The sequence below is a fragment of the Aristolochia californica genome, unplaced genomic scaffold, assembly GCF_029961685.1.
Source record: "Aristolochia californica isolate CCGP_79_NKW_82.1479 unplaced genomic scaffold, dmAriCali1.0.hap1 SCAF_3, whole genome shotgun sequence".
NCBI classification, from domain to species: domain Eukaryota; kingdom Viridiplantae; phylum Streptophyta; class Magnoliopsida; order Piperales; family Aristolochiaceae; genus Aristolochia; species Aristolochia californica.
The window spans coordinates 40,425,818-40,569,996 of NW_027181992.1; the positions used below are offsets into that span (position 1 = coordinate 40,425,818).

The 144,179-nt window shown below is 40.5% G+C and overlaps 2 protein-coding genes and 1 pseudogene across 2 annotated transcripts; 1 reads left to right on the forward strand and 2 right to left on the reverse strand.

The window, feature by feature from the left end:
* Nucleotides 1-7,353: 7,353 nt before the first annotated feature.
* Nucleotides 7,354-95,344, forward strand: LOC137959131 (uncharacterized). Its single transcript, XM_068806451.1, has 17 exons — nucleotides 7,354-7,534; nucleotides 7,666-7,729; nucleotides 7,857-7,965; nucleotides 40,605-40,667; nucleotides 58,681-58,784; nucleotides 59,041-59,107; nucleotides 59,194-59,265; nucleotides 77,269-77,427; nucleotides 89,124-89,197; nucleotides 89,316-89,413; nucleotides 90,196-90,303; nucleotides 90,707-90,804; nucleotides 91,282-91,419; nucleotides 94,410-94,457; nucleotides 94,610-94,724; nucleotides 94,820-94,917; nucleotides 95,010-95,344. The coding sequence occupies exons 1-17, from the start codon at nucleotides 7,453-7,455 to the stop codon at nucleotides 95,094-95,096; spliced, it is 1,584 nt and encodes a 527-aa protein (XP_068662552.1). The 5' UTR covers nucleotides 7,354-7,452; the 3' UTR covers nucleotides 95,097-95,344.
* A 34,128-nt stretch (nucleotides 95,345-129,472) lies between these two features.
* LOC137959250 (uncharacterized) lies at nucleotides 129,473-133,149 on the reverse strand. Its single transcript, XM_068806634.1, has 2 exons — nucleotides 132,672-133,149; nucleotides 129,473-132,335 (listed from the first exon to the last, which is right to left on the reverse strand). Exon 2 carries the CDS (start codon nucleotides 131,166-131,168, stop codon nucleotides 130,374-130,376), a length of 795 nt encoding a protein of 264 aa, XP_068662735.1. The 5' UTR covers nucleotides 131,169-132,335; nucleotides 132,672-133,149; the 3' UTR covers nucleotides 129,473-130,373.
* A 3,041-nt stretch (nucleotides 133,150-136,190) lies between these two features.
* LOC137959558 (probable serine/threonine-protein kinase At1g54610) lies at nucleotides 136,191-140,763 on the reverse strand (annotated as a pseudogene).
* Nucleotides 140,764-144,179: the final 3,416 nt, after the last annotated feature.

Below are 144,179 nucleotides of genomic sequence, written 5' to 3' on the forward strand. Positions count from 1 at the left end.
TAGACTTAAATTACTTTCAACAAAGTATAACTTTGCTTCATAAAATATAATTATTTTGAGATAAATAATCTGATAGATTTTGGACTCTATAATCTGGTTGAACTGAGAACTCTTTCTTCTTTGGCCAGCGTGATGATTGGCTCTTCTGATATTGATATCTTCATCTAAAAAATTCAAAATGAGAATAGGTTGAATAAGTAAGAAAATAAACTTACAAAATATTTCTATTGATATATAATTCTCCATATAAAGTCTCGTTCTTGATGGCATAAAATGGCTCAAAAGTTGAAGCTTTATGTTGCTGCATGAAACTTTTCTACTGCTTTACCTTTTCTGCTTTAGATGTCGATTTATCTTTTAAAACAAAATCTGATTTCAACGATTATTTTTTATTTTGAAACTAGACTCAAATAAATTTCCAAAGGTATATAATTTTCTATATGAATATACGGTATGAGAGTTAAAAATCCAATGAAAAACAAGAATTGCGAAAGAAGACTAAAGGAATAATGAGAAACCCCTCTTGTTTCTTTTTCTTTTTTTTCCTCCTCCTCTTATTTCCCATCTTCTTCTCCTTTTCTATCTCAGATATTTCCCCAGTCATATACCATATTGAAACTTAGGATTCCATAATATAATCACAGGTAGAAGAGGATTGAGAGGTGAAAAAACATCATGAACGCCCATCTTGCTGCAAATGGTATATTGGATATTCCTGTATAAAATGTCACTCTATCATATCTTCCAATAAAATATAGCCTAAAAGCATTGGGTAGAGCATTCAAGTCTCTTCCTCTTGGCTCAAATTCGTCCTTACACCTCTCTCTTTTCCTCTTCTTTCTCTCCCTTGGTTTTTTCTCTCTTTCCCTTGAGATTTTTTGTGTATATGTGTTGGCCCTAGAAATCAACATGGTATCGGAATGGAAAAACATCTAATGTTGGAAAAGGAGATGAAGAACTAGAAGAAAGGGAGGAAGAAGAAGAAGAAGAAAAAGAAAAAGGAAAAAAAAGAGTTTCTCATTCCGTTTAGTTTCTTTCCCAATTCCTATTTTATTGGTTTTCTCACCTCTCTAACCATATGTTTTATATAGAAAATTATATACCGTTGGAAATATGTTTGAGTCTAGTTGGATTCATATTTTTCATGAAAGATAAATTGATGTCCAAAGCAAGAAAGGTCAAGCAGTAGACAAGTTTCTTGTAACAATAGAAAGTCTCAAAATTCTGAACAGTTTGTACCAACATGACTAAGAATTTATATTGAGAATTATATATCAAAAGAAAGCTATGTTAGTTTACTTTCTATCCCAATAAACCATTTATCAATCTGATATTTCTAGAGAGAGATATCCACATTGGAAGAATCAAATTTCATGTTGACATCTAGTTAGATGCGAAAATTTGAATTTTAACCGATTTTTTACTTCACTTTATGAGTTGCTAATGTTGGTTAATTTTCCTAGTTTTTTTCTAAATTTAGTCAATATTTTAATAACTTGATTATCTTTTCTTCATTAAAAGTTTATTTTCTTTGATCTCATAGTACATTAGTTTCCTTAAGATAAGTCTTTCCCATTATGTTTTCTTTTTTGGCAATCTGAAAATTTTGAATTAGAAAGTTTGGTTTGCTCATTCTAAAGTCCAAATATTAGTGTCCTCAATCTCTCTTATTATAGAAATTATCTCTTGAATATTTTCTTTGAAAATTGATTAAGTTGTGTTAAAAATAATTTCCATATATGAGAAGTTTGTGTTTAGAAAGTTTTGATTATTATGTTCCATCTCAAAACTTTTTATTTGAGATTTTTTAAAAAGTTTCCTCAATCATCATGTTCATAGAGGAATTACTTTTTATCTCCCTCTTGGGTCATCATCATGTCAAATTTGTTAAGTTATTTCAATAATGCCTTTACTGCCTCCTTCTTATTACGATGGAGGTTATTTTCTATTCCTTTAATCCCCCATTACCCTTTTACTTGGTTGCCTTTCTCCTTTTATCCCTTTTTTACTCTCATTTGCCCTCTTAAACCAACCCTTTGGTACTTTGCTATGGTTGGTCCTTTTTTTATATATGAGTGTTTTAAATCCATTAAGACTTTTTTATTGTTACCCTATGGGTTTTTATCGTCGTCTTGTAAGTGATAGGCATTACCCTCTTTAGTTATTGTTATCACCTTTTTGTTCAAAATCTTTTGAGGTTGATTTTGACTCATGTTTGAACACCCATTTTTTACTTTTGGAGAGTATGTGTCTCATTGAGTATTTATCCTTGAGATACCTTGATGGAGGAGATAATTACTACAACTATTTTTATTTTTTGTTTCAAACTGGGATCATTACCTTTACCTCCCAGCTTGAGGGGGAGAATAGAAGGAAAAGTATGAAGGATATGATTGGAAGTTGAGTACTACAATGGTTGTGCTTGCTTTTGAATTGAAATATGGGTGTAGCTATCATTGGAGAAGAAGAAGTATAATCTACAATGAAGAATATCACGTGTTGTGGTAATCAAATTTTGTGTGACTAAAATATCCAAGGGGGAGATCGAGATGTGAACAAGATGAAAACTACAAACAAGATGTGAACAAGAGCAAGATGAATGAAAGCAAAACCAGCAAAATTTCGTTTTCAAGCATACAAGTTTCTTAACCAAGATTATTTGTAAAGTATAGTTACAAACACCAGCTTGAGGGGGAGTGTTAAGAGACACACATGTATAGGGGTGGCATTAGGGGTGGCATCGAGCCGAGCTAAGCCCGAACCTACTTATGTTCGAGTCGAGCTTGATTTAAATATTTCGAGTCGAGCTTCGAGTCGAGCCTCGCTTCGAGCCTAAAATTGTTATCGAGATCAAGCCCAACGAGTTCGAGCCGAGGTTCGAGCCGAGCTCGAGCCTCAACATACATTTAAAAATTTTCAAAAAATATATATCGAATAAAATGTATATAAAATTATACATACATTTTACATAAAATTGGGCATAACCTCTACATAAAATTGTGCATAACCTATATATATAATACGTGTATAAGATTGGGCATAACCTTTACTTAAAATTGAACATAATCTATATATATAATACTTGTATAAAATTCGGCATGACCTCTACTTAAAATTGGGCATAATCAATATACATAATACCTGCATAAACACTCCATAAACACTCCATAAAATTGTCTATACATTCCATAAACACTCCATGAAATTGTTTATACACTCCATACACTGCATAACATTATAAATAAACTCCATACAATAATCAAACACAACAAAATTAAATGAAACATCACTATCAATTTACAATCACCCAAATAAAAACTATAAATCCTTTAAATAAAATCCTATTACTATTAGAGACTTACTAGAAAATTACAAGAAATATTTTAAATTTTTCTTAGGAAAGTTAAACTGACCTCTTATTGCCTTTTCTAAGGAAATAAATAAAAATTAATAATTAATCTAATATATTATTATACTTATCGATAAATTTTAATCACATAAAATGTCAAACACAAAATTTCTATGAAATTGCCTCATGCTCAAAGTATTATATCATTAATTATCAAATACTTATTCAAAAAATTTCTATATGGTTTTCTAACCCATCTTGGCAAGAAAATCTTACTTAGAAAATTATATGATTTTTTAAAAAGAATTTATAATTAGAAAAATATTTTGAAAAAACCTGAGGCACTAATGGTCCCTATATTTCTACTAAAAATTTCTTTTAAAAATTTATTGAAAAGCCACTAATAGTCTCTAAAAATGTATTTCTATTAAAATATCTTTTCAATTTCTTTAAGAACCATGAGCAAGGGACAAAGAGTTTTTTTTTTTCCTTGTTTATGATCTTGCACATAGGGGTGGCTTTGAATAAATTATATATAAAATTATGCATACATTTTAAAAAATATAATGATAGGGGGGTTTAGGATTGAATTTCAATAATGGATTAAAATGTACCAATATTAATTTTTTTTACTCTAATTGTTGTCTAGCTTGTTTTGTAATTTTTGAATCTGGCCATAATTTATTATGGTCTCCTCAGTGCCCCTAGATGAAAATTTATATTCTAGGAAAAACTAAAAATCTTTTTCCTATGATACATATTCCCAAAAAAAACTTTAAATAAAATCTTATTACTATTAGTGACTTATTGAAAAATTACGTGAAATATTTTAAAATTTTCTTAGGAAAGTTAAATGGACCTTTTATTGTCTCTTATAGGGAAATAAATAAAAATTAATAATCAATATAATATATTATTATACTTATCGATAAAATTTTAATTAAATAAAATATCAAACACAAAATTGCAATGAAAATTGCTTCATACTAAAAGTATTACAACATCAACTGTTAAATACTTATTCAAAAATTTTCTATACAGTTTTCTACCCCATCTTGGTACGAAAATCTTACTTAGAAAATTATATGATTTTTAATTAAAAGTTTCAATTAGAAAAATGTTAAAAAAAATATGAAACACTAATAGTTTATAGAAACTTATTTCTATAAAATTTATTTTTAATTTTTTCGAGAGGAAAAAGTTTTTTATTTTTTTTACTTTATGATCTCGCACGTGGAAAATCGCACGAGCGAGATCATCTTGGTGCGGGGGGAGATTATTTCTCCCCTAATTTCTCCCCTGAACGGTTCTGGTTTTTCGTCGAGACGACGCGGAGGGAAGGGGGTTACGGCGCCGGGGAGGACCTGTCGTCGGGGATGACGACTGCGACGGAAGTGGCGGTGACGAAAACTGAGGCGACGAGGAGGAGAGGAAGAAATCGAACAGACGGCCACAGAGGCGGCCGATGAGCAGCTGCGACAGCGGTAGAGACGGCCGACGAACAACTACGACGGCAGTAGAGGCGGCGACAATAGCCGACGGGAGGGGCTCGATGGTGTTGAGGGGAAGAAAATCCCCCACCGCTCTCGATCCTGCTCGCGCTCCCGATCCTGATACTGATCTGACTCACTTCGAGCCGACAAACCGAACCTGGTTTCAGTGAAGCTCGACTCGTTAAGGTAAACAAGCCGATTTCGGTGCTTGAGCTTGATAGATAATGAATCGAACCGAGCTGAACTCGAGCCGCTCGCGAGCCAGCTCAGTTCGAAGCCACCTAGGTGGCATGACTAGTAAATAAGGAAAACTTTCATTGAGATGGCATAGAATTGTAATTATGCAAACTGGTGTATGTCCTCTTATATCCTTTTCTTTTTAAAGCATGTAGCCATAAAGACATTGCAGTCATTGCAAACACCTTCCTCTTAGCTCAAATTTGTCCTTACACCTCTCTCTTTTCCTCTTCTTTCTCTCCCTTGGTTTCTTCTCTCCTCCCCTTGAGATTATTTGTGTTTATGTGTTGCCCCTAGAAATCAATATTGTTCAATCACAAATTTATGATAATACAAAAAGCATTATGAAAATTTAAGAAGTCTACAAAATTCAGTTAGATAGTGACTAATAAGAAAATGCGTAACAAAAAATAAAAACTAATGTGGTTGACTCCGATCACTCCACAAATCATCTTATTTAGCCTCCGATCAGGAACATCAAGTGGAGGGGATTCAAGTGGCATCCAAGTTGTTTTATATTGTTTTCGATGTGTACAATGTCCTACTAGTAGCATGGGAGTGTTTGTGCCCCTCATAGGGATGGGTCGATGGAAATCCTCCACCACCCGGTCCTATGATCATAAAAGGTACTAATTGCATCTACAAGGACACAATATAAGTCTATTAGTGTAACTAGATGTTCCAAATCCAGTCGTCCCTCAATGCCATTGCATGGCATTCATGAAATAGTATCATTAACCTCTTGAATCACAAATAACATCACTGTGGAGAGAAAGTGTCAAAGCAAATCTCTAAGAGCTATTATATCCAATTCATGATGTTGTCAAGAATTTCTTCAAAGTTTTACTCAAGAATATCTAGCAAATATAGCAAGGTCATTATCCTTCACTGATCTAAAGTCATTCAAAATTAATAAGATGCAATAGTATCACATTACCTAAAATTTATAAAAATATTTTTGTACCTATAGTTTAGTAAAAGTCAACAACTAAAGCAAACTAGAGAAAAAATGTTTTTTGTTGCAATGGGAGTTTTTATTAACCGTTCATTGGGTGAACTTCTTTTTCCATATACATTGGGAGAAAATGTTTTTGATCTATAGAGAGTCTCTTAGCTAGTTTTTGTTGTCTTAATCATTTTGCTACCTGTTAAAACTATGGATGGTTAGCCTTCGAAAAATTTCTTATAATATGTGGTTTCACCCAAAAAGGCTGGCTTCACAAAGCTTCTCAAATGTCGTTGATTATAATATTTTTCTTATTATCAAGAAAAGGGTTTGAGTTGCTTCTCATTTTTTTAAGTTCCCTCTTATTCTGAAGAGACAATTTTCTTATTTCCCATTTGATTACCTATCCTTCGATGAAATCGCCTAGTTGGTTTTGAAAAGTTTTGTTGTCAAAATTGTTCCTAGTCTTCTACTTGTCATTCTTGGTGGGTATTTTCTTTCACTTAACAACTTCATGTAGCATTGTGGTATCCTTTAGTCAAAAGATAACTTTTCAAAATACTTTTTCTATCATTTTTTCCAGTTTTGTATTTGGGGATTGTCTCTTTCGAGTGATGGAAATATTGGATTTCATCTTCGATTTTATTTGTTTTACATATATTTGTCCTTAAATGCTATAGTTATAATATTCATTTGTTTTATATATTGTTTTTTCGTAATAATCTTACTTTAGAAAGTTCACTTTGTTTTGATCTTGAAAAGGCCAATGTTTTTTCTATTAAAACCTCTTTAAGAAAGAGAGTATTGTTTGATTACATCTATTTTAAACGTGTGCAATATATTAAACAAAATCATCTCTAAGGTTTAATTATGATTATACAAGACATAATTTTCAAGGTAAATTACCAAAATAACTTTACTCTCACCTTACCTTTATAATAAACTTAATATAACATATCTAGACATACTTTTAAGATAAATTATATAACCAATTGAAAGATTAAATTATGGACCCTTTAATTTGTTGGATTAATGGGTGGGTCCTATGTCACATTTGTAGATATATTTTAGAAAAGCTTATTATGTGTATTATATGTTAAGTGACTTCCATGTGAGATGTATAGACCTATAAAAAATAAGTTCGATATCAACCATTTATACGAGAAATGTGAGTAGAATTTATAATAGTACAAGAATACATTTATTAAATAATGTATTATAAAATCTCTTCTTTGAATAAATTCATTTGTAGCTTCATTTTGTGGGCAATTGCCATCTGTGGGTTGATGTTTAAAGCGGTTCCACACTCACCGAACTGCGAGCGACCATCTTTCGCTTCGTCCGACTAGTACTTCTCTTTGGTCTCCCTCGTCTCCCTCCACTTCAACTCTCCATTTTGTGCAAAACTGTACCGGGGATATTCGGCAATGGAAGGAGAATCCTTGCGAACAAATGCAGACGATGTCTCTCTTTTGCTTGCTGCAGCTTCCGAGTTTGCATCTTACCCCGGTAAGTACGGCTGCTTGATGCTTCAGGTTCATACACTTCCCGTCGCGTGGTCTTTTCCTCTTTTTCCATTTTATTTCTTTGTTTCCTATGTAATTATTTGACTCTGATATTTCCGCGATTTGGAACTAAAGGAATGCAAACGGATGCTTCAGTCAAGGAATTCCTTGATCGCTTTCCTCTCTCAGTTGTAATCAGGTATGCCCGCTTAAAACAATTTGGTTTTCAGGAGCGAAGAAATCCCCATGATTACATTTCTTCTCTGACTTCCTTCTTCAGTAGTTCGGAGACTTCGGGCAACTAACACCATTCTCCTTTCATTTAGTGCTCTGCAAACTGAGGCAGATGCCCCGGAGGTAGAAAGCACCTTGGTTTCGTGTCTTGAAAGGATATTTAAAACCAAATATGGGAGCTTTTTTATTCCTCAATATATGGTATGGACCGTCTTGTTGTTGATCGTGCTGTTATTTTAATTGTCAACTCTTTTTGGAAACTTTGAGGTATTATTGTGTCGCTCATCAAGTTATGTTGTGCTCGTTTGTAATTTCCTACTTTTTTTTTGATAATTTTGTAGATAGTAGGTATGTACTATATGAACGTTCACGGTGACTGCACAGTTTGCCTCACAAAAATCATCTATCTGAAACATTTATCAGAAGTATCCTAGCACTAAAGCTTACTTATTTTTTTATTTTTTTAAAGTAATCAACTTTCTCTGGCCATTCCTTGAGTGGACAACTGTCTGCTTGACTGGCTCGTGAGGCCTACTAATACAATCAGAACGAGAACGCTGTTGTAATTGTTTAGTTGGATCAATGCCCACCCAAAAAATTACTTCCCCTTATGAGGCCTGTTGCGTAAACTTATAATCTTAGGAAAGTCCCATTCAATTTTAGAAGTGGAACTTTTCTTAACAGATAACCATCCTCACCAGGTTGCACACCATTTTGAAATATTCTGAAACGATAACAGTCTTTTAGTAGCTACTTTGCTTCTATGGAAATTATTCATCTTCATTGGATAGGACAAAGGTCTTGTATGACATTTTAAATTCTCATATTTTTCTATGAAGAGTAGTAGTAGTCCCTCAACTGCATGTTTTGTTGTGAAGGAAAAATAAGTTTATAGCTGTTGTATTGCTGCATGTTTTGTTGTCAATGGTATTTTACTTGGTTTTCTGCTCTAGAGTTATGAGAGTATTTGTCTATTTATGATGTACATTGGGTTTCAATTCTCAGGTTTATATGATGTGTATACTAGGTGATATAAGCAATTGAGTCTCGAGGGGCATTTATGTTATTGTACTAAGTTTTCACTTAAATAACTTGTTTAATAAAGACAAAAGTTGAATTTTGACCTCTGAGAAGAATGCTACACTATAGCACTGTTGAATTCTTTTCTTTCTCTTTTCTGTTTCCTCTTTCTTCTCTATACTATCTCTTTCACTCAATTTTACATGGTATCGGAGCAAATGATCCATTTGAAATGAAGTTCTAGTCAAGTTCTCCTCCTCTTCTCAGAGTGTGTCCACTCTAAGAAGGGGATTTCTCCAATTCTTTGATAATTGGAGTTAAAGATTAGATCTTTCTTTCTTAATTTCATGCCATAACCTTAGGGTTGATGGCTTGTGCTTCTTGTTGAGTAGTTATCTATGTTTTTTGTACCCTTAAGAGGGTTGTTTGTGGTTGCCTCCCTGTTTTTATGCCTATACAGACTCCTAGGTTAGTACTTGGAACTGTGTTATCTCTTGTTTTGCATGGAAGAGGAGGATGTGATTGTTATTGCTACTGAAAGGCCAAGTGGCTCAAATTAATTGAGTTGGACCGAATCTGTTAAAACTTACTTGAAGGCCAAGAGAACAACAAAATATTTGAGAGAAGACCCTCCTTAGCCACTTATAGATGATTCGGAGGCTGAAAACAGTCAGGTTAGGACTCGACTGCTCAATAGTATGGAATATAGATTGTGAGACTTCAAAACAAATTTGGAATGTTCTTGAGTCATTATTTGTTCAAGAGGGCAACCTATCCCTAGTATATCTGTTTTATGCTTAGTTGTTTGACTTAAAAAAGGGAGATAGTAACCTATCTCGAAGACTATTATTAGTTGGTGTTCCAAAGACAACTCCCCCCCTTGGTGCCATTGGCTAATCACTAATAGTATTGCTGGCATTATATCTTCTATTCATTGTAATTGAAATCTCATTCTTAGATCAATCAACTTTTTGGCTGATAAATTGGCAAAATTCGGAACTTCCCAGCAATCTCTCGTTGTTTGCAAAGACTTCCTTCCTTTTTAAATTGCTCTTTTGAGCTTTTGTCTTAATAAAAATCAACATCATTTAAAAAAAAAAAGGGAGATAGATCTATGATAGATTACTTCGGTGAGTTACATGGGATTTTACAGGAGATTGAGCCTTATCACGCATTGACTAGCAATGAAACAAATCTTCATAAGCAGCTTGGTGAGTTGTATGTGGCTAAGTTTCTCGATGCTTTGGGCTCTAAGTATGATGCATTTTAGGCCTAGATTCTTGCAACAAGGAAGTGTTTAGTCGGGTTAGTCAGGCCGAAGTAGCTATAATTCCAACTTAGCAAGAAGAAGAATAACAATACAAAGGCTGTTGCCCTTGTCATTCAGCTAGCAAATGCTTAGAGGCTAGAGGTGAACGTGGCCAAGATAGAGATAATTCTTGTCGTGGCCGAGGTTGTGGATAGAGTAGGAGTGATCAGAGGTGTGCTCACTGTGGGTGTACCAATTGTTATATAAGTGTTGGGATAATTCGGTAAGCTTGCCTGGGCAAACTTGAGTGCTACTCGCAAATGGGCAGTCTTTGCCTATTGGTACAATTGGAATTCTTCCTGGTGCCTCTGATGAGTTTCATCCGCTAGGTCAACGTATAGCTCAACTTATTGCTTCCTCCCCATCTGTGAACTAAACTGTTCCCATAGCTATAATCACTATGGCTAGTTCAAGTATGTCTGTATTTCATGTGACTCCAGTCTCTTTGTGGGTTATTAATTTGGGTGCTTCTACGCACATGTTAGGTATGTCAAATGTGCTTTCTTCTCTTAGACATTCCTCTCCTTTTTAAAATGTTACACTAGCATATGGCTGTCTTTCTTCTGTTAGTGGTGTTGCGACAATTAAGGCTACTTCATCTTTGTGTCTAGAATTTGTTTTATTCGTTCCTAAGTTTCCAGTTAATTTGTTGTGTGTGAGTCGACTTACAAAAGCTTTGCAATGTTTTGTAACATTCTTTCCTACTCATTCTATCTTTTAGGACCTTCAGACGAGGACGACGATTGGTTTTAGGCGTGAGAATGAAGGCCTCTACTACTTGGATGGTTTTGTCAATCAATCACCATTAGAACTTCAGATTGAAGGATCCTCCTTCCAATAGCAATTGAGGCTTGGAATCCCTATCTAGAGAAGTTATGCTAGTTGTTTCCAGAGTTACCTTCTACTTTGTCTTTTCCATGTGATTTGTGTTAGCTTGGGAAACATCATTGATCGTCTTTTCCTTCTCGTCCATAGCGTAGCCATAGTTTATTTGAAATTGTTCACTCAGATGTATAGGGTCCATATCGGGTTCCAAGTCTTTTTGGTTATCAAAATTTGTTCTATGATTACAGTAGGACAACTTGATGTTATGATATATTGGGATGTATATTAGATAGAATTTATGTTAATACTTGTATAATTTGTATTATGTAAATAGGGTAATTAGATAGGGCTTAATGGGCTGGGTTGCATTGTATTGGGCCCATGGGCTGTTATGTAATAAGCTTCCTAAGACCTAAGTTCAAATAGAAAAATAAGGAAGGGAAGGCAACGTATTCCATTCCAGAAATCTCTTTGTCTCCCTTGCCGAGAAACCAGAGACGTGAAGCTCTCTGTCTGGACTGCGTCGTCGCTCCCTGGAGGCTGTGGTGGTTCCGTCCACCACCATCAGAGCTGAGTGCTCTCTGTTGGGCTGTGCCGTCAGCCTCGTAACGAGGTGGTTCTGTCCCCGGAAAAATCAGACCGTTAACTCTGGCCTTGGCTGATCCGTCAGCCTTGGTTCGCTGTCATAGATCTCATTTTGTCATGGTATCAGAGTTCGGTCAGGATTGGTTGAAAACGTCTGTCCGAGCTCAGAGGAGTGGGGTGCTCTCTCCGTCCGAAGAGTTCCTGTCTGAAGAAGTTCTGTCCGACGAGCTGCTGTCTGACGACTCAGAGTTCGGTTAAAGCTCTCAAGAGTGGTCAGAAACCTCTGTCCGAGCTCAGAGGGGTGGGGTGCTCTCTCCGTCCGAAGAGTTCCTGTCTGAAGAAGTTTTGTCCGACGAGCTGCTGTTCGACGACTCAGAGTTCTGTTAGAGCTCTCGGGAGTGGTCGGAAACGTCTATCCGAGCTCAGAGGGGTGGGGTGATGGATTCTTGCCGGGAAGGTGACCAGCCAGGTGGGTGTTTCTCTCCGAGCTCAGATTTCTGGGCTGATATTTTATGCGTAAGGTGGTTTCAAACAGTGTGGGCGCAAATCTGGAATTTTTGAAATTGTGGGGGCAAATCTGGAATTTTCAGCAACAGCGGGGTAGATCTGGAATTCTCAGCAACAGCGGGGGTAGATCTGGAAGTTTTGGCAGCAGTAGGGGTAAATCTGGAATTTTCAGTTGCAGTAGGGGTATGTCTGGAATTTTCAGCGGGGGTGGTATTTCTGAAAATCTCAGCAGACTCTCACTCTTATCATGTCAACGGATAAGTTAGATTTCTCTCCTATTCGGTTCACGGGTAAGAACTACAATGCCTGGGCATTTCAGTTCCAGTTATTTGTCATGGGAAAAGATTTATGGGGTCATATTGATGGGAGTGATCCAGCACCTTGCGATGCGGAAGCATTGTCAAAATGGACCACCATGGATGCTAGGGTCATGACCTGGATACTTGGATCCATTGAGCCTCATCTAGTCATTATTCTAAAGCCCTACAAAACTGCAACGGACATGTGGAATTACCTCCACAAGGTTTATCATCAAAACAGCACGGCCTGGCGGTTTCAAGTCGAATATGAAATGCCAAATTTCACAGAAGGAAACCATTCCATTGAAGAATATTTCTCGGGTTTCCAAAATCTGTGGGCTGACTATATTGAGAACGTCCCAACTGCTGCTCTCTCTACAGTGCAAGGCGTACATGAAACCAATAAGAGGGATCAATTCTTGATGAAGTTCCGTCCAAAATTTGAGATTGCTTGTTAACATTTGATGAATCGTCATCCGGTGCCATCTCTGGATGCCTATTTGAGTGAACTTCTTAGGGAGGAGCAGCGCATTGCTACTCAGGCTGGCATGGAACATTGAGTCCAGGCTGATACCTCTACTCCTGTGGCCTATGTACCACAAGGGAAAAATAAGGGTTGGGACATGAGTTTTGTCCAGTGCTTCCACTGCAAGGCATATGGTGTCTTTGCTCAGGAATGCCCCAAGAAGTCCTGTAACTACTACAAGAAGCCGGGTTATCTCATCGCAGCTTGCCCTACTCGCCCTGAAAAGAAGAAGAATACGGCTTATCATGCCTCCACCGGTACTTCTAGTTCTGCAGCATTGCCGACTGCTATCCCGGTTACTACAATTCCTATTCCTCCAACACCTGCAAGTTCGAACACTCTCACCCTTGAAATGGTACATGTTAAATTTAGGATCCCTTTTCCATAATTCCGAGCAAGAGAAAGAAAAAGAAGAAAAGGGAAGAAGAGCTCTCGGGTAGAGAGAAGAAACAATAAAGGAGAAAAGAGAGGTTGCGCCAAGCAAAAAGAGAGGGAGAGAGTAACTCGAGATTGAGATGTGTAACTTGATGAATTCTGAATTACAACTCCTCTATTAATAGTAGAGGAGGTGGTAGAGTTCTTAAACAATTAGCCTTTCAATCCTAATTACATTCCAACTTTAACTCTCTAAGATAATATCCAAACCAATCTACTAGAAAACTAATATGAGTTGAACTAGGACTCTTTCTTGTGAATATAAGGGAGCAGGCCAGCTCGTGGCCTTACCCTTGTGGGTTCCTCATGATCTTCCAACTCATCTTGATAAGGTTGACAACTCGTGAGATATTTGTGGCTCCCACTTGATCTTCAAGTCTTCTAACTCAATTCAACTTGTGCTTCTTAATTCCTTAACTCGTGCTTGCTTGGACGAGGACTCTTCTTGGTGTCCCACGTCCTCATGGTGGGTCCCACCAGCTCGAGCACCATGGTCGGTCCCACATTGTAACACTCCCCCTCAAGCTTGGGGTGAGAAGAAATCATAAATGCCCAACTTGCTGCGTATGGTAGACATAATCTTGTGAGTGACCGGCTTGGTGAGAATATCTGCAACTTGACTTTGTGAGTATATATGCTTCAGAGATAAGAAACCAGCTTGGAACTTTTCTCATATAAAATGACAATCCACTTCAATATGTTTTGTCTTTTCATAGAAGATTGGATTCGATGTAATGTGTATCGCTGTTTGATTGTCACAGTATAGATCCATTGGAGCTTCTTTATAGAATCCCAATTCAGTGAGAAGACATCTTATCCATATGAGTTCACTAACAGTGTGTGCCATCGCCCTGTATTCTGCTTTTGCACTCGATCGTGCTATTACATTTTGCTTTTTGCTTTTCCATGTAACCAAATTTCCTCCAACCATCGTACAAAATCCCGAAGTACATTTTTTGTCATCTGGGGATCCGACCTAGTCTGCATCTGAGAATCCTTCGATGTTGAAGTGACCATGGTTTTTATAGAGAAGCCCCCCTTCCTAGAGCTCCTTTCAGATATCGTAGTATTCTTTCAAGTGCTTGCCAATGACTAAGTTGTGGCTTGTGCATGTATTGACTTACCACACTTACTGCATATGAAATATCCGGCCTTGTTTTTTTGAGAAGAGTTGTAAATGTATTCAATAAGAAAAAATACAAACCTAGAGACTAAAAAGACATTTCCTCCACAACAAGATGTTGGAGGGTAACGCCTTTTTTTGCTTGAACATCGGCTAAATGATTAGTGGATCTTGGAACATGTTTCCAAGTGCATAATAAAACAGAAGTTAAATTACAAATTTCATAAAAAATCTTCCAATGATGCCAAGGAGGTTTTGATGGCTTGGAGCACCAGTTTATAATGACTTGATAATCCCCTTCAACCAAGAGAGCACCGTCCTTTTTTTGTTTGAAGAGCTTCAGCCCGTTGAGTAAGCCATGTAATTCCGCACAAGTAGAGTCTGACACTCCAATTGGACCCGCATAAGTGAAGAGAAGATTCGCTTGATCAATGTGAATTACTCCACCAAATCCAGCTGGGCCCGGACACCCGAAAGCACTTCCATCAAAATTTAATTTAAAGTGTCCAGGAGGAGGTCTAGTCCATTCTACCATAATAGGAACCTTCGAAGTAAGAGACATATTCGCAACATTTCGCCAATTTTTCCTCATATTTGTTGCTCTTAGATCACAGAATTCTTTGCGAAGGAGAACCCAAGAGCTAACTTGACCGACTATCTGATCACAAAGAATATTCCGAGGAATAGCTTTCTGATTGAATTTGCGATTGTTTCTTTCTTTCCATAAATTTCACGCAATGTGTCCAACACAACAAGATATTAAGATTTTCCCTAACTTCGGAAGATGACAGCTAACCAAAGTTAAAATAGTGTTTTGCAAATCTTGCGAAGGGCAATATAATAAACCGATTTTGTCCATTAATTCGGTTCAAATCTTATGAGCATATTCGCAATGTAGAAGCGTGTGATCTGCTGTTTCAGGAGATGTGTTGCAAAATGGGCATTCTGGATTGGGAGTATTAATGCCTCATCTTTGCAAAGCGTCAGAAGTCAAGATTTTCTTACGACATACCGTCCAGATGAAAAATTTGATGCGAGGAGGAATCGGGAGCGACCATGCAAAAGCAGCAGGATGTTCTGCGTGGAGAGGCGGGTATGAAATCATATGATGGTACGTTGAAGCTGTAGAGAACATACCTTGTTTGTTGGGCGTCTAGATGAGTGTATCGTCAGAATTTTTTAAGGCCACACTAGAAAGTAAATTGATCAGACAGGTAGTTTCAACAACTTCAGAGTCATTTAATGCTCGCCTGAGATGAAGATTCCAACCACCCGAAGACTGCCAATGGTCTGAAATCATTGAGCTACGAGATCTTGACAGTTGGAATAAAAGAGGATAACTTTCCTTTAAACAACTAGCACCTATCCACCAATCCGACCAGAATAGAGTATTTGTACCACTCCCAATATAGCATTTGACGGCAGATTTGAAGGTAGGTAAGAGTTTGGCAATTTTCTTCCAAACAGGGGATAACTTGTAAAATCTTCCCCCATCCGTCCACCAGCCATTCTCTTTTCCGGATTTAATTGCAACCATTCGGCGCCACAGTAGATTGGGTTGCATGTTGAACTTCCAAATCCACTTTAAGAGCAGAGACTTGTTTGTGGTAGCAACGTCGTGAATCCCGAGGCCCCCCATTACAATTGGTTTACAAACATCTACCCATTTTACAAGATTAAAATTTTTTTCCCCATTTGGCCCATCCCATAAAAATCTTCTTTTCAAAAATTCAATTCTATCCCGAATAGAAGCTAGACAATGGTACAAAGATAAGAAATAGGATGGAATTCCATGAAGGCATGATTTAATTAGAACCAGTTTACCAGCTTTGGATAAAAATTTTCCTTTCCAAGAAGCCAGACGCTTCTCAAGCCTCTCAACAACCGGAAACCAGGAATTTTTCGAAGGCAGGAACGGAGTCAAAGGTAAGCCCAGATATGTACTCGGAACTGATGCCACCTTACAACCCAGATAGTTCCCCATTGAGTTGAGACTAGAGGCATCAATATTAAATCCAAAGATTGTTGTTTTTTCCCAGCTTATCTTTTGACCAGACGTCATTTCAAAGATGTTCAAGATTGCTTTCATGTGTTTTATTTGTCTCATGGACCCTTCTCCAAAAAAAAATAGAATCATCTGCAAATTGAAGAATGGGAACGTCTTGGATTGGATCAGAAAAAATAGGACTGAGCCAACCCGAACGTTTAGCAAACCGGATCATAGAGGTAAGGTATTCTCCAATAAGAGTAAAAATAAATGGAGAAAGGGGGTCGCCTTGTCTGATCCCCCTAGAGGCTTTGAAATATCCTCGGGGTTTCCCATTTACCAAAACAAAATAAGAAGGAGAGGAAATACAGCTCCTCATCCAAAATTTCCATCTTGTACCAAAACCCATACGGTCAAAAAGATAATCCACCAGTTTCCAATCAACCCGATCAAAGGCTTTCTCAAAATCAATTTTCAGAACAAACCTAGGAAGGGAAGATTTTTTGAACGAATCAAGAAGTTCATGTGCTGTTAGAGAAGAGTCCAGGATGTTTCTGTCTCGGATAAAAGCACTTTGACAAGGATTAATTACCTTGTAAAGGACAGCTTTTAGCCGATTAGCCAATAGACGCCCAATAATTTTATATGAACTGGAAGTGAGACTAATAGGTCGAAAATCTTTAGGCTCCTCCGAATTTGTTTTTTTAGGAATAAGTGCAATAAAAGATGCGCCGATTCCAGAGTGAGTAATTCCCACTTGGTGAAAATTGTGAACGAAGACACAAACATCATTTTTTAACAGATCCCAAAAACAGTGATAAAACTCACCATTAAAGCCATCTGGTCTGGGGGCTTTATCTTTAGGAAGGCCAAGCACAGCCCGTTCAATTTCTTCTGAGGAGAATGGTTTTTCAAGATCAACAGCGTCTTCAGTTGAGATGCGCTCGAAGTCGAGCTGATGGATTTTTGGTCTTCTGAAACAGACTTCTGAATATAGCTCTGAGAAATACTTCACCAAAAGGTTAGAAATGGAGGCACTATCCGTTACCACTTGGTCTCCGTTACAGAGAGCAGTGATACGGTTAGTCCTCCTCCTGGCCGAGGCGATGGAATGGAAAAACTTTGTATTTCCATCACCCTCAGCCATCCAACGAAATCTTGAACGTTGTTTTCAACGGACAGATTCAGAATGAAGAAACGTACGGTATTCAACATTTAAATTATTTCTAATAAAAAAATCAGTAGGAGAGATTAACCTTTGTTCATCCAATAGATCCAACTCAGAAATGCAACGGCGAATCGAATCTTTCTAGGAAGCAGCAGAAATTCGGTGATTTTTATCCCACATTTTGATCTTTGTCTTGAGGGCTTTGAGTTTCCGAGGGAGGGCCCAACCCGGGTTCGGATGATTTTCCAATTCGAGCCACCACGATTTCAAAGAAGGGATGAAAGCCTCGGTTAATAACCAGGCATTCTCAAACCGAAAGGGAGATCTTTCCCATGCAACAGGCCGAGAATTGAGTTGGATAGGCCAATGGTCAGATCCTATTTTGTTTAGGACTTGGCCAGAGGTGTTGGGAAATAGGAGGTTCCATTCTATATTGGCAAAAAATCTGTCCAATTTAGACAAAATGGGGGGGTTCTGACAATTTGTCCAGGTGAATTTTTTCCCCGATAGAGGAGCCTCGGAGAGAGCAACACTATTGATAAAGTCAGAAAAAGCTCTCATGGTTGATGAGGTTCAGGAGGCAGGAGGACTTTTGTCAGAGCAAAGTAATGTCGCATTGAAGTCTCCTCCAATGAGCCAAGGGAGGTCCCACAATTGGACAAGCTGAAAGATTTCCTCCCAGAAAGATGCTCGGTCATGGTAACGAGTAGGCCCATATATGCCAGCTAGAGCCCAAGAAATACCGAGGTTGTGCTCTCGGAGCTGGAGACCGATTGAGTATTGCCCCGGAATGACGGAAATAGCATCAAAAGCAGTTGGATCCCAGATGACAATTATGCCCCCAGAATGGCCAATTGCACCCACATGCGCCCACGCTGGGTTGGAGTCATACCATAAATTACACACAATTGAGTAATCAAAAGACTGTATCTTCGTTTCAAGAAGTATAGCAATTTTTGGTTTAACATCAAAAAGTGCTGCTCTGACGAGGGCACGCTTGGCCAGAGAGCCGAGACCTCTTACATTCCATGATAGAACGATCATGGGGAACGGTGGGAGTTGATATTTCGCTCCACAGCGCCAGCTTCAGAGTATCCCGCACAAAAGATGTTGGCAAGCTCCGTTATTTCTGAAAATTCTTCTCGAGGAAAGTCTTGTTCCTGTTCTAGCAGGAACAGTAGGAGCTCATCCCGCGGATTGGGAGTGAAGGTCTTGGCTAGGGTAGATTCAGAGGTTATAGTTGGGGGGAGGTCGAACCAAATTGGAGGGATTCTAGAGGGGAAAGCAGGGGGGAGATCGTACCAATCATGGGGAAATTCCAATGGAAGGACAGGAGAGGGGAAGGTGGGGGGGTAGTGTCTTTGATTTTATCTTTGTCAGTGTTTTTTTCGGAAGGTGCAGGGTTGCCGAATTTGGCTTTATTTTTCCCTGCTTCTTTTTTTCTGGAGTAGGTATACCGAAAAGGGGTGTTGGCGATTTGTTTTCCAGTATTGGTGTGCAAGGGAGGGGTGAAAGTTTTGGGGTTTGGGTTTTCCATGGTGTCCGAGTGGGGGAAGATAATACGAAGGGGGGTGGGGCAGAGGATAGTGGGAGAGTGAATATATAAAGGGGGAGGGGGGTAAAAGGGGGGTTCGAAATCCCTAGTGGATTCATTAGAGAGGAGGGATGGGCTTAGCGGGGCTCGAGGGGTGGCCGTATAAGGGGAGATTTGAGTCAGAGAGGGAGGGTTTGATGGGACGGCGAGAGGAGCGGGATGCTGGGATGGATGATGTGGAAGGTTTGAGGTCGGGGGGGTCGCAGAGGGTAATCCTCGATAAGGAGCCGAGAATGTGGGTGAAAGTCGGGGGGAAAGGGGATTTATCGAGTTAGAGAAGCTGCGGGACGGGAATGCCAGGCGAGGGGTACGGCTTCGGAAAAAGGAAGATTTAGGCGGCAGAGGGGAAGGGAGGGATTTAAAAGTGAAAGGACTGGAGGGTGGCGTGATGTGGACTGAGAGGTTGACGTATGGCAGGCGAGTGGTACTGCTTCGGGAATCGAGGAGCGGCGAAGGTGAAAAGGTTGATGTAGAAAGGAAAGGACAGGGCGATGGCGTGATGTAGACTGAGGGGTTTTGGAAGTTGACTTATGGCAGGCGAGTGGTAATGGTTTGGGAATCTAGGAGCGGCGGAGCGAAAGGGGTTGATGTAGAAAGGAAAGGACGGGGCGACGACGTGATGTGGACTGAAGGGTTTTGGAGGTTGATGTATGGCAGACGAGTGGTACTGCTTCGGGAATCGAGGAGCAGCGGTGGGGAAGGGGTTGATGTAGAAAAGAAATGACGGGGCGACGGCGTGATGTGGACTGAGGGGCTTTGGAAGTTGATGTGGTCGACGGCTGTGGATTTGATGGTAAATAAGTCGTCCCACTAGTCTTTGATATTTCCCAATATCTACATCTTCTCCAGTGCCTCTTCATAATTTTGTATTTACATCCATAGGAGTGTTTGCTGGTTTGCATCCCATCATTCCTGTCTCTTCTAGTAGATCAAGGGCATACTTCCTTTGGGATAGCACAATCCCATGTCTAGATTGTAATACTTTAATACCCAAAAAATATTTGAGTAGTCCAAGATCCTTCGTCTTGAATTCAGCACATATTTTCACCTTTGTTTTCTAAATGCCCACGGAATCACTCTCAATTAAAATAATATCATCAACATAAACAGTCAGAATCACCTTACCTCTCGGTGTATTTTCAATAAATACTGAGTGATCTCCAGAGCATCTGTGAAAGCCGGCCCGTATGATGGCTCGACTAAATTTCTCAAACCATGCCCGAGGGGACTGCTTTAGACCATATAGAGATTTTTTTAGGCGGCATACAGACTCCCCTCAACCACATACCCAGGTGGTTATTGCATGTAAATTTCTTCTTTAATATCACTATTAAGAAATGCATTTTTTACATAAAGTTGATATATCGGCCATGATGAATTGGCCGCCAGAGATAATAATATACGTACTGAGTTCATTTTTGTCATTGGAGAGAAGGTTTCTTCATAATCAATTCCATAGCACTGAGTATAACCTTTGGCAACCAGTCGAGCCTTCAGTCGTGCAATTGACCCATCCGGATTATGTTTGATAGTATAAATCCACTTGCAACCAATGGGTGTTTTACCTGTGGGAAGAGGAACAAGTGATCATGTATGATTGTCATTAAGGGCCTTTATTTCTTCATCCATTGCTGCCTTCCACCTTGGGTGTTGTAGAGGCTCCTGATAGGACTGTGGAACAAATATGGAGGAAATAGAAGAAAGAAACTGACAACATAAAGGTGAGAGGCGATGATGAGACACAAAATTTGAAATGGGATGAGAAGTAGAAGGTCTAGTACATGATTGAGGTTCTTTCCTTATAGCAATAGGATGAGTATCATATTGAGGGCCAAAAAAAACTGGTGATGAAGGACTTACCTCTGTTGGATCTGTTAACTCGGCAGGTGTGGTGTCGGCCACTTGCTTTGGGGGTTGAATAATTTCTGTATCACGAGGCACAACCGGTCGAGGGGAACCTGGTACTAAGGACAGACCAGGAGGAGTGCTATCAGAATAAAATGAGGAGTCTTCAAAAAATGTTACATCCCTGGACACAAATAAACGTTGAAGAGTAGGACTATAACAAACATAACCCTTTTGTGTGCGAGAGTATCTAAAAAAGATACACTTGATAGATTTAAAATCAAGTTTGCCCAAAGCATTGTCTCAACCCCGGCATAATTTTCTGGTTGGCAAATTGTTGCTGGTTGACTCACTAACATCAATTTGAGGGGGGATGTTACGATATATTTGGATGTATATTAGATAGAATTTATGTTTATACTTGTTGTATAATTTGTGTTATCTACATAGGGTAATTAGATAGGGCTTAATGGGCTGGGTTGCATCGTATTGGGCCCATGTGCTGTTATGTAATAAGCTTCCTAAGACCTAAGTTTAAATAGAAAGATAAGGAAGGGAAGGCAACGTATTCCATTTCAGAAATCTCTTCGTCTCCCTCGCCAAGAAACGAGAGAGCGTGAAGCTCTCTGTCTGGACTGCGCCATCGGTCCGTGGAGGCTGTGGTGGTTCCGTCCACCACCATCAGAGCTGAGTGCTCTCTGTTGGGCTGTGCCGTCAGCCTCGTGACGAGGTGGTTCCGTCCCTGGAAAAACCAGACTGTGAACTCTGGTCTTGGCTGATCCGTCAACCTTGGTTCACTGTCGTAGATCTCATTTTGTCACTTGAGTGTATTCCTTCGGGAGAAATCCGAAGTTATTTATGTATTCCTCCAATTTTGTAATGAAATAAAAACTCATTTTGGTGCTTCACTTAGCGTCCTTTGTACTGATAATGGGCTTGAGTACATGAGCGATAAGTTTGTTTCTTTTTCCATTGCCAGTAGTGTTTGTCACCAATTCTCATGTGTGTGTATATGCCTCAACATAATGGTGTGACCAAGAGGAAGAATCACGACCTATTTGAAGTTGCTTGTACAATGATGTTTCAAATGAAAGTTCCTAAACATCATTAGGGGTGATGTTGTTCTCATGGCTTGTTTTTTGATTAAATAAGATGCTACCCTTTGTACTTGGTGGATAAATACCACTACATGTTCTTAAGCTTGACATTGGGTTATTCCTCTTTGCCCTTGTGTATTTAGGTCTGTTTGTTATGTTTATGTTCTAGGTTCTTCTACTGATAAATTGTTCCCGAGAGCTATTAAATGCATGTTTCTTGGGTATTCACACTCTCAAAATGGGAATAAATGCTATTGTCCTTTGCTTAATAAAGCTCATCCTTTTAAAAAATGGGTATCAATGTTAATGTCCATCTAGTAGGAAAACGAATATCTCAATAGATGTTACCTTTTTTTGAAAACACTCTTTTTTTTCTCTGTCAGTCGAGTCTATTGCTCTAGAAATGGATGTTGATGGTTCCTACGCTTCCTGTGGATGATGTTCCAAGGGCTGTTTTAGTTCCTAGAGTTGTTCCAAAATGATCAAAGTCATTGCAAATACACAAGCGATGAATGCATTCTAGGAGTACTACAATGCCTTCTCCACCCTCGCCAATGCCTTCCTTGTCCGTAGTTCCTAAGGGTAGTGACTTGTACCTACAAAGGTACTAGACACCCTATTGCCAAATTTATGTCCTTCGATAACTTGTTAGATTCCTTTAAAACCTTTGCATTATCCTTATCCTCCTCCTCTATTCCTTCTTAAGTGCAGAAAGTATTGGTGTCACCTCGTTGGAAATGGGCCATGGATGTTGAGATGGAAACTTTGACTAATAGGGAGCATGGACTTTGTATAAACCACCACTTGATGCGACCATGGTAGGATGTTTGTGGGTGTATACGGTCAAATATAAGGCTGATGGTTCTATTGAGAGGTATAAAGCCAGGCTTGTGGTCAAAGGTGCAAACTTATGGTGTGGATGTTTTTGAGACCTTTTCTTTTGTTTCCAAATTATCTACTATTCGGATTTTGATATCTATTGCAATTAGTTAGATTTGTTATTCTACCAACTTGATATAAAGAATGCCTTTTTGTATAGAGACTTGTTTGAGGAGGTGTATATGGAGCAACCTCTTGGGTATGCTAATCAGAGGGAGACCAAAAAAGTATGTCGATTGCATAAAACTATTTATGGCCTTAAGCAAAGTCCTAGAGCATGATTCAAGAAGTTCAGCCGTGTGGTGATGTCCTTAGGATTTTAGAGAAGTTACTGTGATCTTTCATTGTTTATACTAAAGAAGTCCTCTGGCATTGTCGTATTGATTGTGTACATTGATGCTATAGTTCTATCTGACAATGACAAAAAAGGTATTGATGAGGTTCAAACCAAGGATTTAGAAATGCTTAACTACTTTCTCGGGATTGAAGTAGCAAGAAGTAAGATAGGTATTGTTCTAACTCAAAGGAAGTATGTGATTGATATGCTACATGAATATGGGCTACTAGGAGCTAAACCGGCTGAAACTCCTATGGAAGTTGGCTATAATCTTCTTTTTTTTTTTTTTTGATAAAGATGTAATCCATTAAAAACAAAAAAATTACAAAGAGATAGAGAGCAGATCCATAACAACAAGATGTTGAAGAGATGCTCCCTGTTTGGCAAGCACATCTGCTGCCGAATTTGCAGATCTCGGAGTGTGAGACCAAATACAAGAAAGTAGTGAGGTAATCTCTAAAATCTCCTGGAAAATTTCCCAATGCCTCCATGGCGGAAATGAAGTGCCACGGCCCCATCCAATGACTACCTTGGAATCCCCTTCAATGTGAATTGGGCCACTACATTTATCTTTGAAAATCCGGAGCCCGTTGAGAAGACCATGAAGCTCTGCAGACGTTGAGTCGGAGATGCCTAATGGACCCGCATAAGAAAACCACTGATTGCCAAATGAGTCTGAAATCACACCTTCGAAACCTGCGATCCCTGGATTACCGAGAGAAGAGCCATCAAAATTCAATTTTAAGTATCCAACCTCTGGGGGCGCCCACTCTTTCATAACTTGAATCTTGGTCCCCAAATGCATCCTTGCTAGATTGCTCCAGTTTTCACGAATAGAAGTGCCCTTGAAAGAACAAAAAAGTTTTTTTGTCAAGAGCCAGGTGGATATTTGGCCCATCACTTTGTGACGCCGGACAGGATAGCGATTATCCTGTAGGCAGATCAAATTGAGAATCACGGGAGGAATAGACGAAATCTGCCCTGAAATTGTAGAGAAATTCTCTAACTCAAATTCAAAATATTATTCAACCCTCAGAGAAACCTCTAAACAACCTTTTAAACAAATTCAATGCCCCCGACAAGTCCGGGCTGCAGCTCGGAATAACACGAACCCGCACCCTCAGAATTATGGTCCAACCCGGCTTCAATACAAAAGATCCGATTAATGATTCATTTAAGGATCCGATTAAATATCTGACTAAGGGGTCCGACTCCGACTCAAGATCCAATGAAAGATCCGAATATTTACATTGATCCGATTAAAGATCCAACTAGTTACCCATGATTCGAGTAAGGATCCGAATATATGCCCGCATCAGATATTCTCACCTGCATCAGTCTCCGCAAGTTGGAAAGAACTCGCCCTCGAGTTCATAATAGCGTCAGCGGAACCCAGAAAAGAAGGACACAAGTGTGGGACATAAAAAACAGCAGAAGTCCTGAAAGGACTCGCGGGAAGGGTCAGCGTCGCCTGCTCAGGCGGCAAGCCAGGAGGAGGATTCATCGCCACATCGCCATGCACAATCTCCACTAAAAACAGGGAGAGCGGAGGAGGAGTGGGTCGTGCCGGACAAGGTATCAACACCAGCTGTTTCCCTGTGATGCGAAGGGAATAGGTAGGCCTCCGCCCATCAGGAAGAACATGGCGATCAGAGTGCCAAGGGCGGCCGAACAAAACATGCAGACTCGGACGAACAACCAGAGGCGCATGGCCATCATCACACAACACATCGCCCTCAGAAGCAACACCAGACACAGGGTCACCAAGCCCCGCAGTGTCACCGACCATGTCTGCCTCAACATCTGTAGCAGCATAGATAGGGTCACCAAGCGCGCCAATCTCATCGACCATGCCTTCCGCTACATCCGTATCATCATACACAGGGTCACCAAGCTCCTCAATCACATTGACCACGTCTTCAACAACATCAACAGTATCAAACACAGGTTCCTCAATATCATCATTATACACAGGGTCACCAAGCTCCTCAATCACATCGACCACGTCTTCAACAACATCAGCAGTATCAAACACAGGTTCCTCAACATTATCATCATACATAGGGTCACCAAACGCCTCATTGTCAGGTAACCAGTCGATGAATCCTGCGGCCTGTAACATCCCAGAAAACTCAGGTAGCGGTACTCTAAAACCGAGGTTGAAAGGTTGATCTCCCTGACCGTGGTGCGCATGGAATCCTAAACTTTGGTTGTCGACCCTGGAATCGTAATGGTGAGCTTCCATCTCACGAGACCCGAACTCCTGCGTCGAGAGACGCTGGGTTAACTCTGCGACTTGCCTCTGTAGATCGGCAATTTTCACTAACTTTGCGACTTGCCTTTGCAAATCGTCAAGTTTTACTAACTGTGCGACTTGCCTCTGCAAATCTTCAATTATCATTGCTGGAACATTACGGTTACGACCACGACCACCAGCCATGGATGACAATAATTATCCAAAGTTTTTTTTTTTTTTTAATAATAATAAAAAAATAATATAACTTCCCCCAAATGTAAAATACCTCGACGGCGAAGAAACTCCCAAAATCGGGATTTCGGAGCCCCTCTTTTTTTGAACTCGAGACCTCTCCGGCTGTCCTCTCTGGCAGCTCGTCGCCGCCTACGACGCTAGCTCGTCCCAGCAACGAGGGTCTCTTGTCTCAAAACCCCCTTTCTCGGCACCATGAAACTCTGTTTCGGTGCTCGATTTTCCGTCAATCCCGAACCTTATCTGTTCGTCGAGCTCCGTCAATGGCAGATCCGACTACGGCGACGACAACGGCAACGTTGCACGACAGTTCCGGCGGTGACGATGTCGATGCCGAACTCTTTCCCTGCTGAATCCCTATCTTCCGGCAAATCCAGAGCCTCTGCTCTGTTTCTGTCCTTGCTCGGTCGAGTCCCGAGTTTTTCCGGCAGCAACGTTGAGCGGTAGCTCAACGGCGACGACGGCGTTGTCTTCGTCGACCCTTCTGCTCGCTGCAGCGTCTTTGGCGAGATCTGCTTCTTCCCGAGCCTGAAGCTCTGATACCAACTGACGCCGGACAGGATAGCGATTATCCTGTAGGCAGATCAAATTGAGAATCACGGGAGGAATAGACGAAATCTGCCCTGAAATCGTAGAGAAATTCTCTAACTCAGATTCAAAATATCATTCAACCCTCCAGAGAAACCTCTAAACAACCTTTTAAACAAATTCAACGCCCCCGACGAGCCCGGGCTGCAGCTCGGAATAACACGAACCCGAACCCTCAGAATTATGGTCCAACCCGGGTTCAATACAAAAGATCCGATTAATGATTCGTTTAAGGATCCGATTAAATATCCGATCTAAGGGGTCCGACTCTGACTCAAGATCCAATGAAAGATCCGAATATTTACATCGATCCGATTAAAGATCCGACTAGTTACCCAGGATCCGAGTAAGGATCCGAATATATGCCCGCATAAGATATTCTCACCTGCATCACTTTGTCCACTACATTTTTCTCAGATTCAAATTTAGCCTCGAACCGCCTCCTATTCCATTCATTCCAAATCCCCCATGGCACAAAACTGACACATGCCAATAGCATCATTTTACCGAGCCCAGGAAGGGGATAACCATAGATTGACTGGCTAAAACTGAACAGATCTGCAGAGATACATATTTGCAAATCGAAATTGCAAAAGATAGAGGACCAAACCTTCCAAGAATACGGGCATAATAACAGGGTATGGCTGGCGGATTCATCTTCAATGTTACAAAGAGGACATAGCAAGTCTATTGAGGGTGACCCCTTCTTCGAAGCACATCCGCTGTAAGGATCTTCTTTTGGCAAGCACTCCACATGAAGAATTTTACCTTTGGAGGGCAACAAAGACGCCACACAAAGTAAATATCAAGCTCACTATGCGTTGAGTCCCAACCATTAATGTGTCTGTATGCAGATGCAACTGAGAATTTGCCGCTTTTGTCAGGCCACCATATGAGCTTGTCTGCATTAGAAGGCCTCATCCTGACATGGTTCAAAGAATCCAGTAAACGGCTTGCTTCCATTGCTTCTACATCAGAAAGACCCCTTCTGGGATGGAGACTCAAAACACCTCCCTCGAAAGCATCTGCCACTGTTATCTCCCTTTGAGTGGAGATAAGAAATAGACTGCTAAAAGAGTTTCTCAATGGTTCCTGTCCTATCCACCAATCGTCCCAAAATTTAAGAGACCTGCCATTTCCCACAAAGAATCTACAAGCTGAGGAGAAATCTGGAAGAAGTAAATGAAGAGATCTCCAAATTGATGATAGCCTTCTCCGATTTCCCCCTGACATCCACCATAAAGAATTCCAACCCAACTTGGTACGAACCATATCCTTCCAAAGGTTAGATGAATTTGTGTTAAACTTCCATATCCACTTAAGAAGCAAGGCTTTGTTCAGTTCTTTTGATTTTTGAATCCCAAGTCCACCTAATTTCTTAGGCAAACAAACTTCATCCCATCTAACCAGGTGATATTTAAAGGAATCACTCGAACCTCTCCAAAGGAATCTTCTTTTCAATTTATCCATGGTTTTGCATACCGATGACGGGCAGGGCATAAAGGATAGCGCATAATTTGGGATGCCAGCAATACATGACTTGAGGAGTATCAATCTACCTGCTTTGCTGAGGAGCCGCCCCTTCCAAGTTGCTAACCGAGCTTCAATTTTTTCCAGCACCAGGTTCCATAAGTTCTGAGAAATTCGCCCATGAAAGAGAGGGAGACCAAGATATTTTGTAGGTAGTGCAGTAGTAGAGCAACCAAATGAACTTGCCATCTCTGCAAGGTTCTCCTGGTCCACATTAAATCCTACGAGAGATGTTTTCCCCCAATTAACTTTCTGCCCAATTGCTATTTCAAAAAGACCCAATACTGCCTTTATCCTCCTAACACTGTGCATATCTCCGACTCCAAAAATAATAGTATCGTCTGCGTACTGAAGAATTGGAATATTAAAAGCCCGGTGCGGACTTGTTGGAGGTAGCCATCCAAGGTCGACCGCTGAATAGAACATAGCGGACAGGAATTTTGCTACTATGTTGAATAGGAGCGGGGAAAGAGGGTCCCCTTGTCGAATACCCCTGGTTCCTTTAAAGTATCCACATACCGAGCCATTGAGTAGAAGAGAATATGATGCTGAACCCACACAATTCCGAATCCAAAATCGCCATCTTTCACTAAATCCCATTTTTTCCATTATTTCATCAAGCAAGATCCAATTTACTCGATCAAAAGCTTTTTCAAGATCAAGCTTTAGGGCGATTCTTGGGTCCTGATTACGCCTGAAATGATCCATAAGCTCGTGTGCAGCCATTGTGGAATCTAGAATCTCTCTCCACTTTAGGAAAGCGCCTTGACCTCTGTGAATGACGATGGGCAGCACTGCCTTTAAACGATGTGCTAATATTCTTGCAATGATTTTATATGCACTCGTAACCAGACTGATGGGGCGAAAATCCTCAGGTTTTTCAACACTTGCTTTTTTCGGCACCAATGTGATAAATGACGCGCCAATGCTGCGGTATGTGATGCCGTTTCTGAAGAAGCCGTGGATCATAGCACTTATATCTTCCTTCAGACGAGCCCAAAACTTTTTTCAGAAAGTCTCCATTAAAACCATCTGGGCCAGGTGCCCTGTCACTCTCCATGCCCAGAACTGCCCGCTCAATTTCAGCCGAAGAAAAAGGAGATTCAATTAGTGCTGCCGCTGCTGGGGAGATGCGAGAAAAGCGAATGTGTGTAAGCTTCGGCTTGCTGGTACACTCCTCCGAGTATAACTCTGTAAAAAACTTAACCAGCTCGTTAGTTATTGAGATCCGACACGACGTTACCTCATTATTAATGCATAATGAGGTAATTCGATTGGACCTCCTTTTTGCCGAAGCGACGGCATGAAGAAATTTAGTATTTGCATCTCCTTCTTTTAGCCATTTGAATCTGGCTCTTTGCTTCCATCGAACTTTCTCTTGGTGCAGAATAGTGCTGAGCTTAAAATTGAGAGATACTCGAAGCGAAAATTCATCAGAAGTTAAGTACCTTTGTTCTTCCACCACGTCCAGAGCCGCAATCTGAGATATGAGGGAAGCCTTTTCTGCAATCAAAGAGGTATGACGACTAGTGGCCCACTCCTTAATTTTTCCTTTAATGAAGCGCAATTTTAGGGGGAATGCCCACTCCCTTCTGCCAAGACTTGGACCCTCATCCCACCAACCATCAATAAGAGACTCAAAATTTTCCTCCATTAACCAAGAATTTTCAAACTGGAAAGGCGAAGGCCCCCATTTTTCAAACATGATGTCAACAAGATAGGCCAGTGATCTGAGCCTACCTTGTTCAGAACTCTTCCGGTAACATTTCCAAACATCTGCAGCCAGTTATTACATGCCAAGAAACGATCCAATTTAGATAATACGGGTTGCTGTTGACTGTTTGTCCATGTGTAATTCTTCCCGGATAAGGGAATCTCATCCAAACCATTCCCCCCAATGAAGTCTGAGAAGCCTCGCATAGAGGCTGTAATGCGGGTAGCCGGGGGCCTCTTCTCATGACAGTATCTGATGGCATTGAAATCCCCTGCAAGGAGCCATGGGGCATTCCAATTCTCCAGAAGCGTACTAAGCTCTTCCCAGAGTAGGCTACGGTCCCTGTAACTAGTTGGACCGTAAACTCCACCCACACACCAAATTCTGTTAGTGGATAGATCTCTGAACTGTATACCCAAAGAGAAACGACCTTCCATGATATTAAGAGAGTCAAACTTAGTCGTGTCCCATGCAACAAAGATACCTCCGGAGTGTCCAATAGCATTCACCGATGCCCACTTGATTGAGGGGCACGCCCAAAGTTCCTTGGCAATATCGTCTGTCATCTCTTGACACTTTGTTTCTTGGAATATGACAATAGAAGGCTTAAATTGAGATAGGTAACTTGATATCGTGCCGCGCTTCCTTGTAAAGCCAATCCCTCTGACATTCCAAGACAGCAAGATCATTTGCTACCCTGGCCTTGAACTCCCAACGCTGTAATGTCCCCATTCAGCTGTTCATGATACATCACGCCCATTAAGTGTGCCAATTCCATCATATTTTTCCATGTCTCTTCGTCATATTTTTTATTCTCCATGCGAAGTTCCTTTACAATATTCTCAGCTCTGTCAGTGGGAGAAGGAGCCGGTTCTATGTTCTTTTTTACCACGAGGCTAGTAGCTTCTCTCTGAGATAAATTAGTTTCCAGATTTCCTCTACTTCTCTGGAAAGTATTCCGTAGAGGGGGAGAGCTTGGACCCATGTTAGGGAGTTTTCCTTGGCCTGGGTATTCTGCCTGATCAGTCTCCATTTGAGTGTTTGATAATTCTGCGGAAATCACCAACCTTTCTTTTCTCTGCGTGTCTGATCCTTGAAAAAACCTTAGAATAGCCCCTTGAGACTGTTCATTCCATTCCCCGAGAGAGACAGAAGTTTGGGGGAAGGCGGATTCGTGACTTTCTCCTAATTCTGAACTTGAATCAGCAGAGCCCGATTCGATTACTGGTTCCTCGGGCTGACACGCATGACCTCTTGGCTCAAGGTTCAAAATTATTTTCTTTTTTTGTTTTGTCCTTTCTGTAATCTCGTGACGAGTGGTAAACTTGGGTTTGGATGAAAAGAAGGACGCTGAGATAGGGGAGAGGGTATTTTTGGAATTTGAAAAAGTTGAAATACCATTATTATCCAAGAGACGTGCAAAATCAGACTCGATTTCTGAACCAGGCTCTTTTTCCGGGATACGCAGACCTTTAATTTTTTGATTTTGAAGGGACACGATTTCCGAGAATGAATTTGTACTTCGTACACCCTTTTCCTTGGTTGGGTTCAAATTTTGAAATAAAGTGGGGAGGGAATGAGTGCATTGCTCATCGGATACCGTGTGTGATCTGTTGAGTGCTGTGAGGGGCAACACGGAAGAGAGCCCAAACGCGCTACCCTCAGTAGCTTTTTGGGACTTCGAAATAACTTTATATGCCTCGACTGCAGCATCTCCTTTTTCAGAATTTGAATCAGAAAGCAAATTTTTTTTTGCTGACAGACGTACCTCTTTTTCCGGGATCGACACGCTTCTCGAAAAAATCTCCTCTCGTCCCGGAGTCCCGCTGGCAGGAGTCTTCGGCGTAGTGTTTCTCTTTCGCGTCCGGCGACCTTCCGGTGGCCGCAGTACACCGATCTCCCCTAAAGACATTTCTAGCCATACGAAATCTTTCCCGAAGCTCAGTTTTTGGTAGCTTGTCTCTCTCCAATGACATTTGGGGTTGACGAAAGCCATCGCAACGTCCAGTTTAGAGCCATCCGCCGTGGATTCCGACCATTGTATTATCTTTCTGAAGGAAGTAAAAGTTTTGCTGAGTACCTCCTCCGTCCATAGTTCGATAGGTAGGCCACGGATTGAAACCCATTGACCGAGAGCCTGTCCTACCGGAGTTGTTTCCCACTCCGCCACGAAAAGGTCCTCTTCCTGTAGCCATTTCTTATTCCCCAGAATTTCTTCCGTTTCCTCTCTCGATTTCGTAGTAACCAGCCACTTCCCGGGTACCATCCACGCAATTTTTGGTTGAAGAGAGAAAAATTCGCCGAACCAGAGAGCAAGTCTGAGGCTATTCCATCTCGCCGAGGGGGATTCCACGATGAGACTTGTGTTGAGTTTCTGTTTTCCTTTTTCGAAAAGATCCGGGGGTAGATTTATGACCGGGAGCTTATCAGGAGTTTGGGGGATTTTTTGGTTTTCGGGTGATATAGAGAAAGAAGGTTTAGGAGGTTTGTTTTTCGAAGTGGACATTTGAAAGGGGGGGGGGGGGGAGTGATGAATATCATTTCGGGGAGGTAGATTGATCGTGTCCTTTCTCGTCACAGAGATCTTAAACATTTTCTCGCCGAGACCTAGTATCGAGCTTCGCAGCTCTTTCCAGCAGTGACAGTCGCCGAGAAATTCCGGTAAGTACACGCGTGCCATAACTTTGAGTCCTCTCCTCTGAAGAATTTTTAGCTCTCTGATACCTTTCTTCCGGAATACAGAGACGAAAAACGAAATTTCATCGATGCGGATTTCATGAAATTTCGGAGCATTCCCGAAATCTCCATCTCCGAAAATGCGGGCAAAATCCGAGATTGCTGCAGGTGGGATAGAGATATAAGATCGTCTTTGCCCGTTTCTTATCATTATACGAACTACCTGGCCTTGTGCCTGCTTCATCGAGATTTCCGTGTCGCCGTGAACCCACGATGCTTCGCCTCTTCTACTGCTCCTTTTTCGAATTGCAGATCTTCCCTTCACCGTGCACCAAGGTCCATCTTCCTCCGTCGCCGGCGATTTTCCTCTTTCCTCTTGTTGCTTTTGAGCCTCGATGTCTGTCTTTTTCTTGTCAAACTTCTCCATCCAAAGTTCTGGGGATTCGAGTCTGTATCTGGGATTAGTTGGCTATAATCTTCATGAGGAGAACAATGATGAGCTTAGAGATAGGACTATGTTTTAGAGGTTGTTAGGCATTGTTATTTATGCCCCAATGACTTGACTTGGTGTAACCTTTGTGGTGAGTGTGGCCAGCAAGTTTACGGTACACCCAAGAAAGACTCACCTAGAATCTGCATTGAGCATATTGCTATACTTGAAGGTTGCCGCAGGAAAAGGGTTGTTGTATAAGTCACATGACATTTGCAGATTGTAGGATATTTTGATGCTGATTATACTGGTTCTAAACTAGATATATAATCCACTTCGGATAATGTGTGTTTGTTGGAGGCAATTTAGTAAGTTGAAAAGGCAAAAAGCTGACTATAGTTACCCATTCCAGTGTAGAGGTTGAGTATAATGCAGTGATTCATACTGTTAGTGTAGAGGTTGAGTATAATTTTTTTTTGATGAAAATGTATTTTATTAAAAGAAAGGAAAAAAGAAAATTACAAAAGCGGGGGGAGCAAATCCCTCACAACGAGAGATTGCAGGAAAGCTCCCTCCTTGGCAAGCACATCTACTTCCAAATTTGCAGATCTCGGAATGTGAGACCATATACAAGAAAAAGAAGATACAATATCCAAAATCTCCTAGAATATGTCCCAGTGCCTCCATGGGGGAGAGGAATTGCGTTGGCACCAACCAATCACCACCTTTGAGTCCCCTTCAATGTGAATAGGCCCACTACATTTGTCTTTAAACACCCGCAGTCCATTAAGAAGGCCATGTAACTCAGCCGACGTTGAGTCGGAGATGCCTAAAGGACCAGCATAAGAAAAACATTGATTCCCAGATGAGTCTGAAATGATGCCCCCAAATCCCGCGATCTCGGGATTGCCAAGAGAAGATCCATCAAAGTTCAGTTTTAGGTATCCTGTTTCTGGAGGGGTCCATTCCTGCATAACTGGGATTTTGGCTCCAATGTGCATCTTCGCCAAATTGCTCCAGTTGTCTCAAATGTCGGTGCCTTTAAAAGAGGAGAGGTTTTTTTTGTCAATATCCAGGTTGATATTTGCCCTGTCACTCTGTCAACAACTCTAGCCTCAGATTCGCTTTTAGCATCAAACCGCCTTCTATTCCGTTCGTTCCAAGGCCCCCATGGAACGAAACTAGCACAAGCTGAGATAATCAATTTGTCGAGGCCAGGAAGGGGATGCCCCAAGATCGACTTACAAAAGCTTATCAGGTTGACAATAATACAAAATGGAATCTCCAATTTGCTTAAAACAGAGGTCCACACAGTCCATGAGAAATGGCACTGAAGAAGAGTATGACTGGTGGATTCATCTTCATTGTGGCAGAAAGGGCATAGTGGATCTATAGATGGGTGACCTCTTCTTCTGAGCACATCAGCCATGAGAATTTTACTTTGCCAAGCATTCCACATGAAAAATTTTACCTTGGGGGGGGGGGGGGGCACATAGTTTCCAGACGAAGTTGATGTCTTGCTCCCTTTGCGTCGGATCCCAACCGTTGATGTATCCATATGTTGAAGCAACTGAGAATTTCCCACTTTTGTCAGGCCACCAAATGAGTTTGTCTTCATTGGAAGGCCAAATTCTGACATAATTCCAAGCATCTAAAAGGTTGCTGGCTTCCATGGCCTCCATGTCCGATAAACCCCTTCGGGGGTGAAAGTTCACATTCCCTCCCTCAAAAGCATCTGCAACTATAATTTCCTTGTGAGAGGAGAGAAGGAAAAGAGTGCTGAAAGAGATTCGTAAAGGTGCCTGTCCTGTCCACCAGTCATCCCAGAATTTAAGAGATCTGCCATTACCCACAAAAAATCTACAGGCTGATGAGAAAATCGGGAGAAGCAAAAAAAATAGATCTCCATATTGAAGATAGTCCTCTTCGGCTTCCTCCAGCCATCAACCATGACATATTCCAACCTAACTTGACGTGAACCATATCCTTCCAAAGATTGGAGGATTTTGTGTTGTACTTCCAAATCCATTTAAGCAGTAAGGCTTTGTTCATTTCTTTTGATTTTCGAATCCCTAATCCTCCCAATCTTTTAGGTAAGCAGACTTCATTCCATTTGACCAAGTGATATTTGAAAGAGTCACTTGATCCTCTCCATAGGAATCTTCTTTTCATTTTATCTATGGTTTTGCAAACTGAGGATGGGCAAGGCATAAAAGATAGAGCATAGTTAGGGATGCCAGCAATACAAGATTTAAGGAGAATTAGTCTGCCTGCCTTACTAAGTAAACGCCCCTTCCAACTAGCTAACCTGGATTCAATCTTTTCAACCACTGGGATCCACAGACTTTGGGAGATACGCCCATGAAACAGAGGAAGACCAAGATACTTCGTCGGAAGCGTAGCCGTAGAGCATCCAAATAAATTTGCCATCTCTTCAAGGTCTTCTGGGCTCACATTAAAACCTATAAGAGAGGTCTTCCTCCAATTAACTTTCTGACTTGATGCAATTTCAAAAAGCCCTAATACTGCTTTTATCCTCCTAGCAGTATCCATATCACCGATGCCAAATATTATGGTATCTTCCGCATATTGCAAAATCGGTATATTGAAAGCCTTCTGAGAGCTGATTGGGGAGAGCCATCCAAGGTCGACCGCCGAATAGAACATAGCTGAGAGAAATTCTGCTACTATGTTAAATAGAAGTGGGGATAGAGGGTCACCTTGTCTTATCCCCCTCGTACCTTTAAAATAACCGCATACCGAACCATTGAGGATCAGGGAGTAGGTTGCTGAGCCCATACAACTTCTTATCCAAAAACGCCATTTTTCTCCAAATCCCAATTTTTCCATTGTTTCATCAAGCAGGGTCCAGTTAACGCGGTCAAAGGCTTTTTCGAGATCGATCTTGAGGGCAATTCTCGGCTCTTGGTTACGCTTGAAGTGATCCATAAGCTCGTGCGCTGCCATTGCGGAGTCTAAAATTTCTCTTCCCTTGAGAAAAGCGCCCTGCCCTTTGTGGATGACGAGAGGAAGCAAAATCTTCAAATGGTGTGCTAGGAGTCTTGCAATAATTTTGTATGCACTCGAGACCAAACTGATAGGGCGGAAGTCTTCTGGTTTTTCCACAGTTGTTTTCTTTGGGACCAGAGTGATAAAAGATGCACCGATGTTGCGGAATGTTATGCCATTTCTGTAGAAGCCTCCGATCATAGCATTGATATTTTCCTTAATCTTGGGCCAAAACTTTTTCAAAAAAACTTCATTAAATCCATCATGACCCGGGGCTCTGTCGCTTTCCATGCCCAATACGGCCTGCTCAATTTCTTCAGACGAGAAAGGGGATTCAAGAAGTGAGGCGGCTGTTGTGGAGATTTGGGGAGAAATTGATGTGCTGAAACCTCGGCCTGTTGGTACACTCCTCCGAATATAAACCTGTAAAAAACTGAACCAACTCGTTAGTAATTGAGGTCCGACACGATGTTACCTCATTGTTGATGCATAATGAGGTAATTCGGTTGGATCTCCTTTTTGCCGAGGCAATGGCATGAAAAAACTTTGTATTGGCGTCTCCCTCCTTTAACCATCTAAACCTGGCACGTTGCTTCCACCGGATGCTCTCTCGGTGCAAGATAGTATTTAGCTTATTGTTTAAAGAGCTTCGGCGTGAGACTTCATCAGAATGTAAGTGCCTCTGTTCCTCCACCAGGTCTAGTGCCTCAATCTAGTGCCTCAATCTGAGAGATAAGAGATCCTTTCTCAGCTAAAAGAGAAGTATGTCTACTCTTGGCCCACTCTTTAATTTTCTCTTTTAAGTACCACAACTTTAGAGGGAACGCCCACTCCCTTCTACCAAGGTTTGGCCCCGCATCCCACCAACCATTGATAAGCTTTTCAAAATTTTCCTCCATTAGCCAAGAGTTTTCAAATCGGAAAGGCGAGGGTCCCCATTTTTCAAATGTGGTAGTCAGTAGAATAGGCCAGTGATCAGATCCCACCTTATTGAGGTTGAGTATAATGCAGTGATTCATACTGTTACTGAGCTTTTGTGGGTGAAATTTGTGTTATAAGAATTGGGCTTCCTAGTTAAAGAGGTTATGAGTATGTATTGTGACACTCAAGTTGCCATATTCATACAAGTAATCATGTATTTCATGAGAGGACTAAACATGTGGAGGTTGATTGTTGCTTTTGTAATTATGCAGTAATGAATTGAATGGTGATTACTCCCTATGTCAAGTTTTTTTTTTTGAAGAAGTGTTTAAATTGATTAAAAAGAGAAGAGAAAGTACAAACAAACCTAGGTCGGAGGGCCTTCCTCCACAACAAGGTGTTGGAGTGAAATGCCCACCTTGGCCTAGGTGTCTGCCAAGTGATTGGCAGAGCGAGGAATGTGCTTCCAATTACAAATCAATTGAGAAATTAAATTACATATTTCCGAATGCATATCCCAGTGATGCCACAGGGGCTTGATGGATTTTGTACACCAGTTGATAACCACCTTTGAGTCACCTTCAATGCATAGTGGACCCGATAGATGATTTGAAATTTTTTTAATTCTGTTCAACAGCCTCGATAATTCAGCTGTTGTGAGTCCCACTTGATCTTCCAACTTATGTGATAAGGATGCCAGCTCGTGGTAATCATGATGGGTCCTACTTCTTATGTGCTTGGGCCCATCTTACAATACTCCTAGATATGTAGGCCTTCCTTGGTTGTGTGACCCATCTTACAATACTCTTAGAAATGTGGGCCTTCCTTGGTCGTGTGGCCCATCATACTATCCTCTTAGATATGTGGGCTCTTCCCACACTCCCCCTCAAGCTGGGGTGAGAGAACATCATGAACTCCCAGCTTGCTGCTAATGATGTATAGGATCTTTTTGTATAAAATGGCAGTTCTTCATATCTTCCAACATTCCCCCTTATGTTGGTGGTTTTTCCATGAGGTCCAACTAGCATAAGATAAGTGAGAGTAAAATCACTCCATGTTGTATGACATTGCTCCATACTCCAGTAGGGCACACTCCTATCTTCTGTAGGTAGTGGGTCTATACGCAATGCTCAGAAGTGTAATAAAAACTCCTCCATCACCGTGTCCCTTCACAGTACAACGACTCTCAAGTAGTAGGATTAATAAAGGCCAATTCAGTGGGGTATAACATAGATGTAGTAATTAGCTCTTCCATCATGGTGATGTAACATAAATGTAGTAATAAGCTCGTTCATCATGGTGTCCCAACCCGGGCACCGACTCTCACATGTAGAAATTAACGGGTAGTAGATGTAGTAATAAGCTCCTCCGTCACGGTGTCTCAACCGTAGCAATACTCATAAGGTTACAATAAGGGTTGGCCCAAAGATATTTGTGAGAGTCACCTCTTCTTCAATAATATGTCTCATCCAAAGAGACAATAACAGTAGCTGAAAATGGTCTTGGGCCCATATAACACGAACCAAAATAATAAACTTTGTAAAAGGACCCATGAAATAATCCGATGCAAAAATTTCTTCTTAGATGCAAAAATCTCATCTTTTGTGCTCTCCCTTTCTTGACTATTTTGGTCACATACAACTTACCACGACATTTGAAATAAAATACCTTTTTCTTGTACTTATCCCCCTCAAGTTGGGAGGTAATGGCAGTGATCCCATCTTGAACCAAATAACATAAATGTAGTAATAAACCCTCAAACCAAGGAGAAGTGAGATATTTTCCTGATATAGCAACTAAAAAAGTAATGCAAAACAATCGGCTTAAATTCGATTTTTTCAATGTAACAGGATACCAGCATAACCATTGATTCTTTCAATGCGAATATATTTTTAAATATTGATCAGATTGACATGAAATTTTCTCCTTCTAAAACTAGACTTAAATATCTTTCATCCAAATATAACTTCTCTTCATAAAATATAATTATCAGAAGATAAATAATCTGATAGATTTCGGTCTCTGTAATCTGTTAGTATGACCATTGACTCTTCCAAGATCAATATTTCCTTATAAAAAATTCAAATTGAGCATTGGTAGAATAGGTACGACAATAGACTTACAAATCTTTCTTTTGATATATAATTCTCCATATAAAGTCTCGTTCTTGATAGCATAAAATACCTTGGAAATTGAAGCTTTCTGCTTCTGCTCGCACTTCCTTTGCAATCTGACCTTCGCTGCTTCAAATATTGATTTCTCTTTGTAGATAACTCCAATTAAAAAAAATCGTTTTTCCTTGGAAAGTAGACTAATATGCAATATGAAAAGCTCAGTATAGAGGTGAAAACACAAAGCAAACTACGGGTATAGGGACTAAGGAAAAAAAAGAAGATAAATACGAACCTAAACTGCTAGAGAAAATAGATAAGAAAAATGATCTCATTACCTTTGTGGGTTGACCTAGTCAACTCACAGGATCTGCTCTAATACCTTGTTGAATTTATGGAAAAGAGAATACTTCATTAATTTATTATAATCAGAGTACATGAACCTCTATTTATAATAGAGGAAAGTAGTAGAGTCCAATTACAATTAAACTACCCTTGTCCCAATTACACCCAAACTCTAACATTTAAAGATAAGTCATAGCATAATTAAATAATTCAGTATAAATATAAGATAAACATAACTCAAACTAGAACTCTTCTATGATGACGTGACCATAAGATAAAGATGCCAACTCTTGGCTATCTTTGTAGGTCCTACTTGATCTTCTAACCAACTTGTGTTATCTTTGTGAGTCCTTCTTGATCATCCAATCAGCTGATCATCCAATCAGCTTGTGGTTATCTTTGTGAGGCCCACTTGATCTTCCAACTTATGTGATATGGATGCCAGCTCGTGGTAATCATGGTAGGTCCTACTTCTTATGCACTTGGGCCCGTCTTATAATACTCTTAGATATGTGGGCCTTCCTTGGTCGTGTGGCCATCTTACAATACTCTTAGAAATGTGGGCCTTCCTTAGTCGTGTGGCCCATCTTACAACACTCTTAGATATGTGGGCTCTTCCAACACAGAGGAAGACCAAGGGTTGCAATTTCAATTTCCCAACTGGAGAAGGGGAGCTTGATGAGACTAGCTGCAACTGATGGAATAACTTGGAAGTGAACCCTTTGGATGAAAGGGCGGACTGGCTGGCGATCAGAATATAAATCTGCAAAAGAGTTCACCAATGAGTCTGAAATAAGGGTTCGATCCAAGGTAGTCTCACCATTGATGCTGAGCGTGGTGATGCGGTTGGCTCTTCTTCGTGCAAAGGCGACTGCATGGAAGAATTTAGTCTTAGCATCCCCATTGTCCCTATGTCAAGTTTACTGATCAACTTGGTTATGTGTTTACTGAAGTTGTAAGAAAATAAGATTATGACATTTTCTGTAACAAACTAGGGCTTTTAGATATATATGTTCCAGCTTGAGGGGAGTGTGAAAGTTGTAAGTGTCTAGGGTATTTTGGAATTTTTCATTCTTGGTTTTCCCCTCTAGGGTTAGGAGACTATTTGTCTATTTATGATGTACATTGGGTTCAATTTTCAGGTTTATATGATGTGTATACTAGGAGATATAAGTAATCGAGTCTAGAGGGGCTTTTAAGTCATTGTACTAAGTTTTCACATAAGTGACCTATTTAATAAAGAGAGGTCGAATTCTGCCTTCTGAGAAGGGTGCTGCACACTGCAGCACTTCTTCCTATTCTCTCTTTCTTCGTTCTTCTCTATTTGATCTCTTTAATTCAATTTTACAAGTGGAAATTTCATCTTTATACATTCTTATCCCCTATCATTCTGTAAACTTGCAAAATTGGATTTGATAGATAAAGGAATTTATCTTGCTAAAACTTGGGTAAATTTGTCTTCTAACTTACCATGTTTACATTTTGTTCTCAGCCATTTGTGCATGTTGGACTTCAGACGGACTCTCAGATCATCAGATGCTTAGCTTGTAAAGTCGTATGTATTACCTTATTGAAGTTGCATATGGCATCTCTTGGAAGATAATTGTTTGGCTCCTTTGTTTTTATTTTCTGTGTCAAAGGTTTTAACAAAAATTAAAATGAACCCTACTATAATTTATAATTGATGTGCCCACCATCCTGTTTTTTAGGTATGCATTTCACATGTTCTTCTGGAACTTTTCTTAATCTGTGATTGGAGTAGCATGTTAGCTTCATTGGGAATGATGCAGGACAGCACATAAGAAACCAAAAATCTTAACAAAAGAACTAAATCTGAAGTTTGATTAATAAATGGCGGGGAACTAAATGAATGCTAGAAAGAATCAATACAATCTTAGTAGGATTTCAACAGTTCCTTGCCCATGGAAAGAAAGTTCATCTTGATGGTTTCCTATGAAAAGTGGACAAGGAAGATAAGGAGTTGAAAATATATTGAGAAGAAGAGAATAGAGAGGAAGTTACAATGTGCAGCCCTCACAAGTCAGGTCAAAAGCTCGACCCCTAATATTTTTACTAGACTCATAAAATTTTACATACGGTCAAAATACCCCTCATGACTTAATGTTTACAACAGCTAATATATGGGAGAAATAAAACAGAAAAAGTTACATGCTTACCCCTTCTTCTACACATCATTTAACAAGACACTTTTACCTGTCTAATGAGACAATTACCCATTAGTGTAAAGACTAAAATACTCTTGAATTGTAACTGTTAGAAAATTTATTGAAGATCAATATTGTCATTTTACACTTCCTACAAAGTCCAACAGCTACACTATCCTATTCTCTGTGTTTAGTTTTATCTCTAGTTCAATTTTCATGTAATTTGAATTAGTATGTGAAGAGGTTTAAGGGTTTAAGTGTTTTTAAGTGACTAGGGGTATTTTTGTAATTGTTTTCAAAACTCTATAAAAGCACTGGGGGTCAAGCTCAACCCCCCCACATGAGTCATTCCAGAACTCTGATTTATTTCTTTTTTCTCTTCTGTTTCTCTCTCCTCCTCTAAACCCTAAACTTCACTCTTTTACATGGTATCAGAGTAGTAGATCTTGGTTGAAGTCTTCTAGTCCTTTCCAGATCTCTCACTCAAAGCCTACGACTTTAGGAAATAGTTTTTTCCAGTATATGCCTTGACTTGTTGGTAATCTAAACTTTTGCCTTTGTATCCTTCCATAACCCTAGGGTTGATGACTCCTACTGTCTATTGCGTAGTTCTGAATTACTTACTGCCCTATTATTGATCACTGAGTGACAAAAGTCACTTTTTTGGACTGTGCGAACCAAAATTGGATATTTTGCCTGCATCATCTTCTGGATTGCAGCCCTAATTTTTTGGATATTTGCATGAGCTGTGTACACTTAAGTGCTTCAACCTGGAATTATGCCCTAAAAGGAGAGTTCTTTACTTGAATTTCCTACTTCTTGTTGAGCAGCATATATGCGTCATCACTGGATCAGGTGCCATCAGTGCTAGAAATTGTGAAATTTGTGGATTTTTTCAACAAATTACTACAACAGCAAAGAATTGCATGTTAGGGTAGATTAGTTCTTCCAGTTTGTTAAAATCCTAAATTTCTCCTTCAAGGTGGAGTCAACAACACTTGCGCATATCAAGTTTGTGTGCTGTTTTGGGGCTGTTTAGGAATTATTGTTATGTTAGGTCTAAGGCCTATCCCAAAATGATTAGTCAATTTAGGAAACCCCTTTCCCAATTAATAAACTCAAGATGGCCCCCCAGAGGATTCCGAGCATGGCTGAGTGGGAGCCTCCCCCCCCAGAGATTTGCATTAAACTGAATTTTGACAGAAGTGCTCTGGGTTGCCCAGGTCCGGCTGGTGGTGGGGGGGGGGGTGGACTATTTTCTCCTATGCTGGGCCTATGGGCATTACAGATTCTACCACCACATGTGAATGCTCTTCAGCTTGGGTTGAAGATTTTCAAGACAAGACTTCAAGGGAAGCTGCTGATAGAGGGAGACTCTAAAGTGGTCATATGCTGGTGCTCTAATTCAGCCACCCCCTTGGAGGCATTGGCCAATTACTTCTTCTATTTCAGATATTGTATATTCCATTTATTGTACTTGGAATCACATTCCTAGGTCAGCCAATTCTCTGACTGATAGGCTAGCTAAATTTGGAACCTCCCAACAATCTCTTATTGTTTGGGACGGCTCCCCTTCCTTGTAATTTTGCTCCATTGAGCCTTTCAATATAACTCAACATTATTTAAAAAAAAAAAAAAAAAACTCTAAGATCTTTGTACTCACTAAACCATGTAGGACTATTCCTTAATACTCCCCCTCATGTGTAGGCCCTCTTTTGTGGCTCTAAAAGTGGATAATTTAGGTGTAGGCCCTTTTTGTGGTTCTACAAGTGGACAATTTTAGGTGTAGGCCCTCTTTTGTGGCTCTAAAAGTGGACAATTTTAGGTGTAGGCCCTCTTTTGTAGCTTACAAGTGGATAGTTTAGGTGTAGGCCCTCTTTTGTGGCTCTACAAGCGAATAGTTAAGGTGTAGGCCCTATCTTGTGGTTCTACAAGTGGATAGTTTAGGTGAGTACCTGCTTTGATACTATGTTAAGTTGGATCCAAGGCCCATCCCAAAATGACTATCTAACTCAAGATGGTATCAAAGCAGGTACTCTTTTGTGATTCTACAAGTGAATAATTTAGGTGCAGACCCTCTTTAGTTTTTTTTTTTTTTTTGAGAGAAATGTGTATATGTATTACGATAGAAAAGAGGTTACAAACCTAGCTAGCTAGAAAGACATTTCCTCCACAACAAGATGTTGGAGGGAAACACCCTTTTTTCCTTGAACGTCAGCTAAATGATTAGCCGATCTTGGAACATGATTCCACTTACATTGTAGAATAGAAATTAACTTACAAATTTCATCAAATAACACCCAATGGTGCCAAGGAAATTTAGATGGCTTCGTGCACCAGCTGATAATGACTTTAGAATCACCCTTTACTAAGAGAACACCCTCCTTTTTTTTGCTTGAATAGTTTCAGCCTGCTGTACAGTCCATGTAACTCAACACTTGTGGAGTCAGAAGTACCTATTGGGCCCGCATATGTGAAGAGAAGGTTTGCATTTTCATCGTGTATTACACTTCCATATCCAGCCGGACCCGGACATCCAAGAGCACTTTCATCAAAATTTCGCGTAAAGTGGCCTGGAGGGGTTTAAACCATTCAACCATTTCTGGATTTTTTGCCGGAGATGCCATTTCAGCAATAGTTCGCCAGTTTCCACGCAAGTTTGCCCCTTGCAAATTGCAAAATTCCTTTCGCAAGAGAACCCAAGAGGACACTTGCCCAATAATTCGGTCACATAGAATTTTCCGAGGGAGAGACTTCTGATTGAATTTTCTATTATTCCTTTCTTTCCATAAATTCCACGCTATGTGGCCAACACAACAAGAAATTAATATTTTTCCCAACTTAGGGAGACGAGCGCTAACCAAAGTGAGGATTGTGTTATGTAAGTCTTGCAATGAGCAATATAAAATTCCAATTTTGTTCATCAATTCGGTCCAGATCCAATGTGTATATTCACAGTGCAATAGGGTGTGATCTGCCGTTTCAGGAGATGTATTACAAAACAAGCACAAAGGATTTGGAACATTAGTGCCTCTTCTTTGTAAAGCGTCTGAAGTTAAAATTTTCTTACGGCAGATAGTCTAGATAAAGAACTTTACGCGAGGAGGAATATGCAAGGACCATGCAAAGGCAGCAGGATGTGTTGCTTGGGGAGTTGGGTACGAGATCATGTGGTGATACGCAGAAGTGGTAGAGAACATACCTTGCTTGTTTGGCGTCCAAATGAGTGAATCGGGTGAGCTTTTTATTTTCACTTCGGAGAGCTGTTTGACCGGGTCAGTTGCTTCCAGAGCTTCGGTGTCATTCAATGCTCTCCTGAGATGTAAGTTCTAGTCGCCCGAGGCCTGCCTATGGTATGAAGCCATCGTATTATGAGTTCTTGGCAGTTGATGAATACGTTCATGGCTATCCTTTAGGCAGCTTGAGCCAAACCACCAATCCGTCCAGAACAAAGTTTTCCTAACACAACCGATATAACATTTGATCGCAGACTTGAAGATACGTAGGAGTTGGGCAATTTTCTTCCACACGGGAGAACTTGTAGAGTCTTCCCCCGTCCATCCACCACCCATAGCCTTTCCCAGATTTAATTTTTACCATTTGGCGCCATAACAGATTGGGTTGCATGTTAAATTTCCATATCCACTTCAAGAGCAAGGCCTTGTTCGTTGTAGCGATGTCCTGAATCCCGAGCCCCCCCATATTAATAGGCTTACAAACATCATCCCATTTTACAAGATTAATTTTTTTTTCCCCATTTGGCCCATCCCATAAGAATCTTCGTTTTAAAAACTCTATTCAATCCCGAATAGTGGCAGGACAATGATACAAAGATAAAAAATAAGATGGAATACCATGTAGGCAAGACTTGATGAGAACCAACTTACCAGCTTTAGATAAATATTTTCCTTTCCACGAAGCGAGACGCTTCTCGAGACGTTCAACGACAGGGAAGCAGGCGTTCTTTGAAGGCAATAGCGGAGTCAAAGGCAGGCCCAGATAAGTGCTCGGAAGAGACGCAACCTTACATCCCAAATAATTCGCCATTGAATTGAGAATAGAGGATTCAATATTAAATCCAAAGATTGAAGTTTTCTCCCAACTACCCTTTTGACCAGTGGTTAATTCAAAAATGTTCAACACTGCTTTCATGTGTGTAACTTGTCTCATGGACCCTTCTCCAAAAAGAATTGTATCATCAACATACTGTAAAATAGGGATGTCTTGGTTTGGATCTTCAGAGACAGGATTTAGCCAACCCGAACGTTTTGCAAAACAGAGCATTGAGACAAGGTACTCACCAATGAGAGTAAATATGAATGGAGATAGAGGGTCCCCTTGTCTTATCTCCCTAGAAGCTTTGAAATGGCCTTGAGGTTTTCCATTTACAAGGACAAAATAAGGAGAGGAAATACAGCTCCTCATCCAAAATTTCCACCTTGTGCCAAAGCCCATTCGGTCAAAAAGATAATCAACAAGTTTCCAATCAACCCGGTCAAAAGCTTTCTCAAAATCAATTTTCAGAACAAACCTTGGTAGGGATGATTTTTTGAAAGAATCAAGGAGTTCATGAGCAGTTAGAGAAGAGTCCAGGATGTTCATATCTCGGATAAAAATGCTTTGACGAGGATTAATTACCTTGGAAAGGATGGCTTTTAGCCGATTTGCCAAGAGACGCCCAATAATTTTATATGAACTGGAGGTGAGACTAATGGGACGAAAATCTTTGGGTAGCCTCGAATTTGATTTTTTAGGAACAATTGCAATAAAAGACGCCACGATTCCACAATGAGTTATTCCCACTTGGTGAAAATTGTGAATGAAAGCACTGATGTCGTTTTTTAACAGGTACCAAAAACAGGGGTAAAACTCACCATTAAAGCCATCTGGCCCTGGGGCTTTATCTTTAGGTAGGCCAAGGACAGCCCGTTCAATTTCTTCTGATGAGAACGACATTTCCAGATCTTCAACATCTTTAGATGAGATACGCTTGAATTCAAGCTGCTGGAGTTTCGGCCTTCTGAAACAATCTTTTGAGTACAACTCTTTGTTCTTCAAGTAGATCCAGCTTAGAGATTTGGCGGCGAATCGATTCTTTCTGGGAAGCAGCAGATATTCAGTGATTTTTTTCCCATAGTCTGATCTTTGCCTTAAGGGCTTTGAGTTTCAGAGGGAGAGCCCAGCTTGGATTCAGATGTTTGTCCTGCTCGAGCCACCGGTTTTTGAAGGAAGGAATGAAAGACTCGGTTAATAACCAGGCATTCTCAAAGCGGAAAGGAGATCTTTCCCACGTGACTGGACGAGTATTGATTTGGATAGGCCAATGGTCAAATCCAATTTTATTTAGGACTTGACCAGAGATGTTAGGAAAAAGAAGGTTCCATTCATTGTTGACAAAGAATCGGGTCCAGTTTAGACAAAATAGGGGGGGGGGGGGGGGCGATCTAACAATTTGTCCAGGTGAATTTTTTTCCCCCGAGAGGGGAATCTCAGAGAGGCCTAGACTGCTCTCATAGATGATGAGGTTCGGGTGGCAGTAGAGTTTTGTCTGAGCAAAGAAGCGTCGCATTGAAATCTCCTCCTAGAAGCCAAGGGAGGTCCCATAACTGGACGAGTTGGAAGACTTCCTCCCAGAAGGGTGATCGGTCTCGGTATCGAGTAGGCCCATAGATGTCGGCTAGCGCCCATGATGTTCCAAGGTTGTGATCAAGAAAACGGAGACCGATTGAGAAGTGTCCTGGTATAACGGAAATTGTATTAAAAGCTTTTGGATCCCAGATGACAACTAAGCCACTGGAATGGCCAATTGCATCAACATTGGCCAATTGCATCAACATTGGCCCACGTAGGATTAGAGTCATACCATAAATCACAGACAAGAGAATAGTCAAAAGACTGCAGCTTAGTTTCAAGAAGTATTGCAATTTTTGGTTTAACATCAAAAAGAGCTGCTCTGATGAGGGCTCGCTTAGACAGAGAGCCAAGCCCTCTAACATTCCAAGACAAAACAATCATGTAGAACGGGGGGTAGTGATATTCTGCGCCGCCTTACCAGCTTCGTGGAAGAGTCGTAACCTGACACCCCAAATAACTTGCCATCGAATTTAGAACAGAAGATTCAATATTAAATCCAAAGATTGAAGTTTTTGCCCAGCTTACCTTTTGACCAGTTGTTAATTCAAAAATGTTCAACACTGCTTTCATGTGAGCAACTTCTCTCATGGGCCCTTCTCCAAAAAGTATTGTATCATCAACATTCTGTCTTGGTTCGGATTTTCAGAGACAGGTTTTAACCATCCCGAACATTTAACAAAATGGATCATTGAGACAAGGTACTCACCAATGAGAGTAAATATGAATGGAGATAGAGGGTCTCCCTGTCTAATCCCCCTGGAAGCTTGGAAATAACCATGTGGTTTTCCATTTACAAGGACAAAATAAGAAGGAGAAGATATACAACTTCTCATCCAAAATTTTCACTTTGTGCCAAAACCCATTCGGTAAAAAAAGATAGTCAACAAGTTTCTAGTCAACCCAGTCAAAAGCTTTCTCAGAATCTATTTTCAGAACAAACCTTGGCAGAGAAGATTTTTTAAAAGAATGTAAAAGTTCATAAGCAGTCAGAGAAGAGTCCAGGATATTCCGATCTCGGATAAAAGCGCTCTGATAAAGGGAATCTCCTCCTTTCTTTTTCTGAACCTATTGGGATTTCAAACTCCACTATGGCAGAATTATCAGGATTATTTAATGGCCTCAAACTGTTCCATCAAATGATAGTAGGACCGTTATATGTTGAAGGCGATTCTCAAGTCATTATCAGTTGGGGTACTAAGAAATGTAAACCGCCTAGATCCGCAAATCACTTAGCGGATGATTAGGCTAAATCAGGTGTTTTTCTCCAACATCTTGTTGTGGAGGAAGGTCCTGTTTAGTTAGGTTTGTATCTCTCTCTCTCAGTAATATATTTCACACTTTTCCTAAAAAAAAACACCCTTTTCGAGGTTTGGGGTGGCAAGTGGAAGGATAGAAGGAAAGTTTGGATTTTCGAGATTTGGGGTGGCGTGAGGAAGGAGGGGAGGAAGATTTGGTTTTTCGCGGTATGGGGTAGCGTGTGGAGGTAGGGAAATGGTGGGAATGGGATTTTTCTAATTTTTTGTGGCATTGGGACAACCAATTTGTTTTTTCGAGGTGTCAGGAAAAGATGGAAGGCTTTTTTTGGGAGATTTGAAATATTGTTGGAATTTGGGTTTGAATTGGAGTTCTAATTCGGATTTGAATTTGAATTTGAATTCGGATTTGAGTTTGAGCTTGATTGTGGATCTGAATTTGGGTCTGAATTCGAAATCAGATTTGAATTTGAAATCGAATTCGGGTTTGGATTTGAGTTCATATTCAGCAAATTCCAGGCTGTTTTGGGTGAGTTTGGGTTTAGGGGGTGGTGTGGTTGACTCAGTCGAGTTGGGGAGGGGAAGCAGAGTGGCCTACCTCAGTGGGGTGGAGTTCCGACGAGTCCACCGTGGACAGTTCTCCGAACACCACCTTAATCCAAAAGAATGCATCTCCGACTACTAGCTTTAGGAAGAAATCTTTCGTCCATGGCGATGATGGGGCAATGAAAACTTTTGCGATGTCAAGCCTGGCATGGTTGACAGTTTCCTCAGCTCATTTGATCAACTCTTCAAAATTGCGGGCAAGAAGATTTAGGTTCTTTTCCGCCTAGAGTTCCATTGGAATTCCGAGAAACCAAATCCATTGGCCATACTGACTTCCGGGGGTGGTTGAAGGCCGTACCTTTATCGTTGAGAAATTGATTTTATGGGATGTTGATAGATGAAGGGCAGCCTCCATGTCCCTTGACGATTGAAAGGAGATCAGCCATCTCGAGTGGCCCAGAAAGGAGGTAGTCGGACGGTAGTTGTGGTTGAGATGTTCTCTGAAATAGTGACATAGATTATCGCTGCTCCAGCTTGGAGAAAAACCCTCTATAGTCACTGCTGCTTGCAAAAGCATTTCAACAGGGAATCCGGTGGGAGATTTATGATGCTGATTTGGTGGGCATGGGGAGTGGGAAGGGTAAGGTTGTGGGGAGGAGGTGGGGTTGATGGTGGTGGTGACGTTGATAGTGTGTTTTTTACAGGTTTCGTGGGGGAAGGGGGGGGGGGGGGTGGAGTTATGGTTTGTGATTTTGGGTGGTGAGGCAGTAGAAGAAAGGGCTTCTTTTGTTTGATGGGGATTTGGGTGGTTTTTCTAAAAAAAGGATGATAGAGTATTTCGAAAAATATTCCAATTGAGGAGGGACCTGATTTCTCTGGTATGTAGATCATCACCATGATCAAAGCTTCCTCTGCTTTGGGTGATTTTGCATTCTCTGGCTCCTTGATATTTGAAAACCGAGAGAGAGAATGTCATGGAATTGGATCGGAACTCACTCTGCCAAAAGGGGGAAGAGCCATTTGTGGTGATGGAATTGAAACAGTGGAGGAAGTCTGGCTTTGCCGCCACTGGGATCGAAATGCAGGATCGTTTCAACCCGTTTCGAATTGTGATTCGATTCGAAACTTGACTTCTTTCCCGGAGACGCCGTAGGGAAATTTCTTCTTTAAGGCGATCGTCGAAAAAGATTTTCCCCTACCTTTCGTATTTCACTGTATTAGCGTCCAAACATCAGAGAGATCATCTCGGCTACCTTCCTCGGCTTCATTCTCCTTATCTCCACAACCACCGATGGGATGGAGCGTCGATGGAGGTCGATTTTCGAAAAAGGTTAGAAAACCCCCTTCTTCATCTCTTCGCTGAGTGGGATGGGGGTCACCATCAGGATCATCCTGATCTCCACGCCTGTGCCTCTTTTTAAATTCATGCTTCTTCCGCCGAATGGCATGAGCATGTTCGTCGAAAATCCCTTTTCCACGACCGTAGAACCTCTTCTCTTCTCCATCTTTTGCAATTTCTCGATTTTTTGACCTGTAACTCGTTTTTCCTTCATCAAAATCATGCACTGGCCTTACGATTACAGCGCCGCGTCGTCGCTCGCCGTTGTGCCGTCGCTCATTCAAAATGATCTCTTGCATTGTCGCATCGTTGTCACTTCGTCTCTCCTGATTGCCGCTCGCTCTTGTTGTTTTCTCCTCGATTTTTCTTCTTCATCTCTTCGCGAGAGGAGTGAGCGAGCAAGCGACGAGAGGAAAAAGTAAATCGACAGAAAAATCGAGGAGAAAACAACGATGCGAGAGTGAGCGGTGAGCGGGAGAGACGAAGTGATGACGATGTAACAATGCGAGAGATTGTTCCGAATGAGCGACGGCACAAAGGCGAGTGACGATGTGGCGTTATAATAGTAAGGCCCGTGCGTGATTTCGATGAAGGCAAAACGAGTTTTGGGGCGAAAATTCGAGAAATCACAAAAGATGGAGAAGAAAAGAGATTCTACGCTCGTGGAAATGGGATTTTCGACGAACATGCTCATGCCATTCGATAGAAGAAGCATGAATTTTAAAAGAGGCATAGGCATGGAGATCAGGATGATCACGATGGTGACTCCCATCCCACTCGGCGAAGAGATGAAGAAGAAAGGGGGATTTCTTACCTTTTCGAAAATCTACCTCCACTGATGCTCCATCCCATCGATGGTGGTGGAGATAAGGAGGATGAAGCTGAGGAAGGTAGCTGAGATGATCTCTCTGATGTCTGGATGGTGATACAGCGAAATATGAAAAGTAGGGGAAAATCTTTTTCGACGATCACCTTATCTTTTGGTGACTCGAAAATTTCCCTACGGCGTCTTCGGGAAAGAAGTCGAGTTTCGACTCGAATCACAATTCGAAACAGTCCTTCATTTCGATCCTAGTGGCGGCAGAGCCAGACTTCCTCTGTTTCGATTCCATCACCACAAATGGCCCTTCCCCCCCTTGGCAGAGTGAGTTTCGATCCAATTCCATAGCATTCTCTCTCTCGGTTTTCAAATATCAGGGAGGCAAAGAATGCAAAACCCAAAGCAGAGGAAGCTTGATCATGGCACGGATCTACATATCGGAGAAATCAGGTCCCTCCTTCAACTGGAATATTTCACAAACCATAACTCCCCCCCCCCCCGAAACCCGTAACAAACACCCTGCCAACGTCACCACCACCATCAACTCCACCTCCTTCCCACAACCTTACCCTTCCCACTCCCCATGCCCACCAAATCAGCATCATAAATCTCCCACCGGATTCTTTGTTTGGAAGGCCGAAATTTTTTGCAAGCAACAGTGACAATAGAGGGTTTTGCTCCGGGCTGGAGCAGCGATGACCTATGTAACTATGTCAGAGAACATCTCAACCTCAACTACCGTCCGACAACCTCCTTTCTGGGCCACTCGAGATGGCTGATCTCCTTTCTATCGTCAAGGGGCATGGAGGCTGCCCTTCATCTATCAACACCCCATAAAATTAATTTCTCGACGATAAAGGTTTGGCCTTCAACCACCTCCGGAAGTCAGTACGACCAATGGATTTGGTTTCTCGGAATTCTGGTGGAACTCTGGGTAGAAAAGAACCTAAATCTTCTTGCCCGCAATTTCGGAGAGCCGATCAAATGGGCGGAGGAAACTGTCAACCGCGCTAGGCTTGACATCGCAAAAGTTTTTGTTGCCCCATCATCGCCATGGACGAAAGATTTCTTCCTAAAGCTAGTAGTCAGAGATGCATTCTTTTGGATTAAGGTGGTGTTCGGAGAACTGTCCACGGTGGACTCGCTGGAACTCCACCCCACTGAGGTAGGCCACTTTGCTGCCCCTCCCCAACTCGACCAAATCGACCACACCACCCCCCAAAACCAAACTCACCCAAAACAGCCTGGAATTTGCTGAATGTGTATATGAACTCAAATTCAAACAAGAATTCGATTTGAAATTCAAGTCCGATTTCGTATTCAGTCACAAATTCAGATCCGAATTCGAATTCAGACCCAAATTTAGATCCAAAATCAAGCTCAAACTCAAATCCGAATTCGTATTCAAATTCAAATCCGATTTCGAACTGAAATTCCAACACCTTCTCAAATTCAAACCCAAATTCCAACCAAATTTCAATTTCAAATTTCAAATCTCCAAAAAAATTCCATCCAACTTTTTCTGACACCTCGAAAAAATAAATTTGCCATCCCAATGCCACAAAAAATTTGAAAAATCCCATCATTCCTCCCATTTCTTTACCTCCACACACCACGCCATACCTAAAAAATCCAAACCTTCCTCCCCTGCTTCCACATGCCACCCCAAATCTCAAAAATCTAAACTTTCCGTCCCTCCTTCCACATGCCACCCCAAACCTCGAAAACCCAAATCAACTTTCCCTCCACCCACACGCCACCCCAAACCTTGAAAACCCAAATCAACTTTCCCTCCACCCACACGCCACCCCAAACCTCAAAAATCCAACCCCTCCTTTCCGCCCTCCACACGCCACCCAAAACTTCGAAAACCCAACTCATGTTTCCCTCCTTCCACACGCCACCCCAAACCATCCTTCCCTCGCTCCTCAGGCCACCCAAAACCACGAAAATCCAAAACACTTTTCCCTCCATGCCACCCCAAACCTCAAAAATCCAAACCAGCCTTTTCAAAACACCCCCTTCCTCCCACAATCCAGCATTTTCTCTCCTTCCCTATGCTGCCTCATCCACCAACCCCTTTCCCCAACACGCCACCTCTAATTTTCACCTCGAAGCTCCCACCCTTTCCCATTGAAATGCAAATCTTTCCCCTCTGGCCTCGGCTGCAGCGTTGACTTGATCACTGACAGCCAAACCCACCACGGCAAAAGCCTTTCCCCAAAAAATCTTGGAAATCAATGACCCTCCCCTCATTGCTCTCCACCAACCTCCAGCACTGTGTCCTGGCAATTCAGCCGGTAACTTCCTTTCCCCGAACACCTCAAACCCAGAAATGGACCTCAGTACCCCCACCCTCCAGAAAAAATCCGATCTTTCTCCACCTCAAGACAACCATAAAAAACTTTTCTTCACCCCCGCTTTCCATAACCCCCTATTCAGTTACCAAGAGGATAACAATTCCGATGGGTTCAGCCCATGCCCAGACACGATTTACTTTGAATCGTGGCAAAACCAATCCCCTCCAGATATGTTGACGGCTTTTCCAACCCCTCCAAACACCATTGAATCTCCTGCGTCCCCAGTCTCATCTCCAGGACGCAGAAACCACCTGAAATATCTTCCCCACTCACTTGTCATGACCCAGAAACCACATCAGAACCTGAGCCCAATCCTAACACCATGCTTAACCTGGATCTTCCTACTCCTCCAATTCTGGCTACCTATCATAGAAGGGAAAAGAGTGGCCTCGTCCAATGCCAGTCAGGGACTGCTTTGGCCAGCAGAACTCCCCCCTCTGACCATCTCAAACCTCCCCTCCTTCCAACTGAAAGGATGGCAGCAGAACTATAATCTGAACGAAGTCAGTATGATGAGGAAACTTGGCAAAACATGATGAATATGGCTTCTCTTGGGAGTGGTTTTCCATGGATAGACTCTAGGACGGAAACCAGGACGGACACCAGATTTGGGAGTTCAACAAATCAGTTCTAAATGATCTTGATCTCTTGGAATGTCCGGGGAGTAGGATCTTCACGGAAGCGAGCAATAATCTGTCGTCTCCTATCACAATTCAACCCTTCTATTGTGGTGCTCCAAGAACCAAAATCTGAGGAAAAATTTCTGGGAGGTTCTCTCTAATCTCCATCTTGAGTGGTCTCTTCCGTGGTTTTTTGTGGGAGATTTCAATGCGATTCGCTTCTATGACGAAAAGCAAGCTACAACTACTCACATCTCATCTTCCATGAGGGGTTTTGCTGATTTCATCTGTAGTGGAAAACTTGAAGAAATCACTCTCCGGAAAAACATTCACTTGGTCTAATGGGCAACAACACCCTATCCTCTCGAAATTGGATCGTTTCCTGGTCGACTCAAATTGGCTTCATCTTTATGAAGATATTTTCGGAAAAGTCCTAAATCGGGTAGGATCCGACCATTGGCCCATCCTTTTATCCACATCTTGTGGAAGATGGGGTCCCCCCCCTTTTCAGATTTGAAAACACTTGGCTCTCGGATCATGATTTTGATGTGCTCTTGAAAAACTGGTGGTCCAACTTACTGGCTTGGGGTCGACCAAAGTGGTCTCTTTTGATAAAGCTCAAACTCTTTAAAAAAATTCTTAAGGAATGGTCCTTTCTGGTGTTGCCAATCTGCCAAAGAAAACAAATCGTCTCTCCTCACCCGCATCGCTGAGTTGGATTCTTTGGAAGAACAAAGGTACCTAACTCAATCTGAATTTTCCAATCGCCTTTCACTTCAAATGGAGTTGCAAGCTCTCCTAGTTCAGGAAAGAGTCAGCTGGAAGCAAAGAGCCCATTTTAAATGGCTAACTAAAGGAGATGTCGATACAAAATTTTTCCACTGCCTCGCATCGACGAGGAAGAGATCCAACCGAATTACCTCCTTATGCATAAATAATGAGGTAATGTCGGATAGGATCCATATTACTAATGAGCTGCTCAGTTTTTTCATAGATTTATACACTGATGATTTTATTAATCGGCCCAATGTCTAGCAGCTTCATTTTGGGCATCTACCCATCTCTGCCTCATCTATTCTCGAAGCTCCTTTCTCCCGAAGGAAATTGAAAAGGCAGTCTTGGGCATGGCATGTGATCGGGCCCCGGGCCTTGATGGTTTTAACGGTGAATTCTACCACGGTGCTTGGCCTATTATCAAGGGAGATATTTATAAGATGGTTGAAGGTTTTTTCACGACTGGCATCTCCTTCCTTAGCATAGGAGCTTCGTTTATCTTGCTGATCCCCAAGAAGATAAATGTTGAGACCCCTGGTGATTTTCATCCTATCAGCCTGATTTCAAGTTCGTACAAGTTTATTGCTAGACTCCTTGCAAACAGGTTCAAAACAGTTCTCTCACTTGTCATCAGCCATGGCCAGAGTGCTTTCTTGAAGGGTAGAAACATCTTGGACTCAGCTATGGTGGCACTTGAGTTGTTTGATCAATTTTCTTGCTTGAAGGATCCAATCTTTGCACTTAAGTTGGATTTAGAAAAGGTCTTCGATCGAGTAAATGGGTTCTTTTGGATGACATCATGATCAGGATGGGTTTCAGATATTGGATAGGAGTTGCCTGTCCTCCGCTTTGTACTCTCTTGTCTTAAATTGTACAGTTTGCGGATGTTTCAATGGATCTAGAGGTTTAGGACAGGGAGATCCTCTTTCCCCTCTTGTCTTGAACATTGTGGCGGAATTCTTATCTGGTATGCTATTTTTGGCTAAAGAATGTGGATGGCTACATCCAACCAGCAACTCCTCGGCTTTCAATATGCATGTTCTTCAATATGCGGATGACACTTTGATCTTTGGAGCAGGAACGATGGACAATATAAAAAAAGTAAAGGCAGTTTTGGGGCTCTTCGAAATCTGCTCAGGTCAGAAAGTCAATTTGAGGAAAACTTCCTTGATTGGGTTCAATATCAACCCAAACTCTCTCTCAGAAATGGCGGAAGTGCTTGGTTGCGTTATTTCATCCACCCATTGTACTTATCTTCCCTTGTACTTATCTTGGCCTTCCTTTGTTCACTGACCGTATTTGCAAAGATCTTTGGATTCCAGTTATTGAGAAGATGGATTTGCCACTTGCTTTATGGAAGGGACGTTTGCTTAGCAAGGCAGGAAGGTTGATTCTTTTGAAATCATGTACCACTGGTATTCCAAACCATTATCTATCCTTCATGCCTTGCCCCAGCTTCTGTTTGTCAACAACTTGATAAAATGAAGAAGCACTTTCTTGGGAGAGGAAACAACCCTGATTTCAAGTACCATTGGTCAGCTGGGAGGAAGTCAACCTCCCGAAGAGCTTCGGAGGTCTCGGAATCCGGCTCTCCAAAGACATGAACTAGGCTTTGCTCCTTAAATGGATTTGGAGACTCAACTCATCTGCTCTAAACCTCTAGAAAAATATGGTACTTTCAAAGCTCAGCATTTCTTTAAATTGGTGGATTGAAGGGGGAAACAGAAGGAATTTATCTCCTATATCGAGGTCTCTCTATCTCGTTACTCCTACTTTCTCAGCGGCAGTCCGATTCTATGTGGGTGATGGCCATCATATAAGATTCTGGGAAGATTGGTGGTTGGGTGATATGCCTCTTCAGAACACCTTTCCTAGCCTCTTCAGAATTTCAAGATTGAGGAATAGTACCATTGCTGAAGTTGCTGATAAAGGGGGATGGTACATTGAGCCTCGTCGTGGCCTATCTGAGATACAAGGTCTTGAAGCTAGTCACCTTTTGGACGCTTTGCTGCCAGCCAAAATTCAAGCTAACAAGTCAGATAAATTAATCTGGTGGCCAAATAAAAGTGGCTCCTTCTCAGTCTCCTCCGCTTATTTTGTTATGCTAGGAGGGATCACTCGTGCTCCCAAGCATGCAGTGGAATTCACATGGCGTCTCAGCGCCCCCCCAAAAATAAAATTCTTCATGTGGAGTGCCTGCCACAACAAGATTCTCTCTGCTAACAACCTCAAAATTCGTGGCCAACTCAGAGTTGACCCCATTTGCTGTTTCTGCCATGCAAATGAAGAAATTGTTAGCCTCCAGTTTCTTTTGTGCCCTTTCTGTTGGGGGATTTGGACATTGATACTTAGCAAAATTGGGCTCCATCTCTGCTTCCCTAAGGATCTGGCTGCCACCTGCCAAATGCTTGCTGGGACTCCTATCCCCGGTCTTGGAAAATTGATGATCTCTGCCTTATCTGCATTCATCCTCTGGGGTCTTTGGCTGGACCGCAATCAAAGAAGATTGAATGCCAAATTCAGCACTCAAGATAGAGTCATTGAAACCATCTCAGGCGATATTGCTATTTGGCTTCACTCTCGAAAAACCTTCTCCCTTTCTTGGGATCATCCATCAAAAATAATTGGAGGAGCCTAGCCCAGCTCCACATTTCTTCGAAACCCCCCGTCATCTGCGAATGGACCCTGCCTCCTACTGGAGTCCTTAAGTTGAATTTTGACAGATCTTCTCTTGGTAATCCTGGCTTAGCCGGTTTCGGTGGCGTGATTCGTGATTCTCTTGGGAACCAGATCGTCTCCTTCTCTGGGCTTCTCGGTATTGCAAACTCCACGACTGCTGAGCTTCAAAGTCTTCTTAATGGGCTTCGTGTTTTTTCGTGATCGTTGCTCCAATCCGATCTTGATTGAGGGAGACTCTAAGGTGGTGATCGGTTGGTGCGAGAATGCCTCTTCACTTCCGTGGCGCCATTGGGATGCCTTTTTTAAAATTTTGGATATTCTCAATCTTTTTGATTGTTTTTGGTCTCTCGTTTTGAGATCAGCGAATCTTGTGGCTGATGCTTTAGCCAAGCAAGGAGCCTCCTTGCAATCTCTTGTTGTCAAGAGTTAGCTCCTTTTTGCTCTCTTAATAAAATCTCATTTTATCAAAAAAAAAAAAAAAAGACAGAGATGGATGTTGTGGACATAGACGAAAGAGAGCTTCGTTCTGCTCGCTGAACTGACAGCTTTTTCTTGATATTATGGACATTGTTTGCACTACCTTTTGTACTTGGTCTCATGTTTTTAGATCAGCCAATTCGGCTACTGATTCGTGTGCTAAATTGGGTCCCTCCCTGCAATCTCGTGTTGTAAGGGGAGGCCTCCTGTGATGTATTCTCTTGTTATGCTTCGTAATAAAATCATCACCGTTTCAAAAAAAAGTTGATGGTCATTTTTTTTCCCTCCAGAAAAAAAGGTGCTCAACTCCTTTGAACAGTTAATAATATAACTGAAAGATGTCAATAATTTGGTTTGTCTTTATCATCACCTCAAAGAACGGCATATGATTGGTCTTGGATTATTATATGCCACTGAATGAATACTGGCAGTTACTGCAAAGAAGTTCTGTAACACAATTTAACGATGCATGGAGAGTAGGTCGGGTCCATTCTTTTAGAAGCCATGGAACTTTCTGTCATGTTTTGTGGACAATGTCTCATTATCGGATCATGATCTGAGAGCATTGATACCCTGCAAGATGAACAGAATCGTAACTGTTTTTTCTCCTTCCCATTGCAAGGGAATCTCTCCATTTAAAACTTGATCTGATTACATGCATGGATGACATTGATCGTTATCCCCCAAGTTTAATGTTAGGCTCATAGTACTATTTATAATTAATCAGCCATCTTGTTTTAACTTCACAACGTTTTCAATTTGATGTGTACATACACACAACTCCGAAAATTGAGAAAAGAAGAAAAAAAGAACAAAAGTAACAAATTGATTTTTTCTCATATGCTCCTACATACGTGGATTGCTGATTTTGAGTACTTTAACAACTAATAATTCTTTGCAGGTTTCTTGTCTTCTTGAAAATGTTGACGTAGATGGCGACAATGCTGTGAAGCTTCTTATCGAGTATAATATATACCCCCTTTTGATTAATTGCCTAATTAATGGGTGAGGTTTTCCTGACTTTATTTTTGTCCAATTGTGCTTTCTTTTATTCTGTTTTATGGTAACTATTTCTACGGCAAGCTTGTGATCTGCTATGCTCTGTATGGGCGTCCTTTTTTTTCTTGTGATTTTGTATGATTATTGATTTCATATGGTCTACACAGCAGAGTCTGCTTACTGTCATTTTCTTTTGTCGTTTTTTTTCTTTGGCCTTGCCAAATTCCTGTTAATATTAGATGTATTTATATTTCTTCTGCAGGGATGAACTACTTTCATCAGCTTCAACTGATGCCATCATAACTCTAGCCAAGTCTCTCAAAGGCCTTGTGAGCACCCCAGTGAATTAGGTTTTTTCTGTTTTGTTGCTTTAATATGATTCCTGATACTAATATTGTCTTTATGTGCTCCTCAGGATGTCATCTTCCTAAAAAATCCTTCTGAAACAACACACTTCAAAAGCATAGCAGCTCGATGTTCATCATTGGTATGAGTCAAGGTTACAATCTCTTTAATAATTTGGGAGGGTGTTGGTACCATGATATCTATGTGGGAGATCAAGTGTTTGCCTCTTGGATAAGAATCACGGTTTGAACTCCACGAGATTCTCCCTTGGATGGTTCACCTGTAGAACTGTCTGGACCATCAGGTTGATGTGTTTTTTCGAGTTTTAATTAGGTTTTCTCAGAAAAGAATATCTCTGATGAAAAGGGCGGTTGAGATGATGAGTACAAAAGCTTGACCCAGTAACAAAATGGTCATAGTAGGGACTAGATTGATAGGCAGATGTTGCACATTATGGCGTATTTCACTTGGTATTGAAGATTGACCGTGTGCAATGTCATCTGTACTCGCTAAAAATTCTTCATGAGCCTCTCAATCTTCTGCATCACACTTGTTGGGCAGTTTATGTAGGATAAGAAGTATGATGGGATGCCAGAGATGTGGGATTTGACAAGGGTTAGTCTACCAGCTTTAGATAGAAGTTACCCTTTCCATGTTGACAGCCTCTTTTCAATTACTGGATTCCTGAGAACTTTGTTTGGTCTTGAGGTGAATAGTGAAGGTAGGAGGCTGGAGGTAACCCACTTGGCAGCCGAGAGTGGAGGCAAATGACTCCAGGTTCTACTGGTTGAGGTTAAAACCATAGAGAGTGGATTTATGCCAATTCACTTTCTGGCCCAAGGTTAGCTTGAAAATAGCTGGTATTGCCTTAAGGCTCAGGATATGCTCTTGAGTGTCGTTGGGACATCCAGGGAGGGATAATCTGCAAGTCGTTGCAAGCCCCCAATTTCCCTTGCTCAGCGCAGAAGCCCCGCAAGGCTTACCCATACAATATTGAGAGAAGAGCGGAGATTGGATCTCCTTGCTTATGCCCTGCTTCCCTTGAAGTACCCACAAGAGCTTCTATTTATGAGAATGGAAAAGGTTTCTGAATCCATCTTCTCCACTTCATACCAAAGCCCATGCGCTTCATGATATCATTTAGATGACTCCAGCTCACTCTATCAAGGCTTTCTCAAAGTCAAGCTTGACTATGAGCTTTGGCTCTGCATCTCTTGAAAGTGTCTGTAACTTCATGAACCGCCATAGCTCAAGATGTTTTGCTCTCTTATAAAAGCTGTTTGGAGTGGATAAATGAAGTCTTTGAGCACTGCATTTACCCTTGATGCTAGTATTTGAGAAATGATTTTGTCAGGAGCAGAGATGAGAATTATAGGACTGCAATCCTTGGGTGTCTCCTCGTTTTCTTTTTGGGAACTAGTGCTGTAAAGGATGCACCCAAGTTCCTACAAGTTAGCCCATTTTAGTGGAAGTTGTACATCTCTTTTTTGAAGCTCCACCCCATATGGAAGAACTCTCCATTGGTACTATCCGGCCCAGGCGCTTTGTCTAGAGGCATTTTGGTGACCACAACTTTAATCTCCTCAAGAGGTCAAATTGTCGAATGTTTTAAATCATAACAAGAAGAGAGGCTTTGGTATGTTAAATTAGTCAAGATAATGAATCAAGCCCTGGTAGGAAAGTGGCGTTGGAAATTTCAACAGATTCAAAGATGTCATATGGACACACTTGGTAGCACACAAAATCAGGTTGGGTAATCGCACTTGGTGGTTTGGAAAAGGTAACGTGTCTAGGCTCTCGCCCTTTGGTTTAGCTTCGCAAAGCCTTTCCCCAAAATCAGTTCAGCAATTCAATTCCAAATGAGAATGGATGCATTGTCCATTTTTGGCATGACACTTGGATGGGACAACAACAGTTAAAGATCCAATACTCTAGTCCACTGCTCCTAGCAAGAAACCTGAACTGGTCATCTATGAAGCCATCATCCCAGATAGCACCAATAGTTCTTGTTGGAACCTTGACTCTCGGAGAAATCTAGCTGACAAAGAAGTGGTTTTAGCATCGTGGTTCCTCTCCAAGCTAAGCAGCCTATAGCCTATTCCTTGTAGAGGAATAGAGAGGACATCTCCATTTGAGAGCCGGAAGTAGATGGGGAATACACGGTTGCTAGCTGTTTCAAGATCCTCTGGAATGACAACCCAGAGGACAACCTTGATGCTGCCCAGGCATGGTCTCTATCTGCTCTAAAAAGGGGAGATCCTTACACTAGATAACCTGAGCAAAAGAGGCGCTCTCTTGAACAGTCTCATGCGCTACCTTTGCGGTGCTATTATTCACATTCTAGTGCACTGCCCCTTTGCCCAATACATTTGGATGAGTTTCCTTGACAGTTTTGGGATTAGTTGGTGCATGCCGGACTCCTGGACAAATCTTGTTAAGCAAGTGTTGGGCTTTCCTCTCCCCAAGCTCAACAAAACCATGTTGAAGGTTTGCACTACCTACATCCTCTAGATGATCTGGCTTGAGAGGAATTGAAGACACTTCCAAGGAAAAATGTGACCCCCAAGCTCCGGTTCACCCAGAGAAGCATTGTCACCTGACTTTGTACCTGGAGGAAGTTTCAACAATGTGATGTCAAGGAGAATTGATCCCAGATCACCTCTTTATCTGCTCCTAAACCCGTCAGGCTCCAACAATGGTCTCCCCCTCCTAGCAGCTCCATCAAGCTAAATTTCGATGGCAGCTCCTTTGGGAACCCTTGTTTGGCTGGACATGGAGAAGTATTCAGATCAGATAGTGGGGTAACTCTCCTATCCTACACTGGTCCCTTATGCTGGACAGATCCTGAGTTTGCTGAATTATCAGCCTTAGTGCAAGGCTTAAAGCTCTTCAAGAAAAACTTTCAAGGCAACCCGGTCATTGAAGGAGACTCCCTTGTTGTCATTAATTGGTGTTCCAACTGAACTCGTCTCCTTGGAGATTAAGACCCCTTTTTTTATGAGGCCATAGATTTGGCCACTGATGTAATTTCTTGGACTCCTGCATTGATATCAGCCAACTCGTTAGCTGACTCCCTAGCTAGAGAAAGGGTGTCCCTCCTATTCCTCAATGTTAGGGACCCCCTTTCGCCCCCTTTGTAATCTTTGTTGGCCCTCAGGCTATTGAAAAAGCCTTCTTCAAACAATGTGATCTCTAAGGACATTCTGGTTCCAAGAGCATAATATGATGTTCCAAGTACTGGCTGATGCCATTGCTGAGAAAGCCTCCCTTTTAGCTCGGATTGAAGCTCTCGATGATGCTGAATAACAAAGAGCTCACTCAAAAGTCAATGGAAGTTTAAATTCTGACGCGATGCGATGCGAGAGGAGAGGGTTGTGAGCAGCGATGTGATGCGAGAGGAGAAAGCAACGACACGAGAGGAGATGATCGGGAGAGACAAAGCGATGACGATGTGAGAAGTCGTTTCGAACGAGTGATGACACAACGGCGAGCGACGACGCGGCGTTGCGATCACAAGGGCCGAGTGTGAATTTGATGAAGGATAACCGAGTTTTGGGGAGAAATATCGAGAAATCGCAAAAGATGGAAAAGAGAAGATGTTCTACCCGATTGCCAATCACGGAAAAGGAATTTACGACGAGCGTGCTCATTTTATCCGGCGGAAAAAACATGAATTTCAAAAACGAGATAGGAGTGGAGATCAAGAAGACCCGGATGGTGATCCCCTTTCCACTCGATGAAGGGATGAAGAAGAAAGGGGGTTTTCTTACTCTACGAAAACTGACCTTCATCGACACCCTATCCCATCGGCGGTGATGGAGATAGGGAGGATGTGTTAAGCACCTAGCTAATATTACCCAAAAGACCGGCCTGTTAGGAGCGGAAGACATAGGTACTTAACCCAGGACCATAACATCACACCCACCATCATGAGGCTGACGCCCACGGCGGCCTACACTGGAGACGGCCCACTTCTGACGACGGTCCACTCTACCGACGGCCCTAAGGTGCGGGAACACACTCTGGTCGCCCCTTTTGCTAGGTTGCCCCCTCCGCCCAGGGCTACACACCTCCACACGCTGCTTGCAACACATGGGAATCGAACCCGTGACGTAGCGCTAGCTCTGATACCAAACGTTAAGCACCTAGCTAATACTACCCAAAAGACCGGCTTGTCAGGAGCAGAGAAACCCTTCTTTGACAGTCACCCTCTCTTTTAGTGACTCGGAAATCTCTTTGCGGCGACTCTGGGAAAAGAGTGGTCTCGATTTGAATCACAATATGAAACGGATCGAATCGAAACGTTCCTTCATATCGATTCCACTGGCTGCGGAACCAGATTTCCTCCATTGTTTTGACTCCAACACCAATAATGGTCCCTCCCCCCCTCGGCGGAGTGAGTTCCTATCCAACTCCATGACCTTCTCCCTCTCGCTTTTCAAGTACAATGGAGCCAGAGAATGTAAAATCACCCAAAGTAGATGAAGTTTGATCATGGCGTGGATCTATAGATCGGAGAAATCAGCCCCCTCCTCCAACGTTTCTCTCCCCACTCTCCAAAACAGCACCATAAACCTACCACCTGATTCTCTCTTGGAGGGCCAAAAGTTTTTACTAGCAGCGGTGACAATAGATCAATTAGCCCCAAGTTGGAGCAGTGACGATCTATGTCACTATGTCGGAGAAACACTCGATCTCAACTACTGTCCGACCACCTCCTATCTGGGACACTCAAAATAGCTGATCTCTTTTCAATTGTCGCTGGATATGGAAGCTGCTCTTCATCTATCACCACCCATGAAATCAATTTCTCGGCGATAATAGTCTGGCCTTCAACTACTCTCGGAAGTCAATACGGTCAATGGATTTCCTTTCTTAGAATCCTGGTGGAACTCTGGTCGGAAACGATCCTAAACCACCTTGCCTGAAAATTTGGTGAGCCGATCAAATGGGCGGAGGAAACTGTTAGCTGCGCCATAGTCGACATTGCAAAAGTATTCATTGCCCCATCATTGCCTTGGACGGAAAATTTGTTCCTAGAGCTAGTGATCAGAGAAAATTTCTTCTGGAGTAAGGTGGTGATGGGAGAATTTTCCACGGTGGACATGCCGGAACTCCACCCCACAGAGGTAGGCCACTCTGCTCCCGCTCCCTGACATGACCGAGTCATTGCTCGACAGAGTCGATCACACCATCCCACAAACCCACACTCACCTGATCCAGCCTGGAATTTGTTGAATTTGAATTCAAATTCAAATCCAAAATATTTTTCAAATTCGATCCCAAATCCAAACCAAATTTCAAATTCAAATTTCAAACCTCCCTCAAACACCTTTCCGGCTTTTTTTGACACCTCGAAAAGCCAAATTGGCCTTCCCAATGCCACTACCATTTCGAGTTCGAGTAGTCACATCATCCCCTCCCCCCCCCCCCCCCCCCCCCCCCCCCCCCCCACACACACACACACACACACACACACACACACACACACACACACACACCACTCCACATCTCTACCTCGAAAATCCAAATCAACCTTTTCGAAATACCCCCCTCCTCCCTGCAACCTCGAACGTAACGATTTCCCTCCCTTCTCACGCTACCTCAACAGCCAACCTCTCCTTTCCCCTACACACCACCTCTAACCTTCACCTCAAATCACCCACCCATTCCCTTCGAAATACAACCCTCCCCCCTCAGACCTCGACTGCAGCGCTGGCTTCAGTGTTGACTGCCAACCTCATCAATACCTCCACCTTGGCAAATGCAATTCCCCAACAAACCTCGAAAATCATCCACCCCCCCTAGCGCACCACCAATCTCCAGCTTGTCTTGGTAACTCCGCCTGCAACATCCTTGCCTTGAGCATCTCAAACCCAGAAAAGGACCTCGGGAAAAATTCCGACCTTTCACCACGACTAGATAACCTTCAAACAAATTTCTTCACCCCTGCCTTCCAAAACCCCCTTTTCAGCTACCATGAGGATAACAATTCCGATGGTTTCAGCCCTTGCCCAAACACGATTTATACCAACCCCTCAAAACAACATGGAAAAAACAGCGCCCAGTCTCATCCCCCGGACGCATAAACCACCTGAAATACCTCCCCCACTCACTGTTCAAGATCTAGACACCACATCAGAACTTGAGCCCAATCCTAACACCACGCTCAACTTGGATTTTCCAACCCCTCTAGTTTTGGCTACCTATCATAGAAGGAAAAAGAGTGACCCCGCCCGTTGCTAATCAGGGACTACTTTGGCCAGCAGAACATCCCCCCCTTCTTGACTATTTCAAACCTCCCCTCCCTCCAATTGAAAGGATGGCAGCAAAGTTACAATCTGAACGAAGTCGGTAAGACGAGGAAACATGGCAAAACATGATGAATCTGGCTCGTCTCTTGGGAGTGGTTTTCCATGGACAGACCCTAGGAGGGAAAGACGATGTGGGAGTTCAACAAATCAGTTCCAAATGATCTTAATCTCTTGGAATGTCCGGGGAGAAGGGTCTTCATGGAAGCGAGCAATAATTTGTTGCCTCCTAACACAATTCAAGCCTTCTATTGTAGTGCTCCAAGAAACAAATTGCCAAAGTCCGAACGACAGCCTCGCCCGTGACCTTTGGAACTGCCCTTCGTTGCAATGGTTGGCCGTAAATTCTATCGGCCATTCTGGTGCAATCATGGTGCTATGGGATAGCTCCCTCTTCGATGCAATCAACATCAATCACGGAACTTACTTAGTGGGGATTCATTTCCGTGATCGTTGTTCTGGTTCTCAGTGGTGCCTCGCTGGAGTTTACGGTCCTAACCGCTATTGCGTGAGAAGGAATTTCTGGGAGGAGCTCATTGACCTCCAACTCTAGTGGCCTCTACCATAAATTTTTGTAGGAGATTTCAATGCTATTCGTTTTTGCGATGAAAAGCAACCTCCAACTACTCACATCTCATCTTCTATGAGGGGTTTTGTTGACTTCATCAGTAGTGGAGAATTGGAAGAGATCACCCTCTCGAGAAAGACTTTCGCTTGGTCTAATAGGCAGTAGCACCCAATCCTCTCGAAGTTGGATCGTTTTCTTGCCAACTCAAATTGGTTTTCATCTTTATGATGATATTTCCGAAAGAGTCCTCAATCGGGTAGGATCCAATCACTGGCCCATCCTATTATCCACCTCGTGTGGAAGATGGGGTCCTCCCCCCTCCCCCCATTCAGATTCGAAAACACCTGGTTCTTGGATGCTGATTTTGATGTGCTTTTGCAAAATTGGTGGTCTAACTTGCTGGCTTGGGGTAGACCAGAGTGGTCTCTTACGATAAAGCTCAAGCTCCTTAAAAAGAATCTTAAGGAATGGTCCTTTTGGCGTCGTCAAACTGCTAGAGAAAAAAAATCCTCTCTTCTCAACTGCATCGCCGAGCTGGATTCTTCGGAAGAGCAAAGGCATCTAACTCAATCTGAATTTTCCACTCGCCTTTCGCTTCAAATGGAGTTGCAAGTTCTACTAATTCAGGAAAGAATCAGCTGAAAGCAAAGAGCCTGTTTTAAATGGCTAACTGATGGAGATGCCAATACAAAATTTTTCCACTCCCTCGCATCGGCGAGGAAGAGATCCAACCAAATTACCTCTTTATGCATCAATAATGAGGTAACGTCGGATAGGATCCAAATTACTAATGAGTTGCTCAGTTTTTTCACAGATTTATACACTGATGATTATATTAATCGACCCAAAGTCCACACTACCTTCATTTTGGGCATCTCCCTCACTCTGCTTCATCTATTCTCGAAGTTCCTTTCTCCCAGAGGGAAATTGAAAAAGCAGTCCTGGGCATGGCTTGTGACCGGGCACCGGGCCCAGATGGATTCAATGGTGAATTCTATCATTGTGCTTGGCCGATTATCAAGGGAGATATTTATAAGATGGTTGAGGGTTTTTTCAAGACTGACATCACCTTTTGCAGCATGGGGGGCTCTTTTATCTCCCTGATCCCCAAGAAGAGAAATGTTGAGACTCCTGGTGACTTTCGTCCTATCAGTCTGATCTCGAGCACTTACAAGATTATTGCTAGACTCCTTGCGAACAGGCTCAAAACAGTACTCCCTCTTGTTATCAGCCATGGTCAGAGTGCTTTCTTGAAGGGTAGAAACATTTTGGACTCCACTATGGTGGTGCATGAGTTGTTTGACCATTTTTCCCGTTCGAAGGATCCAACGTTTACACTTAAGCTGGATTTAGAAAAGGCTTACGATCGGGTAAATTGGGTCCTTTTGGACGACATCATTACCCGCATGGGCTTTGGAGATTGTTGGAGATATTGGATTTGGAGTTGCCTGTCTTCCGCAACGTATTCTCTAGTCTTGAATGGTACAACTTGTGGATGTTTAAATGGCTCGAGGGGATTGAGATAGGGAGATCTTCTCTCCCCTCTCCTCTTCAACATTGAGGTGGAATTCCTCTCTGCTATGCTATTTTCGGCCAAAAAATGTGGATGGCTTCATCCAACCAGCATCTCCTTGACCTTCAATATTCCTGTCCTTCAATATGCGGATGACACTTTGATCTTCGGAGCAGGAACAATGGCTAACTTCAGAAAAGTAAAGGCAGTTTTGGGACTTTTCGAAATTAGCTCTGGTCAGAAGGTAAATTGGGGTAAAACTTCCTTTATTGGGTTCAATATCAACCCAAACTCCCTCTCAGAAATGGCGGAAGAACTTAGTTGCTCAATCTCATCCACCCCTTGTACTTACCTCGGTCTTCCTCTATTCACGGGCCGTATTTGCCAAGACCTCTGACTCCAGTTATTGAGAAGATGGAATTGCAGCAAGGCTGGAAGGATGATTCTTTTAAAATCATGTATTGCTGGCATTCTAAACCATTATTTATCCTTCCTGCCTTGCCCAACTTCTGATTGTTAGCAATTGGATAAGATGAAGAAATGTTTTCTTTGGAGAGGAAGTAGCCTTGATTTCAAGTACCATTTGGTCAGTTGGGAGGAAGTCTGTCTCCCGAAGAGCCTTGGAGGTCTCGGAATCCGGCTTTCCAAAGACATGAATCGTGCCTTGCTCAAATGGATTTGGAGATTCAACTCATCTGCTCCAAACCTTTGGAAAAATGTGGTGCTATCAAAGCTTGGCATTTCTTCGAATTGGTGGACTAAAGGGGGAAACAGAAGGCAATTATCTCCTATATGGAGATCTCTCTCCTTACTCCAATTTTCTCATTGGTAGTCCGATTCTATGTGGGTGATGGCCATCATATCAGATTATGGGAAGATTGGTGGTTGGGTGATATGCCTCTTCAGAACACCTTTCCTAGCCTCTTCATGTTGGAAGATAGGGCCCAAACCCACACGACCAAAGAAGGCCCACATATCCAAGTGTATTAGAAGATGGACCCAGGCCCATAAGACCATGGAAGACCCATGCAACCAAGAGATATAGAAGACGGGCTTAAGGCTCACAGATCAAAGAGAAGGTCCATAGGCCCACATACAATGATGGCAAGATGGTAAATAAAGGGTCATTTTATAGAGATGACATTGTTGTAATTAAGTTAAAGTTCCAGGGTTAAAACCCTAAACCCTAAACCCTAAACCCTAAGTTCAGGGGTATTATTGTAATACAATAGTTTTATTAATCTATAAATAGAGCTTCAGGGGGAGGCTTAGAAAATCAAGTCCATAACCCCTCTTCCTCCAGTTTTCCCCCAATGGGTTTCTCTCCCTTATTCTCCATGAGCTAAATTCATGGAGTCCTGAAAATCAACATAGTATCAGAGCTTTGATTTTCAGGACTTGTAGTATGGTTTTTTTATTCCAAAAAAACCCATATTTTTTTCATTTTTTTTGTTCTCGTTATTTTCTTTCTGAACTATAACTCTTTTCTTTGTTCTACCCATTACCATATGTTAGAAACTACTTTAGGAAGGTTGTGGGCTGGAAAAAAGTCACGCTGCATTGGTATTCTGTTCGGTGTTTCGATCTTTGCTCCAAACAGAGCCCAAATATCACCGCTCTCCCAGAGATTTTTGTAAAGTTTTTTTTTCCTCTCACTGTCTCTTCGGAAACTCCTCTGGCTGGCATACGTCGTACTGATCTCCTAACCATAAGACTGTATCGTGGTCTTCTCCAGAATCCGAAAGAAAAATAATATTTTGAACCAGCTGAGACGTTGTCCTGCTCTGTTCGGCGCCGGGGAGGAAGAAGATGATATTTCCAAATTAAATTGCCAACTTAGGTGCTGCCTTGCCATTATGCCGAGGTTCTGTTTATTCCAAGGTTCCGATCTGCCGAGGAAACTCAGCTGGAAATCTCTCTGTGATAGATATTCAAAACTCAGTCTGGAAAGTTGCTGCTTTGTTCGGCCGCGGGGGAAGACAACCCGCCGTTGCCGAAGAAGAAGAAGTCGCCCACCGATCCTGCCGAATATCATCAACAGCCATCCGCTGGCAAGCCAAAATTATCTCGGCCAAATTGACGGGATTTCCTTCCGTCATTACGTTGCTGTCCATTCCTTTCTGGTTTACGGAGCTGTTCGGTGCCGTGGGGAAGGAAGGATTGAGTTGCCTTTTCTGGACGATGATTCTATTGCGGTTTAATGAGTTTCTGTTTGGAAAGTTTCCTCCCGAAGAGCTCTGTTTCCGCCGAGAGTTCTTATGCTTCGGCATTGGTGAGGAAGAAGGCACTGTTGCATTATTCAAGTTTCCTAAGTTAGGAAACTTGAATTAAATCAGTGCCAAGCCGGCCAGCGCCTGCCAAGCAACTCGGACCAAGCCGAGAGCAACCCACCAGACTGCTGTTCTATTCCTTACCGAGTCAACTCAGACCAACTCGGTCCGGGTGAACCTAACTTGGGCCACTTATTTTCTGCCTTTGTATACGTGCCCAAGTTTTATACATATTTCGGCACGACTCGGTAAATGTTTTCTCTTGCTGGATTATTATTTTTGAAGAATTTACTGATTATTCCTTGGTCAACATATTATTTGGTACATATATGTGCATTGGATTATTTCATGGGTCATTTTACAAGGATTATTTTGGTTCGTGTTATATGGGCCCAAACCCACTTTAGCTGCTGCTATTGTGTTTATTTTGATGAGACATTATTATTGAAGAAGAGGTAGCCTCGTACCATTATTTATTTGTCCCCGTAAAAAATATCAAAAATATTTGTCGTTGGGAGTCCATGACGGAGGAACTTAATACCCCGTCAAAAATATCAAAAATATTTGTAGTTGGGAGTCCATGACGGAGGAACTTAATACCCAGTCAAAAATATAAAAAATATGTATGGTTGGGAGTCCATGACGGAGGAACTTATTATTACATTTATGTTACTTCCCCCCATTAATATCATATATTACTCTACCACTTGAGAGTCATTGTTTTGTGGAGGGACACGGTGGTGAAGGTGGACACTTCAGAGCAATGCTGATAGACACACTACCTACAGAAGACGGAGTGTGCCCTACATCCAACATGAGTTAAGACTGGAGTATGGAGCAATGTCTTAGCGGCTAGGAGTGATTTACTCTCATTGATATTATATCGGCTGGGCCTCAAGAACGAGAGCACCGGCATGAGGGAGAGTGTTGGAAGATGAAGGCATATTGGAAGATGTGCTATTTTATACAGAAAATATTTTATACATCATTTTGCAGCAAATTGGGAGTTTATGTTGTTCTCTCACCCCCAGCTTGAGGGGGGTGTTGAAAGATAGGGCCCAAGCCCACACGAACCAAGGAAGGCCCACATATTTGTTGAGGACTCAATAGCTAACTGAGTCACCCAAAGGAGGTGCCACTGACTCACTGAGTTAATTGCTTTTACTTTTATATTTTATATTGCTTTTAAGTATATATATTTCATTAAGTATTTAAGGCCACATGCCGCAGGGGCAGAATTGTAATTATGACACCCTAAACTCTATTTGCATCAGACCCTATTTAGAGGGTAAAGGAATGAAGGGAAGGCAAGTATTGATTTTTAGGTTAAACAAGGTTTAAGAGTTCTCCTTGAAGAGCTCTAGGGTTTGGAGTTCTCCTTGTCGAGCTCTAGGTTCCTTCTTGAATCTGATTTCTCTTCTATCCTTTTTGATCTCTATTGTTCTCTATAGCTTTATCGAGAGAGAGAAGGCTCAAATTCTTTAGTTTCCGTGAAGAACAAGAGGGTACAAATCCTCTTTTTCCATAAAGAACAAGAGGGTTCTCAACCTCTCATTCAAGACCAGCAAGGGGGCCGTGAAATCTCCCTTTTCCGAGTTCCATAAGTGGTCCCTATACCTCTTACCGAGAGCATCAACACCTAACAGTGCTGAACTCGTCTTTCTCACTCTGGATTCACCTGTTCCACGCCGAGTTACTAGATCCATGGCTAGGGACCATAACAACGTGGTATCAGAGCAGGGTAACATTGGGGAGCCCAACAATGGTGAGTTAAAAGAATTGTTGATCTGAGGGCAGCAGGCGCAGGCAGAAACACAAGCATAAAATGAAAGAAAGTTTGCTCTATTCATGGAGAAGTTGGAACAACTTCCAAATAGGAATCTCCAGATCGATAGACTTTTTGGGATGATGGGAAATATTACGGCTGGAAGGAACTCAACTCCGGGACAAAGAGGAGAGGACAACTCGCACAACAGAGGGGGATACCAGGTTGCAGGGCGCACTACCTTTCTTGCCCAGACTGGAAATTTCAACCAGGGAGGAGGCACCGTATCCAGGTATACAAAATTGGATTTTCGTACTTTTAATGGGTCAGACTACCCCTTGATTTGGTTACATAGGTGCCAAATTTTTTTTATCCATCAAAGAACATCAATAATTGATAAGGTGGGACTGGCCGCCTTCCATATGCTCGATGAAACACAACTTTGGTTTCATCAAGTAGAGTTGGATAGATTGGTGCTGGATTGGGAAGAGTTTAAAGAAATATGCACTATACGGTTCGATCCTCTAGCCCAAGCCGGATGGTTCGCATAGACCAGCAGGTCAATTTATTTACAACAGGCCTTAATGAGTCTTTAAGGTTAGAGGTGGAGCTCCACGCACCTGCTGACTTAGCTTGAGCAATGAATTGGACTTGCGCTCTGGATATCATCAGCTTCGTATGCATCCAGCCGACATCGAGAGAACTGCCTTCCACACTCATCACGTCCATTTTGAATTTGTGGTGATGTCGTTTGGGTTATCCAATGCCCCATCCACATTCCATGTGTTAATGAACGAGGTATTCCGCAACTATTTACGCAAATTTGTATTTTTTATTTATGACATACTCATTTACAACCAGTCCGGAACTCTGTATTTAGAGCATTTAAGTGTGGTATTTCATTTGTTACGTGCACATCAACTATATTTAAAGAAATCTAAATGATCTTTTGCGAAGTCACATGTGGCCTATCTCGGCCATATTATTTCCCATGATGGGGTCACGGTTGATTCCGAGAAAATTCAAGCCATTTTCGATTGGCCGCAACCTATGAATACCTTTGCTTTGAGAGGGTTTTTGGGATGATATTACAGAAAATTTATCAAGAATTATGGGCCGTTAGCAGCACCATTGACAAACCTCCTCAAGAAAATTCCTTGATTTGGAATGACCAGGCCATACAGTCCTTCACAGATTTCAAATTAGCTCTTGCATCAGCACCAGTTCTGCAACTTCCAAATTTTGAAGATTTACTTGAGGTCGAGTGTGACGCATTCAGTGGGGGCAATGTGGCCGTTCTACAACAAAATTTTCACCCTATTGCATATTTCAGCAAACAATTGGCAGAACGACATATCAAATTGGCAGCTTATGAACGTGAGTTAATTGGGTTGGCCAAAGTTGTCCAACATTGGCGACCTTACTTATGGGGTCGTGCATTTCTCATTCGCACTGATCATTACATTCTTAAATATTTGTTGGAACAGTGCCTCACAACTTGTCCTCAACAACACTGGATTAGTAAATTGATGGGGTTCGATTTTACAGTGGAATACCATGCTGGGTGGTTAAACAAGGTGGCCAATGCCTTGTCACGACGTTTGGAGAATCCACCGCTTCTCTATGTCATCAGCCAGCCTCGTTTTCTTCTCTTAGACTTGGTTAATGAGGAAAATACCAGCAATCTGGTCCTCCAAAATCTGCACACAAAAATTACAGAAGAAGCACTGGACTCTAGATGGTCCATTCAGAATTCTCTTATTTACTACAAATTGCGCTTATATGTACCACACACTTCAGAGTTGGTGTCAGCCATCTTCTCTGCATTCCATGACAAAACTCATGAAGGCATACAAAAAACCTTGCATTGCATTCGACCGGATTTCTATTGGCAGGCCATGAAGACCTCCATTGCAGCATATGTCACATCCTATCCTGTTTGTCAACGTAACAAGGCCTAACAGTTAAGTCCAGCGGGTCTTCTGTACCCTCTTGCACTTCCTACACAAGTGTGGGCTGATATATCTATGTCTTTCGTTGAAGGTCTTCCACAGTCTTCAGGCAAATCAGTATTATTTGTGGTGGTGGATAGGTTCTCCAAGTATGCTCACTTTATTCCCATGGCACACCCATATACTGCATCCCGAGTGGCACAGACATTCCTCGAGCATATTGTTCGTCTACATGGCATTCCAAAATCGATTGTCAGTGATCGTGATGCAATCTTTACCAACGCTTTTTGGCGGGAACTTTTTCGTTTATGCGGCACCAAGCTGAAATTCGCATCATCCTATCATCCTCAAATAGATGGCCAAACAGAGGTGGTTAACCGCATCGTGGAAATGTATCTCTGATGCATTGCGGGCGATCGTCCTAAAAATTAGGTTCAATGGTTACCGTGGGCTGAATATTGTTACAATACTTCCTTCCACACAGCCTTGCAGTCTACTCCCTTTAGCGTTCTATATGGAAGAGATCCTCCTCGACTTCTCTCTTATACTCCAAGCTCCACCCTGAGTGGACTCTATTGATCAGACACTCATTGAACGGGACTAGGTGCTACAGAATATTTCGGCTCGCCTCCTCAAAGCACAAGTTCGTATGAAGGACTTCTATGACAAGGGGCACAAGGATATATCATACAAGGAAGGGGATTACGTTTGGTTATGCCTCCAACCTCACCAACAACACTCAATTGCTGACCAACAACGTAATAAACTTTCCCCAAAGTACTTTGGGCCTTTCTCTATTATTCGGCGCGTGGGGCCGGTTGCCTATCAACTGCAACTTTCCACCACGACCAAGCTTCATGATGTGTTTCATGTCTCCCTACTTAAACCCTTTTAGGGCTCACCCCCTCCTTCCTCCCCATCCCTTCCTCTGGTGGACAATGGCCGGGTTCTTCTTACTCCAACCATGGTATTGCATGCTAACCTTATTCATGACCAGCGTGAGATTCTAGTACAATGGAAGGACACCGAACCAGCCCCTACTACATGGGAACAGTTGGACAACTTCAAGCAGGTCTACCCAACTTACAAGCTTGAGGACAAACTCTTTCTCTAGGGGGGGGGCAATTGTTGTGGACTCAATAGCTAACCGAGTCACCCAAAGGAGGCGTCACTGACTCACTAAGTTAATTGCTTTTACCTTCATATTTTATATTGCTTTTAAGTATATCTTTCATTACGTATTTAAGGCTACATGCCATAGGGGCAGAATTGTAATTATGAAACTCTAAACTCTATTTGCGTCAAACCCTATTTAGAGGGTAAAGGGATGAAGGGAAGGCAAGTATTGATTTTTAGGTTACAGGGTTTAAGAGTTCTTCTTGACGAGATCTAGGGTTTGGAGTTCTCCTTGACAAGCTCTAGGTTCAGGTTCCTTCTTGAATCTGATTTCTCTTCTATCTTTTTTCATCTCTATTGTTCTCTATAGCTTTACTGTGAGAGAGAAGGCTCAAATTCTGAGTTTCCCTTAAGAACAAGAGGATACAAATCCTCTCTTTCTGTGAAGAACAAGAGGGTTATCAACCTCTCATCCGAGACCAACAAGGGGGCCCTGAAATCTCCCTTTTCTGAGTTCCATAAGAGGTCCCTATATCTCTTATGGAGAGCAGCAACACTTAACAGTGCTGAACTCATCTTTCTCACTCTGGATTCACCACTCCCACACCGAGTTACTAGAGCCATGGCTAGGGACCATAACAATATCCAAGTGTATTAGAAGATGGGCCCATACCCTTAAGACCAAGGAAGACCCATGCAACCAAGAGATGTAGATAAAGAGAAGGCTCAAGGCCCATAGATCAAAGAGAAGGCCCATAGGCCCACATACAATGATGGCAGGATGGTAAATAAAGGGTCATCTCATAGAGATGTCATTGATATAATTAAGTTGAAGTTCCAGGGTTAAAACCCTAAACCGTAAGTTCAGGGGTATTATTGTAATACAATAGTTTTATTAATCTATAAATAGAGCTTCAGGGGGAGGGTTAGGAAATCAAGTCCATAACCCTTTTTCATAGTTTTCTCCCAATGGGTTTCTCTCCCTTTTTCTCCATGAGCTAAATTCATGGAGTCTTGAAAATCAACACTTCAAAATTTCAAGATTAAGGAATATTACCATTGCTGAAGTCACCCATAATGGGGGGATGGAACATTCAACCTCGTTGTGGTCTATCAAAGTTTGAAGGTCTTGAAGCCAGTCACCTTTTGGAAGCTTTACAGCCAGCCAGAATTCAAGCTAACAAATCAGATAAATTAATTTGGTGGCCAGATAAAAGTGGCTCCTTCTCAGTCTCCTTTGTTTACCTTGTTATTCGAGGCAGTATTACTCGTGGTCCCAAGCATGCGGTGGAGTTCACATGACATCTCAACACGCACCCCCCCCCCCCCCCCCCCCCTAACATAAAATTCTTCATGTGGAGTGCATGCTGTAATGAGATTGTCTCAGCTGATAATATCAGAATTCATGGTAAGCTCGGGGTTGACCCCATTTTCCCTTTTTGCCATGCAAATGAAGAAACTGTTAGTCACCTGCTTCTCTTGTGCCCTTTTCTCTTGGGAGATTTGGATGTCGATTATTCGCAGAATTGGGCTCCAACTCAGCTTCCCAGAATGCTTGGCCGCCGCCTGCCGAATGCTTGCAGAGACCCCTGTCCCCGGTCTTGAAATATTGATGATCTCTGTCCTTTCCGCATTCATCCCTTGGGGTCTTTGGCTTGAGCGCAATCAAAGAAGATTCAATGCCAAGTACAACGCTCAAGAGAGTCATTGAAACTATCTCAAGCAATATTGCTACTTGGCTTCATTCTTGAAAAGCCTGCGCCCCCTTCTCGGGATCTTCCATCAGAAATAATTGGAGGTGTCTTGTCCAGCTCCACACTTCTTCAAAGCCCCCAGTTATTTGTGAGTGGACTGCCGCCTATTGGTGTCTTTAAGTTGAATTTTGGTGGATCTTCTTTCGGTAACCCTGGCTTAGCGAGTTTTGGCGACGTGATTCATGGTTCTTGGGAACCAGATCGTCTCCTTCTCCGGCCCTCTCGGTATTGCGGACTCCACGACGGCTGAGCTTCAAAGCCTTCTTACTGGGCTCCGTGTTTTCAGCAATCATTGCTCAGGGCCCATCCTGGTTGAGGGAGGTTCCTAGGTGGTGATTGGTTGGTGTGAGAATGTCTCTACGCCTCCGTGGCGCCATTGGGATGCCTTTTTTGAAAATTTGGATATTGTCAATCTTTGTGACTGTTTTTGGTCTCTCATTCCGAGATCAGCTAATTCTGTGGTTGATGCTTTAGCCAAGCAAGGAGCCTCCTTGCAATCTCTTGTTGTTAAGAGTTTGCTCTTTTTTGTTCTCTTAATAAAATCACATTTCATAAAAAAAAAGTACTGCAGCAGTTGAATGCTATTGGCATTAAGATAATGAAACTTCTCGTTTTCTGTCTTTAGAGCTGTCTGTTTCGTTGTTGGAGCCTTAGTCTTATGGTCTTAAAAGCACAGGTTTCTTGAGATATTTTATGCTTAATATAATTTTCTTACCACAAGACTGCAGAGACTAACGAAACGAAGGCTGAAAATGTTAATCTCCTTTGGCAGCTGGCACGATAAATGTGGTTAAATAAGTTTGCTCTTTAAAATTTTAAGTGCTCATTGTTAAGTTGATGTTGAATGCCTTGTGTATTACAATATCCTTTATACTCACTGATGTAATTTTTAACAGGCAAGGATTCGAGTTTTTGCTCTCATTGTGAAACTCTTCTCCGTCTCTAGCTCTGTGGCATCAGCTGTTTATGATTCTGACCTTCTTACGTTAATAGAATCAGAAGTTCATGCAAGTGACATGCTTCTGACATTGAGTGCTTTTGAGCTCTTGTATGAGGTAAGACATCAATTAATATCGTGACAATATTATTACAATATTTTTGAGATAATATTATTGTAACAATTTTCTGCTTGCTGTTTTATAATGTTGATTACGTTGCTCTTGTATTTTTAGTTGTAATGATTTGTAGTTGACATGTGGAAGTTAGGGTTGTGTTTGGACATTTGGAGAAAAAAGTAGCTCTTTCAATCAAGAGCTACTTCTAGTATCCAAGTGTTTTTGATTAGTTTCTCCTTGAGAGAGCTCATCTTCCATACAGGAGAAAAATCACTTCTTCGATGAAGCTATAAAGTGAAGCTTCTCTGTAGAATTCTGCAAAAAGATGTTTGAGAGAAGAAGAAAAGCAAGAATAAAGAAAAAAGAGAAAGAAAGCTGCATAGAAAGTAGCAGCTTGATAGGGGTCAGAGTCCAACCCTTGACCTGTATATAACTTAAAAAAGATTACAATAATGGACCGAAATGCCCCTCTAGACCAGTGTACATACTCCAATTAAATACACTCTACTACTATTTTTTTTTGAAATGATGCTGAATTATATTAAAAGGCTCGGAAGAGCAAGTTTATAGGGAGGGGAAACCATCCAAAATAATGAGAGATTGCTGGGAGGTTCCAAATTTAGCTAAAATATCAGCCAAGGAGTTGGCTGATCTAGGAATGTGATTCCATGTACAATAAATTGTGGAAACAATGTTAGCAATACAAGCAATGATTGGCCATTGGCACCAGAGGGGAGCTTGAGTTGGAGCACCAATTGATGACGACTTTGGAATCCCCTTCAATAAGCAGCTTCCTGTGGAGACGGTCTTTGAAATTTGCAGCCCATAATGGAGTGCACTCACTTCAGCAGTGTTGGAGCCGGCAATACCAACTGGCCCCACATAAGAGAGAATGATCTCTCCACTGCTGTCCCTGAAGACACCTGCTGCAACCACCGGCCTGGGACATCCCAAAGCACTTCCGTCGAAGTTAAACTTGATGCAGTTGCTATGGGGAGGTTCCCAAACGGCCGTGGCCGGCATCTTCTGCAAACACGCCATATGGGCCAATAGACTCCAATTCCCGCGAAGGGATATACCTGCCAGAGAGGCAAATTCCTTCCTGGTGTGCAACCAACTAGAAATCATGCCCATTGCATAAGAGGCGGTGCTATCCGGGGTGTTGGATTTGGAATTGAATCTCCGGTTGTTGCACTCCAGCCACAAGCACCATGGAAAATGAGCAAGGCAAACTGAGAGAAGCAACTTGCGTGAGTCCCTAGCACCATCTGGCAACTACCAAAAAGGTCCTGATTACCAACCTTCTGAAAGATCACCATCCAAACTTGCCAAGAGAACCCATAGTGAAGAAGAACATGCTGGACTGATTTCTCACACACGCCACAAAGAGGGCAGGTGCGGTGAAACCTCTCTTGTGGAGGTTGACTGAAGTAAATACACTATACTACTTAAAACCCCTATGTAGCCTAATGGGGACAAGTTACATGTATGAAAAGGCTAAAATACCTATAACTTCAACTCTCCTCTTCAAGTTGGAGCATAAATAACATGGAGGGCTAGCTTGTTACCAACAATTATAAATTCACACTTTCCAAGAGGTATAGTGAAGATATCATGAAGCTGATTTGTTGACCTCGTATATGACGTGATAATCTTTTTTTTTTTTTTTTTTTTTTTTTTTGAAATGGTGATGATTTTATTGCAAAAGAGAGCAAAAAAAGACATCAAGGGAGGCCTCTCCTTTTAACAAGAAATTGAAGGGAGGGACCCAATTTTGCACAAGATGCAGCCAAATTGGCTGATCAGAGTACATGAGATCAAGAGCAGGGAATAGAGGAAACAAGATCCATAACATCAAGAAATAGCTGCGAATGACACCATAGAGGGAATGAGGCGGAGGAGCACCAACAATGACCACCTTGGAGTCCCATAATGAGCGGACCACTGAAATGATTCTGAAAGATGCAAAGGCCGTGGAGAAGGCCTGAGAGTTTTGCCGTGGTCGAGTCAGCAATGCTGAGTGGTTTGGAGTAGGAGATAACAGCTGAGTCTGCTAGGTTGAAGATCACGGGGGGTGGTTCCAGTTGGTACAGAGAGGGGTACATGAAAGGCACACAAATTCCTTTCTAGTGGGAATCCAAGTGGGGATGAGGCCTGTGGCAGTACAAGTGACTTCAGCAGTTGAGTGGGAGACAATCAAAACGTCGAGAGATCCTCTCCTTCCAAAGGCACCAAGGGATGTGAGCAACACAAGCAGATAAGAGGAGCTTACTCAGGCTGGGTAGACGGACCCTGGAGGGGTAGCGACACATGGTGCTCAAGTCGTGAGGGATGAAAAATTGGAGACCCATACTGTTGAGCAGAGAAGTCCAAATCTGCCAAGGGAAGGTGCAGTGTAGAAGGATGTGACAAGTGGTCTGAGCCTCTAAACCACAAAAAGGGCAAAGGGGATTTGGAGAGGAATTTCCGTGCTGGATGAGATTGTCAGCAATGAAGATTCTATTGGGGCAGACACTCCAGATTAAGAATCTCACCCGAGGAGCCATGAGAGACACCAAGCAATGGCAGCCAGGTGAGGGATAGGGGGCCTAGTCCAGCCCATGAGGAGTCTATAGGCAAAGGAAACCGAAAAATGTCCGCTGTCATCAGGCAGCGAAATCATCCAGTCAGCCACATGAGCATGAAGCTGAATACCACCTAGTCCGTCAATCAGGTCACAGATGATAATGGCCTCCACATCAGTGGGCGTGTCTCAAATGAAGGTCCTAGGAGCCATGCCCAAGCATCAGCGATAAAGAGATCACAACAAGTGGTAAGTTGGAGAAGCGGGGGGAAGGAGGAGGCAAGAGGACCGTCACCTGACCACCAATCAGTCCAAAAGCAAAGGTTGGATCCATTGCCAATAAAGTAAAGGATGGCAGCGCGGAAGACTAGGAGAAAATGAAAATAGCTTTCCAAATGGGGGGGAGATGGCGACTACTGCCATCGGTGATCTATCTAGCCCCAAGATGCTGGAGTTTGGAGGTCACCATCGGTTTCCAAAAGGTCACTGAGCTGGAGTTGATTTTCCAGAACCACTTATGTAGGAGGGCAGATCCCATTTCCTTGGTTTGTCTGATCCCTAGACTGCCCAAAGACTTCGGCATACAAACATCTTCCCAGTTGATGAGGTGGTAGTGAAAATCATTATTGGTACCATGCCATAGAAATCATCTCTTGATCATGTCAATGCGTCGGCAAACATAGGCGGGGTAAGGTGGAGATGAGAGAAAATAGTTAGGCATACCAGCCAGAAAAGAGTTGAGGAGACTCAATCTGCCAGCTTTGGAAAGAAACCTACCTTCCACCTAGATAGCCGCCGTTCAAGCCTTTCAATAACGAGGCTTAGAGTCCCATCCGTGGTCTACAGTCAATAAGAGGGAGGCCGAGTTAAGAGGATGGTAGAGACGTGATCGAGCAATCCAGAGTGTTTGCCATAAGCTGGAGGAGGGGGTCAATATGGAAACCCATAATAGTCGTCTTCCTCCAGTTAATCTTTTGAACAAAAGTGATCTCAAATAGGCCAAGGAGGGCTTTAATATTGTGTATTTGATCGAGCGTGCGGTACCGAAGCAAATAGTGTCATCAACAAACTGTAACAGAGGAATATTGAAACAACTCTGGTCCGAGACAGCATTAAGTCACCCAAGGCTATGGGCAGAGTAAAACATATAGGACAGGTACTCTACAATGATATTGAAAAGCAGTGGGGAGAGGGGGTCTCCTTGCCGGATGCTACAAGAACCATGGAAGAAGCCACAAACAGTGCCATTGAGTTATAGAGAGTACGAGGCTGAAGAGATGCAACTATGAATCCAAAATCTTCATTTGTGAACAAAGCCCATGCACTATAAAATATCATCTAGGAGGGACTAACTCACATGGTCAAAAGTCTTTTCAAGGTCAATCTTGAGGACAAAACAGGGGAGGTCTAACTTGACGAAGTTATCGATAACCTCGTGAGTGGCCATGATGGAATCGAGAATGTCTCAGTCATGGATAAAAGCAATTTGATCGCAGTGGATGTTGGTGGGAAGGAAAACCTTAAGACGACGAGCCAGGATGCGAGCAATGATCTTGTACGGGCTAGAGACGAGACTAATCGGCCTAAAATCAGGGATGCTCAACATTGGCATTCTTGGGCACCAAAGCAATAAGGGAGGCACCGATACTCTAAAAAATGATACCATGATCATTGAAGTTGCGAACCATGGAGATAATGTCCGTGCTCAAGGTAGGCCAACAGAGTTTAGAATTCACCATTATATCCGTCAGGGCTTGAGGCCCTATCTCGAGGGAGATCCATAACAGCGTCCTCAACTTCAACGTCCGAGAAAGGTAGCTCAATAAAGGTCGCCAATACAGGAGAGATCGAGGTGAAGTGGTGAAATAGTCAAGGGCAATGGTGGTAGTCTTCCCTGTAAAGATCTATGAAAAAAACTAAGAAGGTCATTAGTAATAGAGGCCCTATCTGAGGTAACTTCGTTGTCAATAGACAAAGAAGTGACTCGATTAGGTCTCCAGTGGGCTGAGGCAATAGCAAGAAAGAATTTTGTATTGGCGTTTCCCTTGGCTAGCCACTTAAAACGGGCCCGTTGCATCCATGGCACCCGTTCAATGTGAAGAATGGATTGAAGATTATTTTAGAGAGAGATGCGATTAGAGAATTCAGCATAAGTAAGGCACCTTTGCTCCTCTTTTGATATATAATTATCCATATTAAGTCTCGTTCTTGATGGCATAAAATGGCTCGAAACTTGAAGCTTTCTGTTATTGCAAGAAACTTTTCTGCTTCTAGACTTTTGCTGTTTCAGATGTCAACTTCTCTTACTAGAAAAATCTGATTTCAAGGAGACTCAAAGATCTTTCCAATGTTATATAATTTCCAATATGAAAAATATGGCAAGAGAGTGAAAAATGCAATGAAATACAGAAATTAGGAAAGAAGACTTGAGGAAAAATGAGAAACTTTTCTTTTTTCTTTTTCTTTTTCTTTTTCTTCTTCTTCCTCCCTTTCTTCACCATCTTCCTCTCATTTTCCATCTCAGATCTTTCCTTGCTCTGATACCATGTTGAAACTTAAGATTCCATGATGTATAATCACAATAGAAGAGGATTAAGGGGTGATGAGAAGAAGAAGAAGAGTTGTGGAGAGAAATGACCAAAATGCCCTTGAGCTGATTTTCTCACTCTCTCCCTCGAGCTGGGACATATATATCCATGAGGCCCAACTTGTCTTAGAAAGTCATGAATTCTTGCTTCTTTGATGCCTTGGTAAAAACATCTCCAAGCTGATATGTCAATTGAACTTACAGGGTGATCATTTCTTTTTTCATCATCACGACTTTGAAAAAGTGACAATCTACCTCTATGTGTTTTGTCCTTTCATGAAAAACTGGATTGCTAGCAATGAATATAGCAACCTGGTTATCACAAAACATAGTCATGGCTTTCTTTTGATGAAAGCCCAATGCCTTAGATATCGATCTCACCCACATGAGCTCGCTAACAGTATGTGCCATAGTTCCGTATTCCGCTTCTGCGTTGGATCTAGCTACCACATTCTGCTTCTTACTATTCCAATTGATTAAACAGCCACATAGGAAGACACGGTAACTTGTAGTTGATTTTCTGTCTAGCTTTGACCTGGAATAGTTGCATTAGAAAAAACATCTATTTTTAAGTGACTATTATTTTTAAAGAAGAGATCTTTTCTTGGTGCTCCCTTGAGATATCTCAAAATTCTCTGCGCTACTTCTAGGTGGACCTTTCATGAGTGTTCCATAAACTGATTTACTACACTCACTACAAAAGATATATCAGGGCGCATAATTGTGGCATATATAAGGTTCCCACCTAGTCTCCTATACAGTGCTTTATCATTCAATTCTGCACTTTGGTCATTGTGCAAGTTATGTCCAACTTCCATCGGAGTATCTACTGGTTTAGCTCCTAATAATCCATACTCATGTAGCATATCGGTTATATACTTTCTTTGAGATAACACCAGTCATTTTTTGCTTCTTGCAACTTCAACCCCCAAGAAATATTTCAACGCTCCCAAGTCTTTAATTTGGAAGTGAGTAGCAAGAAGCCTTTTAACTTCTTCAATTCCTGAGGTATCATTGTCAGACTATAATATCATCCACATATACATATACACACAGAACTATGATCTCAGAAGGCCTTTTCATTACAAAGAGTTAATAATTGCAGTGGCTTCTAGAAAACCCAATAGACAATCACTACTTAGCTAAAATTTTCAAACCAAGCATCTATTTTAGGCCATAGATTGCTTTCTTGTCTACATACCTTGTGCATCTCCCCTTGAGCAATATACCCCAGAGGTTGCTCCATGGTCACCATACAAGAAAACATTCTTTATGTGTAATTGGTATAAGGACCACACTTGAGTACAACAATAGATACCAGAATACGTATTGAGGATAGAGCATGTGGGGCCCTAAATCCTACACCATAAGTTTGTGTGTACCCTTTGGCACTAGACAAGCTTTATATCTCTCAATCGAGCCATCAACTTTGTATTTGACTATATACACCCATCTATAGCCAACCACTGCAGCTCCTGAAGGTAACTCACATAACGACTAGGTTGCTTTCTCTAATGATGTAGCCATCTTGACTTCCATGGCTTGTTTCCACTATGGAGAGGATATAGTATCCTGCATTGAAGAAGGAATAGTGCAAACAAAATAGACAAGTGGTCATATGATACAAAATGAGACAAACGTATAACAACTACCTTTCCAAATACCTTTCCTTAAAGCAATGGGTAGGTGTAGATCACTTACCTCAAAATCCTGAGACAAAGATGAGTCATGGCCTAGCATGAGAGAGGAGGCCGTAGGCTGAGAAGGATGCACCTGCTCAATATTGATATACCTGCAATGGTTTCTCAATGATGGTATTTGGCATAGATCTAAAACAATCATCAACCGGTAGGGGAATAACTGACTCAAGAACTTGAGGAAGGAGATGGTGCAAATGTTTTTCTAGTAGATGGACAAAAACACTTGTATCCTTTTTGTGTACAAGAATACCTAAGGTAGACACATTTAAGTGCACGAGGAGAACTTATCTTTGGATGATCCCAGAAGATGAGTATAACAAACACATCCAAAGACACGAGGAGAGACCCAAAAAAATGGAGTCGAAGGCAACAAAATCTGAATAGGAATTTTACCTTCAAGAACAGACGAAGGCATCTTATTGATCATGTAACATGCAGTAAGCACTGCGTCACCTCAATACTGTTAGGAACCTTCATATGCAACATCATAGTGTGAGCTACTTCTAGTAAATGACGATGCTTACACTTCGCTATTCCATTTTGTTGTGGAGTAAACACAAATGAGGTCTGATGAATGATCCCTTGATTTTGACAAAAAATATCAAAATTATGATTCATAAATTCAATACCATTGTTTGTATACAAAATATGAATGGAGGCTGAAAATTGGTTCTTTATTTCATTGTAAAAAAGTTTGAATACATTAGATGCTTCAAATTTCTCCTGAAGGAGATAAACTCATGTACACCTACTAAAATCATCAATGAAGGAAATAAAATACCTATAACCAAACGAACTAGTTACAAGACAAGAACCCCAGACATCTAAATGAATGACCTCAAATAACTGATTTGTTTTATGATGTAAGGTTGGAAAGGAGCTCTGGTGATGCGTGTTTAGCTGACACGACCCACACTCAAAAGTAAGACTAGTAACGAAATTCTGGAAAGACGAATCAGTTTTGTCAGTGAAGGATGACCTAATTGTAGATGCCTTTGTAAGGGGGTAGTAGATGCGTGAAGCGCATGTTGTATATTTTCTGGTAGGTGGCTCTCCAAATAATACAACCTATCTTTCTCATGCGTGGAACCAATCATGCTGTTCGTCATGAGTTCCTGAAATAGATAATGAGTGGGATAAAAGGTTGGAGAATAATTCATAGACTTAGTAACTGAATGACCGATAGCAAATTTAAGAGAAATTTAGGAACAAGTAAAGTAGACTTAGGAGACAAGAAGGATGTGGGGGTAATAGGACCAACTCCTTGAATCGAGGAAACAGACCCATCAGCTAAGTTTACTTGTTTTATATGTGATGACTCTTTCATGTTAGAAAACGAGGATGGCATACTTGACATGTAAGCAGTAGATTCGGAGTCGATAACCCATGTAGGAGAAGAAGACACACGAAGAGCAGACATACCTGAAGTGGCTGGAGTAGCCGTAGGAGTAAAAACATGAACCATAGATGCCGAAGATGAGCCAAATAATAGTTGAGGTAGGCATTGCATAATCTATTATTGTTGCTAAAATAACTGTTGTACTTCATTGGCTCCCCCTGAAAGGATTGGAGCCACATCCTCTGATACTATTCCATTGGTTTCATGACTGGTAAAGTTTGCCTAGGTAGGTTTTTCAAATTTAATCCAGCACCTATCTGAATAATGGTTAGTTCGTCCATAGTGTCGTCCATAGTGGACACACTTCCTCGCGGATTTATCATCACCTCTACCTCGACCTTTGCCTAAACTATCTCTAGCTTTGCCTCTCTTGAAGCTGTCCGGCCTCAAGATGGGTTTGCTGGGCCAGAACTAGGGCCTGAAGTATTAAGTGTGATGGTATCAGTCATCATGTCCCCTTTTTCTTCCTTTGATACCAAGGTCAGGTCGTTTCAGCCCTCACAATTCTATTAAATATAGTGTAGTGGGTAATGAGGGCACCTCTTATGAGGCTAGAATTTGTGCCTTAACATTGTCAGACTCAGCACTCAGACCATCAATAAACTTTGCTACTAGTAGCTGATTCTGTTGTTTCCTCAATTCCTGATCATCCGTAGTGAATGAATGATACACATTAATTTCTTGCCAGAGTCCCACAAATGCACTAGAGAATTGTGTAATTGTCTTGTTACCACTTTTGAGATCATATAAATTAGTGTACAATTCATAAACTTTGGATAAGTTGCTCTGTTGAGCATATAAGTACTCTTACAGAAACTTATATAGCCTTTGCAGTTTCACAGTGCATCTCTGATTTCTTAAGGTTGAATCAATATTGTTGATGATCCAAGTCATAACTTGGTTATCTTCTGCTTCCTAATCATCAGTTGTTGGGATTGGAGGGTCATCTTGAATGTACTTGGTCCTCCTTCTGCCCTTCAAAAACGTTCTCACTGATCTAGCCTAATTAAGATAGTTTGGTCTTATTAACTTCTCAGAGGTGATAAAAACAACATCTTTACTATCAGATCCACCCATCTCTCTAGATGGTACATAAACTCAGCACAAGCATAAGACACCAAGCAGCAATAAACAGGGTCTACGAAACACCACAAGTCTGCAAAGACAAACTAATCAACCAGGTACTTTAAATTTGCCATACCAAACTTATAATTTCAATTCAGCAGCAGATAATTGAACTCAAAGCAAATCCACTGAGCATTCTTTGATACAAAACTGGTCGTGATTAACCCTGAATCACCAGATACACAATAAAAGACCAGACATGAATATTCTGCAGAGAAAAAGAACACCATAGACGGTTATACAGCTGTAGACTGCACAACAAATAGTTAACTGCACATGTAGAACACAGGACCATGAACCAATAAGTTCAGGCACACAGAAGAGGGAAAGATCTAACAGCCCTAGACTGAACACAACCTAAGTTAACTGCACATGTAGAGCACAGGGCCATGAACCAATAGGTTCATGCACACAGAAGAAAGAAAGATCTTACCCTAAAGGTTGACCAGCAGAGAAGATTAAGAGCTCCTTTCCGTTATGTGATCCTAGGTACCAAAGAAGGAGAAAAGACTGAAATTGAACTCCTTGGATCTATTGCTTTGATACCATGTAGAATTCTGCAAAAAGGTGTTCAAGAGAAGACAAAAGGAGCAAAAATAAAGAAAGAAAGAGAAAGAAAGCTTTACAGAAAGTAGCAGTTCAGTAGAGGTCAAGCTTGACCCATAACGTTTCTAATTACTCGGTTAAGTCAAAGGTGACAGTAGTGAATCAAAATGGCCCTCTAGACCAGTGTAGGTACAGACTCCAATTACATAGAGAAAATAAAAGAATAAAAGGACACACTTGCACTACATTACTACACGACACTGATGTAACATCAAGGGAACAAGTTTACATGTAGAAAATGTAGGGGCTGGTAAAGATGTCTTGCTCGCCTTTTCCTGCTCTTCTCATCCAACTATCTCTCCTGCTAGCTTATCCTAGTTTCTTATCCAAATTCCCTCATCAATATGAGACTATAGGATGCCAACAGTATTGGAGTTTTATATATTTTATTCACAATGATATGCTTTTTACTGAAGGGCTTATTTTACCCCATAAAAATTTCAAAGGTGGGCATGTGCCATCTTAGAGATGACTGTAAGATGGAGAAAAACATAACATAGATTGGAAAAAGTGGGATTGAAAAAGTCAGGACCTTACCCTTCTATCCTGTTCCCTAATCTCTTGTTTGTACTCAGAAACAAGATCCAAAACTAAAGTTGCCTTCCTTTCTATCGGGGATCTGTAAGTTGTTGTCATTCATTGGAGATATGAAAGTCGCTGCCTGCTGGAAGATTGGAAGCCCCGTCCGTTGCAGATCTGAAAGTTGCCTTCCACTGGAAGATTGGAAGTAGCCATCTGCCAGTTTACTGTTGTCTACTGTCCATGGTTCCCCATCCACAGTCTGCTGTTGAATGCTTTCCTCCTCAGCCCTACAAGATAACTCTTAATCTACTTTTTTCTTTTCCTTTCCCCTCATTTAAACCAGAATTTGAGTTTTTGTTCCAGATTTTCACCGGATTGGAAGTCCGAAACAACATAATAGCAGCGTGTGTGTATATTTTATGCCATTATTACTGTTAATATGTTGTGCGATTATAGATATTATTATACTAATGCTTCAAAAAAAAAAAAAAAAAAACTAATACTTTACCTTATTACATGGATCTGCATCTATTTTGCCCAAATTTTCTTCTGTGACTGTTTTCCCTCTCATTGTTGTCTTCTGTCTTAGCTGTATCTTGCTCTTAACTTAATCTAATTGTTACTTTGGATCTTGCCCACTTGTTTGCTGAAAATATAGTTGTACGATAGAAAATAAAAACAAGAAATGAAGAAGAGGATAGAACAGTGATGTGGCAGGTTTCACAGGGACCTGCGGGTTTTGTGGGGAAGGGGTTGGTGGACAGTTGGTGGAACAGAGACGGGGTTAAAAATTTAACCCCTATGGAGTTTTTTTGGGAATGGGTTTGCAGTGTGTGATCAGGTTTCTGTTAACCCAACTCTGACCTGACTTGTTGCCATCCCTAGCTGAAGTTGATATACATTCATTGAGGCTTTCAAATGGTCAAGGCTTGTTTATGCTTTTAATGATATTAGACTTGGAGATATGTTGTGGACTGTGCCTTTGGCTTAATGGTGAATTGTGGAGGGTAAGGGGGTTGGGGTGGTTTATTAATGTAAAGTCTCGGTTTAAAGTCTAAAGTTCGAAAGAAAGAAAATTTAGACATGTGTTGCTTTAACCTTTGGATGTCAGTTTGTTGGTTCTTCTTTTGGAAATATGTCTCTTCCTTGTTTTCTCACTGAAGATATTACCTAAAAACTGTTTGGTACTTGAAGTTGGCTGAGTCTCCTAATGCGATGAAGTTCCTTTCACGGACTAAATTTCTTCAGCTATTGGTTTCTACAATCAGGTAAATTAATATAGGCAGGGTCATCTAATTACTTTGCAGCAATAGTTCCTTTGGCTGAGATGACATTGTCGATGCTCAAAGTTCTTTTTACTTCTCATCTGGTTTTTATGTTTTACAGTGATCTGTCTGTAGACTCTGTTATACGATCAAGAGCATTGTCAATCTGTGGAAGACTCCTTTCTTCAAATGACATGCTAAAGATTGTTGACCAAACGAGTAAGAACAATCTTCAGTTTGTCAATATATTCATCTTTTTGCAAAACATTTACAGTTGTATCTGTGCCAGTAGGAAATAAGGGGGAAAGGAAAAAGGATGAAAACGTTTGACCAACATTTTAGCAATGGTTTATCTTCTCCAAGGGCTGTATATGGAAGTGAACGCCATTTATAGTGGTCTATGGAACTGTCAAAATTACCTATATTAAATTTACTTTTTCTGGCAACATATATAACCAAGATGAGAAAAATATTCCTAATTTAAGAAGTCCACGACTAAAAAAGATAAATGCTTTGGAAGCAAATATATTGAATTATCAATGTCAACAAAAATGATGCTTTCATCAGTTAAACTTCAACTAATTTTACATTATTTCTAAGTGATTGAAACTATATTAAGTATAATTTAATTTGTCAAAGTTCTCTTTTGATTTTAGTATAGGCACAAATGTCGATATTAGTGTTCCAATTGTTGTCATTGTAGGTACAAATATAAGAGGATTGGTCAATTTTCATTTTTTCTCAACTTGAAAATTTTGAAGCAGAAAATTGGTCAGGTTTTTTATGGCAGCACTGATAATCCTTAGATAGTGCTTGTATATTACTGATAACCTCTGTTTGCCATTCACTGGCTTGATAATCAGATGATTTAATCATCTTTGTTTTTGCTTTGCTGTATTTTGTAATGTGGTACTCTGAGTTCTGCAGGATAATAATTTTTCTCAAGAGGGGATAAAATAGTATACAAGTAATTGTATGAGTAATTGCTACTGGTGTTTAAGGTCTCAAAAATCTTCTTCTGGCCATTGATGGAAGACTGGAATCATTGAAAAACCAAGGCACGGATGAATGTGAATGTGCACTGGAAGTGCTGGGCCATATCGGTTCTTGTAAGTAAATATGCAGTCTAAATGTTACTCTTTGTTAGTGCTATTTTTTCATGTATTGTGTACTGTTGCGGTTGCTTGCTTATATTCATATCTATTTATATGGTATAAAAGAGATGGTTCTTTGTCTCCAATTTTTTTTTTTCTTTTATCGTTATGAAGATCACTGTACCTAGCTGTAATATGATTTCCAGTTATTTAACCAGTTGTGCCAAAGAGAATTATTATTGCATTGTGGCTTATGGATCTTGTTTCACCTACTCTCTCCTTTTCTCTTTACTGAAGATCTATTTTATTTTCTTATTTCATATGCTTATGGAGCTGGTTCATCATTTTAATTCCCAGTTTGAAGTACTAAGGACAATAATTAGTTGAGACATGTTTTTATTTTTTTTGCTGTTGGCAGCCAATCAAGGAGCCATATTGCTACTTCTACATTCACCTCCTTTAGCAAGGCATGTTGTGGAGGCTGCTTTTGATCAACTGGTCAGAGGTAAACAGCTGGTGAGCGGTCTGTACCTGTTTTGCTTCTGTCTCTATATATGCAGCTCTAATGTATCAAGTCGTGTAACTCTGGTGGATGACTAAATGGTTACTCTCTGGTGGCCTTTCAATTAATGGCCAGATTGTTTGAGGGGGTTCTAGTGTGACGTTTTGGGTCCAATCCTTACGGGGAATGGGGTGACGTGCAAAAAAAGAATCCCTTACTGGAACAAGCAAAATAGCAGAAAACCTCTGTGAGAGTGAGGTGGATGCTACCTAGGTTTTTAAAATGGGTTTTGTCTGGGAACCCACCTAGTCGGAGTTATGCATTTCAATGTTCAACTATACTCCATACCCCAGAAAAAAAGAAAAAGAAAATAACTGTGTTGGGTCCTGGCATAGCTAACATCGTGTCTGCTGCTTGTGCATGAGTTTCTGACTAACCATATATGTTGAACCAACTTTACTAGCAAATGTATGATGCTTTTTCCAATGCAGGCTGCTTTGCATGCTCTAGCAGATATTAGTGGGGAGAAACGGTCAGAGAGCCAAAAGTTGCTAAATAGTGATGCAGAAGAGTGCCTCCGGCACTTGATCTATACTGCAGCTGGAAACAGTTCAAAGCTGACACCATCGGTTAGTTACTTTCTATCTACTCTTGGCCATTGCTTAGTAGAGAAAATTTCTACCCTTACCATTTTCTGCAATTGGAGACTTATTAGTTGGCAAATAAGGTGTCCTGACCATGGCTTCAGCAACCTTAGGCTCTTTGCTTGTCATGTCTCTTTCATACTGTTGATGTTGAGTGCCAGATGTATGTGAGAATCTGAAATCAAAAATAAATAGCAAGAAGTACACACTATTTATTTTTTTGAAATGGAAGTACACACTATTTATTGACAGTGGATGAAATTCCTTTTAGATTATTTATGGCTAAATTTGGGCGACTTAAACTTAACTATGGCCTCCATAATTGTTGCCTTTATATATAAAAAGAGTCGAAGTGAAAAAGGTATTAGTTGAATTTCGAGCATGATCAAGCAAGCATCTGAGTACCCTTTCGAATAAGGATGCATCTGAAAAATTCTTATGGAATTGATTGCAAATGGACCTATACTATTGGGAACAGATCTTCAGACAGATAGTTCACATGGTGACAGTACAAGATTAAGCTTTCCGAGTAAAGTCATTTTTTCCTTCCTATTCTTTCCCTTTTCTTGATACTAAGAGACCTATTTTGTGGAAAAATCTAATTTCTAAGGTCTGCTTAAGTAAAACTTCCTTCTTTCTTCCTTAATTCTAAGTTCCAACCATTGGATTCAGGTTTAAGTGCTGTAAGACTTTCTGTGATACTGCTGTGTCACTCGTTGAGTTGTTTTTAGTGTGCTGACCTTCTTGAGCTCTCAATTTATGATGGCACTTACTATATCATAGCCATAATTTTGTATTTTGGTTCTTCCATGTCCAACTAGTATAGCACCAAGAGTTAAGGTCATCATGCATTGGCTTTTCTGGAGAGGGGCTTTTGACTGGTTTAACTATCATCTCATAAATTGGTTAGAGCTGTGCCTACTAAACAATAAAGGAGGGGATACTTCCACTTATCTTTCAAAAGCGGGAGATTGGTATCTTTCATCAGATACTTCCACGGCACTAGAGGAATTAGGCAGGGAAACCCTCTCTCTCCTCTCCTCTTCAGTATAATGGAGTCCCTCGGCCTTAACTTTGGCTCCTAACGACAAGGGGTGGATGCTTCCTACCTCACCCCACCAGGAATTTGATATTCCTCTATTGCAATTTGCGGATGACATTATCTTCTTTGGAGTGGGGATTTTGGATGAAACTATAAAGATCAAGGCGCTTCTCAGTCTCTTCGAACTCACTTCCGGACAAAAAGTCCCTTGGTCCCGCTTCACGTCCCAGCTTTATCCCGAATATTTGGGATTTGGCTTATGGCCTCTCTCTGAACGACGTCGTGGCCCAACAATACCTCCCCCATTGAGTGGAACCTTGTCCTCAAGGTCAAAATTCGTAAGCATCTGATGTAGCTTCTTTGTTGGCTCCCACGTGGCCTCCTCGGTTGAAAGGTGCTTCCATTGCACTAAGTACTCTTCGACTAGTTGGGTTTTCTTTAGTTGGTTGTTCTTCTGTGACATTGACACATAACAGGTCATCACTATCCTCGTAACCCTCCAACATGAGTATCCATGGCCCCTGACATTTGTGTCCTGCAGACCAATGGTCGTTACAATTGAAACATAACTTTTGGGCCTGTTTTCGCTGCATTTCTTCACAATTAAGTCGCCGAACAGGAACGGCAGGAATTGGTGGTTCTGCTCAATTAGTAGGGGGAGGAGCTAGGGGAGCTCGCGTTGGTGGTGCCGGCCTCCTCTGTCTAGCTTGTTGATCATCCTTCATTCTTGCTAGATTGATGGCTTCTTTCAATGTTTTGGGCTTGAACATTTGAATTCCTTCGGCAATCTAGAGTTTCAATCCTCCCATGAAAGTGCCAACGAGAGCCTTCTGTGGCCAGCCATGGACTCGATTGCCTAACTTCTCGAACTCTTTTTGGTAATCACGAAGGGATCCGACCTGACTAACTCTGGAAAGAGCTTCATCAAAATCTTCACACTCTGATGGCCCAAAGAGAGCCCAAAGTGTCTGTAAAATTTGTCCATGAGAGAATGCGTCCTTCTTCCTGGAATGTCCTGCGGATCCACTGCCACCATTGGTTGGCATCTCCTTCGAAATGGTATAAGGCCAAAAAAACTTTTTGGGCTTTAGAAGTATTTTGGAACTCAAAAAAATTGGTTCACATGATTGAACCACTCCGTCGGATCATCTCTTGAAAATCGAGGAAATTCAAGCTTTGTTGTTTTGGAAGATACCTCCAGTCATCCCCCCTCGTTGCCTTCTCGGTGATGGTGATTGTGGATGGGGTTCTCTTGGTTTGCAAGCAAAACATCAGAGAGTCGGTTAAGAGTTTCTTCCACATATGACGAAGCCTTTCGGCCATGCCGAGCTCCATCTTGTGTAACCCATCCTGCACTACACCAAGCCCACCCTCCAACTGCTCAGTACGCTCTTTGTTGGATGACATGATAGCGAAGGTCACTCGGCACAATTTTTTTTTTTTGTGTGCAGGACACTGAGTTCGGTGGTCCTTCAATAATTTAAAACGCATTATGCAGGCCACCGATTTCGGTGTCCTTGCTTATTGCCGACGGATGCGGGGTAGAGGATGTTTTTTTTTTTTTCTGTGGTCGACAGCGTTGAGCTGGATGTTTTTCTAGCATACAGGCTTATTCCCTATTCGTGGGACAAATTTCATCAATTATAAGCCCAGTTACGCACACAAAAAAGGGAGTGATCTCAACCATTATCTGGAACGAAAGATCACTGATTTTGTACTGGGTATCGTTCTTGGTGCAGCCGTAGTGGGTAATAATTGTAAACATGTTGAGGGATAATATTGGCTTTCCACCATCTACTAGTTGGACTGTAAGAGAGTATGAGATGGTATTTATAATTAAAAAGTACCTTCCAGTATGCATGTTCAGTAGATTTTTCTTCTTACTTATATTCTATTAATAGTTTGAAGTTTTTCTGAGAGCCATATGTTTCAGGGATTATTTCTCTCAGTTTTGCGGCAAGATTCAGAAATCCGTTTGGCGGTAAGAACCCTTTTTGGTTTAGAACATCATGTGATAACCCAGTGTAATAAAGAACTTGATGCTCACCATTAACATTCTAAATGTTATTTACGTCAATGACAAGTCTCATTTTTTTCTGTAAAATTGATTGGTTTTTCATAAAATGTTTTCAGGCGTACAGGATGATATCCGGACTGGTAGCTCGCCATTGGTGCTTGTTAGAGGTTTGCTCCAAGCAGGACATAATTGATATGGTTACCAACCCACAAATAGAAACCACCAAAATCGGTTGGCATCTTGTTATCTTATTTAGATGTTGTATTATTAGTCTTCTCAAGCTGGACTTCACATTTAATTTGCTTCGTTACTAAAAACAATATCAGGGATGGAAGCTCGGTTTAACTGTTGCACAGCTATCAATAAAGCTTTTCTATTGTCCACGTCACTGAGTGGCGCAGCCTTTTCCGAAGTAGCCTCAAAGGTACGGGAAAAAGTCTTTGCTATTAGAAACATTGTATGTCTGTGACAAAAGTTAATTCTAAATGGTTTGATAGAGCTGTTCTTTGTTCTCAGTTGCAGGAAGCTATTAGAAGAGGTCCTTACCTTACCAGAGAACGAGCGGAAGCTGTGCCTATAGTAGCCACCGCAGATAGATTCTAGCTGATCTAGAAAGCTAGATTCAATTTGCTGCTCTCGACTAGCGACACTATTGAGAACTGATCCAAGTCGTTGTGGAACAATTTGTCGCCAGGGTGTATAAGGGTAATAGATAATATATGTGAGTATAGTGCGAAGAAACAAGAAAATATTTGTGCTTTAAATGGTAGTAACTTTAGGTGGAAAGGAAGCCACCGGAACTAATTATTATTATTATTATTATTACAATACTGGAAATTTATATCCCAAGAAAAAAATGGAAATTTATTATTCCTGAGATAGACATTATAAAAAAATGTGTTTTATTAGAAAATTACCTGGAAATTTTTAAATTTTCTCAGGGAAATAAATAGAAATTATTAACAGTAATACATTTTCATATTTATTCAAGAAATTTTTAGTAAAATAAAATATTTAATTTTAAATTTAAAAACTTTTTTGCTCTAAATATAAATTGGTTAAATCAAGTATTTTAGTTTATATATTGTACTACGTTCAAGTTGTTTTATTGTTCCAATTAGTTAATTTAGTTTGTTTATGTCATAATTCATTCACATCATCTTCATCTTTTTTTTTCTTATCTAAATTCAATATTATCCTAATAACTTTCATTACTTATTCTCCTTCAATCTCTTTATCATTGTGATTTGGTATTCGTATATAATTATCAATAATATACGATAGTCATATTTTTTATTTATCTTGTATAGGTACCAAGTATCCAAAATTATTAACAATTGTTTTCACATACCAAAAGTCTTTTTTTAATGATGAATGTCCATGGTTGAATAATATCCGTTAATGATATGGAGCCAAAAAATTAGGTCACTTTAAGAATTTTTTTTAAAATGTAGACAAATGGTTCAAATCAAGCATTTAAACTGTTGTCGTCTTGTTTTTCAACTTTAGTGTTTTTGGTGTTTATAAAATTATCAATAGATAACATTAAGTCATTCTCGAGAGAAATTGTAACATGAAAATAATTACAAAATTTTTGTAACACTTATATAACAATGAAATAAACTATATGATAAATAAATAAAAGCATAAAAAGACAATTACAAAAAAATTGTAACACATATAATAATGAAATATAAATAGCAAATTATCTGACAAATACATAAAAAATGAATTAACATGAAAACACACATATATAACTATTTCTCTATATAATTCATTGTCAAGAGAAATCATAACATAAAAGACGATTACAAAAAAATATAACATAATGATAATAATATAGACAAATTAACATGTTATCCTCCTATTATATGTTGACCTTAGGTTGATACCTTTATTGATTTTGATGATAACAAAATTTAATAGAATTAATAATTTATAAACTAAGTATTTACGTACTTTACCTTTAAGAGAATGTATTTCAAGGTTTAAAGTTTCAAAAATATCAAGTCTACACAAGACTTCAAACAACATTGAAGAACATATGTTAAGGAAGCACTTATGAAAAAAAAAAAAAAAAGACAACGAGAAGAGTAGAGTTTAAGTATCAATGTTATATGTCAAAACTCAGTCACAAATGTAAGAAAAAACTGTCATAACTTCTTTCTTTAAAGCACAAAGATGTACATGGAGCTTCAGTACATATATTGTATATAAACATGTTTAAGAACATCATATAAATCCATTAGAACAAGTTAAAACACTTAAGACTTAAATTATTCTCATGCTTTGAAAGTCAGAATTTAATCAAACTAGCACTAGAATAATTGATTAGCCTTTGCCAATGATCGATCATCCAGAAAGTATGCAAGCCAAGATTATAAAGTATGATCAATCAACCATAATCAATTGATTTATCATCCAAACAATGGCCATATCATGCTATAAAACATGATCGATCATTTCATTTGCATTGATCGAACAATGTTGTCCAGGCAAGCAAAATATTGCATGGAATGATCGATCATCTTACACAATGGATCACTTAGACATAATCTTGCTAGTCAATGACATAAAGCATGATCGACCATACTTGTATTGCATAGCCAGAAGAAATTCTAATTAATCGATCATCTCCTAGTAATGATTGATCAATTTAACTTTTTAGGACCAGTAGTAACATATTGATCGATCAACCCATTGATCAATAAGTCACATCCTGGCACAAAAAGAGCCATTATGATCAATTAATTGATCAATCACTTTACAATGATCGATCAATCAATGGTTTGATTTTTGCAAATGAACGAAAAATGACTAGTTTGGCTTGGGAAAGTTATAAATACCCTACCAAACCACACTGAGAGAAGTTAATGAGTATTTATTGGCAAATCCTTGAAGTCTTTATTTTCAATCTTGCAATACTTATCAAAAGTGTTCTTTGAGTGAAAGAGTGATATGCAATTGCTTTTTTGAGTCTCTTTCCTCCACTTATTCCTTGAAACCCATCATATACAAGCTCCCAAACACCTTAGTTTGTGTTTAAAAGAAGTGGAAGCTTTAATCTCTCAAGGAGAAGGTACTTTCCAAGTTTCAGGTGTAAGTTTTCTTTTCTTTATTTTCAGTTTGTGAAAAGTTTATGTAGAACCTATTCAATCTAGATAGAAAGACCCAGTTAGAGCTAGAATCTAAGCCAATCTCTTGGAGAGATTGAGTTTGTAAAAAATGTGTTTTCAACTACACAACCCAAAATCTCTTTGTCTAAATTTCAGCTAGTAGATTTTTGAAATAGTGAAATTTCCCAAACAAGAGTTCTTGGGCGGTGAATACTATTAGGGGAACATCAATACCAAAAATATTTTTTGTCTCATATGGTGTGTGAATGTTTATTTTACATTGAAATTGGGATATTGCATGATTTTTATTTACACGCCTTACTTATAGCTTTAATTTGAAATCCTCAATTTATCCCCCTCTTGAGAAGCCACCTAGGCTAAATTTACATCCTCCTTTTTTTATTTTTTCTATAGAGAAACTTTAAAAACTTTTGATATTGAAAAAATAAAACTTTCTTTTCCTTTGTATTCAAAATGGGAGCGTGATGGCAAAATTAGAACTATTCCCATCTATTTGCTTTAGAATTATTTCCATTTTAAATTTTTTTTGAATTGTAGCAGAAAGTTGTTCAAATACAAGCCACCATCATTTCCCCCATTACTCGAGCTTGGTGTTTATGCTTAGTCAACAAAGGAGTTTAATGGCATCATCTATGGTTACTAGTTGAGCCACCTTTGAACTTCATTGACTTGTTGTAATTTGAGTACATGAACCCCTATTTATAATAGAGGAAAGTAATAACGTCCAATTACAACTAAACTACCCTTGTCTTAATTACACCCAAACTCTAACACTTAATGATAAGTCCTAGCATAATTAAATAAGTCAACATACATAGAAGACTAACATAACTAAAACACCTTTAAACTGAGACTCTCCTGTGAGACCACCTTTTGTGAGACTGTTGTAAGACTCCACCATATTAATTCTAGCTCTGTGAGACTGCTTACTATGAGAGTCATGTAAGAGGCTTTCATATCTTCTCTTCAATACTCCCCCTCAAGTTGGAGTTTATAATTTTAGCTTGCAATGAAAAGGATTCTTGGTCTTCTATTTTCTTTGTTGTAAAAATTTCTTCATAGATGCAAAAAACTCCATCTTTTGTGCTTCCCTTTTCTTGAATATTTTTGTCACATTAAAATTACCACAACATATGGAATAAAATACCTCTTTCATGTACTTCTTCTTCTACTTCTCCCCCTCAAGTTGGGAGGTAATGACAGTGATCTCAGCTTGAACCAAATAACATAGGTGTAGTAATAAGTTCCTCCATCATAGTGTCCCAACACCGGGCATCGACTCTTAAAGGTAGAAATGGGTGATAAAACATAATTCGAAACCAAACTCAAAGGATTTTGAACAAATATAGTGATAATAATCACTAAAGTAGGTAATGCCAGTCATTCACATGACAACGATAAAAGACCCAGGGGTACCAAAAAAAGGTCTCAATGGACTTAAAACACCCATATAAATAAAATGGACCAACTAAAGCAATGCTTCAAAAGGGTTTGGCCAAAGGGGTAAGTGAGGGTCAAATAAAGAATGGTAGGAGTAAGTCTGTCAAATAACAATAACATGATAATGAGAATCAAATGAAAATAAGATGATGTGGCCACAATGTTCTTTATTCAAATCTTCATTAGGATAACCAATGCTGACAATAGTTAGCAACCGAGGAGTCCTTCCATAATAATGTCTCAGTCAAAGAGACACAATAGCAACAACGGATATGGGCCAATGCTCAAATTACACGTACCAAATAATGAAAATCCTTAATAAGGACACATGAAATAATCCAGTGCGAGTCCATCTAGATATTTCTTTGGATATATAATTCTCCCTGTAAAGTCTCATTCTTTATGGCATAAATCTGCTCAAAAGTTGAAGTTTTCTGTTGCTGTTCAAACATTGATTTCTCTTTGTAGAAAACTCCGATTGCCAAAATTCATTTTTTGTTGGAAAGTAGACTCGAATATCGTTCTGTCAATATATAACAGGTAATATGAAAAACACAGTATAGAGGTGAAAACGCAAAGCAAACAACGAGTATAGGGACTGAAAAGAGAAAAAAAAAAAGATAAATACGAACCTATATTGCTAGAGATAATAGATAAAAAAAGGATCACATTATCTCTGTGGATTGATCGAGTCAACTCACAGAACCTACTCTGATACCATGTTGGATTTATAGAACATAGAAAAACTTCATTGACTTGTTGTAATTTGAGTACATGAATTCTTATTTATAATAGAGGATATTAGTAGTCCAATTACAATTAAACTACCCTTGTTCCAATTACACCCAAACTCTAACACTTAAAGATAAGTCTTAGCATAATTAAATAACTTAAAATAAATAAAAAACTAACATAACTAAAACACTTAAACTGAGACTCTCTTGTGAGACCACCTTTTGTGAGACTCTTGTAAGATTCCCCCATATTAATTCTAGCTCTGTGAGACTACTTACTGTGAGAGTTATGTAAAAGGCTTTCATATCTTCTCTTCAACAGTCAACAAAAGAAGTTTGATGGCCTCATTTATGGTTACTAGGTAAGCCACCTTTATCACTTGATCCATATGAGTTCTTCAAAAGAGGTTATTTATGTAGTTTGACAACCAGGAAGTTAGCTCGGTTGTTCAGTTCATAATCAAAGTCAGTTGAAGCGGTTGAACATTGTACTAGTGATTTTCATACGTTTGTGCCAATGGTTCTGATTTAAAGTACGTATTTCCCTAGAATCCATTACAACATCATATCGTATTTGCACTTCATCTTGCTTATTATGACTAACTTCTGTCGTTGTATTTGTTTCACTTTCACCTCTTGCCATAAATTGCCATTGACAAATTTTCTCTTGTTAGAGGAGTTTGTAGTTGTGACAACTTTGAGACTGAAGTGTTGAGCATATTTGTTTTTATACAAAAAATAAAGTACGAAAATAAAAACAAAAAAAAATCTGAAGTTTATTATGCATTAAATTATAATAGTTAACACATTACCTAAATAAACTCTTCCCAAACATGTGCAAACACTTCTATTCGATTACATTCATGATCTCAGCCCACCTAAGTGATGATAGTAATGCAATCATCATTCTATATTATTTTTTATGATTAATAACATTATCTTTCATCTTTTCTCTTTCCATTTTCTTTCAATTCTTGTAGAACTCTAGGCCATGCATTACTTTATTGGTCATTTCCTAATTTGGATCCTCTATGGACCATCTCTGACAAGATTTAGGCATTGTCATATCATCATGAGGAGTCCATGTTTTATATTGTTTCATAAAGTTCCATTGTCACATACGTGTAGTGAATTCTATTAAACTATTTTTAAAAAAATATTTAGTATTTTGCATTCAAAAAACATATAAAACTCTGAGCTCATCATATACTCATAATACTTAAATAGATAGTACGTAAATTACATGGAAAACCTAGATGTTTTGGTGTCAGCTTGAGTAAACATAGCTTGGGAAGCCAAGCTAGAAAGTTGAAGAATAGTTTGAGTAAGTATTAATGGTTTTTTTTAAAGAATACCATGCAGATAAATTTCGACACAAAGGCTCTCTTTTAAGCCACATCAGTAACTTACAATACAACTTATAATGATGTGCAACCTGTTTATAACCTCTTTTAAAACCTACTTCATGGGGGCATGCAGTCTAGCAGAGGAACCACTATTTTTATATAACGTAATTGTAAACTAATGGGTTCATACTGTGTAAAGTAATGAGCTAGTATTGCAATTTTATTACTTGTATAAATAATATCACCCACGGCTAGAGTTTATAAACCACCTAAAAAGAAGCTAAGATTATAATGAAGCTAATAAGTGGATATACTAGACACGTGGATATATGCTAATGAGATTATAACAAAGCACCTAAGGCAAGTGGATATATTGATTTTTTGAAAAAGAGAAATACTTCATTGACTTTTTGAAAAAGAGAAATACTTCATTGACTTTGATGTTGTTAAAAGACACCTACATGTGTAGGGGTGGCATGACTGGTAAATAAAGAGAACTTTCATAGAGATGGTATAAAATTATAATTATGCAAATTGGTATACATCTTCTTATGCCTTTTTTCCTTTTGAAGCAAATGGCCTTAAGGGCATTGTAGTAATTGTAAACACCTTCCCACAACTATAAATATAATCTCAAGGCATATAGTTGAACATTCAAGCTTCTGCCTCTTGGCTCAAATTTGTCCTTACACCTATTTCTCTTTTCCTTTTCTTTCTTTCCGTTGGTTTCTTTTCTCCTCTCTCCTAAGTGCTAGAGTTCCCTTCTTCTCTCTTTCCCTTGAGATCTTTTGTGCTTATGTGTTGGTCTTAGAAATTAACACAGTATTAGAACAAGCAAAGATCTTAGATGGAGAAGGAGAGGAAGATGGAGAAGAAAGGGAGGAAGAAGAAGTAGAAGAAGAAAGGAGTTTTTTTGTTTTTCCTTTGGTCTTCTTTCCCAATTGTTGTTTTTCATTGGATGTTTAATTCTCTTACTGTAAATTTTTGTTGGATTTAGAATCCCGTGATAAATAACGTGAACTAATCAATCAAAGGAGAGAAGGAACCAAAGAGAAGAGAGAGAGAGAGAGAGGGACGACTTGAGAGAGTTTGAGAAAGAGGGGAGGAGGTTTAGGGATTGAGTGATGTGCATAATCCTCCCCCTCATCATCTATTTATAATAATGAGAAGTTACATATTTACGTCAATACCCTTTAGCCTAAGAAGGGAGGAAAGGGACAAGAAAAGAAAATATTTTACATCATTGCCACTATACTCGAGTTACATCTTTCAACACTAACACTCAAGGTGGGAGAGAGAAAATATCATAGATACCCAACTTTGACAAATATAGTGGTTTGAATCTTGGATGTTGTTGGAAGACATGGCCCAAGTCCACACGACCAAGGAAGACCTACATATCAAAGCGTATAAGAAGATGGGCCCGAGCCCATAAAACCAAGGAAAACCCATGGATCCAAGAGATAAAGAAGATGGGTTCAGGGCCCATGGATCAAGGAGAAGGCCCATAGGCCCATAAACATTGATGGCAGGATGGTAAATAAAGGGTCATCTGATAGAGATGACATTCATGTAATTAAGTTAAAGTTCCAGGGTTAAAACCCTAAACCCTAAGTTCAGAGGTATTATTGTAATATTGTTGTTTCATAAATCTATAAATAGAGCTTTAGGGAGAGGGTAAGGAAGAATCAATCCATAACCCTTCTTCCTCCAGTTTTCTCCCAATAGGTTTCTTTCCATTTTTCTCCATGAGTTAAATTCATGGAGTCCTGAAAATCAACATGGTATCAAAGCTTTAATTTTCAGGACTCCCACTATAATTTTCAAAATTCAAGAAACCCATTCTTTTTTTTTCTTCTCATATTGATGCTTCTTTTTTATAGTGTCTAGAATTCCTTTTTTTCTTCTACTGTTACACTGTTATTTTACTGGGTAATTGTTTCGATGTCCAGATTCTTCGGTTTTTCTCCCCATGAGCCTTCTTGGTTCACGTTCCTTCTTCCCTTCTGACAAAATTCCGAGATGGTTTTTGTCATGCCGTGCTGTTGAGTTCAAAGCTTATGGGTCCGATCAAGGAGGACGACGACCCACAGCGTATTTTGTGTTCAAGACATACGAGAACTGGGAATATCGAAGAGTCTCTCATTCGCAAAATATTCTCACGACCACATTAATGAATGCTTACACACCCAGGTCTTTCTCCTCCTACATGGAGCTTCAGATGCAGCCCAGGGAGTTGTAGTCCTGGTTTAACGGCATCTTCTTCAACTGCAACTTGTTTGAGGAGACCCAATATCTGATTTGGCGGGGGATGTCCATTTTCGGTCCCGAGATGGCTAAAGAGGCCCTCAGCCAGGGTTTTGCATGACTGGATATCGTTGTGGAGGCTCAAGAAGTGGTTAACTTGAATTATTACGACGAGCCCGAGACCTAAGAGAGTGAGGACGACGATAAACTGGGCATGATTCCGGCGACAAAATCTTCTATCGAGAGCTTGAAGAAGAAGAAAGCCATTGCAAAAGAATCACAGGAAGTCTGCACTGTTTGTTTGAATCAGTTCTCAGTTGCCGCAGAGGTTGCCCAGATGCCATGCACTCATATTTTTCACAAATATTGCATTGTCTCGTGGCTGGAGAGGAGCCATGTCTGCTGCTGCTGCCCATTTTTTTTTTTGGAGGCCGAAGACGATGACAGCTTGCGAAAAGAAAAAAAAAAAACTTCTCTGCCCGAGCCGCTTTCTCCGTCCAGAATACTGTTTCAGCGCTCGGTTGGGGAGGAAGAAGAAGCTCTGTTTCCCTCTCTGTTCGGCCGCGGGGAAAGAAGACCCACCATCGCCGGAGAAGATGACTCTGCCCCGAGAGAAAAACAAATTCTGCTGCTGGTTATATTCGGAAAGTTTCCCTGTTCGGTGCCGAGGAGAAGTTGTGTTGCCGTTTTTGGAAGGATGAATCAGGGAAACCAGCTGCTGTTATTCAGAAACTTTCCTTTCGAGTTCCGCATACGGCGCCGAGAAGTGGAAGACGAATTACTGTTCATCAATTTTTCTTAAGTTAGGAAATTTAATCAGCCCTACCGAGACCCGGACTCGACTCGCCCGAGTCAACTCGGACCAATGCGCCAGACTTTCAGTCGACAGAGTTCACCAGCCAGACCACCTTGGGCCGAGTCAACTCGGTCCGGGTCAACCTGACTCAGGCCACTTAATTTCTGCCTCGGTAAACATGCCCAAGATTTCGGCCCGACTCGGTAAATTTTTTTTCTAGCTGGATTATTATTTTTGAAGAATTGACAAATTATTCCTTGGTTAGCATATTATTTGGTCTAGATATGTGCATTGGACTATTTTATGGGTCATTTTACAAAGATGTTTGGGTCGTGTTAAGTGGGCCCAAGCCAAGCCCATTTAAGCAATTGATATTGTGTCTCTTTTGATGAGACATTATAATTGAAGAAAAGGTAGCCTCATACCATTATTTATTGTCAACCTCGTCAAAAATATCAATTTTGTTTTGGTTGGGAGTCCATGACGGAGGAATTTCATCCTCGTCAAAAATATCAAAATTTTTTTGGTTCGAAGTCCATGACGGAGGAACTTCATCCCCATAAAAAATATCACATTTATGTGGTTGGAAGTCCATGATGGAGGAACTTATTGTTATATTTATGTTACTTCCCCCCATTAATATCATATATTACTCTACCACTTGAGAGTCGTTGTCCTGTGGAGGGACACGGTGGTGGAGGTGGACACTTCAGAGATATGTCTTAGTGGCTAGGAGTGATTTACTCTTACTGATATTATACCAGCTGGGCCTCATGAATGAGAACACCAGCATGAGGGTGAGTGTTGGAAGATGAAGGCATATTAAATAAAAATGATTTTATACATCATTTGCAGCAAGCTGGGAGTTCATGTTGTTCTCTCTCCCCCAGCTTGAGGAGGAGTGTTGGAAGACATGGCCCAAGTCCTCATGACCAAGGAAGACCCATGGATCCAAGAGATAAAGAAGATAGGTTCAAGGCCCATAAATCAAGGAGAAGGCCCATAGGCCCATATACATTGATGGCAGGATGGTAAATAAAGGGTCATCTCATAGAGATGACATTCATGTAATTAACTTAAAGTTCTAGGGTTAAAACCCTAAACCCTAAGTTCAGGGGTATTATTGTAATATTATTGTTTCATAAATCTATAAATAGAGCTTCAAGGGGAGGGTAAGGAAGAATCAATTTCATAACCCTTCTTCCCCCAGTTTTCTCCCAATGAGTTTCTTTCCCTTTTTCTCTATGAGCTAAATTCATGGAGTCCTGAAAATCAACAAATGTGACAGGCATTGTAAGGATATTTGCTACCTTTGAGATGAAACATGTCTGAGAGATATAATGTCAACTTGTAATTTTTTTTGTATGAAAAATCTACCTCAATATTTTTTGTTCTCTCGTGAAAAACTGGATTTGAAGCAATGTGGATGGCTGCTTGGTTGTCACAATGTAGTTCCATATATGCTTCTTTGTGGAACCCTAATTTAGTAATGAGAGATTTGATCTATAGAAGCTCACTAATTGTATGGGCCATAACGCTGTATTCTACCTCAACATTGGACCTTGCAACAACGTTCTATTTTCAACTCTTTCATGTGACTAAGTTTCCTCCAACTAAAGTGTAACACCCATAAGTGGATTTCTTGTCATTAGGTGATCTGGCCCAATCTGCATCCGTAAATCCTTCAATGTTGAAGTGACCATGACATTTATATAAAAGTTCTTTGTTAGGAGCTCTTTTCAAATATTTGAGGGTCCTCTCCAAAGCTTGCCAATGGGTAACCTACAGTCTATGCATATACTAACTAACCGCACTTATTGCATATGTTATATCTAGTCTGGTCACAGTGGGATAAATAAGTTTTCTCACAAGTCTCTAAGATTTATCCACATCAACATCTTCATTGAAACTTGCACATAACTTTGTATTAACATCCATAGGAGTATCTGCCAGTTGACAACCCATCATTATTGTGTCCTCAAGTAGATCAAGAACGTATTTTCTCCGAGATAAGACAATACCATGTTTTGAATTCTTTGTATATTTTCTTTTTGACTTCCTGTATACTATATGTATCACTGACAGTCAAGAGAATATAGTCCATATAAACTACCAATAATATGATTCCCTTTGAGGTATTCTTCACAAAGACAAAATGATCTATTGAGTACCTATTAAATCCAAACCGTAATATTAGTTGGCTAAATTTGTCAAACCAAGCACGAGGAGACTGTTTCACACCATACAAAGATTTTCTCAATCTGCATACCGACTTCCCCTCTACCACAAATCTAGGTGGTTGATGCATATAGATCTCTTCGTTAATGTCACCATTTAAAAAAACATGTTTCACATCCAATTGATATATTGACCAAGAAGAAGTTGTAGCAAGTGACAACAAGGTATGTATAGAATTTAACTTGGCCACAAGAGAGAAAGTTTCATTGTAATCAACTCCATAACACTTGAGTGTGTTCCTTTGCTACTAGACAAGCTTTGAGATGGGCCAAAGAACCATCCGGATGGTGCTTAACAATAAAGACCCATTTACAACCCATGAGTTTCTTCTCGGAGTGAAGTAGAACTAAGGTCCAAGTCTGATTATCATATAAGGCATTCATTTCCTCTTCCATTGCCGCCTTCCATCCCGGATGTCTCACGGTCTCCTGATATGATTGTGGGACAGATACAGATGAAATAGATGGAAGGAAATGACAACAAGAAGGAAACAAACGATGGTGAGAAACAAAATTGGATATAGGATAAAAAGTGGAGGGCCTAGTACATGTTCTAGGTTCCTTGCAGAGAAACATAGGCCTAGTATCAAAGGGTGGTCCAAATATAGGAGGAGAAAATGGATTTACCTCAGAAGGATCCATAAACTCCATAAGTTTGGTATCGGTCGATGCTTCAGGGGGTTGAAGAGAGATATCTGCATCAATGGGCACAATAGGTTTTGGGGTTGTAGGAACTAAAGAAAGACCCAAAAGAACATCCTTGAAGGAGTAAAAGGGTTTATCTTCAAAGAAGGTTAACATCCTTGGAGACACAATTTTTGAAAAGAGGGGTTATAGCAAACGTATCCTTTTTAGGTGCGAGAGTAACCCAAAAAAATACACTTAATGGCCCTCGAATTTAATTTACTTTTATGTGGGGATGTGACGTGAACAAAACTAGTGCAACCAAATACCATCAAAGGAAGGGAAAATAGGTGCTCATCCGAAAATAACAAAGAATATGGAAACATTATTATGTACAGAGGATGACAACCTATTAATCAGAAAATAAGTTGTGAGAATCTTGTGGGGCCAATACAAATAGGGCACATTCATGGAGTAAAGAAGGCTACAAGCCACCTCAAGAAGACGTCGATTCTTTCTTTCAGTTATACCATTTTGTTGAGGGTTATAAGCACATGAGGTCTAATGGATAATGTTTTTATCCTTATAGAATGATTGAAACTCTCCTAACATGTATTCTTTGGTATTATCGGAGCGAAGTACTTTTTACTTATGACTAAACTGAGTTGAGACTATGGCATAAAATGATTTAAAAATAAAAGATTTCAGATCTATCCTTGAATAAAAAAATAGCCATGTAACTCTAGTAAAATCATCAATAAACGTAATGAAATACTTAGTTTGAGTAATATTCAAAATATTCAAGGGTCCCCATATATCAGAATAAACTAAAGAAAAGGGAGCGACACCTTTAAGTTCAACTCGACAAGAGTAAGTTGTTCTTTGGTGTTTGCTAATTGACACACCTTCCAATTCAAATGAGAAAGAGTTTTCAAAGAAGGAAATAAGTGCTGAAGTGATGACACTAATGGATGCCCTAATTTTTAATGCCATAGTTGTGCCTCTGTCGAAGAAGTAGAAACTGTAGTCACTTGAGGTAAATCTAAGTAATAGATACCCTCATTTTCATGGCCTCTACTAATCACCTACTTTGTCGATAGATATTGAAAAACACAAGAAGAAGGGGAAAAAGTAATAGAACAATTAAACTTCTTGGTTAACTGACTTATAAACAATAAATTTAACAGAAACTAGGGAATAAATAAGACATCAATAAGCTAAAGTGTGGTAGTAGAGGAGAATCCCTTCCCAAGGAGTTTGGTTTGGGATTCATATGCTATGGTAACAAATTTGTTAGGTAGACATGGGACAAAGAACGTAAAATATTTTTATTACCTATGAGATGTACGGAGGCCCCTGAGTTAATAATCTAAGATGAAGAAGATGAGGTGGCAAAAATCATAACTAACATAGTAGTAGCAACAACAGTAGTGGAGGAGGATGTGGAAGTGTGTTCCATCAAAGTCTTCAGCTTTTGTAATAGCTCAAAGTCATCATACCCCAATCCGGCTTGCCATGAAGCTTCCAATAAGTATTAACTAGATGATTTAATCCTCCACAATGAGTGCACACTCTATTATCAGACCTCAAGGAGCTTGAACCAACTCTACCACCTCTTCCTCTACCTCCCCAAGAGTTTCTATCATGCCCTTTATTGGTTGAATTTGTAACTCTATTACCTAAGTACATAGTTGAAGATAACTCAACCTGAGGGGAGGAAGAGGGGTCTGGAATCCAAAGTAATGTCTCACTTATATCATCAAATGATGGAAGTACAGTGGAACTAAGGAGTTGTGATTTACCCAACTCTATGTATGGCTTAATATTGGCCAAACATATAGCGGCTGCTAGAGCCTCCCGCTGTTTTTCCTTAATTGAGATGTTACTAGAGTAGGGCTGAGCTATTTTTCATTCCTGAATATGCCCTCTAAATCGAGCCAAGTACTAACGAAAATTTCCCCCTTCTCTTGTATTAAACTTAGTCTGAAAGACATCATATAATTTCTGCAGGTTCTCGGTAATAGAATATAATTCAGCATGTGTCCCATATCTGCTTTGCTATTTCAAGGTGGACAACATTGTTTGCCACATGGTCTTCCATATTGTTTATTAACCAATTGATAACAAGTGTGTCATCTTTAAGCCATTTAGTATAGGAGATATCTTCCTCATCAACGGGTGGAGCTGGTTTGGTCAGATTTCCTTAGAGATCTCCAGTAATAAGGAATCTCTTAATTGATTGTGACAAACTCAAGTAGTTTGATAACCCTTTTAAGGGTATAGAAGTGATCATAAGTATGTCACTTTTACCACCCATATTCACATACTCTTCATCCATAAAACTTATCAACAAGTTACCAACCAACTTGTGACAAAAAAATTCTTGCATGCAAAGTATCAACCCAAGAGACAGAAGAAGTCAATCCCAAATCAGCCAATAATCTGGCTAAATCATGCACTTGAACAAGTATTTAATTACTCCACCTTCTAGTCATACCATCTAGTCATATCTTCCTTAATCAAGAAATAATCTTAGAATCAAATAATCTTAAGATATCTTGGACCATGTAGAATATGGGCTCAAGTCCATACGTCCAAGAGGTGGCATATTGGTTATAAGAAGACTTCTCTTCCTTTGTAATGTTGTAACCATATGTTATGAACTCAATAGCAGGTCGAGTCATTCAAAGGCGGTGTGGCTGAGTCATCTAGTATTAAGTTAATTGCGTTTCTTTTAATTTACTTTTACAGGATTTTCATTTCAGTTAAAGAGCAAATACACCGTAGGGGCATTTTTGTAATTTTATAACATGAACTTGTGTTGGCACCAACCTTATGTAGGGGGGAAAGTGGAATATAAAGAGACAAGTCTGTTTTTATCCTAAATAGGGTTTGGAGTTCTTCTCAACAAGCTCTAGGATTTGGAGTTCTCCACAATGAGCTTTAGGGTTTGGAGTTCTCCTCAACGAACTCTAGGATTTGGAGTTCTCCTCAACGAGCTTTAGGGTTTGGAGTTCTTCTCAACGAGCTCTGATTCTTCCATTTTCTTCTGTTTTTCTCCTGTTCTCCTTTTCTCCTTTTCTCTTTTCCATTTACCGCAACCAAGACTAGCCGATCACTGCTGAACTCGTGCACTGATTTATGGGTTAAACATTCCAGCGCAAGCCAAGCACAACAGAGCTGATTTTGTCCACTCAGCTTTGGATTCATCTTCCCAACGTCGTGTTACAAGATCCATGAATAGGGACCGTAACAACTTGGTATCAGAGCAGGGTAACATGGGGGAGTCACCCAGTAGTGAGGAACTAAGAACAAGGGCCATTTGATGTTCGAACCTACTGCAAGGAATGATGAACGAATGGCAGCAAGGGAGACCAAATTGGAACAACAATGGAATAGCAGGTTCGAACATCAAATGGACCAAATCATGAGCAGGGTTTCTGAGATAGTGGCTGGATTAAACCGGCCCCCAGACACCACACAAGAATAGAAGATAACTCTTACAACAGAGGGGCAGAGCAGCATGATGGGCGCATTGGTTTACGGGCGCAGGGTCGAGGGTCAATACCCAAGTATGCAAAACTAGACTTTCCTACCTTCATCGGGTCTGTCGACTCCTTAATTTGACTACATAGATGTAAAAAAAAAAAATTGCCAATCAAGGCACAACAAAATACGATTAGGTTAGTTTGGCCGCCTTCCTTTTCCTGGATGAAGTGCAACTATGGTTTCATCAAGTGGAATTGGAGAGATTGGTCTTAGATTGGGAAGAATTTAAAGACCTTTGCATTATACGGTTTGGACCACCAGCATACAGCTACCCGTTGGGAAACTTGGTCCTGTTAAGACAGACCGGTTCGGTGGAACTTTATCAAAAACAATTTGAGGAAAAGTTAGCTCGAGCAAGCCACTTGGTTAGAGTAGACCAGCATGTAAATCAATTTACAATAGGCCTTAATGAATCGTTGAAGTTAGAAGTGGAGCTCCATGCACTTGCAGATTTGGGAAGAACAATGAATTTAGCCTGAAATAATTCGCCTAGTTGGTAGGGGGAGGAGCAATTCGCCTCAGGGGTCACTTCAAAGAGCGCCGCCACAAAAAACCAATTCGAGTAATGGGTTGGCAATCAACACAAAGACCAGCAACACTCCACCCCAATATATACACAAATTAATTGGTTTGTAAATGGGTGACCACAGGGCAAAGAACCTCTGTTATAATTGTGATGAACCATACAGGGCAAACCACCAATGTAAAAGGTTGTTTTGGTTGGAGTTAGATGCATTGGACGAAGAAGAACTGAATGAGGGTCCTCAAGAGGAGGCTGAACCAAAAATTTCTTTAAATGCAATTACTGGACAAAAGTCGGCCAAAACTACGCAAGTGAGGGCAAGGGTTCTAGACCAGGAACTTGTGGGGTTAGTGGACTGATGAAGTACCCACAATTTCTTAAGCTTAACAGTGGCTTAACACCTCAACTTGGGATCCAGCCTCACCCAATTTCCACAGTTTCTATTGCCAATAGTGAGAAAGTCCCTAGCTACGGGGTTAGCAAGGCAGTGAAGTTTTCTATTGATAACACTCACTTTACCGTTGAATGTTTTTTCATACCATTAACTGGATTTGATATGGTATTGGGAATCAAATGGTTGCAAACCTTGGGCCCAATTTTGTGGGATTTCTCTGCCTTAACAATGAGTTTTGTGTTGGAAGGAGGCCCAGTGATGCTAAAGGGCAGTCAAGCTGAAGTAGCACACCATGTCCACCTACTACACAAACAGGAAACACCAAGCAGCACCTTAAAAAAAAAATACTGGAAGAGTTCCCCAACTTGTTTCAGGAGCCCTTAGGGCTGCCTCTGTTGAGGCATTGTGATCATAGAATTTGTTTGAAATCCGGATCAAATATGGTGGTTGTTAGACCATACAGGTATCCACACCTCCAGAAAGATGAAATAGAACGGCAGTGCCAAGCCATGCTGGAATAGGGCCTTATTCGCAGTAGTCATTTTCTTCACTAGTCCTACTAGTCAAGAAACATGATGGCACATGGCGATTTTGATTGGACTATAAGGAGCTAAATGCAAAACCATTAAAAAAAATTTCCATACCAGTTGTGCATGAGCTATTGGATGAATTACATGGTTCTCAAATTTTTACCAAGCTGGATTTACTATCCGGTTATCACCAAGTCAGAACACAACCTCCCGATCTTGAGAAAACAACATTTCGTACTCACCATGGACATTTCGAATTCGTGGTGATGCCATTCAGGTTATCGAATGCACCTTCCACATTTCAAGCTTTGATGAATGAGGTATTCCATGATTATCTCTGAAAGTTTGTGTTAGTCTTCTTTGAGGATATTTTGATTTACAGCACATCAAGGGAAAGACATTTAGAAGACTTATGGCTTGTTTTCCAAATTCTCCGAGCACATCATCTCTTCTTGAAACAATATAAATGTTCATTTGGGGAACCCCAAGTTGCATATCTTGGCCACATAATCTCAGCAGAGGGCGTAACAGTGGACCCATCAAAAATTATAGCAGTCACCAACTGGCCTCAACCACACAACATTTAAGCCTTATGAGGATTTTTGGGGTTACCGGGATATTATCGAAAGTTCATACTAATTATGGAATGCTGGCCATTTCCTTGACCAGTCTTCTCACACGCAATGCCTTCAATTGGAACGATGCAGCTATGGACTCCTTCAATGCACTCAAGCAGGCTTTAGCTTCCACTCCAGTCTTGCAATTGCCTGACTTTGAGACCTTATTTGTGGTATTTTAGCTGAGAATTAGTGGCACATCACCAGAAGTTACCAGCTTACAAAAAGAGAACTACTTGGGTTGGCCAAGTCTGTTCAACATTGGCGGCCCAACTTGTGGGGACACACCTTCCTCATCCGCACTGATCATTATAGCCTCAAATTTCTTCTAGAACAATGCATCTCTACGTCTCTACAATAGCATTGGATAAAAAAATTAATGGGATTCGACTTCATGGTGGAACATAAGTCGGGCAAATTGAATGAGGTGGCTGATGCCTTATCCTGACGTATGGATGAACAACACCAAGTATATGCGATTAGCCAGTCAAAGTCTATCCTGTTAGACTCCATTAAAGAGGACCATCAGACTACTTCGACACTCCAGGAGCTGACCGAGAAGATTACGGCAGTGACAATGGACTCCAAGTGGGCTATCCGGGACAACATTATCATGTATGACAATCACATCTATTTACAACACTCCTCTCCTTTGATTGCAGTAATTTTATCCACCTATCATGATAGCACTCATGAGGGTGTTCCAAAGAAGTTGCATCGGATCAGGGCTGATTTTTTTACGGCAGGGTATGAAGTCCTCAATTACTGAGTATGTAGCCTCATGTCATGTATGTCAACGCAATAAGGCCGAACATTTATCACCAATTGGAGTACTTCAACCACTCACCTTTCCCACACAGGTTTGGGCTGATCTCTCCATGGACTTCATTGATGGCCTTCCCAAAACTTCTGGACAATCCATCCTATTGGTGGTGGTTGATAGATTTTCAAATTATTCTCACTTTATTCCATTCGCTCATCCGTATATGGCTTCCAGAGTAGCTCAAGTGTTTTTAGAAAATATTGTTCATTTGCACGACATTCCGGAGTCCAAAGTGAGAGATTGTGATGCAGTCTTTACCAACCACTTTTGGAGAGAACTCTTCCAATTATGCATTACCAAACTCAACTTTTCATTATCTTATCAACTGCAATCCGATGGGTAGACTGAGGTTGTTAACTGCGTGGTGGAAATGTACTTACGGTGCTTTGTGGGCGATAGCCTTCAACAATGGATTGAATGGCTTCCATGGGTAGAATATTGCTACAATACTTCTTTCCATACAACTTTGCAAGCTACCCCTTTTAAGGTCCTCTACGACAGGGATCCTCCAAGGTTGCTTTCATATATGGCCAGCTCTACCAGAGTTGAAGCTCTTGAATAGGCACTACTGGACCGTGATCAATTACTCAGAGACGCTACCCAACTTCTCAAGAAAGCTCAGACTCAGATGAAAGAATACCATGACAGGGGACACAAAGACGTTACTCGCAACCTAGGTGATTATGTGTGGATCCACTTTCAACCCTACCATCAACAGTCTATTGCTGGCCCCTACCACAAGCTTTCACCCAAATTTTTTGGGCCCTTCTCGGTTCTCCAATGCATTGGCCAGGTGGCTTACCAGCTTCAGCTTCCACTAGTCTCTCAACTGCACAATGTCTTTCATGTGTCACTCCTCAAACCCTTTAAGGGTACAACACCTCCCCCACCTCTGTTCTTTCCTCCAGTGAAAGAGGGGCATGTTATTCTCCCTCTGGCCACAACCTTGCAAGCCTGACAACTTCATAACAGGTGGGAGGTTCTCATCCTGTGGGCTAACTCAGATGAAGCATTTGCAACATGGGAAGACGTGGAGACATTCTGCTAGGCCTACCCTACCTTCGAGCTTGAGGAAAACCTCATTCTCCGGGGGGGGAGTGTGATGTTATGAAATCAATAGCAAGCCGAGTCATTCAGAGGCACCATGGCTGAGTCATCTATTATTAAGTTCATTACCTTTATTTTAATTTACTTTTATGGCATTTTCATTTTAGTTAAAGAGAAAATATGCCATAGGGGTATTTCTATAATTTTCTAGCTTGAACTTGTGTTGGCTCCAACCTTATGTACGGGGGGGGGGGAGTGGAATATGAAGAGACAAGTCTGATTTTAGCCTAAATAGGGTTAGGAGTTCTCCTCAACGATCTCTGATTCTTCCATTTTCTTCCATTTTTATCTTTTTCTCCTTTTCTCTTTCCATTTACCAAAACCAAGCCTAGCTAGCAGTGCTGAACTCGTGCACTGATTTTGTTATGGTCCTAGGATTAAGTATTTATGCCTTCCACTCCTAAAAGCCGGTCTCTCGGGTAGTATTGGCTAGGTGCTTAACATTTGGTATCAGAGTAGGCGCAACATCCCGACTTCGACTCCCCACGTGTGCAGGTAGACCGCACACCCCTGGCGGGGCGTCGTAAGGGAGTATGGGCTCTTGACCCTGTCCCCATTGCTGTGTTAAGGCCGTCGTGGTCGTCGGCTCGGGACAGTAGGGTGTACTGTTATGGTCCCGGGGTTAAGTACTTATGCCTTCCACTCCTAACAAGCTGGTCTCTTGGGTAGTATTGGCTAGGTGTTTAACAGATTTTTGGGTTAAACATTCTAGCGCAAGCCAAGCACAACAGAGCTGATTTTGTCCGCTCAACTCTGGATTCATCTTCCCAACACCGTGTTACAAGATCCATGACCAGGGACCGTAACACCCTAAGGGCATTGTAAAAAAAAAATAGAAGTCCTTGGCTAAGAGGTAGAGCATTACATTCTCTCCTCACTTCTCAATCTCGTCCAAACTCTCCTCTCCCTTCTCTTGGAATCCGATCTCTAAAATCTCTCCTTTCTTTCTTCTTCTCTTCTTCCTCTCCTTCTCTTCCTTCACTCCCTCTTAGGACCGAGATCAATATGAAGGAGTCCTAAATTCTACATGGTATCAGATCTAAAGATTTGGGACTTCTTCGTTGAAGTGAGGCTTACGTAGCTTTGAAGGTTTCATGCAAGGTGCTCTTGAAGGAAGATATTCAACCATGGATAGATAAGTATCGAGCCCTTAATCTCTATGTTACATCAAGAAACAAAAGGCTTCCAAATGAGAAGTTGTGAAAGCTAATACTTGGTGTTTAAAGGATATTATGACTTTGATCTTTTTGCAGTCAAATATTGCAAGTTTGATCAAGATCAGTTGCCTACAAGTTTATGAAGACCTATTGATTATGAAGTTGATAGTTATATGATGGAAGAATGATATGAGACTTGCATGAGACTTAGCTTGATCTCGCATTATTCAAGACTGGATTAAATCAAGTTGTTTTATGATTTATGGTACTCGGATTCTCCAAATATAAATAAAATTATTGGGGGACTTTTTCGAGCTCAAAGAGCAGTTGACTTTGGTTATTTATGAATTTTGGAAATTTCTAATTCCTTCGCCAACCCTTTAAGATTTATGAGTAATTTCATTGCCTAAAGGTGTTGAATTTAGGATCCCTTTTCCAATATTCTGAGCAAGAGAATGGATAAATAAAAAGAACAAAAGGGAAGAAGAGCTCTCGGGTAGAGAGATGAAAAAAAAAAAGAGATGTGCACCAAGTAAATAGAGAGAGATATACTCAAGAAGGAGATGTGTAACTTGATTAATTCAAAATTACAACACCTCTATTTATAGTAGAGGAAGTAATAGAGTCCTTATACAATTAACCTTTCAATCTCCTAATTATATTCCAACTCTAACTCTCTAAGATAAGTCTATCATGAAAAGATAACACAATCTACTAGAAGTCTAATATGAGTTGAACTAGAACTCTTCTTCAATAACATGAATATAAGGGAGGAGGCCAACTTGTGGCCTTATCCTTGTGGGTCCCTTATGATCTTCCAGCTCATATTGATAAGATTACCAGCTCGTGGTATCTTTGTGGGTCCCACTTGGAAAGTATCAAAGACTTGTGGGAAAACTTGTCTACCTCACGGCAACTAGACTAGACATCATATGTCATAAGTGTGGTGAGTCAGTACATGCATAAACCATAACTTACCCATTGGCAAGCCTTGGAAAGGATATTACGATACTTAAAAGGAGCCCCAAGAAGATGATTACTTTATAAAAAAAATGACCACTTATCCATAGAAGGTTTCTCATATGCAGATTGGGTTGGATCACCAAATGATAAGAAGTCAACTTCTGGATATTGCACTCTTGTTGGTGAAAACCGGGTTACATGGGGAAGCAAGAAGCTAAATGGGGTTGCGAGATCAAGTGCAAAAGAAGAATACAGGACTATGGCTCACATAGTCGGTGAACTCCTATGGATTTGGTCCCTTCTTACTGAATTAGAATTTTATAAAGGAGGTTCTATGGGTCTATATTGTGATAACCAAACAACTATTCATATCATTTCAAATCCAGTCTTCCATGAAAGGACCAAACGCATTGAGGTGGACTGCCACTTTATACGGGAGATATTTCAAGTGGGTATAATCTCCCTCAAACATGTTTCCTCACAAGAGCAAGTAGAAAATATTCTTACTAAACCGGTTATGTCAAAGATCATATCTTTTATATGTGGCAAGTTGGGTATTTATGATATTTTTTCTCCTCGAACTTGAGGGGGAGTGTTAGAAGATAGGCTCAAGTCCACACGTTCAAGGAAGAAAGTCCACATGTCCATGAGGTGGCATATTGGTAAATAAGGAGAGTTCTCATAAAGATGGCATGAAGATATAATTATTTGTCTATTTATGTCTCTTCTCTTGTAATGTTGTAGTCCTAAGGGCATTATAAAAATAATAAATAGAGGCCCTTGGCTAAGAGGTAGACCATTAAGTTATCTTCTCACTTCTCACTCATCCAAACTCTCCTTTCCCTTCTATAGGAATCTGATCTATAAACTCTCCTCTCTCTCTCTCTCTCTCTCTCTCTTCTTCTCTTTTTTCTCTCCTTCTTGTCCTTCTCCTCCCCCTCTTTAGCTTGAGATGAATTTGAATGAGTCCTAAATTCTACAGACCAAAGCATAATCTTTCTAAAGAATGAAACTTTCCTTCTAGATTAATGTTATACACGCCATAACATTATTATTTTAATTATTTTTCTTTAATTTACTTTATTTTGTTTCAGTTAAAGAATTAATAGACCACATGGGTATTTTTGGAATATTTTATTTATAGTGGTATTTTTGTAATATTTTATCTTAAGCATTGATTTAGGTTAAACAAGGGTTTTGAGTTCTCCTCAACGAGTTCAGGGGTGTACGTTCTCCTTAATGAACCTAGGGTTTTTAAGCTTCCCTTTGGCTTGATTTTTGTCTTTCTCTTCTCTCTCTCTATGAATCCATCTGTCAAATTCGGGACCGTAACAACTGGTATCAAAGCAGGAACACAATGGACTATTCTATATCCCAAGAAAATGGATTGCTATGCATGAGGGATTGGGAAAAAAAAAGCGCATGGTGTAGAGAAATAAGTGCATCATGTGATGAAAGATCGCGTGCATCTTCCATTGAAATTTCTGCAACTAAGAGGGATCTCGATGCCACAAAAAATTTCACCGTCTCTGAGCACGAAATAAGCACTGAAAGAGAGGTAGCAGAAGCTGTCTAAGATGAGCAGAAAGGCCAAGGCCAGAAATTCCAATATTTTCGAGTAGGGAAGTCCAACGACGGGCCAGACAAAATTAGTTCCCCGATCATGGAAATCAGACGACAGGGACCTTGCACATAAGAAATCGAAGTCGACATCAAATCCGAAATCGGCCTCAAAACTTCCGAAATCAGACGGCGGGTACCCTAGAAATTCGAAATCAGAGGGGTATGCTGCCAAAACCTCATCGGTAAGGGTTGATTTGGGTTCGACCTCAAAACATTACTCCTCACAGCCAGCAGACTGTCTCCTAGAACAACAGATAGAAAAAGCCTGATTTGACTCGACCCTCCACTATCTCGGAAAATATACAAGCAGTGAAGCCACAAAGGGCTACTATTCATCACCAAAAAAAGAGTAGGCACCGACGGAAACAAATCCGGTGGGCTTTGGCTTCCGGATTCTCCCTCTCGATAGTCCAGTGGGGATCCATCTTCAACGCAATTGGGGGTAAGCTTTGGAAACACCCTTGATTTTTAGGTCAAAACGAGTCTTTCATGGCATTGATGTGGCTCAAAGGGGCTGAGCAGTAGCAGCGCTGCTCGAAAATTGGGGATGGAGGTTCTCTGTTTCGTGAAGCAGAGAAACAGTGCCCAATTGATGGAATTCCAGCTTGGGTGTATGCATTTCGAGATGAAATTTTTCTGAGGATGTCGGGATTCATAGAAAAAAAAATTTGGGGACTTCTGAAATTTTTGTTGGGTGGCTTTGTTGTTCTGTTGACGCGCACACTACCTGTGGGTTTGTTCGCTGTCAAATTGCAAAGGTGGGGCTTAATTTTTTGGGTTCCATCATTTGTGGTTTTCCTGGTGAAGCAATTGTGGCAAATCACGCACAGGATGTTAATGTTGTGCATGCTCCTAAAAGTTGTGTTGAATGGGCTCCACAAGTATATTTTTTTAATGAGGCAGTCATGAATTTAGCAGTAGAAGTTCAAAGGTTCCATATGCGAGAAGTATCCCATGAATGGGCTTATAGTAGTGAACGAACTAAGGTTCTTATAACTAGAGACTTTGTCTGTAGTCCTTCGGAGTGTTCAGATACGTTGCTGCTTATGAAAACGTAATCAGGTTGAATATTTTCACTTTGAACGACTACAACATCTAGTTTGTGTTTTTCTTCATTCATAAAAAATTGCAGATTGCACTTTGGTTTTTGGCTGCGAATGTTTTCTCAAATGTAAAATCTGCTTCAGTTGTTGGCTATGTGTGGGTCTTTGGATCAGGACTCTTGGTAGGCTCTCTATTTCATTTTTTTTGTTGAAGATACAAGCTTCTCAAGAGACTGGGTTTTAGTGATGGAGATTTTCCTAGTTTTCTCTATACCGAGGTGTATATGAGTTGGCACCGTTGCCTTTACTGGAAATTCTATTGGAATTTCTAGAATACGTTGGGGAGATCTGAATGTCGTGTCCTAAATGCAATGATTTTGGGACACTGTATTCATGGATGTCTTGCAGATGGTCTCACTTTAGTTTCAGAAATGGTGAGACAAGGTTCCAGCACCAAACCGGGTGCCAAGATAACATTAAAAGATAAAAGGTTGACCGCTGAAATTACCTTTATGTGTCTGTTAGGTGCTTGTGTTCGTCCAGGATTAATGTTAGAAGGACAAAAGTATTTTCAGGAAATCTTGCCTAAATATCACATCAGCCCCAAGTTTGCACCATTTTGGGGGCATGGCTAATTGTTATGCTAGTCTTGGGTTCATCCAAGAGGCTGACTGTTGTAGGTTCCTTGGACATGGGGAAGTGGAAGATCGTTTAGCCAACCATTTGATTGAGCTTGAACGAACTAATATTTCTCAGTCCCCTTTACTGTGGAGTGTTTCTGCAGTCATGGGAAGGTGGGAAGATGTTTTCAAAGTAAAGGAAATATTGGAGGATTCAAATGGGACTCCAAAACAGGATGAAGCTCCCCATTTTACTGCAGGACCTACATCTGATGCTGCTTGGGTGAACATACTCAGCACTAATTTTTTTACAAAGTGGAGAGTTGCTGCTGATCCACGGGGCCCTATCCTAGAGCCACTTATTGTTGGCAATGCAACCTCAATCCAGACATTGGAATGGACGGTGGAAGAACTATGAAAGGATAAGTTGCAGTGTTGGGCTTTATCAACAATCCAAGATTGGGATGGGGTAACAGATAGATCCTTATCCAAGCAAGATCAAGGCATGATACAAATGGTAGCTGCACTTTTAGCTGTTGGTGCTCATGTTGGGGCTATGACAGATCCCACTTCACAAAATTGGTTCGAGGTGCAACTGCTTGTGATGCTTGTGAGGTTCCCTTTGTTGTTGTTGCTTGAAATTCGTCACGCTATTCACAATTCAGAACTTCAGGTGCAGTAGCAGCCAGCAAAAAATGTCCTTTGTGGCCTCACACTGGGCTACAAGTCTGTCATAATTCCAATTTTTGCCATTGTAGTGGCCATCTACGTAGGTTTCAGTCTTGCTGCCATATATGGACTTTTTGTGGCAGTTTTGGGAATGCTTAGCACAATTACAACCGGGCTTGCACTTGATACCTATGGACTCAAGGGGGAGGAAGATCATGTAGCTTGCCTGGTTGACCTGCTTGGCCATGGTGGGTAACCTGCAGTAGCAACCAAAGTGATGGAGGATTACATTGGCCGGACTGATTGCTAGCCCAGCATATCATCCATGGTTTTCACTGTTGCCTACAAACCAGTTATGCACATGTTGGAAGATAAGATCAAACCCAAACGACCAAGGAAGGCCCACATATGTAAGATTATTATAACATGGGCCACATGACCAAGGATGGCCCACAAGATAGGCCCAAGCCCATAAGAAGTAGGACCACAATGATTACCAAGAGTTGGCATCCTTATCACATCAGTTGGAAGATCAAGAAGGACTCACAAAAGTATCTTTATCTTAGGATCACGACCAAGAAAAGTTTTAGTTTAAGTTATATTTGTCTTTTATCAATATTGAGTTACCTAATTATGTTAAGACTTACCTTAAATGTTACAGTTTGGGTGTAATTGGGATAAGGGTAGTTTTATTATAATTGGACTCTACTACTTCCTCTATTATAAATAGAGGTTCTTGTACTCTGATTACAACAAGTTATTGATGTCAATGAAGTATTTCACTTTTCCATAAATTCAACATGGTATCAGAGCAGGTTTTGTGAGTTGACTTGGTCAACTCACGGAGGTAATGTGATCCTTTTCTCTAAACCCTAAACCCTAGGTCTAGGTTCATAGTTATTTTTTTCAGTCCCTACACCTGCATATTGATTTGCATTTTTTACCTCTATACGTAGTTTTTTATATTGAAGGAATATATTTGAGTTTACTTTCCAAAGTGGTTTGAGTAGCAGTAGAAAGGTTTAGGTTCCGAGGTATGTTTTGCTATTAAGAACTAGACTTTATATGGAGAGATATATATCAAAAGAAATATATGTAAGTCTATTATTTTACCTATTCAACCAATTGTTTATTTGAGTTATCTACAAAGAGAAATCAATATTTGAAGCAGCAAAGGTCAGATCTAAAAAGAGGTTCGAGCGGCAGCAGAAAGCCTCAAATTCCGAGATATTTAATGCTATCAAGAAAGAGACTTTATATGGAGAATTATATATAAAAATAAAGATCTGTAAGTCTATTTTCTTAAATATTCAACCAATTTTCGGTATGATTTTTCTATAAGGAGATATTGATCTTGGAAGAGTCAATGGTCGTTCTAGAAAAACAGGAGAAACAAAACTTAGTTCGGCCATATGTCAGAGACCGAAATCTATAAGATTATTTATCTTCTAATAATTATATTTTGATGAAGATATGTTATACTTGGATGAAATTTATTTAATTCTAGTTTTAGATGAAGAAAAATTCATGTCAATCTGATGTATATTTAAAGATATATTCACATTGGAAGAATCAAAGGTCATGCTGGTATTCTGTTATATTGAAAACTCCAAATTTATGCCCATTGTTTTGCATCACTTTTTGAGTTTATATATCAGAAAATATCTCACTTCTCCCATGTTTGAGGGCTTATTTATAAATCTCTGTTATTTGGGCTTATGGCTACATCTATGATATTTGGTTCAAGCTGGGATCACTGCCATTACTTCCCAGCTTGAGGGGGAGAAGTACAAGAATTACGAGAAAGAGGAATTTATTCCTTATGTCGTGGATAAGTTTATGTGACCAAAATATTCAAGAAAGGCGGAGCACAAAAGATGAAGCTTGTGCATCTAAGAAAAAATATTTATATTGGAATATGATTATTTCATGGGTCATTCTACTAGGTTTATTATTTTGGTTCATGTTATATGTGTTAGAAGATGGTCGTGTTATATTCAGCTGCAGATATTATGTCTCTTTGGGGACATTATTATTGAATAAGAGGTGGCCTCATGTCATCATTTATTTTACCCCGTCAAAAAGATCAAAATTGTTTGTGGTTGGGGGTTCACGACGGAGGAGCTTCATCCTCGTCAAAAAATTGAAAATTATTTGTGGTTGGGAGTCCACGACGGAGGGACTTCATCCCCATCAAAAATATTAAAATTATTTATGGTTGAAAATCCATGACGGAGGAACTTATTCTTACATCTTTGTCATCCCTACTCCAACCCACCCCTGTAATGGCTTTTAAGTCTCCTACCACTTGAGAGTCGTTGTCCTGTTGAGGGACACGGTGGTGGAGACTTGAGAGCAATGCTGGTAGACACACTAACGATAGCAGTGGAGTATGCCCTACATCCAGCATTAAGACTAGAGTATGAAGCAATGGCTTACCGGCTAGGAGTGATTTTTACTCTCACTTATAATGCCGCAGGGCCTCACGGAAGGACTCAACAATGTGAGGGGGAATGTTGGAAGATGAAGGCATATTGGAAGATGTGTCATTTTATACAAAAATATTTCATACATCATTTGTAGCAAGCTGGGAGTTCCTGTTGTTCTCTCACCCCCAGCTTGAGGGGGAGTGTTAAAAGATAAGATCAAGCCCAAATGACCAAGGAAGGCCCACATATGTAAGATTATTATAAGATGGGCCACATGACCAAGGAAGTCCCATAAGATGGGCCCAATCCCATAAGAAGTAGGACCCTCAATGATTACCAAGAGCTCGCATCCTTATCACATCAGTTGGAAGATCAAGAAGGACTCACAAAAGTATCTTTATCTTAGGGTCATGACCAAGAAGAGTTTTAGTTTAAGTTATATTTGTCTTTTATCAATATTGAGTTACCTAATTATGTTAGGACTTACCTTAAGTGTTAGAGTTTGGGTGTAATTGGGACAAGGTAGTTTTATTGTAATTGGACTCTACTACCTTCCTCTATTATAAATAGAGGTTCATGTACTCTGATTACAACAAGTTATTGATGTCAATGAAGTATTTCACTTTTCCATAAATTCAACAGCACATACCATCAATTCTGGATCAATTTACTATAATGGGTTTCCTCACAGCTGGCGCCAATCTGGGTGCATTACATGAAGGGAAACTCTTGCAGGATTACATCAAGAGAGATTTTAACTGCCCCCATTCACGCAGCTTTTTAGAAGCCGAGGTTCTCATAGAAATTGGTGCACAGTTGTTGATGTCTTACTTGCATGAATATACTTGTGAGGCTCATGTTGATGCTCTCTATTATGGGACAAACAATACAGGAAGTGGAAAACATATGCAAATGATTTCAGGCCAACTATTCTCAGTACCAATTGAACACGATCTGGGTCCAAGCCTGGGAGTTGCTCGTGTCCTAGGAATTGGACTTATTTACACTGAATTAGTCAATGTCTTAACCAATACTGTTGCACCTGCGTGTGGATTTCACAAGGATATGCAGAGTGATCCAAGGGCAGTAGTTTATGCCAAGAAAAGAGATGGTATACTGACAGAACTTGGGCGGACAGAAAATCAATACATTTCAGTCCTCCAATTTTTTGTCACTTTTCGCATTTGTGGGTTCATTCTCACATGGGGTTCCAAAGATTACGGTGGAACATCTTGTTGGCCTGTCATGGTCTTGCCAGAATGGAACAGGTGATAGTTCAGACTGCTGTGTGGTTGCTTAACCATATGGTGGTCTTCTACCATAAGTAATGATGCCACAGTGTCAAAAAAAAATTGCTTCTCTGGTTGGATGCTCCAATTTTTTAGTCCAGAGGCTGACACAGATACCACGGTTGATACTTGAGGAGACGTCGACACTGGGAAGCAGACCCTACCTTCGAGCTTGAGGACAAGCTCTTTCTTCCAGAGGGTGTAATGTTATGCACGCAATATTATTATTATTTTAATTTTTTTCTTTAATTTACTTTATTTTATTTCAGTTAAAGAAGTAATAGGCCACAGGGGTATTTTTGGAATATTTTATTTATAGGGGTATTTTTGTAATATTTTATCTTAAGCCTTGTAATTGTGAACCCTATTTAAGGGGTAAGATTAATGATAAAGTTAAACATTGATTTAGGTTAAACAAGGGTTTTGAGTTCTCCTCAATAAAATTCATAGAGAGGTCGGACCATACCTGAGTGGGAAGGTCAAGGGTTGGAGTACCCCAGCTGGAGATAAATGGTCAGCCTTGTTGCACTGGCACACTGGGTAAGCAGCAACATACTCTATGATGGTGGATTTCAAACCAGCCTAAGGAAAATCTCTGCAGATCCTCAGTAAAGTTTTCTGGAGTCCCTTATGCATGCTGTCATGATAAGTTGATAAGACACTCGCCACCAAGGGAAAAGAATGAACTAAGTAGATGCTCCTTTTGTAAAGAATGATATGATCATGGATGGACCAGTGGGACGTCATCTGGCCTGCTTAAATTTGTTGAGAGAGCTGCTGTAATTCTGGTGTTGTGTGGTGCTCGGTGAGGATGGACTTCGGTAAAAGAGGTGTGGGCTGACTGATGGCAGCAAGTTGCAGTGCTTCATCTGAGCAACGGTAAAGAGCATCAATGGCTCTGTTCAAGGGTCCAGGCTTTTGTTCCAATGTAAAATCAAATCCATGAGCTTGTTAATCCAGTGTTGTTGGGGCGATGAGGAGATACGTTGGTTCAACAAGAACTTCAAACTGGAGTGGTCAGCGCGGATGATAAATAATCGCCCCCTCCAGTATGGTCTCCAGTGTTGGACGGCCTTCGCTAAACCAATTAATTCTCTGTCATATGCTGGTAATTTATGATGGTGGAGAGGTAGCTGACGGCTGAAGTATTCAATGGGATGCTGGGATTATTGAAGGACCGCCCCAATACCGCTGCCCGATGCATCACATTCAATCACAAACACATCTTCAAAATTTGGTAGCTGAAGTACCGGTGCCGAAGCTAGAGATTTCTTGAGCATTTGGAAGGATGTCTCGGTTGCGTCAGTCCAAAGGAAGGCATTACGGCCCAGTAGGTTAGATAAGGGGGTTGTGAGGTGTGCATAATTGTGGATAAACTTGCAATAATACCCTGCCAAGCCCAAAAAAATCCTTAATGCAGCAATGTTTCGAGCTGGCGGCCACTGAAGTATAGCCTCAATCTTTGTTGGATCCATGGTAACTCCTGTTGCTGTAATAACATGACCCATATATGCCACCTGAGTATGACCAAATGAGCACTTGGATCTTTTCAAAAATAAATGACGAGTCTGAAGCGGGCTGAAGACCAGACGCAGGACTTTGAGATGTTGAAGCCAGCACTTGCTGAAAATCAAGATATCATCAAAGAAAATCAGGGGCGGTGGGGCTATTTGGGTTTTATCATCACCCGGAGTAAGATCATCAGTTGCAGCTAAGAGCGGTTAGAGAAAAACCACCTGAAAGTATGTGCAATTTCTCTTGTAAACTATTTCATCTTCTTAGTGGATTACTGCAGTGGCAGAAAATAGGATGTATTCTCAGCTTGAGGCAAACCTATATAAATCTTGTTGTTATTTTCATTGCTTGTTTTTCCTTCTTTCGTGATTATTATTACTACTCTCATTATTGCGACTAATTCCTAACAAATAATGCCCTTAGGGCTACAAGCTTTACATCAGAAAACACATAAGTTGACAAGTTCTCCTTAACTAATTAAACCCGTGAGCCATCTTTATGAGATGACACTTTATTTTTTATCATTCCACCCCTCTTGGACGTGTGGGCTTGAGCCCATCTTCTAACATGAAGTAAATTTTCTCAAAGTATCTTGAGTATGCAAGGAAACAAAAGTTTGCTCCAACGAGTAAAGGAAATGTATTTTTTTAAAATGGAAAATGTACTATTTTTAAAAAAATTCAGCAAGATATCTTTAAATAAGTGTGTTCCATCCTTTTATACATGTCTTAATCTATCTCAATTCTTCTTTCAATTTTTCAAACATTCGCTTTAGCATCCATATATGCTTCCTTCAAAAATCAAGTTCACGATGCTGCAAAATATTGTTGAATTTTGTGTTTTGGGTAAGTTGCTTATTCCTGATATTTTTGGCTAAGAATTTTATGCCCAAAATTAAGTTTCTAAATTTATAAAAAAATCCTAAAAACTTAAGTTCCAAACTCCTTTTGATCAAAGTTGTGTTAACTCTTCAAGTTGATAAAACTATAAGTTAGGGTTTGAAGGGTTTATGCAGAGAGGGATCATTGTTCATGTTTGGTGATCAATTTAATCTCAAATATGGTGTGAATTATTGTCCTAATACTCTCTTTGTTTCCAAAATCAAGTTGTGGTTTAAGTTCTGGAATTTTTAATTCATATTTCAGTTTTTTTAGTTGGTTCATATGCTCCATGAATGTCTTGCTTGTCCCCTTATTATGCATGTTTTGTCTTGTGTTTTACATCAAATTTTGAAGCACTAATCTATGAGTTTTTGATATATGAAGTTACTCTATATTCCAACAACATCTATTATTCATCTATTGAAATTTGTTTGAAAACGTTTCCTATCTAAGTATGTTGGATGATTCCGTTCTTTACTAGCAAAGTTGTGTAGTTTGTTTCTCCAATTTCAGCCATTGATTGTGTATTTTTTTATCAAATATTTTTCAAGTCCTTTAAACTCCAAAAATCTGAATTACAATTCCACCATTGAAAAGTTGTTCATGTTAGCCCAGGTTCTCATGAAGGGGGCTAATTGAGATTATCTTAAAGTCGAGTTGTGCATGTAGCTAAAAATTCGTGCATGAAAATAATTCAAGATAAATTATAACATGCACACACCATAGGGAAAAATAGATTTTTTGTTATTGATATTCTCCTAGTGGTAGTCATCACCCAAGAACCCTTGCTTTGGAAAATTCCAATATTCTCAAAAGCCCTAATAGCTGGGATTACAAAAGAAATTCCGTCTCACTTTGGCCACGTGTAGCTCAATATACGATTTGTACAAAGTCATCGTTGCTAGATTCTAGCTCTAGCTAGGTCTTTCTATCTAGATTAAATAGGTTCTAGATAAACCTTTTACAAATAAAAGTAAAATAAAGGTAAAAATTACACCATTACTTGGAGAGATGCTTCTCCTTGAGAGATTCAAATCAATGAGCTTGGACTATTTGAAGGCTACGATTGATAGAAAGAGATTTTTTTTTCAAAGTGTGAGGCTCTCTCTTTCAGTGTATAGAACTTTTAAGGGAAACTTTCAAGATAGAGAGTAAAGCTAGAGGAGGCCAATAAATGTTCATTCACTTCTCTACTTACGGTTTGGTGGGGTATTTATAGCTTCCCCAACTCAAACTAGCCATTATTTACATGTTTGTAAAAATCAGTACTTTATGTATCGATCACTAAAAAGTGATTGATCTATCAATTGATCATAATGGCTACTTTTCTTCCAAACAATGACTTATTGATCAATAGACAGATCAATCAAAATGTTACCATTGGTCTAGAAAAGTTAAGTTGATCGATCATTACCAATGGAAGATCGATCAATCGAGATTCCCACTGGTTATGCAACAATACAAGTATGATTGATCAGTGTATTTTCCTATGATCGATCATGCTTTATGTCCCTTAATGACAATGTTCTGTTTGATCGATCAATCATTCCATGAGAAATTTGCTTGCTTGGCCCACATCCAAAAGATGTTAGCCGTGGTCAACTTGGTAAATGTCCCATTTCTAGGATTGATGACTCGGGTGACTATTTCCATTATAACCCATTGCTCCATACTAAGATCTTTAATTTTCACCTTGTTGGAGCTTCCCACACTTGCCCAAATTCCATTTGAATTTCATCTTGTATATTTTTGGGAAGGTCGCCTTGAAGGTCCAATGGCCAATTCTCCTTTACATACTTAGTGATCCCCGTGAGGACATGAGCTTCAAAGTTCTTGGTAAGAGCTCCTAGGTTGGTGTTGAAGACCTATATCAAAAGTGAGTAAACAACCTCCTTACTCTCTAGTAATCCCATATAGGGGTGGAATGTTTCCTCAAACTCCCCCAATTCCTCTCCTACATAAATCCAAGTGAACCTTACTTGATTCCACTATGCTTTTGGAGATGAAATTCTGAAAATACTTACTTCTTCAATTCCTTGTGTGGAAATGCTCCCTCCAATTGGGCATTTCTTCACATGCATCTGATTCCTTTGAAGGAGTATGCTGCTTGGCCATAAATTTTGTCCTCAATCTGATTGTTGGGTTGGAAGAGCCTTTGGTGAAGGAAAATAAGCCATTTTCTCGAATATGGTGGAAAACCTTTAAAATCAAACCAAACTGAGATGGGAAAGGCTCTGGAAGGCTGAGAGGTTTAGGGCACGAGTGATGGAAGAGTTTGAAATGGGAAAATGAGGGGAAACATCGGTTAAAACTCTTCAACTTCTCTTTTGGCGTCATGATTGATCAATCATTTTGTCTTGATTGACTGATCAATTGCTTATGTTGATCGATCGATCAGTATGCAGAGTGACTGAAAAGTGATCTTTTGGTTTCCATTTCACTCTTATGGCAGTAATTTTGAAGGGGGGTTGCTCATGTTACGGTCCCAGATCAGACACAAGGATTCGTTGGGAGGATCTTGGATCTGCCATAGGTTACGGGTATGCCATGCATTATTGTAGGGATAGCAGGAAAATATGGGGAAGACGAAGATTAATGGAGGATGAGAGAATACGTGAGTTTGTTAGGAAAACCCTAACCTCGAGATCAAGAAGGTGATCTCAAGCCTGTTTACACTAGATTTAACCTAATTCTCAATGTTTGTCCTTCTCATTACTCTTACCCCTTAAATAGGGTTCACCCTGTTAGGGTTTAATAAAATATTACAAAAATATCCCTATGAATAAAATATTCCAAAAATATCCCTATGAATACATAATTCCAAAAATACCCCTGTGACCTAAACTGAAATATAATAAAGTAAATTAAATAAAACAACTAAAATAATAATATTATTGCGTGCATAACATTACACCCCCCTGGAAGAATGAGCTTGTCCTCAAGCTCGGAAGTAGGGTTTGTATGCCGATGTCTCTACCAGTGCCCAAGTAGCATCCGTGATCGCTATGTTTGCTCTCTAGGCGCCCCAACGTGAGAGCATTCCACCCAAGGAGTTTTTTTTTTTTTTTAGGGTCAACTGTAGGGATGTGTGCCGAATGTCGCTACATCTCCCCAAGCAGTAGCTCTGCCCTTCCGCAATCCTAGACTGGTGTGAAACAGCCCCTCACAGCGGCCCCCCATTAGCCAGGTTGCATAGCCTACCCTTTGCCAGCCTGGCAGCAACAACATCAGGACCAACCCCCTGGGATGGAGAAGACTCAGTAGCACTGACCCCCTCCAGTTGCTGCACCCGGAAACACTTAGAGGTCTGAAACCATGATGTGTGTCACCCCTTGGCCTAGCCTCTTCCATTGTTATTTTGTAGCCATTTATATCTGAACCGTTGAGTTCCAAGGCCTGAGAGAAGCCACCATCACCGCTTAAGTCCATGTAAGCAAGCCCCTTAGAAGCACTAGTAGTCATGAAAGATGGTAGAAACATCCATGCGTCAGTTTCTTTAGTTGCACATGTGACATCAACCTACCCATTGTATATACTCACATTTACTCCTTTTGATAAGATCTCACATTGTATATAATCACAGTGGGTTATGCCCTATTGGGTCTCTGAGGAAATACTGCTCCAGCACGCAACAGCTCCTGATATGCAGCATAATATTGTGGATATCTTGCCCTGGCACCACCAAAAGCCTCTTGCCATGTATCTACTAGGACCACTATTTTCTCCTTGACATGAAAATCAGGCTTCTGTTTCACAATCATCACCATCTCGTGCAGAACATCTTTCTCAGCAACATGCATATGAACTATCTCTCCACCCAACAGAATTTGTGGAGGGTGATGGCCTTGACCATCCCCCGCAACAAGAACAAGAAAGCCTATTGTTGAGGCAGCTCTTCTAACAGCACCACTGGCAAAGTACATCATGACAATTATATCAGCATATCCGTCGACCTTGTGTATGGTAGCTTCAAACGGTTCTCCTTCTAGTGTTGTAGACAATTGCCGAGTCAAATCTGTTATCACAATTTCAACCCATGATATCACCTCAAGAATAGAACAAACCGGCAAACCTTCACCATATGCAACATCATCATTGCATTCTAACTCAACAAAAAGATTGCCAAATGCAATTGCAGGTTCTGCTGTAGGTTTGACATCTTCAACAGAACTAGACTTTATTTTTGCAGACTCAACTGAGGCACTACTACTAGCAGCAACATGCAGCCCTGATTCATCGTGCTCCGTATGCCCAACAGTAGGTTGAGCATAATCAATGAACAACCATGCATTCCTATCAACATATACAGCACTCCTGCATACTTCTGCATTCTCAAAGGTCACAAATCCAAAACATTTGGATTTCCCATCCCCTTCTCCCATTAGTGCAGCGCATGTAATGTTTCCACACCCACCAAATAGTTTCTTCCAATCTGAAACAGCCACATTGCTGTTGTATTCATTCACCACAATAGAAGTCACCCCATTCTGTTATGCAATCCCAGCAAGTGTGCTTTGCTGGTCTAGGGCATTGTTGTATATGTTTAAAGCCGTTTCAAGCAACTAGAGTGTCTGTGCAGGCTCATGCATAGACTCAGAGATGGCAAAAACATCAGGTAGACCACTTCCAATGTAAAAGATGTCATTTTGTCTTGGTGTCATTCTAGAATTGTAAAAGAAGTCACAAGTTGCAGCAACCAAGCCAGCCCAAAGAGAGAAAAAACATACGCCTACAGAATGTTTTCACAGCTTGAGAATCATGGAGCATAATGATGAAATTGGTGAGGGCACCCCCACTCGTAGCTCCCCACCCTAAGCCAAGGGACAGAATGGCAGATGGTGCAGACCAAGACCCATCCAACCTTCGAGCAACCACCAACCCTGAACCCATGTTGTAGGTAAGAACCACCCCTGCTATTGCAACTAAATAAAATTGCCAGCCCTTTAGCGCCTTGGAACACTGCCAGAGGTATAGATCTCTCTGGATATAACCTAGCAACCTGACAGTAACGCCGTAAAGTAATGGTTGACTTGTATATCTCTTGTTCCATAGATAAACCTATGGGCCTATTTATCCATCCTCTCATACATGTCCAATCAGTCAACCCATGCTTTGCAACTTGCACAGCATTGCTTATAGTGTTGATCAATACATCCTGCAGAGGATCAAGCCTATCATAGCAAGTGGCACACACCCTCTGAGGATCCTGCTCTCTAAACTTCATAGGTAGCAAACATCTACCCTTTTCTCCAGAGGCAGTCCACACCCAAGGTTGGATACCCAACAAAAGTTCATCAATTTCATCTTCAGCAGTGAAGTGACTCCCAGCCATTGGCATTTCCTCACCAGGTCCTTTGCAGGAGAATGGTAAAATTTGTAGGACTCTTCACCAGGAACCTCTTTGGGATTGCGCAGCCATATGGCATTCACATCATTCAGGACTACCAAGCCACTGTGCTCATCAACATCAAAATAGAGCCTCCCACAAAAACATTTCAGCATCACATTAAGCACAAATAGATACGGGACATGCACACTGGTCTCGGCAACTGAAAAATTAAACAGCTTCACATTATCAAGTGGACAACGAACATATGCACTAGTGTTGTGCCCAGCAGAAGAACAACCAAGCCACTAGAAAAAATTCAGAGGTCCCAAAAAAAAAAATTTAATGGATCCCGGCATCCTCCTAAAAATTTCATCTTGAACAGCATACCCCCAATCCAAAAGTCCCTCAATTGGCCATCGATGCTCTGCTGCACAACCCAGAGACCCTTCGTCTCTAATTTTCGAGCAGCGTTGCTGCTGCTCAGGCCCTCTGACCCACATCAACACCCTGAAAAACTTATTTTGATCTAAAAATCGAGGGAGTTTCTGAAGCTTACCCCTAGTGGAATTGAAGACGGTTCCCCGCTGGGCTTTCGAGGGCGAGGTTGAGGCTGATAATGAGAATCGGGAAGCCAAAGCTCGCTGGGTTGCCGACGGTGCTTCCTCTTTTCCCGGTGGATTCTTGTTTCTGCCGGTGCTTGTAGATGTTTGGAGACAGAAGAGGGATGCCCTAACTGATTTGTCGTGATCGAGACAGATCGGAAGGCTTTCGTCTGTTGTGCGGAAAAAATTTCTGTTGGACGTAAAAAGGGGATTTGGGAGGTTGAACCCAAATCAGCCTACACCGAGGAGCTTTTGGCAGAAACCCACTCCGGTTTCCTTGATTCAGAAATCAATTTTGGCTGGCCCGTCGCTGTAGTTCCCTGCTCAGCATACCCCTCTGATTTCCCCAAATCGTCGTCGTCCTTTGGCTTTGGATATCCATGTGCGGAAATCTTGATTTTTTGTGATGCAAAGCCTCTTTGTCCGTCCGGATTTGAGGTTGCTCCCAAATCTTCCGTAGAGACTTCGGATGGTAAACTGGATGAACTTTGTGATTTTTTTGGCCCGCCCGAGACAGCTTCGACCCCATCTTTTGTGCCGTTGTTGTGCTCGGAGAATTCAGGTTGTTTGACTTGTTTTACGGCAGCATCGAGTTCCTCCTTTGCATAACATCCAATGGAAGCATCTAACCGTGCACGTATTTCTTCCAATTCCTTACCCATAGCAATCCATCTTTCTTGGGATATAGAATAACCCATTGCGTTCCTGCTCTGATACCAGTTGTTACGATCTCGAATCGAACACAAGGATTCGTGGGAAGGATCTTGGATCTGCCACAAGTTACGGATCTACCATGCATTACTGTAGGGATAGTAGGTAGACAAGGGGAAGGCGAAGATCAATGGAGGATAAGAGAATACTTGGGTTTTTGAGGAAAACCCTAACCTCGAGATTAAGAAGTTGATCTCAAGCCTGTTTACGCTAGATTTAACCTAATTCTCGATGTTTGTCCTTCTCATTACTCTTACCCCTTAAATGGGTTCACCCTGTTAGGGTTTAATAAAATATTACAAAAATATCCCTATAAATAAAATATTCCAAAAATATCCCTATGAATACATAATTCCAAAAATACCCCTATGACCTAAAACTGAAATAAAATAAAGCAAATTAAAGAAAAAACTAAAATAATAATGTTATTGTGTGCATAACAGCTCATGCCTAGTTTTCCTCGAAGCTTTGAGAACAAATCAAATCCCAATGTCTGTTAGTTGATTTTCAATAGGAATGAATTCAATTCTTATTACTTTGGTTTGAACCAACTCTCTAATGAAATTATGCCCAATTTCTATATGTTTTGATCGAGAGTCATGAACCAGGTTCTTACTTAAAACTTATGAAGCACTTTTTGTCACAATAAAATGGAATTTCATTTTGCTCTAAGACATAATCATCTAGTTGTTATTTAATCTAAAGAATTTGTGCACGACAACTTCCACATGCTATGTACCCAACCTCTGTGGTAGATAAGGCAACTGAATGTTGTTTCTTGGAAAACCAAAAGACAAACATATTTCCAAGTAGTTGGCAGCTACCGGCAAAATCAGCATCAAAGTAACCTACTAGATCAATAGATGATGAGTTTGAGTATCAAAGTCTTTAGTTCAGTGTTTCGAGTAGGTAAGAAAAAATTATTTATGTAGAAGTTAGAATCCCATGAGAAGGACTCTAGGTTAATGTGGAAGAAGAATGAGAGAAGAGAGAGAGGAGAGAGGAAGGAGAAGGACGCGTCAAGGGAGAAGAGAGGGTGGCTGGACAATTTTTGAAAGAGAGGAGAAGGCTTGAATGCCTTACCTCTTAGCCAAAGCTCTTATTTATAGTGTTACAATGCCCTTAGTACTACAACTCAATAGATTAAAAGACATAATTTGATAACTTATTTACATCTTTATGCCATCCCTATGGAACTTATCATAAATTACCATTTTGCCACTCATTTGACTTGTGGGCTTCTAGCCTTGAGCTTGTGGACTTGAGCCCATCTTCCAACACTCCCCCTCAAACTGGAGGAAAAAATACTTCATAAATACCTAGCTTGCCACATATATAAGATAGAATTTTGGATGTAACCGATTGGGTGAGGATACCAGCTACTTACTCTTGAAATGAAACATATTTAAGAGAGGTTATTCCTGCTTGAAACTTTTCCAGTATAAAATGACAATCTACCTCAATATGTTTAGTTCTTTCATGAAGACTGGATTTGACATAATATGAATAGCTGCTTGATTATCACAATGTAGGCCCATGGAACCTCCCTTATAAAATCTCAATTCGGTAAGAAGAGTCTTTATCCATAAAAGTTCACTTATAGTGTGGGCCATAGCTCAGTATTCTGCTTCAACACTAGATCTTGCAACCACGTATTGCTTTTTGTTTATCCATGTGACCAAGTTCCCCCCAACAAGGGTACAATACCCAGACGTAGATTTTTTAGCATTAGGTGATCCAGCCAAATCTGCACTGTGAGAAGCCTTCTATATTGAAGTGTCCATGATTTTTATATAGCAATCCTTTTCCCGAAGCACCTTTTAGGTATCGTAGTATTCTCTCCAAAGCTTGCTAGTGAGCAATTTGTGGTTTGTGCATGAACTGACTTACCACGCTCACAGCATATGATATATCTGGCCTGGTTACCATGAGATAGATAAATTTTCCCACGAATCTTTGATATTTTCCAGTGTCAACATCTTCTACAGTCGTAGAACATAATTTTTCATTCGTATCCATAGGTGTATCAAATAGTCTACAAACCTTCTTTCTTGTTTCTTCAAGAAGATCCAAGGTGTATTTTCTTTAAGACAATAATATCCCATGTTTTGACTGAAGAACTTCTATACCCAGAAAATATTTGAGTTACCTAGATCTTTAGTCTTGAACTCTTAACATATCATATTCTCCACTTCTTGTATACTATGAGCATCATTCCCGATCAAGATAATATCATCAACATACACGGCCAATAATATCTTCCCTTTGATAGTATCTTTAACATATACTGAGTGATCAACTGAGCACCAATGAAAGTCAAATCGTAAAAACGTTTGACTGAATTTATCAAACTAGGCCCAAGGGGACTATTTAAACCCATATAAAGATTTCTTTAACCGACATATGGACTCCCCCTCAACCACATATACTGGTGGTTGGACCATAAAAATTTCTTCGCATATATCACCATTTAAAAATGCATTTTTTACATCAAGTTGATATACGGGCCATGATGAGTTAGCAGCAATAAATAAGATGATATGTACTGAGTTCAGTTTTGCAACTGGAGAGAAAGTCTCTTCATAATCTATCCCATAATACTAAGTGTAACCTTTTGCAACGAGTCGTGCTTTAATACAAGCAACCGACCCATCTGGGTTGTGTTTCACCGTAACTACCCATTTACAACCAACTGGTTTTTTTCCTTTTGGGAGTGATGCCAATGTCCATGTTTGATTTTCATATACACGACCAAGAAAGGCTCACATATCTAAGAGTATTATAAGATGGGTCACACGACTAGTCATGGGCTGCTTGTGGTGTGGATCGAAGAATGAAGCCAAACCAAAATCCGCAATCTTAAGTATCCCACCATTGTCAAGAAGAAGATTTGAACCCTTAATGTCACGGTGTAACACCCCTTGGTTGTGACTGTGCTCAAGCCCCGACAATAACTGATGCATATAACATTTTACCTGAGGTTCTATGAACTTAATTCCTGGACTAGCAGCAAACCCCGCTAGATCGTGCTCCATGTATTCAAATACAAGGTACAAACTACAAGACATCCTCGAGGTGACCAAGCCCTCTATTTGTACAAAATTCAGGTGATCCAGCCGCCGTAGGATAAGAATCTCTCTCGCCATGAATTTCACCCTCCCTGGCTCCAAATTGTCGAATCTGACCTCCTTCAACACCACAATCTTGCCTGTCAAAGTGTCTCTAGCTTTGTATACATTGTTGTAAGTTCCATGCCCAATCTTATCTAGCTTCTCCAAAGTGTCAGCCCGGCATGGTGTCCAGCCTTTGATGGCCTCGCCTGCAACGGCGATGAGCCAAGAAGGCCATCCAGTAGCAATCTGCTTGCCGTATACATTCTTCTGGGGGTTACTGAGCCTCGGGTTTGACCGCGACCGTCTCCACTAGCCTCGTGGCCATTGACCCCGTCAGTATTTTCTACCTTCTTCTGACTGTCACCGTTCCCGTTTTGAACCTCAATAGTGTCAGCCCTCGGCACAGAAACCTGAACATTCCTACCCGATACAAACAATGAATTCCTGTTCTTTCCCCTCTCCTTTTCGGAACTCGCAGATGTCAACGCCTCCCTTCCAAAGATGCAACCCTTCCCTCACTGATCCAAAAATCTCTCAGTGCATCGCATTATTCCACCGGGCTGATCCGCTTCATAAACCCTAGACCTGTCCTCAATTTAGAGGACTCGATCGATTCTGTTAGCCGTAGCTCAAGGACGTAACTTTTTCTCTTTTGTCTGACAGGCCTGAGATAGCAATGATTTGTAGACAACACGATTTATGGCTGACAAAAATGAAGAAAAAATGGCGATAGAAATAGTAAATTGGGGCTTCCATCTTTGATGTTCCACCATTAAAGTGGCAGCCAGTGTCAGAGTGGTTCCATCCATTCTTGTAGGCAGTAGCTTTCCGCACTTAACAGATCGGTTTGTTGGGTTGTATTGGCTAGCCGCTGTCATGGTATTAGAGCTGGGCACGCCACGTCCCGCATTCAAATCCCGTGAGAGGCGGTCAAGAATGGGCGGGGTGGGTGTCAGAGTGGTTCCGTCCACTCTTGTAGGCGGTAGCTTTCCGCACCTAACAGATCGGTCTGTTGGGTTGTATTGGCTAGCCGCTGTGAGCCAGAGCTTCGATTTGTTTTATTGACCCAATTTATGGAGAATAATCGATTGGACTCTACGATTGACCGAGTTTTTACTCTTTTGGGATATGGTCTCCAGCCCACACAATTAATGAAAGATCACATATCTAAGAGTATTATAAGATGGGTCACACGACCAAAGAAGACCCACAAGATGGACCTAGGACCATAAGAAGTAGAACTCACCATGATTACCACGAGTTGGCATCTTTATCACATAAGTGGGAAGATCAAGGACTCATAAAGGCATCTTTATCTTATGGTCACATCCTAGAAGAGTTCTAGTTTGTGTTATGTTTGTCTTTTATCTATATTGAGTTATTTAATTATGTTAGGACTTATTTTTAAGTTCTAGAGTTTGGGTGTAATTGGGACAAAGGTAGTTTTGTTGTAATTGGACTCTACTACCTTCCTCTATTATAAATAGAGGTTCGTGTACTCTGATTATAATAAATTAATAAAATCAATGAAGTATTTCTTTTTTCCAAAAATTCAATAGTATCAGAGCAGGTTTTGTGAGTTGACTTGGTCAACCCACAGAGATAATGAGATCATTTTCTCTAAACCCTAAGTTTAGGTTCGTAGTTGTTTTTTTCAATCCCTACACCCGTAGTTTGCTTTGCGTTTTTCACCTCTATACTGAGATTTTCATTTTGTAAGTTATATATTAATGGAAAAATATTTGAGTCAAATTTCCAAAGAGAAACGATTTTTTTCCAATCGGAGTTATAGATAAAGAGAAATCGATATTTAAACTTCAACTTTCGAGGTATTTTAAGCTATTAACAATGAGAATTTATATGGAGATATATATATCAAAAGAAATATCTATACGTCTATTCTCTTACTTATTCAACCAATTTTCAATCGGATTTATTTAAAAAGAGAAATCGATATTTGAAGCATCAAAGGTCTGATTGAAAAAAAAAGGTTCGAGCAGTAGAAGAAAGCTTCAACTTGTGAGGTAATTTATTCTATCAAGAACGAAACTTTATAAGGAGAATTATATATCAAAAGAAAGATCGGTTAGTCTATTTTCCTATCTATTCAACTAATTCTTGATCCAAATTTATTATAAGGAGATATTGATCTTGAAAGAGTCAATGGTCATGCTGGAAAAAAAAGGAGAAACAACGCTTAGTTCAACCAGATGACAGAGACCAAACTATCATATTATTTATCTTCTGATAAGTATATTTTATGAAGAAAAGTTATACTTGGATGAAATGTATTTAAGTCTAGTTTCAGAAGGAGAAAATTCCATGTCAATCTGATCTATATTTAAAGATATATTTGCATTGGAAGAATCAAAGGTACGTTGGTATTCTATTGTATGGAAAAATACGAATTTAAGCCCATTGTTTTGCGTCAATTTTTGAGTTGATATATCAGGAAAATGTCTCACTTCTCCCTAGTTTGAGGGCTTATTTATACATCTCTTTATTTTCGAGTATTGCTACATCTATGATATTTGGTTCAAACTGGGATCACTGCCATTACCTCCCAGCTTGAAGGGGAGAAGTAGAAGAAGTGCAAAGAAGAGGTATTTTATTCCATATGTTGTGGATAAGTTTTATGTGAACAAAATATTCAAGAAAGGGGGAGCACAAATGAAGCTTGTGCATCCAAGAAAAAATATTAATATCGGATTATGATTATTTCATGGGTCCTTCTACAAGGTTTATTATTTTGGTTCGTGTTATATTTGTTGGAAGATGGTCGTGTTACATTGCAATTGTTGTTATTATGTCTCTTTGGATGAGACATTATTATTGAAGAAGAGGTAGTCTCAGTACCTTTTCTCATACCATAATTTATTTTACTCTAAAAAATATCATGGTTAGGAGACCATGAGAGTCAATGCCCAGATTGGGACACCATGATAAATTTAACTCTAAAAAATATCACAGTTGGGATACCACGAGAGTTAGTGTCTAGATTGGGACACCATTATAAATAAACCCACTATTCCCCTGTAATGGTTTTTATTACTCCTACCACTTGAGAGTCATTGTCCTGTGAAGGGACACGGTAGTGGACACTTCAGAGCAATGCTGATAGACACACTACCTACAGAAAACGGAGTGTGCCCTACATCCAGCATTAGGACTGGAGTATGGAGCAATGTCTTACTGGCTAGGAATGATTTTTACTCTCACTTATAATATGCCAGCAAGGCTTCATGGAAGGAGGTAACAGCTTGAGGGAGAGTGTTGGAAGATGTGCCATTTTATACAAAAAGATTCAATACATCATTTGCAGTAAACAGGGAGTTCATGATGTTCTCTCACCCCCAGCTTGAGGGGAAATATTGGAAGATGGGCTCTAGCCCACACAACCAAGGAAGGCTCACATATCTAAGAGTATTATAAGATGGGCCACACGATCAAGGAAGGTCCACAAGATGGGTCCAAGCCCATAAGAAGTAGGACCCACCATGATTACCAAGAGTTGACATCCTTATCACATAACTTGGAAGATCAAGAAGGACCCACAAAGGCATCTTTATCTTTTGCTCACGTCCTAGAAGAGTTTTAGTTTGAGTTATGTTTGTATTTTATCTATATTGAGTTATTTAATTATGCTAGGACTTATCTTTAAGTGTTAGAGTTTGGGTGTAATTGGGACAAAAGTAGTTTTATTGTAATTGGACTCTACTACCTTCCTCTATTATAAATAAAGGTTCATGTACTCTGATTCTAATAAGTTAATGAAGTCAACGAAGTATTTCTCTTTTCCATAAATTCAAGACAATGCATGCATTTCTTCATCCATAGTCGTCTTCCATCCTAGATGCTTCAGGGCCTCCTAATAGGATTGTGGAATGGAAACAAACGAAAGAGAAGCAAGAAACTGAACACACTCAGAAGATAAACGATGAGAAGACATAAAATTGGCAATTGGATGAGATTTAGTACAAGAATGCCGTTCCTATCATTACGCAATAGGCCGAGTATCAAATTCAAGTCCAAACATAGGAGGAGAAAGACTTACCTCAGGTATATCCGACAACTCCACAGGTGAGGGGACAGCTGGTGCTTCAGGGGGTTGAGTAATATCTCCAGTAAATGGCACAAGTGGGCATGGAGTGGTAGAAGGAAATATAAATCTTGGAGGAACCTCATCTGAGGAGTAGAAGGAAGTGTCTTCAAAGAAAGTCATTTCGAGATACCATCAACCTGCGAAGGGTAGAATTATAGCAAATATATCCTTTATGAGTTCGAGAATACCCCAAAAAAATACACCTCAAAGACCGAGGATCAAGTTTACTCTTTTGTGGTGAAGTATCATGAACAAAACATGTGCAACCAAACACTTTAGGAGGAAGAGAAAAAAGATCTTCACCATGAAACAAAATAGAATATGGAGTTTGATTGCTAAGCACTGATGAAGGTAACCTATTGATGAGAAATCATTATGTAAGAATAGCATGAGGACAATAAAAGTAGGGTACCTTCATGCAGTAGAGGAGGCCCCGAGCAACTTCAAAGAGGTGACGATCACCATTTTGTTGAGGGGTATAGGCACATGATGTTTGATGAACAAGCCCATTACCGTCACAAAATGATTTAAACTCATTAGACAAATATTCTTTAGAATTATCGGATCTAATGATTTGAATTTTCTTCCCAAATTGTGTCATTACCATTGCATGAAAGTTTTTAAAAATAGAAAGAATTTGTTATCGTTCTTTAAATAAAACAACCAAGTCACTTGAGTAAAATCGTTAACAAAATTAAAAAAATATTGAACTTGAGAAATGCTAGAGACCTTTAAAGGTCCCCATACATCAGAGTGTATTAATGCAAATGGAGCAGCACTGGTAGTTGTAAGACGAGGAGAATATGTGCTTCTAATATGCTTATTTAATTGACATGCCTCACAATTGAAAGTAGACAAAGATTTAAGAGATGGAACTAAAGAACGAAGTGACGAGATAGATGGATGACCAAGCTAGTTGTGCCAAAGTTGAGCCTCAGATGTAGTGGATGAAATAGCAGTTACTAGCGGAAGAGTAAAATAGTATAATCCCCATTTTTCATGGCCGCCACCAATCACCTGTTTCGTAGTTAGATCCTAAAATGTACACGAAGATGGTGACAGAGCAATTCAATTATTTGGTTAATTGACTAACAAAGAGCAAATTTAACAAAAATTGATAAACAAACAACACATCTTGAAGAGGAATAGACGTGGTAAGAGAGGAGGAACCCTTGCCAATCACCATCGTTTGGGAACCATTAACAATAGTAACAAATTTATGAGGAAGACATGGACACAATGAATGAAGCATATGTTTGTTACCTGACAAGTGTTCAGAAGCCCCAAAGTCAAGGATCCAAGAGGAAGGGATTGAAGAGGAAGAAAGCATACTTGAGGCAATGGTAGTAGCAGTAGTAGGTCCTGGTGGAGTAGAGGACTCCAATAAAGATTTCAACTTTCAACATTAACTAATGCTGGATTTCTTGTGGCCCAATCAAGCTTGCCATGGAGTTTCCAGTGTGAATCCACAAGGTGGTTCTGACCACCACAATAAGTGCACAATCGAGGCTCAGTGCGGGAATGAATCAAACCCGTTCGACCACCCCCATTGTGGCCTCTTGTAATTTTGTCGTGTCCTCGGGATTGGGATTATGTAGCCCGATTACCAGATAACATAGTTGATGGAGCATCAATCGGAGAAGGAGGAGATGGATCAAAAATCCATAACAATGTAGCATTGATGTCATTTGAGGGAAGAGCAATGGAACTAAGAAGATGAGTCTTCGCCACCTTTAGAAAAGGCTTAATATTGGTAAGGGAAATAGCTGCTGTCAAGGTCTCTCGTTGTTTTTTTCTTGAGCAGCAATGTCGATAGAGTATGGTTGAACAATTTTCCATTCTTGGAGAAGGCCACGAAACCGGGCCAAAAACTCATGAATATTATCTCTTCGTTTGGTGGTCAGCATACTTTGGAAAACATCATATATTCTTTGCAAGGAGTTGGTGCTTGAATAGAGTTTAGTACATGTGTCCCAAATATCCTTAGATATTTCCAAGTGGACCTCATTGTTAGCTACATGTTCTTCCATACTGTTAATAAGCCAACTAATAACCATGTTATCATTTTTATCCCACTTGTGGTAGGCTTCATTTTCTTCATCAATCAGATGAGGGATTTTGATAACATGACTGAGAAGGTCACGAGTAATGAGAACCCTCCTACCGATTATAACTAGCTGAGGAAATTGGAAAGACCTCTTAGTTGAAATGTAGTAATTCATAGTATGTCACTCTTATTACTCATATGTCCACTCTCCATGTTGACGCAAATCAACTGTTGAGGTCAATTTTCAAAGGGATTCTTCAAATAACAATTACACAACGTAATTTGAAGCACCCGTAGACCAAATTAGCACCAACAAAAAATAAGTAGAGAATATTTTCACGAGAATAAACACCAAATCATGGAAAAAATTGTGTTTTTGTCAAGTGATAACAAGAACCAGCCACTACTCAACTTCTTTTATATTCTTCTAACAAATAGAGAGAAAAGAATAGATGCAACTCTCATCCTTAATCCAAACTCAACCACAAAACCGAGAACAATTTTAGACAAGGCCTTTCTTAGCAAACCGAGAGCAATTTCTTGGTAAAATAATTTTCAACTCATGGGAATACTTCAACAAAAAAATTCAATTGTTGAAGTTCAAAAGTAGAAAGAAAAAATAGGAATAAGTAAATGTCGGAATTCTAACCAAATGATGGTCATCCAACAATGTAACCCAATCCCATGAGTAACATTAGATAATAAAATTGACAGCAATATATGTTGGAATCCCATATCAACTATGTTTGATCTAAGTTACATTAAGGTAACTGAATCCAAATCATAAAAAATAGAAAAAATAACTTTTGATCAATCATGTAATTTTGCTACAAGATGATCAAGACTATAACATCATTTCCGTCATAAAAGATAGATCTTCACAATGTTTATGAAGATTGTCCTTAATTGATGTGACTCGAGAATTCAAGAATAGAAAAAACATAGAAACTGTAAAGAAGGAATATGAAAAAAAAGAAAAATTTACCTATCTCTTCATGGCAAAACTCCTTCTATAAACAACTTCTTGAATGGATGACATAACTACTTGGATCCTAAACTCCAAGCTCATATACCATGTAGAAGTTAGGATTTAGACGTGAGAGACAAGAGTTTGGATAAAGGAAAGGGGAAAATACGTCAAGGGAGAAGAGAGGGTGGATGGTCGATTTCTGACAGAGAAGAGAAGGCTGGAATGTCTTACCTCTTAGCCAAAGCTTTTATTTATAGTGTTACAATGCCCTTAGGGCTACAACTCAATAGATTAAAAGACATAATCAAACAATGTATTTACATCTTTATGCCATCCTTATAGAACTTATCATAAATTACCACTTTGTCACTCCTTTGACGTGTGAGCTTCTAGCCTTGAGCTTATGGGCTTGAGCCTATCTTCCAACATTTTACAACCAATATGTGAGATCCTCCAAGGTCAGATTAAAATTTAGCACATAGACATACTAAACAAATTATGATAAGTAAAGTAGGGATC

Coding starts and splice junctions, on each gene's coding strand:
- LOC137959131 (XM_068806451.1), top strand. CDS start 7,453: ATGGAAGGAGAATCCTTGCGAACAAATGCAGACGATGTCTCTCTTTTG. Junction 40,668..58,680: donor GATGCTTAGCTTGTAAAGTC/GTATGTATTACC, acceptor AATTCTTTGCAG/GTTTCTTGTCTTCTTGAAAA. Junction 90,304..90,706: donor GCTGGGCCATATCGGTTCTT/GTAAGTAAATAT, acceptor TGCTGTTGGCAG/CCAATCAAGGAGCCATATTG.
- LOC137959250 (XM_068806634.1), bottom strand. CDS start 131,168: ATGGGAGAAGGGGATGGGAAATCCAAATGTTTTGGATTTGTGACCTTT.